The sequence below is a fragment of the Leptodactylus fuscus genome, chromosome 1 (assembly GCF_031893055.1).
Source record: "Leptodactylus fuscus isolate aLepFus1 chromosome 1, aLepFus1.hap2, whole genome shotgun sequence".
NCBI classification, from domain to species: Eukaryota; Metazoa; Chordata; class Amphibia; order Anura; family Leptodactylidae; genus Leptodactylus; species Leptodactylus fuscus.
This window is the reverse complement of record NC_134265.1, coordinates 93096811-93211122: the sequence shown is the minus strand read 5'-3', so window position 1 is coordinate 93211122 and position 114312 is coordinate 93096811. Positions and strand designations below refer to the sequence as shown.

General features: G+C 42.7%; 2 protein-coding genes across 5 annotated transcripts; one reads left to right on the top strand and one right to left on the bottom strand.

The window, feature by feature from the left end:
• The first annotated feature begins 6176 nt into the window (after positions 1-6176).
• KDM2B (lysine demethylase 2B) lies at positions 6177-82192 on the top strand. Of its 4 annotated transcripts, XM_075273199.1 has the most exons (22): positions 6177-6544; positions 7176-7320; positions 9161-9239; positions 10351-10397; positions 16325-16503; positions 18141-18247; positions 28243-28336; positions 36274-36427; positions 42952-43067; positions 45317-45440; positions 47376-47830; positions 49885-49971; positions 61398-61622; positions 65305-65448; positions 66570-66656; positions 70102-70359; positions 72310-72348; positions 72686-73347; positions 78475-78638; positions 78904-79065; positions 79180-79398; positions 80857-82192. In XM_075273199.1, the coding sequence occupies exons 1-22, from the start codon at positions 6446-6448 to the stop codon at positions 81036-81038; spliced, it is 3828 nt and encodes a 1275-aa protein (XP_075129300.1). In that variant the 5' UTR covers positions 6177-6445; the 3' UTR covers positions 81039-82192. The 4 variants fall into 4 exon arrangements, with proteins under 4 accessions (XP_075129300.1, XP_075129310.1, XP_075129318.1 ...); XM_075273209.1 differs by lacking the exons at positions 6177-6544; positions 7176-7320; positions 9161-9239 and having other exon boundaries at positions 10357-10393; XM_075273217.1 differs by lacking the exons at positions 6177-6544; positions 7176-7320; positions 9161-9239; positions 10351-10397 and having other exon boundaries at positions 16325-16381.
• A 4451-nt stretch (positions 82193-86643) lies between these two features.
• Positions 86644-106571, bottom strand: RNF34 (ring finger protein 34). Its single transcript, XM_075273752.1, has 7 exons — positions 106444-106571; positions 94667-94876; positions 93350-93748; positions 91457-91510; positions 91026-91227; positions 90870-90899; positions 86644-88690 (listed from the first exon to the last, which is right to left on the bottom strand). Exons 1-7 carry the CDS (start codon positions 106447-106449, stop codon positions 88503-88505), a joined length of 1089 nt encoding a protein of 362 aa, XP_075129853.1. The 5' UTR covers positions 106450-106571; the 3' UTR covers positions 86644-88502.
• Positions 106572-114312: the final 7741 nt, after the last annotated feature.

Here is a 114312-nt window from a genome sequence, read left to right as displayed (position 1 = left end):
CAATACAAGTGTATTGCCGTCTATGGGAGATTCTATACATTACTATCGCGGAGGGTCATAGACCAGCCGCGATAGTAATATATATCTATGACAAGCCTCGGAGCCTTCATTAGGCTCCCAGCTGTCATCGGAACAGGTCGGCTCCTGCGGCCTCGCCGTGCAGGAGCCGGCCTGCATCACTAAAGGTATGGGGCCGGTGGGGGGGGCTAACTGACTGCCGGGACCTGTGGAGGAGGAGTGGATTTGCAGCATGGCCGCGCTACTGCCACCGCTGGTTTTCTTCAGCGGCAGTAGCGCGGCAATCTGCAGGCCCCGGCAGCTAAGACAGTCCCCGGCATCTGCTGTAATAGACCGGCGGATGCCGGGGAGTGTCTTAGCTGCCGGGGCCTGCAGTATTGTCACGCTCCTGCCGCTGAAGAAAACCAGCGGTGGCAGTAGCGCGGCAATCTGCAGGCCCCGGCAGCTAAGACACTCCCCGGCATCCGCTGGTCTATTACAGCAGATGCCGGGGACTGTCTTAGCTGCCGGGGCCTGCAGATTGCCGCGCTACTGCCGCTGAAGAAAACCAGCGGTGGCAGTAGCGCGGCCATGCTGCAAACCCACATTCAGACTATAAGACGCACCCTCATTTTCCTCCGAAATTTGGGGGAAAAAAAGTGCGTCTTATAGTCCGAAAAATACGGTATCTAAATGGTCTTCAAAGACCTATGTAGAGCCGCTGTCTACCAGGTGGACATGGCTCACACTTTGTCAGCATGTGAGCTACTTCTTTACATGACCAAGCCCTAAGATCGACTACCCACTTCTTGTGGGCGGGGCGGCCTGTAGGTGGGATGGGGCATGTCTGTGGGCGGGGCTGGGCAGGGCCGGCGGATCGTGAGAGGTGGCCGCCCAGGCATCCCCGCTGTCTGCTTCTTCACAGCGCAGGCTGAGAGTTATCCCTGGACACTGGCAGGCTGGGGCTGCGGCAGCCCTGCCTGCCAGTGTCCATAGATGACTCTCAGCTTGCACTGTGAACAAGCACTTGCAGGCCGCTCTTAGAGATGGAGGGGGCCGGGGTGCTGCTTCCTCACAGCGCAGGCTGAGAGTTATCCCTGGAGACTGGCAGGCTGGGGCTGCGGCAGCCCCACCTGCCAGTGTCCGTAGATGACTCTCAGCCTGCGCTGTGAAGAAGCAGCACCCCGGCCCCCTCCATCTCTAAGAGCGGCCTGCAAGTGCTTGTTCACAGCGCAAGCTGAGAGTCATCTATGGACACTGGCAGGCAGGGCTGCCGCAGCCCCAGCCTGCCAGTGTCCAGGGATAACTCTCAGCCTGCGCTGTGAAGAAGCAGACAGCGGGGATGCCTGGCTGCATCCCGCGATTGACCCATACGTCCATTGCCATCGACCGGTAGATCACGATCGACGGATTGGGTACCCCTGTACTACAGTGAGTCATAGATGATAACTGAACTTTATTCTCAGCTTCACAGGAAGGCCTGTTGGAAGTATGATATTGCTACAATATTTGGATATCACTTTACACTGACATGTGAACTTGCTTTTGAGCTGTCACAAAGTTTATTGTGTTTTATTGTTTGTCTAAATTTCTGTAAAACGTTCAGATAAAACTTCAGAATCAAAAATTTTACCTTTGGCCTGTTCACACGGGGCAAGAGGGGGTGGATTTTGGTGCGGAATTCACGTCATAATCTACCCAATCACAATAGCGTTCTATGTAGACCGCTAGCTCTCTTTTTTCCATGAGCGGCATGTTGCCGCTCACGGAAAAAAGAAGCGAGCTGCCATTTCTTCAGGCGGATTCTGCGGCTGATTCAGCCGCGGTATCCACCTCGTGGCAGCACGCTCCGGACTAGGTCCATTCATTTGAGCCTACGCCAGACCGGAGTGTCGCGACTGTCGGAAGTCGCGGCTGGCGGATTTTGGCCCTATTCTGATGCGGCTTCCCATGTCAGAATCAGGACCAAAATCTGCCATCCACGCCCCGTGTGAATGAAGCCTTATACTGCATCAGTAACAGCATATGACTTTCCAGCTAATAGGCTGAGTCCCAACATTGCGGAAAAACTGCTTTTTTTGTTGCAGATTTTGTAGCGTTTTTTTGAGCCAAAGTCAGGAGTGGATTCAGCAGAAGAGAGAAATATAAAAACTTTTTATAGAGTTCCCATTCCTTTTGTAGCCATTCTTGGCTTTGGCTCAAAAATCTGCAACAAAAAAAGCTGCTTTTCCGCAATGTGGGGCTTCAGCCATATGCAGGAACCAATCTGTGGCTGCACTGTGCCATCTGAATGAAGCCTGAGGATAGGCCAAGATAGATCATACAGCACAATATTACATAAAATTTCAATACATATATTATCTTTATTTAGTCAAGTAAATATTAAAGAAAAAGCATCACAAAAAAAGGCCACACTCATCCAATACCAAATAAAACATGACCCTATGTAGGATGCAGACAGATCCTTGCAATATATTATGGAAACAGGTCAGGTGCACAATCCTGACATAGCGCCCACCACACACCTACAATCCATGAGGAGATGGCTGCATTTCAAATGTACACACATAAAACCTATACAAGGTGTTGTCACATAATAATGTGAGTTACAGCAACAAAGAAAAGCCTATTTGTCACCCCCACACTATTTAGATCAGACAGACTTCACAGCACCTAAGGGTGCATTCACACTACGTATATGGCAGCTTATTCTGAACGTAAAACACGTTCAGAATCAGCGGCGTATAAAGCAGTTCCATTCATTTCTATGGGAGCCGGCATACGAGCGCTCCCCATAGAAATGAATGGGCTGCTTTTTTCACTACGAGCACTCCCATTGAAGTGAATGGGATGTGCTCACGTGTACGGCTCGGCATGAGCAGAGCTAGCCGTACACGCGGGCACTTCCCATTCACTTCAATGGGACTGCTCGCAGTGAAAAAAGCAGCCCATTTATTTCTATGGGGAGCGCTCGTATGCCGGCTCCCTTAGAAATGAATGGAACTGCTTTATACGCCGCTGATTTTGAACGTGTTTTACGTTCAGAATAAGCTGCCGTATACGTAGTGTGAATGCACCCTAAAAAAGTAATTTTTTTTTTATCCACATCCTTCATGGATTGTATGTGTGTGAATGGGTTCTATATCAGCATTGTGCACCTGGGCTTTTTCTATCATATAAGGGACTCTCATATCATGTGATATGTCATATATCATATCATAAGCAAGGGACTCTCTGCATCCTACACAAAGCCATGTATCGTTTCTTATTGGGTAAGTGTGGCCTATTTTTCTGAGATGGTTTTTGTTATTATATCCTTTTTTAAGTAATAATTATAGCAATGCTGTATAGCATTCGGCAAATGCTGGTTCTGCAGCAGGCCCGTGCTTGCTAGTCGGGAGAGCTGGCAGCTTGCGTTTATGCAGGAGCTGACTTTTTTCTCATAGGAATGCATTGACCAGCATTGATTGGCCAGTGTACAGCATTCGGCCAATCAACGCTGGTTCTGCCAGAGGCTCGTCTGTGAGGAGGCGGAGTCTAAGATCGGACCTCAATGGAGACTGCTGTGGTCCGATCTTAGACTCCGCCTCCTCACAGATGAGCCTCCGCAGAACTAGCGTTGATTGGCCGAATGCTGTACACTGGCCAATCAACACTGGTCAATGCATTCCCATGAGAAAAAGTAAGCTCCCTTGTAACCGCAAGCTGCCAGCTCTCCCGACTAGCAAGGATGAGTCTGCTGCAGAACCAGCGTTGATTTGCCGAATGCTATACAGTATAGATATAGATAGTATTTGAACGAGTACAAGTATTTTGAATACCGTAGTATTCATTCGAATACCTACTAGATCGAATACTACTCGCTCATCTCTAATCACTAGTTAAAAACATAGTCAGGAATGTGATTTTATATGCAGAATGAACTGCTGTATATTAAGCTGAAATTCGCAACTGTATTTTTTCACTAATGATGTCTCAAATTCTGTTATAGCTAGTTCTTAAAGGGGCTCTATGAGCAAAATCATGCTGATAGAGCCCCACATATGCGTGAATAGCCTTTAACCCTGCTGTTATGTTCGGGTCAATATGACCCGAAATGATTTTTGAGACCCTGCAGATTTTTTTTAATGAGGATTTGAAACTAGTGGTTCCTTGACTTCTCCTCATTTGTGGAGCTCTACATTTTTTTTTTTTGTTTACTTTTTGCTACACGCTGATTGTTACACTTGTATTGTTCGGGTCAATATGACCCGATAGCATTTTATACTGTTCTACAGGTCTCTGATTATTTCTGACTGCAAAAGTTATGTTTTTTTTTATGTGTACTTCTTCTCCAAACTGGTGGCATTCCGAGGTAGGTGCCCATTCAGACAATATATACTAAGTAAGCCAGCAAAATATGGCAGCAAGATCTGGACATTTTGCGACAGCAAAAGTTCATATGCTCTAAATGTTCAAGTGTATACAGGAAAAGCCCCTGATGAAAGACCTGAAAAAAATCAGGGTATGCGTGTTGTTCTAGATTTGACTCATGGACTAAAAGGACAAAATGTCACGTGACAACTTTTTTACATCCTATCAACTAGGCCAGATGTTGAAGAAAAAACAACTTACCTTGCTGGGTAGTATGAGAAAAAACAAACCTGAACTACCGCAAGGTATCCTTAGCAAGAGAGAGGTGTACAGTTCAACTTTTTATTTTTCTGGAAATACAACTGTTGTTTCTTATGTTCCAAAAAAACAAACAAACAAACAGGTAATTCTCATGAGCACAATGCACCATGTCAATGCCGTAAGTGATAGAGAAGACAGAAAGCCTGACATTATTTTGGATTATAATGCCATAAAGGGAGCAGTTGATACTTTAGACCAGGGGTCCTCAAACTGCGGCCCGCGGGCCACATGCGGTGAGGCCATATATTGAGAGCAGAAAAGTGACCCCCAGAAGTGAGGGAGCAACAGCCATTGTAAAAAGTGTCCAGCATGCTCAAGAAAGAGACTCCACATCCACGGCCTCCACCAGCACAGCTACCAGCAAGAAAAGGAAGAGATGGAGCTTCTGTCCATCTTCTACATGTCGGGTTTTTCTGTCCGCTTCAGAAGTCGGACATCTTTACATGCGGACAGGGAAGGAAGGGCACGGAGTGCAACAGAATGCACCTGATGCCCATTTAAATAAATGACAGGTGTCACGGACACAGCTAGTGTCCGCTCCTAATGTCCGTGCCAGATTTTGAGCGGACACTACCTGTCGGACACCGACAGTAGTGTGAACGCCCCCTTATTGATCACTTAAAGCATCTATGGTGCGTGCTGCGATTTCTATACACTGTATTGTGGGTTCTGCAAGCACAACCACTAACTTCACCATCTGAGTGTCTGGGATCAGCGACATATCTCTAACATTCGAGTGAATGGGCAGAGCTGCAGAAGCAAGCACTGTCACTGCACAAATGTATGGCACTGTATAGGGTGAGTACTGAAGAGGCTGCAGGGCTCACGTGAATGGGATCAGCCAAGGTGTCAGACCCCTGCTGATCTATAATTCATGACCTAAGGATAGGTCATCAGTGTGTAAGTCCCTAAAAACCCCTTTATTAGTCCACATATACTATTGTGATTGCATGGAAATTTTGGTTTACTGTAAGCAAAGGAAACCTCTGCAGATTGTCTGTGAAAAGCGCTGCCGGAACAGCTGCGATGCGTTGCGCTTTTTTGCTGCAGCCTGCTACATGGGGCCTTAAACTGCACCAGATTCATAGATTGTAAGCCCTCACGGGCAGGGCCGTCTACCCCACTGTGCCAGCCGATCACTGTTAGTATTATATCTACCTGTATATTCTGTGTACTGTATGTAAACCCCCAAATGTAAAGCACCATGGTATTAATGTGCTATATAAATAAACAATAATAATAAATGTAAAGCATCTGTATGAGTAACGTCTACGGCCGCTTAGTAATGTGAACAGTGTGCAGACAAGCAGCCCTGCCCCCAGACAAAAAAAAAAACCTGTGGAAAGACAACAAAAACACATGCAGCAGGGGGAGGGGCGACCCTCACACAGGCCACACCCCCTCCAGATCGCTGTTGTGGAAACTATAGAGGTGCACGCTCCACGCACTAGTCATAACAAATAAAAGGCGAGAGCTGCTCATGCGCCTGCGCACAATCAGCCCCCGTGACCGGCCAAAACATCAATAGGAAAAGGCTTCCGAGTGTCAGCAAATGTCTGATTCACTGTTAGCAGCAGCCCACGCGTGTTCGCGGCAAACTTGTCAGTCATGTGGCCCCTGCAAGCAGTGCTGCCTCCTGTAGAGCATGACGTCAGCGGCCCCGCAGCCAGCGCTGCTTCCTTGTACTTTGTAGAGCGCTACGGAGATCAGTAACTTTTTATTGTTCCGTGTGCGGTCCCGCTTCATCCCCTCTGGGCACAATGCGTGGCAGACTATGGAGCCTGTAAGAGAGGAGCCCACGTCTTCTCCAAGCACTTTATACCACTGCTCCATCACTAACATGGAGGCAAAGAAAGCATCTGGAAGAAGATTGGTGTGTACATGTCACTAGTCCTTTGTGTGGGTGGTACATGCTGGGGCTCCTCGCATGGCTTTGTTATGGTTGCTGGTGTGTACGTGCAGCTGTGTGTGTCCCTGCTGGCTGCCTCGGTAACTACTTGTAGGCTGTGAGGAGGAGAGCAGCTGCTACTGCTGAACATGGCCCCGGCAGAGGCAGGCACAGGCCCTGTGCACTCCGGTGAATCCCCTGCTCACACCAGGAAGTGTCCTGCAAGCCGTGCTCACGTTACGCGGCTCCTAGGCCGGCCCCTCTTCCTTGTTTATATCCCTCCGTGCAGCACATGGCATTTAAAGGTCCTGCGTGGGCTCGGTTAACCCTTGCGGCACCATGCGCAGGATCCAGTCACACGTACAAAATCAGTCGGTAGAAATCGTAATGTGGGTGACTAGAACGTAGCAATGCGGTCGCATCTCCTCAGTGCAGAATGTATTACATAGCTTATATGTATAATGGCGCACTCCGGCCCCCAGTATGTACCGATGGCTGTAGTCACAGGGTGCGGGATAAACTGATCAGTATCCCGGGCAGTCTCGGCTCCCGCAGGTCTGCTGTGCCGGGCATTGGCTTACAGGTCTGAGCTCGTCCATGTTTGTTCTCCCCACAGCGGACCATGAACCGGACACAGTACGCGGAGCAGGACGATCTGTCTGACGTGGACGACATGGTCAGCATCCGCGGCTTCAGCCTGGAGCAGAAGCTGAGCAGCAGCCACTACCGAGGGGACTACGTGCAGTACATGGACGGCAAAGGTAGCGGCGACAGCGGCCCAGCTCTCCTCAGCGGTGGCGGAGCCGTCTGCACGTGCACGACTGCTCCAGGGGATTCAAAGTTCCCGCCAGCAGTGGTGCAGTACAGTAGGTGTGAGGAGGTGGCGCCGAGCTGGAGGGGCTGCAGGGAAACTCCTGGAGTATGCTGAGGGGGAGACGTGTCTAGTGGGATATTAAAGGGGCTGGCCTGTAGGTGGATGTACTGGGGTGTGCTCACCCCTTTAATGCGTGTGACACAACGCACATCTGTTATAACGCACACGCTTTGGTAGTTTTATTAAGACTTCATTGATTTGTGTACATTGTTTCCCTTTACTGGTGTTGGGAACTTATATGGCGTATATGGTCTATAAATTCCATGGCTGGCATAAGTCTGCCCATATAAGTCTATGGCTGTGTTAGGCCAGGGCTACATTGTGACTTTTGCAGTCTTGATTTTACAATTGAGCTTTATCTGTTGTTCTAGTGAATGAGTTGTGTGCAAGCTAGTGAACTGCAGCAGTCGCTCAATAGTTAAAAAAAAATTAGTCATGGTGTGGCCCTGGTCTAAATGATGTGTGATGGGAGCATAGCCTAAAACCTGTGTGGTTCCCCAGTCCTTAAAGAGGACCTTTCACCATTTTGCCCACAGGCAGTTCTATATACTGCCGGAAAGCTGACAGTGCGCACTAAAGAGGGATTGGGTATTAAGTAAGTAAATACATTTTTATACCGCTAGTATGATTAGGCTTTCCCGATGTGGGCCCGGTGTGAAGAGCTTACGGTCCGGTACCGTAGCTCTTCTATGGTCAGGAGGGCGTTTCTGACACTCAGTCAGAGACGTCCTTCTTCACAGCACAGCCAATCACGCTGTGCTGTGAGAGCCGGGAGGAACGCCCCCTCCCTCCCTGATAATGCTCGTCTATGGACGAGTACTGCGAGCAGATGGAGGGGGCGTTCCTCCCTGCTCTTACAGCACAGTGCGATTGGCTGTGCTGTGAAGACGGACGTCTCTGACTGAGTGTCAGAAACGCCCTTCTAACCATAGAGCACTACGGTACCGGACCGTAAGCTCTTCACACTGGGCCCAGATCGGGAAAGCCGACAGTGTGCTGAACTCAGCGCACTGTCAGCTTTCCGGCAGTATATAGAACTGCCTATGGGCAAAATGGTGAAAGGTCCTCTTAGGGAATCTATCATTGGCAAAAGAAAGTAGTTTTTTTTTCTTTGACTAAACCCCATGTATTGGCTATTCCAGCAGTGCCTTTGTTTTTAAGGTGTATCCTGTAGATTTTGAATAAAGTCACTTTTCCTATTCATCTGCAGTTTCCCCAGAGAGCACAGGGGGCTCATTGCCCCCCCCCTTCCCACACTGTACTTGCAGCTTGATTTGCATATCAATTAAAAACTAATTTTCTTTGCTTTAATTCACTGGCTTATGGTCACAAAGTTCTGGTTCTACCACTCTAAATTAGGCTAAAAAAAACGCGGTTTATTTCAGCTAGTGAAAAAAAAAAAAGTGACATCACATAAGCTATCTTCACGCAGATTCCGTGGCTGAGTCAGCTGCGCCGTCCACGGCTTGAGACTCCCTCCTGATTAGTCCCATTCATCTGGGCCTAATCAGGAGCGGGATGCTGCGACGGAATGCTGATGTATTGCAATGGCATCCCGTCACGGCTAGCCACATGAAAAAGCTGGCGGTGGAAAGTGAAGAGGAATTTCCTGTGTGAACTTACCCTTATTCTGAGAAATGCAGTATGTGAAGCTAACCTACCATACAGTGCAGAACATAGACTTGTGCAATATAAAGTCTACACAAATGTTTTTATATTTTCTACAGATTTTACGTATGAATATGTTCAAAGAGAAGCTCTTAAAGTCCCTCTTCTTTTTCGCACTAAAGAGGGATTGGGTATTAAGTAAGTAAATACATTTTTATACCGCTAGTATGATTGTATACTTTAGTGAATGTGTACTTTAGTGTTTTCAAACCCATGAATGTCTATGGGTCTATTTTTTTTGACACTTGAAAAACAGTCCATTAAAAAAATGGGCATGTGAATAAACCCAGACAAATCATCACATGGTCATTATGCCGTTAATTTTTTTTTATTTAACCCATTTCTGCGTTTTGACAAGATGCTTCATAGCCAGGAAATGATCCTGAAATGAGTATCCTGGTGAAGGTGCTGTTATATATTAATGACCAGGCTATTCCAATATGCAAATATGTATTAAAGGGTTTATCCATTTTCTACTGTGGATGCCATATCCTTGGAATATGCCTTCATTCATAGATTTGTAGGGGCTGTCCACCCGGACCCTGCAGATCAGCAGTACCATTCCCTTTATATGACTGGAGCCACACTGTTCACTTGTATAATCTGGAGTGGTGGGGGTAGGTACTGCACCACTGCCATATAGACTTCAATAGGATAGTACTGGAGTACCAAAACCAGTCATTACAGTTTGGACAGCGAGTAAGCAGTGGGACTCTCTTCCTGTGAACGTTACCAGGAGCCACGCTGTCACGGTACAGCTAATTGGATAGGCCATCAATATTAGATCTGTGAGGACCTGACAACAGGGACCTCCTGCAGATCTATTATAAGTTGTCAATAGTGCCACCTGGATTACCCCTTTAAGCTGGTCAAGTGCTTTTTTTTGGTTTTGCTGATGGTGGGGTTTTACAAACAATGCCATCATCAATCAGATGCCCACATGACAGTCATCCAAAATCTAATGTGTATGCCTGGCTTTAGACCTCATTCTCACAGCTGTATAAAGGTCAATCTAAGAGAAAATGGGGTCAGCAATTTGTTTTAAGTATTTAGCATCAATGACAATTTTGGAACTGACAAGCCTTGTTGGTTGGCATATATATATATATATATATATATATATATATATATATATATATATATATATATATAAATTTGTGGATGTAAAAATAGATGTCACACCTCAGTACTCATTCAGTATCAAATCTATTTTGTCCTTTTTTTTTTTTTTTTTTTTTTTAAACTGTAGAATGCCAGAACAAGACTTCTCTGTCAGGGATGTGAAACTACTGGTGGGTAAGTTGCTACTTTTTGTTGTTCATTCTGGACCCCTTTTAAAGTTATGTCATTATTGATTTAGATACATAAAATATCCTACTCACCGTTATAACACTTATGAAGATGAACGTGATCAGCTTGTACAATATGAGTAATGATGTTGCCACCTATCCTAGTACTAAATTGGGGAATATTGCTTAGAGTTCTTAGACTGGCAATTCTCAACTTGCCTGCCATGATAATGTGGAGGTGGAAATTGCTGCATGTCTTCATTCACCTTTTTATGCACCCTTAGGCTGGGTCCACACGTGGGTTTTTTGGACCAGATTTTGACACTTAGACCGCCTCAGAATCCGGTCCAAAAAACGGCTAGCCGTGGCTGGATGCCGGTGCAGTGCATACAGTGCATCGAAATCCAGTTGCGGCATTCCGCTCTGGATTAGGCCCAAATGAATGGGCCTAGTGGAGGGGAGTGTTGTGCCGCAGACGTCTGTGGCTGATTCAGCCGCGGAATCCGCCTCAAAGTGCATGTCTCTTCTTTTTTCCGTGAGCGGGAACAAACCGCTCATGGAAAAAGGAACCCATTCAATTTAATGGGAGGCGGTTTTTTGAGCCGGATTTTGACATGGATTCCGCGTCAAAATCCAGACCAAAAAGTACATGTGAACTCAGCCTTAGAATGCTGGTACAGCAAACCACGTATCCTAAAATCCAGTTTTTATTTGATACATACAAAAATAAAATGGCCGCTTTTTTAGACGACAATAGATCCCCATCATGCAAAGAAAGGCACGTTCTGAACCGATAGAACCTTTCTAGTCTGTGCACCCGGATCCACCAAAAGGGATGTGAGGTTTTTTTTATAACATATTATAGAACTTTTCTTGCAAGTGGGCTGTGTTTTCCCTCTCTCCCTATCCCACACTAGTTGGTTAGAATACTGGTGCAGTTGAATGGAAATGTGAAAGTATTAAGCTACCTGCTTCGCCATTCAGGCATCTGCTGGTGATGCAGTAAGTCTGTACAGAGCCGCAGACTAGAGTGCTCCTTGGAGACAAGGATGGATAAGTGTTACTACTAATTCTGCCATATAAAGAAAAGAATAGAGAGGGAAAAAAAACAAAAACACTACTACTTTATGTGGCCAATGGAGAGATTCAGTGTTTGGGGTCCACTAAGGGGGCATGATTGTATGTGTTGGGCTATTGGGGAGCATAGTGACAGTAAAAGCTGAATTTTTGTGCTGGCTGAAAATTACAGGATACAGTTGCTTTTAAGCAATGTAATTGTAGGGCAGTTAAAACTACATGAAATAAAGCTGTGAATTTAAATCCTTATTTTTTTCCAGGGATTTCCCTGTTTGAGAATATTGGGGAAACTTTGCCTTATACAAAAAACTGGCAGTACAGACAGTGGGACAAATTTATTATATATTTTTAACATTTTGTTTTGTAAGTAGATTTAGATATGGTATTTTGGCTGAATGTCAAAATTAATAAGTTTCTGCACCACTAATGATATGAATTTCTTCATATGACTCCTGCTCTGCTCAGACAGTGGCCTCACTATCTCTTGACTGAGGATCTAAGTAGTAGGACTTCTGCTGATCAGACATCGATCTATGGGATATGTTTTATTTATTGGAAGCCCCCTTAAAATGGTAAAGGCTTAAAGAGGTTGTCTGGGATAATTATAAATCGCTGCACTAATCTAAACACCCTCCCCACTCCTACTTTCTAAATAACATTAGTAATAAAAATATATATATATATATATATATATATATATATATATATACAGTCCTATGAAAAAGTTTGGGCACCCCTATTAATCTTAATCATTTTTAGTTCTAAATATTTTGTTGTTTATAAAAGCCATTTCAGTTTGATATATCTAATAACTGATGGACACAGTAATATTTCAGGATTGAAATGAGGTTTATTGTACTAACAGAAAATGTGCAATATGCATTAAACCAAAATTTGACCGGTGCAAAAGTATGGGCACCTCAACAGAAAAGTGACATTAATATTTAGTAGATCCTCCTTTTGCAAAGATAACAGCCTCTAGTCGCTTCCTGTAGCTTTTAATCAGTTCCTGGATAAAGGTATTTTGGACAAACAATTCAAGTTCAGTTAAGTTAGATGGTCGCCGAGCATGGACAGCCCGCTTCAAATCATCCCACAGATGTTCAATGATATTCAGGTCTGGGGACTGGGATGGCCATTCCAGAACATTGTAATTGTTCCTCTGCATGAATGCCTGAGGATTTGGAGCGGTGTTTTGGATCATTGTCTTGCTGAAATATCCATCCCCGGCGTAACTTCAACTTCGTCACTGATTCTTGAACATTATTCTCAAGAATCTGCTGATACTGAGTGGAATCCATGCGACCCTCAACTTTAACAAGATTCCCGATGCCGGCATTGGCCACACAGCCCCAAAGCATGATGGAACCTCCACCAAATTTTACAGTGGGTAGCATGTGTTTTTCTTGGAATGCTGTTTCTTTTTGGACGCCATGCATAACGCCTTTTTTTATAACCAAACAACTCAATTTTTGTTTCCAAAATGAAGCTGCCTTGTCCAAATGTGCTTTTTCATACCTCAGGCAACTCTATTTGTGGCGTACGTGCAGAAACGGCTTCTTTCTCATCACTCTCCCATACAGCTTCTATTTGTGCAAAGTGCGCTGTATAGTTGACCGATGCACAGTGACACCATCTGCAGCAAGATGATGCTGCAGCTCTTTGGAGGTGGTCTGTGGATTGTCCTTGACTGTTCTCACCATTCTTCTTCTCTGCCTTTCTGATATTTTTCTTGGCCTGCCACTTCTGGGCTTAACAAGAACTGTCCCTGTGGTCTTCCATTTCCTTACTATGTTCCTCACAGTGGAAACTGACAGGTTAAATCTCTGAGACAACTTTTTGTATCCTTCCCCTGAACAACTATGTTGAACAATCTTTGTTTTCAGATCATTTGAGAGTTGTTTTGAGTAGCCCATGATGCCACTCTTCAGAGGAGATTCAAATAGGAGATCAACTTGCAATTGGCCACCTTAAATACCTTTTCTTATGATTGGATACATCTGGCTATGAAGTTCAAAGCTCACTGAGGTTACAAAACCAATTTTGTGCTTCAGTAAGTCAGTAAAAAGTAGTTAGGGGAATTCAAATCAATAAAATAAGGGTACCCATACTTTTGCATACTTTTATATATATATAAATCTCGGGGGCGGTCATGTGACCAACCCAGGGACATTTTCTGATTATCCTATGAGGATCCGTTTCCCCATTCCCAGAAATGGATTGTCACTACTACTTCATTCCCCATCCACTCCATCATACTTACCATCCATTGCTTCTTCCGGTGAGATGGCTCCTCCCTCTGTACTGACAGGGTGCGCGCTCTTCTCCAAGCAATGTGTGCGCACTGCTGCTGGTAATAGTGCACATACAGTACAGGAGAAGGAGGGGTCGTCTCACAAGAAGAAGCGTAAAATGTAAGTATCTAGTATGGGTCGGGAATTGGGCTGAATAGGTAGGGAAGGACAGGGTAGCTAGAGAGACACGGAGTTACATATCAGGAAACTGAGCATATAAACAAATGCAGGAGACACCAGGGGCCCCCAGAGACGCTCAGAAATCACTCAAAACATGCTAAAAAGTATGAGGTTACACTTATTAATCCATTAATAGCACTAATAGACACTTTAAAAAAAAAAAAAAAAAAAAAAATTTTTGCCTGGAAAACCCTTTTAAATAATAATCATTTTTTATGCGAGGACAGCATATTATATCTACATGTCATTAACACTAGTAGCCAAAGTGGCCAAAAAATGTGGACATGTGTTCAATGCAGTATATTAAGTTGACAGATCTGCTTAATGCCAACCAGCAGAATTGCGAATACAGCTCTGGAATATGACATAAATTTATTTCTGCTGTAACTCTGGACCAGTACAAATGGTGAAGCGTTGTATGTACAGGTGAAGGTCTAGCAGTCTATTGTCAATATAACGCTAGGTTCACACTTGCGTTCTTCTTTCCGTTCTGTGCTTTCCGTCTTCTGCATGCCAGAAGACAGAAAGCACAGACCGGGTCCGGCGGTGAGCGTTTTATGCTCTCCGCCGCGAAACCGGATTTTTTTAACCGGACACAGAGTACTGCATGTCCGACTCTGTGTCCGGATTATAAAACCCGGTTTCGCGACGGAGAGCATAAAACGCTCACCGCCGCTCATGGCCAGACATCTCTCTCACCCATTCAAATGAATGGGTGAGAGAGACTCCTGCAGGAGTTTCCTGCTCTGTTTTAGGCAGAAACGGAAACCTGCAGAACGGAGTTCACAACGCTGATGTGAACGAGCCCCTACATTCTTGCACTTCATGCATCCATTATCCAGAACTTGTGATTTATGTAAGCACAGTACGCAGGATTGGTTACCTCATTTCTCATCCTGATGACTCTTCAGTTAAGGTTGCTGATGGGCCTGAGTTGTTGGTTTTATGCTGTTGTAGATATAAAAAAAGCTCACAGTATCATATTAAAAAGAAAAAAAAAAAACTTCTGCAACTTGAGCGCCCTCTAGTGTCTAAGTATCTTACAAAGTTCTGAAAAAAAACACCAAAACAAATGTATAGAACTTTCAAAGGAACCGAAAATAAAAAATGAGTGCTTTATAGAAAAGTAATATTGATGTAAATACCATGAGCATAGTAGGTATAGGGTGAGTGGAAGAATACGTTGAAGGATGAGGACTAAGAAAAATAAATTGTTACAGGCAACAAGTCGTGGCCCTATAGGTACAGCTAACCAATTTGAATTTGGATTTCTGCCATGGGCATTGTCTGAGCAGTCTCTCTGGTGTTTATTCTTTGTTCTCTCGTATAGAGATCTGGACTCTGATGTATGGAGACTACCAGGATGCTACATTTGGAGTCTTAAAGATGCTTGGGCAAAGCACCTGAGGGTCAGGCAAGAGAATGGCCACGAAGTAGAACAAGCAGTCACTAGCATGCTAGAAACCTATATTGCTCAGGGCCTTAGCAGACTACTATAGGTAGGGGATGGATTTCTTAGTGTAGGCTGACCTTTTAAGAGAGCGAGACAAAAGGAACACATGCCTTTAATGGAGCCGAGCTAAAGGCAGTGGGATACACTGGGTTACAGGGAAAAATCTGCGCTATTTAAATATAGTAACCCGGTGGTGTGGGAGCCCACTCCCAAGACACCGGACAGTGGAGGCTAAAATAGAATGCTTTTCATTTCATGAATTTACTTGCCTGCAGAAGATGATCTTGGTAAATGAGAAGAAAATGTCAGGTTTTTGGGCCCTGCAGATACATATTGGATAACATCACTTGTCACATATCATATTAAATCACTAACTTATCTTTGCTAGCAGTCATTTACTTGTATAGAATAAAAGCAACCAGCTAGGGCAACATAATGTAGAGACCAGCACTGTGGAGTTGAAATAAAGTTACCAACGTTGGCTTCAAAATAATGATTATTGTAATTCTATTCTACCATTAGTAGTATTGTATAATTAGATGCATTGCTTGTTGCATATTTATTTTCACAGGAATTCAATAGTAGCTTTAAAAGAGTTAGAGCTTTACTTTTACTGATAAATACCTGACCATATATGAAGGAGTCAGAGTTAGTGTTTTTCTGTTAACCTCATCATCTTTGGTTTTGTTTTGTCTCATTTTACAAGTAAAACTGAATAATCTATAAATAAAGGGTCTCCGCCATTCCCCGCCCTCCCCCTGCCCTGTCTGAGAGGCTGAGTTCTGATTATTAAGATTATCTCCTATTTATTCTTATTCCTTTCTAGGTTTGGTGTATCTTTTAACTATATACAGTTTTATAAAGTGCAGTGTTTGGATAATAGAATTATCATTTTTGCTTTGTCGACTTGAAATTTCTCTTCTTCTGTAGGAAGCCGGCGCGTAGTGGATGTGATGGATGTGAACACACAAAAGGCCACAGACATGAGTATGTCACAGTTTGTCCGATACTACGAAACACCAGAAACTGAAAGGGAAAAACTATACAATGTGATCAGCCTGGAGTTCAGCCACACCAAGCTAGAAAAAGTAGTCAAGCGGCCAACTGTGGTATGGTGATTTGTTAAAGCTGGGGTGCTTACATCTCAATATAAGCTATAGGCAAATATTGGTCGTAAGAGATCCAGTAGAAAGGGAATCTGTGAACAGGACAACTTGCATAGAGGTTGTGCTTCATTGTGAGGTGGATGATAATCTGTCACCAGTCTTGGTGACGGACTCCCTTTTTAAAAGACAATGTTTGTCTCAAAATTCATACATGGATGTATATTAGTAAGTCAGAAGACTTTGCTTTCCTTAAATATTAAAAGGGTTGTCCAGCTTTAACAGAAAACTAAACAATGGTGAAAAATGAATTAAAATAATAAAAGTGGAATTACATCCAGGGTCGCTGCTCCAGTTCTCTCCGATAGGTTTTGAAGGTGCATTTCTGTGGCCAATGATAGGATGTAGTGGTCATATGTGTCTTCATTACTACAGTCAAGTATACAAAGCTTGGCTTGGGGAGACTGGAGTGGCAAGTGATACTGCTTTTAATATTCCGTTATACTTTACACAATTTCCCTCTTTTGATATAAACTGCGCAACCCTTTTTAAGAGGACCTGTCACTACTCATGACATGTCTGTTTTAGTGAATACTTGGATTCCCATCTAATAGATCTTCTAGAGCATCTTCCTTTAGAACTGTGTTGTTCCTCTTAGAAATATATGAATAAATTAACAACTAGATGTTAAGAGTTGCCGGGTGATCTACATTATTTAAGGCTAGTGGGAAAAAAAAGCTAGCAGAACCCATTGAAATCAATGGGAGGCTTTTTTTTCAGCGTGGAAAATTTCACACCAAATTCCTCACCGTTTTTCTCCGTTTGAATTGACCCTAAGACCCTTTAATGCCCCACAGAGCAGCATAAACACTGAAATTTTGCCATGGCAGAAACTCTGCTGCAAAAAAACACCATGTTTTACGGTCACATTGCAGAAAAGGGACGTGTTGAACCGACGCTGGAAGAAATCTCTGGACTTACTGTGAAAAGCGCTGTGGGAAAAACCGCAATGTGTTTCCGCCACGGTTTTTTCCACGGTGCTTTTTGGCTGCGTTTTGCTACGTGTGATCTTAGACTAAAGAGGATCTTTACTCTAGGCACCTAGCGGAAGCAACACAACTAGGAGCCAGGGTGCTGGAACCTCAGGGACCATCTGTTATTACTGTAGCTTAGGGTTGTTGGCATTTTCACGTTGCATGTATCGCTTTATAGAGTGCCTGCTAATGTTACTAAGCATTTTTTTATTATGCGGTATTTTAAGTATCACTTATGAAAAACTGGAAAACCCCTTCAAGTAGTTCTGTAAATGCAAAGATCTCTATCTGTTAACCTCTAGATCCAGGCTATGGGGTATTTAGGATGAGCATGTTGAGCAACTGTCTGTCTATTGTTCTCCTCATTGCAAGAAGTGTTTTCAGGAATAATGCCTGGCCACTGGCAGAGGTTTACTTGCATGCTCCTCCCAAATGTCCATTTTTAGCTTACTGGCAGGCACAATGCCTTAGACCTGTGGTTTTGGGAGCCATGTAATACCTCTTGGCGCTTATTAGATTGTCTTGAAGTACATCCAATAAATGACATGACTTTAGGCATTTCGAGTCTGCAATAAATGTGTATTTCTAATTTTACTTAACTTCATGTAGGTGGATGCCGTGGATTGGGTGGATAATATGTGGCCTCCGCATTTGAAAGAAAGGCAAAAAGATGCAACAAATGTGATCGCTGAAATGAAATATCCCAAAGTAAAGAAGTAAGTAGATTTGTTCTTTATCCCTTAGTTCTATTGTATTGTATCCTGTGCTGTTATGTTAGAAATAAAATAGTGCTGCTTTCACACTGGCACATGTACAGCTAAGTTGCTCCGCCACCTACTCATATGCAGCAATTGATTGCTGTTATAGCACTTGGTATACAGTGGAAGGACACAATTTTTGGCAGTAAACATTGTTTGGGGTAAAGCGCTGTACACACAGTGACGCCTCTGTTCAGGAGATCTGTTGGAATACCTTGTGCCTTGAACTCTTATTTTCCATTGGTTTCCTTCTCACCAGTAGTGATAGAAAGGACACTTAACAGCTCAGTGATATGTGAAGGACATCCCGCAGCCACATGTTGCCTTTCATGGCAGGGTCCCAACTAATATTTATCAACAGGCTGAGTCTTGCCCACACACAGCAAGGGATTCCCAGGAATGTGTCTGCCCGATTGCAAGGCTTCCTTGGCCTGATTGTCAGATTTATTGCCAAGTTTGGCCATCTACGAATATGCAGGACCTACCAGCCTAGGTGTAATATCTGTGGATGAATATGGAACATGTATCTTCTATGTCCAACCACGTGTCATCTTGTACCCCGTGCTAGAGGCCGGCCAACAGTTTTACCCAATAAACTTATCCTTTCACTCTATTATTGTAATGGCTTGCACATATCATTGTTTCATTCACACAAAGTTTCATTCGATTCCAAAAACTCTTTCCGGGGGAATTTGTATTTAATTTTTTATTAGGAGTGTGTGTGTGTCTACACACACACACACACATGAACAATATGCTTTTAATTTTTATTTTTTTTTTAAATTGTGAACGAGGGAATGTTTTCTGTCTGTAGTATACAAAGTCTCTGAAGAGTGAAGATGGACAGACCTAGATGCTTGTGCACATCTAACACTGTCTTTCTGACAGCAGTGCGTATCATTTCATCAACCCCAGTTCTAAATGTGGTTGCTAGGCAGCCGGTGTCGATGTACTAGAGGTGTCTCTGATTTGCGCCAGCCTCTTGTTTGCAGAGACCATGCACACTGTCTGCATTTTGCTGACATCTTTCAGCTCTGTGTGTATGGGGAGGAGGGGGGCGAAGCCACAGCTAAGTGGATTCTTTCCAAGGCATTTGTGACCAATCGTTCTTTCTGCTGCAGAGAGGTAATGGAGGCTCCAGAGGGCTAATCCCTACTGTGTTCATTTAGCGGTTTGTGTGTGGTGGAGGGGTCTAAGGATTCCACTGTTCTTGGTTTCTAGATAATTAAGAATGATGGATGAAGCCATAGACTTAATCTTTTCAGCTTTGCATGAGAAATAAAGAATTTATTTCTAGCTGCCTTTTTATTTGGAAACATTCAGTAGTAATGAGTTTTCTTTCCTGTCACACAGTAAATGATTTTCCACTGATTAGTAGAGAATTGTTTCATTTTAGTGTTTCAGCTCAGGTAGGACGTGCTTTGGAATTCTCCGATATTGAAATTAAATGTAGTTGCTCCCCTTTTATTGTGTCCGATTTTATGACTGTGTAATTGCTCTAGGGCATATAAACACCCCCATGGGTGTCTTGTCTGCAACACTGTTATACCATTAAACATAGCAATTGTATTTTTTCTCTCTGCATTGGATAAACAGTGTCAGTAATTTTACTATGATGTCATGTGATTTACTTGTAGTTTTACAGTGTACTGCAAGAAGCTACCAGGCACTGCTTTGTACAGTGGAATTATATCACACCGGAGGGGTATAAGATGTACTGAATTTGTCACACAGGCAAATATTTTTATTACAGATTAAAATTGTCATATTTTAAAGGTAATTTTTCATTGTAGACATTTATGGCAAATGGGGGCAAAATATGCCCGAAATGTCTTGTCCTTCAAAAGTGTGATCTGATCCCAAGGACTATTGACGCCATATGCGTATTCTCTATTAGACTTTATGCACACAGCGGCATTATACAGCACCTGTAGACCTTTTTGGTACTTTACTATTTTTCGATATTCTTCTTGTATCTGTGAGATTACGTATAAATCCAACAGAAGAAAAAAAAACTGTGCCATAGTTGTCAGCTGCCATGTTATAGATTTCATAGGAGAGATTTATGAGGCTAAATGTGCCACAATTCAGGCTTAATTTATGTCAGAAAAGCGGCTTTCATGCATTATACCCCATTTATTATTTGTTTTAGTCTCATGAAGAATTTAACCTCCTACAAATATCACATTTCCGTGTAGGGATATTGGCAGGCATTAAATACTTTAATTCCCTAATAAAAGGGGCTCTTTCTGGCTATAATTTATTGGGTATCACGATGGATCGGTGGTTAGCACTGAAGTCCTGGGTTCAAATCCTGCCAAGGACAACATATGCAAGGAGCTTGTATGTTCTCCCATGTTTGCATCTTCTGGGTATTCCCACAATCCAAAGACAATACTGATAGGGAATGTAGATTATGAGCCCTGTCAGTCAGTGACTGACTAGATCTATAAAGCAGTGTGGAATATGATGGCGCTATACAAGTAAGCTAAATAAATAAGGCTGGAAGTGCAATAGGGGAGTCTCTAGCTCACAAGTAGTAAATCCTTCCAGTGCCTAATCCCTTCTATGTGCCACCCTTTTAATCCAGGTTTGGACCCTTTTTTTGTATCGCTTCTGTCATATTTTAGACTACTTTTGGGAGATTAGTGATACGGGGTTACATCAAAGGTATGTTTGGAATGTCTAACAGCCCTATATGGTAATGTGATTTTTGCAGAGAGTGATTTCTTGATGGCTCTTTCCTTTTTTAAGATGCACAACTCTGCCCCAGTGTCCTTAACATATCAAACAGTGGTTTCACCCTGTACATGTGTTGCTATTACTGATATCGCTCTGGCCTTGTCTTTGGTGAAAGACAAACTTTCATAATGGGGTTGTATTAGGGAAAAACTGGGTATTGTTTTTTAGAGTTCATTGTGCGGGCACAATTACATAGTTTTAACACCACTACAAAGTCCAAAAGTTTGAATGCTACAGCATTCAATAAATGGCAAAAATATTAAGTGTTCAGTTTGACATTTTCAGACGTAGAGGTACATAATGTGTTTGTTTTTACTTCATTTTTATGTGTCCCAGGCAAAGAGGTGGTGATGGGGTGATTTTGAATATTGGGTGTTTTTGTTTTTATTTATTTATTAATTTTTCCTTTAACATTAACTGATTGCCGCACCTGGATTTCGTTTCAGGGACCAGTGATCCACCCCAAAATGGCACCTTGGCCAGTATCATGCCACATAGTATTATGCCCCATAGTGGCTTCTGCACAGAGTATTATGCCCCATAGTGGCCCTTGCACACAGTATTATGCCCCATTGTGGACCACCTATGTACAATTATTATACTCTGGGGTCTTTTCAGACCCCAGAGTATAATAATCGGAGACCCAGAGAAGGATACAAACATAAAAATCACTGTTACTTACCTCTCCTGGGCTCCAGCGCAGTCGCTGCTGATGTCAGCCATCTTCAATGATGGAAGAGACATAACTTGAGCCGGGCTTGCTTTGCAATGCGTAAGGACGCACACCTGACCCATGTGACGTCTGGGATGTCACCAAGTAGGCCCAAAACCTTCCTGAGCCAGGAGAGGTAAGTAACTGTGTTGTTTAGAGATGAGCGAACACTATTCGGAACGGCCGTTCCGAATAGCACGCTCCCATAGAAATGAATGGAAGGGGGCCACACGGTGGCTCAGTGGTTAGCACTGCAGCCTTGCAGCGCTGGAGTCCTGGTGTTCAAATCCCGCCAAGGGCAAAAAAACATCTGCAAGGAGTTTGTATGTTCTCCCCGTGTTTGCATGGATTTCCATCCCATATTCCAAAAAAGACATACTGATAGAGCTCACAATGTACATTTTTCCCTATGTGGGGCTCACAACCTACATTTAAAAAAAAAAAATAAAAAAAAAATGAATGGACGTACCAAAGTCTGCCTGCCGGCCGCTTCCATTCATTTCTGTGGGAGCGTGCTATTTGGAACAGCTGTTCCGAATAGTGTTCGCTCATCTCTAGTGTTGTTTATGTTCCCTCACCTCTCCTAGCCCTCTGATCATTATACTCGGGGGTTCTGAAAAGACCCTCGGGTATAATGATAGCTGTGTTTGTGGGGTTCTTTATACCTCCCTTAAGTGCACAAGAGCAGGATTTTTGGCGATGGGGAGCTTGATCCAGGCTACGTACCATATACAAGCAAATGTGATATATAGCTAGTATAGCTTAACCAGTGATCCAATATAAATCAAATAAGTCGCAATAGCACAGGATCAAATATATTTAAAACTTAACATTTACTAATATTCCTTAAAATATTTACATATAAGCACAAATAGTAAGTGCCTCGTGCTCAGAACCAGTGCTCAAATATAAAAAGAACAGTCTTATCACAGCCGGACAAAATGGAGCTGGGAATCATAATGCATTATCATAAACATCTAAGGTTCAAGGGGTAGGGGATACATCCCTATCATCCTATACATAGCTCCTGTCCTGACAACATGAAAGATTTGCTCTTCAGGTGATAGCTGGCTAGCATTCTGGATAAAGCTTTAATAGGGTTTGCTGAATAATAAAGTAATATACAATAAATCTTCCTCCATGTTCTAGAGCTTATTAGCTTTGTCTTTTAGGCTTCTGGGAAATTCCAAAATTCACCTCTCTGCTTTGTAATAGTATCTTAACTTGAGAGAGATGCCTTTTAGGGTGCTAGGAAAGATGGATAACATACCAAATAGTGTTAGGACTGCTGAAGCAAAATCTGCGTACATAAACCCTACTGTGTGCTTCCAAGTTGTCTAATCTCTAAGTGGATTTTTCTTTACTAATGACCTATAGACAGGTTAAATCCATAAAAAGATAGAAATGGGTGGGCACTCACCATTCATATTCCAAAGGACGACATTCGTCTTCTCTTTTCTTTAAAATATATCCTTTATTAGGTACAAACATAAATGAAATCCAAAGGGAGGGAGTGATAGCACTATTGGCAAAAAGAGGCAACAGCCGTTTCGCGTTCAGTCACGCTTCTTCAAGCCTAAAATGCAATATCACGGACTCCAGGCAACAGGTCTTAAATACAAAACCATAATTACACTTGATCAGAAACAACATGTGTCAGCCTGGAAAGACAACCAATCAGATCTATACTATAAGGTCACTTCAAGGGATAGCCAATCAAATTTACAACAGTATATAACATGCCCCTTTCACTTTCCACTTTCTCCCATGGTAGGGTTTAGGTAACGGACATTGTCCAATCGGGTCATTCCCTTTTGGCTCCACCCTTCGTTGGACCTGAATGGAAACCGTTGTGTACTAAGGCCAACCAATCAACGTTTCGCCACTATTCCCAAGCTCCGCCCATCATTCTGCCTCTATACTGAGGCTGTCAATCTCAAAATGGGAACGCCTATCCAGTGAACTACCAATGAGCGTAATGCCGACATCCATAGGGATTCTTTAAAACAGAACGGCGGACCACGTGACTTGATACAACCAATCCTAAAGATGCCGACCAGCATGCGCAGAATCCAGCGAAGTAGCGGACCTGAAGGGAAACAGTGAAAAATACTCGCTATCAACACGTGACCCATCGCAGCCAATCATAAGAACGCCGACCCAATACCAAGCTTAAAGGTAGGCAGCAAGAAATATCTGCTGCAGACACGTGACTGGCGACAGCCAGTCCTAGGAGCGCCGACCATTTTACATTAAATCAATTATCACGCTAAAAGGTTCGGCCCGTCTTATTAAACATGTGCATGAAAAGCATAGCGGCAATGCTGATTGCCTTAGGTTTGCTGGTATTGAACAAGAAAAATACCTGTCCGAGGTGGTGATAGAAAGAGACTTTAACTTCAGCGAGAAGCAAGATGGATCTTGAGGACCAATACTATGGGGCCTTTGGGGTTAAATGAGAAGACAGACATGAGTGTCTTCCTTTAACATAGTGGCTCTTAGTCTGTTTGAGCTTCTCCTCTTTTTGCATTTATGTATATTCTGTATTAACGTTCTTGTTCCTGTCAGCTTGGAAAGATGAGCCTATACTAGGTCTATGTGGATTGAATGTTATCCACTTTTTATTTGAAGGTCATAACCCATTTTCGGGCTTAGCTTTCCCCTATTGTTTGTCTGCCTCCATTAGATTTAATGTAAAATTGTCGGCGCTCCTAGGACTGGCTGTCGCCAGTCACGTGTCTGCAGCAGATATTTCTTGCTGCCTACCTTTAAGCTTGGTATTGGGTCGGCGTTCTTATGATTGGCTGCGATGGGTCACGTGTTGATAGCGAGTATTTTTCACTGTTTCCCTTCAGGTCCGCTACTTCTCTGGATTCTGCGCATGCTGGTCGGCATCTTTAGGATTGGTTGTATCAAGTCACGTGGTCCGCCGTTCTGTTTTAAAGAATCCCTATGGATGTCGGCATTACTCATTGGTAATTCACTGGATAGGCGTTCCCATTTTGAGATTGACAGCCTCAGTATAGAGGCGGAATGATAGGCGGAGCTTGGGAATAGTGGCGAAACGTTGATTGGTTGGCCTTAGTGTACAACGGTTTCCATTCAGGTCCGACGAAGGGTGGAGCCAAAAGGGAATGACCCGATTGGACAATGTCCGTTACCTAAACCCTACCATGGGAGAAAGTGGAAAGTGAAAGGGGCATGTTATATACTGTTGTAAATTTGATTTGCTATCCCTTGAAGTGACCTTATAGTATAGATCTGATTGGTTGTCTTTCCAGGCTGACACATGTTGTTTCTGATCAAGTGTAATTATGGTTTTGTATTTAAGACCTGTTGTCTGGAGTCTGTGGTATTGCATTTTAGGCTTGAAGAAGCGTGACTGTGAACGCGAAACGGCTGTTGCCTCTTTTTGCCAATAGTGCTATCACTCCCTCCCTTTGGATTTCATTTATGTTTGTACCTAATAAAGAATATATTTTAAAGAAAAGAGAAGACGAATGTCGTCCTTTGGAATATGAATGGTGAGTGCCCACCCATTTCTATCTTTTTATGGATTTAATTGCCGCAAAAGCTTTTTTCTGGGTAGTTGTGCACCTCCATCGTTCCCTTTGGCTCTTTGAATATTTATCCATATTCCGAGGATACTGACTGATGGTCAATATATGTTCCTACTATATGTTTCATTGGGGAAGTACAAGCTGTGCCGTCTGCTGTTTTTCTTGTTTTCTATAGACAGGTTAGTTCATGAGTATGTGATCTGTGGGAGTACAACACTTCCCCATTGGTAAGTGTTCTTACTGATGCACCAAATATGTCCCTTGGAATACTGTATATGTTGAAACAATATTTACTTTAAAAACACAAACTTTTATACAAATTGCATAGACTCGCATACATGGATTGCACTCACTATACAATTACATACACATGCAATTATACACACTTTAAAATTATACACAAATACCTATTATACAAATGTATACGATTACACATACACACACAGTGGTACACACCCTCTCATATATACATATTCCATGTGCAGTTTTACATAGTCTACCATTAATTTACATTTTTTTAAGGGGCAGTCACAATTTTTTTTTCCTTGAAGTAGAATAATTTTTAAGTTTTGATTTCTTGATGTAGCTGTTACGCACTTGCTATGCTAAAGGTGGCAGCAGACGTTTGATAAAAGTAGGTTGACTGTTGAACAACTATTGAAAGCATGATTCTCTGGGGAACTATTGTTTCACAAACTGTCATACACATTTTGCTTCATATGGGCTGTTACAGCCTTTCAGACTGGAAATAAGTTTTCAGTCATACTGGGAAATGGACAAACTATCTTTCTAGGAATGCTCTCAGAACATTCTTTCAAAGAAAGATCATTTGTGGATGATTCTTTTGTCCAAAAGACTATGGCAGGAAAATTTGAAACCTGGGCAACCTCTTTTCAGGCAACGATGGTGTGTCAACAACTGACTAAAGCACTTGTATGTTACTTTTCACCTTATAAGCGTTTATTTTACCATCACCACCACACATATCAGTTTTTCCAAAAATAATCCCTAGCTTTTTAAGTAGACTTGAAATGTAAGCCCTACTCCAAAAATAAGCCCTAACTAGTTTAACTCCTTCCTCGACAATTGTTGTGCAATTACAGCAGATGCTGTAATTGGGTCCTTAAAGAGGACCTTTCACCATATCCGGGCACATGCAGTGTTATATACTGCCAGAAAGCTGACAGTGCACTGAATTCAGCGCACTGTCGGCTTTCCCGATCTGTGCCCGGTGTAAAGCGCTATCGGTCCCGGTACCGTAGCGCTTTACAGTCAGAAGGGCGTTTCTGACCATTAGCCAGAGACGTCCTTCTGCCTCGCGGCGCCTATCGCGCTGTACTGTGGAGCCGGGAGGAACGCCCCCTCCCTCTCCTGATAATGCTAGTCTACGGACAAGCTGTGTGAGCAGAGGGAGGGGGCGTTCCTCCCGGCTCCACAGCACAGCGCGATAGGCGCCGCGAGGCAGAAGGACGTCTCTGGCTAATGGTCAGAAACGCCCTTCTGACCATAGAAGAGCTACGGTACCGGGCCGTAAGCTCTTCACACTGGGCACAGATCGGGAAAGCAGACAGTGCGCTGAATTCAGCGCACTGTCAGCTTTCTGGCAGTATATAGAACTGCCTGTGCCCGGATATGGTGAAAGGTCCTCTTTAAAGATGGCAGCCGCTCTGCTGCTGAGTGGCTACCATAGCTACTGGGTCTGGAGACTGTACTGGGTCTCCGGAGACCCGGAGTTAATGCCCACGATCAGTGTCTACTCTGATTGCGGGCATTGTTGAGCATGACCCACCACCCCCCTTCCCACCAAAGTAGCACAACCTCCATATCTGCTGTACCCAGTCTCTGCTGTACATTACAGCAGAGACCCGAGTTAATGCCCATGATCAGAGTCCACTCTGATCGCAGGCATTGTTGAGTGTGCCCGTACGTAATGTTGTATTGCAGTCTATGGGATGATTGCAGAGATCCAATGCCAGGACCACTGCTGTTTTGAAGAGGTTGTAGCTTTGGGGTAGGTGCTGTGGCCTCTTTGAAATAAAGAAAGCACAGTGTTGTACTCCTTTCAAACGCGTAATGTGTGAGTTTCCTGGGTGTCTGACTCCCAAAAATCTTCAGTTGTTCACCTAGACCTATCTTAAATTATACCTTCAGTTATAAACGACATTGTATAAATGAATAGTGCAGTTGAATATGTGAAACTTTATATTTTATCACGTTAAAGAAGTATGTTTTCTTCTCCACTTTTCAGGCTGATTTGCTTTCTACGTTTTAGTATATGAAGTGAGGAGGGTGAGGAAGAGGCTGCTAGAAAACACACTCGAATAATTGCTGTGGCTACGCTCTGCTTCTCTGTGCTCTTTTAAAAAATTGTATATAAGTGGCTACCAGTGCACAGAATGAGGCAATAAATCAATTAACCGGCTGGTACCAGCCTCCTCCCCTTTCCATAGAGTTCTGTGTGTGAGGCTGGATTCAGAGGTGGAATCTTGTGTAAACCTTCTGATGTGAATATGAGCAGCAGGAGAACAGTTTAATAAGTGCTGAAGGAAACAGATCTCCTTTTAATAAGATATATTGCATTAGTAGATTCTTATATGAAATGAAAAGTTGTTTATAACTGGATGTACAATTTAAGGATAAGTCAATTGATAAAGCCAGGAAAACTCCTTTTTAACTTTTCTCTGCAAATTTTAAATATGCCTAGGTGTATAAATTTAAGCTAAAATGTTGTTAGAGACATAGTCTAACTTTAATATTAAGCATAGCTATACATGTAAACCCATCCATTTGTTTTATTAACCGCAATGTAGTCAGTGCCAGATGTGATATTCTCCTTACGAGATCAGAAACAACTGTACATGTAAAGTGACATTTTAATTGTATTTATTTAAAAAAATTGCTTATTGTCTTGTTTAGCTTTAATGGGACGTATTTTGCAGGTATTGTTTGATGAGCGTCAAGGGCTGTTTCACAGACTTTCATATTGATTTTGGAGGGACATCTGTTTGGTACCATGTTTTACACGGAGGAAAGGCAAGTCTACAATACTTCTTGTAAATTGTTGTTTTGTTTGTATTTAAATTAAAGCGGTTGTCCAGGATATATAGTTTTTCGCAAGGAGGTGGGAAAGGTGAAAACAAAAAAACCCCACCATACTCTTCTTGACCCAATGCTCCAGTGTCTCCCACCGTGGTCCAGTTCTGCTGTTTTGTTCCAGCAGAAGATCTCGCCTCACGTGACTGCTGAGGCCAATCCGTGACCTAAGGAAAGGATGGGTGATGTCCTGGTTCCTTTCCTTAGGCCGCTGGGAAAGTGCTGTAGAGCGAAGACCAAAATTCAGACAAACTAAGGCACCACCAAAACCCTTTTTACCCCTCATTTGATAGAATCACTTCCAGGTACTGTGATTAGGTTTATAACAAATTTACTCCTAGCTGATGCTCGTGAATAACTTATCAGTGTTATATCCCCAAGTATTTTGTTGTTTTAATAAAGTATTACTTAAAGGGTCATTTCCATCTCTGAGATTTATGGCAGAATAACAGGATTTGCCATAAATATCTGATAGATGCAGGTTGCACCTCTGGCACTTACACAATTCTCAAATAAAGCCTTCCAACCCCAGTTTAACAGCTATTGTTAATAGAGAGATTTGTCACATGTGACATAAATGTTAATAGAGCATTGGCTGTGCCTCATATGTCTGTGACGACATTATTCCTTTATGTTACACATGGGCATTTAAAGTCCAGAAAATATTGTCTGCTTATCATCTGTTTTTCCAAAACCTCACTGTCTGGAGACCCAGACTCTCAGTATCATGGTTATGTATAATGCTGTAGCTCACCGTTGTACTGGCTGTGACTAGCAGCATCACAGATAACCGTAATACTTAGTCAGTCCAAGTCTCTGGAAACTGTGCAATTCAGGATATAGGGCAAACGTACAAACCTTATATTTTGGACTGGAGCTATATCCATGTACAGGAACTAAGAGTCTGCCACCCTTATCATATGCCCTAATAGTACTCTCTGCTGGCACCTTTTTTGGTCATGTTGCACACAACCAGGATGTGTATGGGGCACTTCTAAGTCCCTTTTTGATTATAAATGATTTATAGGGGAGCTTATTTGTTTGTACTTTTCACAACCTCCGTCGGCCTCTGTAACCTGCCCTTTGTCTCTCCTTTGAGTGTCCTTCTTATTCTCACAACATATAATGGCTGTGTAGTTTATAAAATGCCCATAGTTCCATATATACACATAGTAATCCTCCCTTGAACAGGGACTCTTTCCCTGAGCCATGTATATGTACAAGTCTACTGTGCCTATTGGAAAATCTGGCCTTGTCTATGGATCATGACCTCTGCTTACTTTACCTCACAACCTCGTCCTCTCCACCGTTTCCACTATTTGGTCTGTCGCTTTTTTCAAAAATATTATCTTTAGTTTCTGTGACCAAAACATTTTAATTTATTTTATTAATTTTTTATTTAAGTAATTGAATGGGAAATGATTGATATTCTATATGGAACATTTATAGCAACTTATTATAAAGGATATTTCACTTAAGAATATAAACTCCCCTCTTATTTCACACACCGTATTCTGAAGACTAGCCAAAGGCTGTCTCGCTCTGTATTGTAATCATGTCTTCAGTACCGGACAACAGACCCACTGTGAGCTATTGACTCAAGGAGACATAGGCTCACCGTGCTATAGTTATCTATGTCTCCAGAAACTGTTCAATTCGGGAAATATGGCTGATAGCTGGACCATGTATTTTTCTGGTGCAAAAAAAAACATGGGCAGCTGGCCTAAGAGGAATCTTAATCCCCTTTGCCACATTTATAAGATGTCCATATCATAAAAGGATATATGTGGCTACATTAAACTTAATTACAAATTTTGCACTCAAAAAGCTTCACTTCATATATTTTGAGCCCTGGGTATGACAAGGCAAAGTAAAAATGAATGTATCTAGGTGTCTAGAAGTCAATCATTTCATATATTCTCCTTTAACAGTGTTTCGAAAAATTGTCAGTGTTGTACAGGCACAGTTTAGAATCTGCATTACAGCTCACATACCTAGACATCCCACAGTTCCACTAAAGCTGAGAGGATCCCATGTTTATCGAAGTCTAATTTAGTAGACCCCCAGCGGGTCAGAGTATGGTAGCTGTAAAATGGATGCTAAAATCTTTCCCATGGCAATTTTGCAAGGATTTTATATACGGTAACTATTTTACTGTGTTTGGGTTTTAAACAAAAAAAAACAAAAAAAACATAGGAGCTAAATGCATTAGAAGTAGCCCATCTAAATCCATTTGTATGTAATTGGTTGAACTGTAGTATATTGGGTAGCTAATGCAGGCTGAATTCACAAATGAATATACTTCTCTATCTGAAGCTTTTATTTTATGTCCTATATTCTTCAAAGCAGTTTGCTTTAGGATAATAGCTTACCAATATAAGATTGGTAGGAACTAACAAGCCACTAATTTTCGGCTGTTATTGCGACGAAATCTGGCCTAACATTGAGGGACATGCAGTGACCTTTACAGCAGCTCCCCTTCCTTTCAGTTGACTTTCAGTTGATCATGGGGGTGCCATGTTAGACTGATTTGATATTCATGACCTATCCTAAAGAAATGAGCTTGTTGGACATCCCATTGCAGGTTTGACAGTCAGTACTCTTTTGGTGAGGCATTTTGGATATAGGTGTTGAAATTTGTTCCCACTAATGTAAATGGCAATTATGAGGGCACCGATGCTGGATGAAACTTTGCTTACAATTGCATTACAATTCATCCCAAGGCTGTTGCTGTGGTTAGGGCTCATTGCAGGCTACTCTGTTTTTTCCACAAGAAATTCAACAATGTTTTCATGATAGACCTGCTTTGTGCTCAAAGTACGACTTGGCATGGCAAATATTATCAGGATAGCTGTTCGTATGGAGTTTACATTTGAATAAATTATTACAATAGGTTATGGGATGCTATATGAAGATGTTTTAATATGGTTTTAGAAAAGCACCAATAAAGATATGTATATTTTTCTATATGTGGGTGACGCGTCTTGCATTTTTATTATGCATGGTTATATGTATATTTGTATAGGCAATGCTACCTCCTATGCTAAACCTGCTACCTCTTGTCAACCCCACCCCCCTCCCCACCTCATAGATTGTAAGCGCTTGCAAGCAGGGAACTCGATCCCATTGTGTGAATTGACTTCTTACTCTGTTATGTCTCATGCTGGCTGTACTTTAAGCCTACGATTTGTAAAGTGCTGCGGAATATGTTATAATTATTATTGTTTTTATTACATTTTCTATGCTAAAAGCTAGATGATTCCCTTAGCATAGATCACTTTGTGTGGTGCCCACCATGCTTTCTATTGATATAATTTTTATACTATTGAGCTGAACTGAAGCTGTATATGGCCGCATAGAGGCAAAGTGAAGATAGAAGTAGTAAACCATATATGATGGTCAGTAAAATGTCTTATTCTGTAGTCCATTCACTCCAGGCTTACGCTAGGTTCATACTAGCATTGGGGTTTCCATTCTTCGGAACCCAAAAAATGGAAATATAATCTATTTAAGACTAAGGTCCCACAGTAAAAAAAGTGCTGTGGGAAAAAAACATGGCAGCAACACATTGTGGTTTTTCCTGTACCGCTTTTTAAAAAAGTTTGCAGAGGTTTTGTATTTTCTGCTTCAATTATACCTATAGGGAAACCACCGCCAATTTTCATAGGTATAATTGACACGCTGCGACTTCCAAAACCGCAACGGTGTATTTTTCCGCAAAGTGAGGATGGGATTCGCCATCCACTTTGCTGTGACTGTAAAATGCAGCATTTTTTTTTTTTTTTCAATGGTGTCTCTGCTGTGATCAAACCACAATGTTTACGCCTTGTGTGACCCCGGCCTAAAAAGTGTTTACTTATGGAAACCTGCTGCCCTCATAGACGATAATGGGGTATGTTGGGTTTTCGCCTGAAAAATGTGTAGAGAAAAGTCCAAACACTGGTGTGACTGAAGCTTTAGTGATTCTGTACTAGGTTACATTTTACTTCGCTTACACATTTCCACTTCTTCTATCCATGTCTGAGCGTTTGGTGTAAGGCACTAAAAGACCTGTAAAGTAAAGAGGGACTTCTGGTTGCTGTGTGAATCAGGGAAGGCTGCCAGTCTCATAACCTGCCAGGGAAAACTTTGAACAGCCATATGAGAGCATGTGTGAGTTTCTTCACACTCTCTATGCCCAGCACAAATGGTCCACAGAATAATATGTTTTACTAGAGTGTAACTTTATATAGGTAAAGTCATGTATAGGAAGAGGCACACGTTATAATAAAACTGTTGGCGGTCATTTTATAGCGTCTACTATTGACCTATACATATATTGCTGTATACATGTTATAGACATTGTCATCCCACAAAAGATATAGAGTGAAGAAGGAAACAAATCAACTTTCCCTAGTGTCCTAGAACAGTGGTCCACACCCTTTTTTCCACCAGGGATCAGTTTCAGCAAGACAATTTTTCTATGGCCCGGTGGGGGTGGGAAGGGGTGTGGTTGGGGGCAGGGTTAAGCATGGGGGTGTAGATTAGAATTGTACATATGAAAACACAAGAGAAACTGCAAACTGACGGACACTGCAGGTTATGAAGATGGCTACTGATGACAGACACTGTTATGAAGATGGCTACTGATGACGGATATCCCTCCTAATGCTGCTATTAACTTCACTACAGCCTCACTACAGCTACATTACACGTCACAGGGGCAAGTGACTTGTAATGTAGTTGCCCAAAGTTTGGTAGGCAAGTGCGTAGTGGAGCCAAGACCCGCTGCATGTCCTACATAGTACTAGAATCCCGGACATACAGCAGGTTCCGGCTCAACCCCACACTTTGCTCACCTTATCCCGATGAGCAACAACCAAGCGTCAGTGTTGTGGAGATGGCTGGTGGGTCCTGGCTCAACCCTGGGCACTCGCCAGGTCCACAGCAGCTGCTGACTCCTCGCTGCCAGTACGCGGACCGGTGCAACATGGTCCGCAGACCGGCGGTTGGGGACCTCTGTCCGAGAGCAAAGATTGCCAGATACTGTTTTGTATATACTGTTAATGTTAATCTTTCTTTATATAGCACCAACATACTACACTGCACTTTACAAATGCAGAAGTAACAAGCAAGTAAAAACAAGTATTAAATAAAAATATAAAAAATTAACAATTTGATTTAAAAAAAAAAAAAAAAAAAAAAAAAAAAAAAACTTGTACAAGAAATCTAGTGACAGCCCCTGACTGGACAGCACCTGCGCTCCCCAGCTGTTGGCACCTGCATAAGCCTTTAAGTACTGGTGGCTGCAGGGATGTCATAGTATTACTGGAATTGGGTTCTGTTGTCAAAGCCACCTGCATGTTAACCTACGGGTGAAGCCATATGAAATGAGCACCTCTTGAAAGTGGTTTTGGGACACACTTGTCTTTTTAGTTCTTTTATTTTTATTTTATAAAAGCATCAGTAGCCATATAAGGCTAAAGCCCCTCGTTGCAAAAACGCACCTTTTTATTTGTTGCAGATTTTGCTGCGGTTTTTTGAGCCAAAGCCAAGAGTAGATTGAGCAGAGGGTAGAAGTATAAGATCTTCCTATATATTTTCCATTCCTTTTGTAGCCATTCTTGGCTTTGTATATCACTGTGTGAGCAATTAAAATGTAAGTTTTATTACTGCATTTAAAAATAGACCTATTAGTGAATAGTGAGTCCAAATCAAGTCTATGTGTAGAGGAGACCCACTGAGATCGGTGTGGGGGATGGTCAATGTAGTACGATCTCTGAAATCGTCTCCAATCCTTACACAGGACAAAGATATAAATGTATATGTAGATACTTCATGATAAAGGTGTGGACTAAAACGAACACCTCTTCAAAATACCGTGTGAAAAAGGCAATCCAGTATACCTTAATTTATTTTATCTTCAGAGAGATAACTAGTCTGAAGTAATAAGTATATACTGTGGCCACAATAAGTGTCAATGGGGTCCACACCAAGAGCATGCTGTAAATAGATCCCAATAAACGGATAAACACAGCTAAAACATGCTGCACTGCCAAGTTAGATAACCAATATCAAAATGTTGGTAGAAAAACCCCTGGGACAATAATTAGTGCTAGGGTCTCTAACCAACGTGTAGCAGGTAAGTATAAGCCTAATATACCAGGGGATCACTGGTACTAGCAAACGCTGGATACATGTAAAGTGTACTAAGGTAAGTATAACAGTAATCCTCTACGTGTTACCAACTACCAACATTTTGATATTGGTTATCTAACTTGGCAGTGCAGCATGTTTTAGCTGTGTTTATCCGTTTATTTGGATCTATTTACAACATGCTCTTGGTGTGGACCCCATTGACAATTATTGTGGCCACAGTACATACTTATTACTTTGAAGAGGTGTTAGTTTTAGTCCACACCTTTATCATGAAGTATCTACATATACATTTATATCTTTGTCCTGTGTAAGGATTGGAGAATATTTCAGGGATTGTACTACATTGACCATCCCCCACACTGATCTCAGTGGGTCTCCTCTACATATAGACTTGATTTGGACTCACTATTCACTAATACGTCTATTTTTAAATGCAGTATCTAATAAAAGTTACGTTTTAATTGCTCACACAGTGATACAGGTTTTGTCCAGTAGCAATTGCCCTTCAGTGAATTCATTCTTGGCTTTGGGTCAAAAAACCGCGACAAAATCTGCAACAAAAAAAAGCTGCGTTTCTGCAATGTGCGGCTTTAGCCTAAAAGTAGAAAAAGTGCATTAGTAGCTACACCATACTGTCACCAGGTATGTATATGGATGAGGATATTGAATTAAGCCATTTAGTGTGGTCCTAAAGGGATCCTATCATTTAAACGCAATTTTTTTTCTGCCTATCACTTAGGAATAGCCTTAAGAAAGGCTATTCGTCTCCTACCTTTATATGTCTTCTCCGGGCCGCCGTTCGGTTAAAATCCCGTTTTTTGCCGGTATGCAAAAGAGTTCTCTCACAGCACTGGCAATGGGCCCCAGCGCTCAAACAGCACTGGGGGTGTCCCCAATGCTGCGAGAGAACTATCCAGCGCCGCCTCCATCTTCTTCAGGAACGGGGTCTTGACGCGTCTTCTTCTGGGGTTGGCTTCAAACTTCTAGGCCTCGGGCAAAGCCGACTGCGCATGCCCGCCGGCCACAAGAAAATGGCCGCTTGCAATACTCAAAAAGCCGCCTCCCATTGAATTCAATGGGTTCCTTTTTTTCAGTGAGTGGTTTGTTTCTGCTCACGGAAAAAAGAAGCGAGATGCCCTTTCTTCAGGTGGATTCCGCAGCGAGAACACTCACTCCCAAATAGGCCAATTAATTTGGGCCTAATGCAGAGCAGAATGCCACGATTGGATGCCGGTGCACTGCACCAGCATCCAGTCGTGGCTAGCTGTTTTTTGGACCGGATTCTGAGGTGGCCACCGCCTCACAATCTGGTCCGAACCCCCCCCCCCCCCTCCCTCCCCCAGTGTGAACCAGGCATTATAATGCTCATTGCAGCAGAGGAAAGACTGTCCGGTTGTTTTCATCAGGTCATTTCTTTTTCTGTAGTCCCTATGGTTCGCGAGCAATAGTTTCTGTATTCAATGTTCTAATTGGGATCTGTGCCTGTCTGCTCTCACCTGAGTCCACCCATCTGAGCACTGATTTGATCAGGAATGGTGGAGGTTAGAGAAGAAAATTCCAAGGTTAGACTTGGTGAAGGGGGAGAAATGCCCTCCATAAGGCAGACCTATTTTTACTTTTATTTTTTTTATTTAAGTCTGTTACATTTTCTCAATTTATAATAACTTTGGTCATGCTTTTTAGTCATCAATATTTTTTATTTTTTTTTAATGGTATACCATGTCTAATCTCTGCCATAGGTATTTTGGTTGATTCCTCCCACGGTGTATAATCTGCAGCTTTATGAGGAATGGCTTTTATCAGGGAAGCAAACGGACATTTTCTTGGGAGACCGATCACAGGGTTGTCAAAGGATTGAACTCAAACAAGGACATACCTTCTTTATTCCATCAGGTAACAGTCTACCCAAAGTAATTCCTGTGGTCGCCAATTGGGAAATGTAAGCACCACACTTTTACCTAGTTGCCAGAAAGTAGATTCATGATAGTGATGTAAACCGTAATAAGTCAATTCACACAATGGGATTGAGTTCCCTGCCGCCCAGTCATTTAAATAGATGTATGAAAAATGCAAGGGCGCCAGAAGGTCTCTATAGCAGTAAGTAGCTCCTGGTGTGGAATGGTCGACCATACAACATATAAGGCCAGGCCAAGTCTGCCTGAGTGAGATCTGCTCCTCTGCGGGCCTGTTCACACGGGCACAGACTGGGTGGATTATGGCGCGGAATCCACGTCATAATCCACCCCCTCACAATGGTGGTCTATGGAGACCGCTAGCGTTTGTTTTTCCGGTAGCGTTTTTTTGCCGCTAGTGGAAAAAAAGAAGTTACATGACCTTTCTTGAGGCCGATTCCACCTCAGGAAGTCAATAGCCAAAAAAGCAACGTGTTTTTTTAAGGCCCATTCACTGTCCAGGAGGGAAAAACCACCTGACTCCAAAAAACGCCTCAAGGTCCAAATTAGGAGGCGTTTATTTTCCGGACCAAATTACGCCACATGGTATTCACATGTGAACTAAGCCTACATTGTGCTGTGTGAACACTGTTTTGAGACACATACTACACTCTCCATCCTCCTCTCTTTCTCCTACACTGAGGTAGATACCTCTTTTTGTCTCCTTTTGCCACTTTAGGACGCCATGTCTTCTCAGTCCCACCTTTCTCCCTGCTGCTGAGACTGTTCTCAACCGCTGAAGTTGGTTGTGTTACATCTTAGAGAAGATATAGCCGTAGGAACAATAGCTATAGGGAATAGAAGTGAGTGAACAGTGAAATGTTCAAAGTTCAATTCGAGTAGCTGCTCAATACTCGACTGTTCGATCGAACTTCGAACCCCAAAATAGTCTATGGGGAATAAATACTCGTTTAGGGGGAAACCACAATTCGACTCAGGAGGGTCACCAAGTCCACTATGACACCCCAGGAAATGATGTCAACACCCTGGAATGCAACTGGGACAGCAGGGGAAGCATGCCTGGGGGCATCTAACATGCTCAAGTCACTGTATTACGTCGGGATCCCTGTCAGCTTGCGATATGCGCGAGCTGACTTTTTCCCATAGGAATGCATTGACCAGCGTTGATTGGCCGAATGCCATACAGAGTACAGCATTCGGCCAATCAACGCTGGTTCTGCCAGAGGAGGCGGAGTCTAAGATCTGTCCACAGCAGTCTCCATTCTGGTCCGTTATAGACTTCGCCTCCTCACAGACGAGCCTCCGGCAGAACCAGCGTTGATTGGCCGAATGCTGTACTCTGTATGGCATTTGGCCAATCAACGCTGGTCAGTGCATTCCTATGGGAAAAAGTCAGCTCGCGCATATCGCAAGCTGACAGGGATCCCGACCAGATAGAGCCCCAAAGAGCTGGGTGAGTAACATTCCTACCTTAGGGTGCATGCACACTACGTAACGCCGGGCGTGTATGAGAGCCGTACACGCCGGCGTTACAGCAGGGCTGCCGAGCACTTCCCATTCACTTCAATGGGAGCGCTCGTAACAGCGGCGTTTACGAGCGCTCCCATTGAAGTGAATGGGAAGTGCTCAGCAGCCCTGCTGTAACGCCGGCGTGTACGGCTCTCATACACGCCCGGCGTTACGTAGTGTGCATGCACCCTTAATAAAGTTAATTCCTAACTAACCCTGCCTGTACATCTATCCCTGTCTCACAGTCACATAGTTCAGTCTCATATGAACCGGATATTAAATCCACTGTTCGTATAAATTGGGAGGTCACCTAAATTAGCCAGCCAATTACTTTTTCCGATTTTTTTTTTTTTTTTTTTCTCCCCCCTGATGCCTCTGTTGTCGTATTTTCCTGTCCCACCTCCCCTGCGCTATTGGTGCAAAAAAAGCACCAGGGAAGGTGGGAGGGGAATCGAATTTTTAGTGAGTTTGCCACCTGGTGTTCAACTCCGAATCGAACATCTCAAACAGCCTAACATCCGATCGAACATGTACTTGATCGAACGCTGTTCACTCATCTATAATAGAGAACAATCTCTGCACTGAGAAGCTTAAGTTCACGTATAACAGATTTGTTACAGAAATTTCTATAGCCACTTCATAGATTTGAAAAGTGTTCTTCCTGCAGCAAGTGCATGGATTTTTAATAACTGAAGAGGAGTTCATTTACTCATCAAACTCATCTCTAGGTAAATATAAAGGTTTACTTTTTAAAAAAAAAAATGTAGGCACTGATGGGTTTTAAAACAAGGCAATCTGGGACACTAAACCCCTGGTCCACAAGGACCTTTGAGTACTTTAGTATTCCAAATCCACATAATAGGTTCCACCACTAAAATTGCTCATGGGGACGTTGGTGGCATAGTGAACATGCCTTTTTCATGCAATCTTGCTGCCGATAAAATAAACTTTTCATTTATATACACCACTCAGTTCTGCCTGCTAGCATAAAGACTCCAAATCAATTTTTTATACTGATGACCTATATACAGAGTAGGTTATCAGTAAGTGACTTGTGGAGGTCTGACACCCAGACAATGCACAGATCAGCTGATCAAGCAGTCTCTAGGTCATCGGTGTATGCAAGATCAATTTGGGGCCGTAAAACCCTTTAACAGATCTGGATGTGCATCAACCATGGGTAGAAATGGGTTCCACAGCAGACTTGGCAAACAGCGAATTTGCATTCATTTGCAGGCTTATAGGTAGTGGTATAATTAAAATACCTTCTTTGTGTCACTCTAACATACTCGCCTGTCCCTTATGCCACCCAGTATAGTCCAGTCTTGCTGCTGCGATGGTTTCTTCTGATGGAGGTCCTTTCCAGCTGTGATTTCCTGGGTTCCTTTCCTTAGGTTGCTGATTAACCTCAGCGGTCACTTGCGGTGGGGACTTCCGCTGGAAGAGAACACCAGAGCAGCAAGACTGGACTGTATTGGAGACACTGGAGATAGGTAAGTATGGTTTGTGGGTTTTTTTTTTTGTTTTTTTTTTTCCACCTCCCCTGGCCTAATTTAAAAATAAAAACTTGGGTTTTTGTTTTTTTTTGAAAAAAAGAAAAAAAAAAAAAACTTAAAAAAATTCACAGGCTAGATGCTAAATGTATGATTGCTGGGGGAGTTCAGCCACTTAGTCTTTCACTGATCATGAGAACTTGGGGGTTCAACTACACATTGGACCCTTTCCTGTTGGTTCTGCTACTCCGATGTTCTCCCGCTCCTGATCACTGCATTTTCCACATCGCCTCTTTTAGCTTCTGGTGCATGTTCATTCCTGATGAAGAACAGCAACACAATGTTGAGAAAGTGATATCTGAACTTTTTAGGGTTGGAACGTATTGTACGGTTTCCCCCGGAGGTGAATCGGAATGGCAGTGAACAGGAAGGAGAGTTGGTAAGTGTATATATCACAAGATAAAAAGCAGTGGGGGCTTGGTCAGACCCCCTAATGTCGTGGGCCCCATTGCAGCCTCCACAGCTGCTATGGCAGTAATTTCACCCCTGAGTTTATCCTCAGGATAAGTCATCAGTATAAGATTGGTAGGGGTCTAACACTTGGGCCCTCATGAGCATTGGGGCCTTTTCCCTTTGCTGCCGATGATGTGATCAGCGGTGAAATGGAACAGCTGCAGCTCAGTCCCTGTCATGTATACCAAGCATATCCATTACACAATGTATGAAGATGAGCTTGGCATCCAGTTAAAATTGTGCAGAACTCATTGGAAGGCTGTAGTCCAGGTTTGAACTCGCCAATCGGGATAATGGTGAGGCGCTGTTCGTTTAGGGGCCCTACTGGACATCCACTGCTTTTTTTTTATTTTTTTTTATATAAATTAAATGAAACTATTAAACTCCTATTAACCTGCCTATGCCCACTGCTGCTTGCAGCCTTCTCTTCCCTCTACAGCCTGCAGGAAGTTATTGCAGGCATGATGTGTGGTGCACAGGGCCCAAGGAACTCTGAAGAGGGAAGAGGTGGCCGCGAGCAGTAGCAGGGATTGGTAAGTGATGCAGCTAGTTCCCAGTTCTGTAATTGGGTTGAACCGGGAAGAAGAGGTGCCCTGGCCCGGTTCTGCTATGAGTAGAGCAGGAAGCCTGTGGCTACTACTTCCTGACTTGTAGGCTACAGGCCACATTGAGCCTGTGGCTTACAAGCTGGGTGGGATAAGAGGTAAGTATCTGCAATTACCTGTCATCTCTCCAGCCCATCCCTGCCCCTGGTGCATATGATGTCACAACAGTGTGCCCAGAGCAAGGAGGAGTGGGACCGGGGACCAGACGGGTAAGTACTAATCCAATACTGCTATAAGGTGTCCCTTCACTGGCTGCACAGTATGGGGACTAGTATTTAGTTTATTATAATGTGTGAGGGCAGTGATGGAGGCTAACATCCTGTTGGAGGACATTAAAGTGTGTGGCATTATTGTGGAATTTTAAAGTTGTTGTCCTGTCTTAAGATAGGCTATAAATGCCTGATTGGTAGGGGGCCAACACCCGATCTAATCAGCTGTACAGAGATGCTTCTGGCGCTACTCCTGTAAACAATACAGGGCTGAAAGCCACTGAATAGGGACTGGGCACGTTCACTGAATCTCAGCACTCATTGGCCCTGTATTGTGTACAGGACGGGCGCCAGCGATGTCTCCGTACAGCTGTGTCATCCCCATACTGATAAGATATGTATGGCCTATCCTGAGGATAGAAGGTAAAAAAATTAAGCCTGACAACCCTTTTAATACCCCCCCTATGCCCTACACAATTTAATGTCAATGTCGTCTCCATACAGTATGGGGGACCAGCAATAGCACCAACTGTTTGGGGGAACCTGTGAAGTGACCATAGAAAGTTAGGCCAGGACAACCCCATTTAAGGCAGTTGTACATAAATTGAAGCAATTCCTGTGGTAGCCAGGGAGATGTAAAAATTTTAAATAAAAAACCCCCAAAACCCTACTTCCCTGTTCCCAACACCTGATTGTCCCAGCTAGGGTCTTTATGGTCCCATGGTGGAGCCTATTTTCTGAAAATCCTGTACCTAATTGGTTAATTTGTCTCAGTGGTCACATGAGGTGCAGGACCTCTTTTTTTTTTTTTTTTTTAAAAAAAAAAAAAACAACCCAGGAGACTGAATGGACACTGGCAGGCAATGGAGCGTTGGGGATAGGTGAGTATCCAGTTTTTATTTATTTTTTATTTTACACCTTCCTGCCAGCCACATGGGCTGCTCCAAATTTTGGACAACCCATTTAAAGGGTTTATCCATCTTTCTAATATCGATGGTTTTTCCTAAGGATAGGCCATCGGTATTACTTCTGCAGGGTTCTGACAGCCAGGGCCCCTGCAGATCACCTTTTCCAAGGTAGTGCGGCTACAGGTAAAAGTAACAGTTTCAGGTGTCTCACTGCTCGCTTGTCATACAGAATGTAGTGGTGGGTTCAGGTGCTGCACATTGTATGGCAGGTATATTACCTGTAGCTGCGCTGTCTGGGTACAACTGATCTGTAGGGGTCCTGGCGGTGGACCCTAGACTTCCTAGTCCAACACTGGTGCAGTTTCTTCAAGTAGCTGATCTGAGGGTGTTCTGGGTGTTGTACCACTACTAATCACATATGGATGACCTCTGCTAAGGACGGGTCATCCGTATACAATTCCTAGAAACCCCCCTTCTATTATGAATGGAGCAGAATAACAATATGCCCTTTACGACAATAGATGACAAGGAATGGTTACTATTAACCCCTCTGTCACCATAGACTTCCCGGGATGTAATAACTAGTCATGTGTTATGTAGAGTCTATAAATATGGGAGGATGTCGTTTGCAAGGAAGCCTGGGAAGGGGGGCCCCTCCATGTTGGACATTTGCACAGTGGCCCTCAGTTGTTTGTCTTCACCACTGCCATTTGCAGAGAGGAAAGATTTGGAGCTTACTCCCCTGAAATCTCAGCGTATGTATACTGTTGTGTGGTGTGCAATGCAGATCTGGGCGGCTGCCCCCTCCTCGAGATGATAGGAAGTGTCCTGTGCCCTGGTCTATCCCCAGGCCCCATGTTCTGTACCCCTGGCCTCGGCAGCCTGCCTGTGTCCTCCGTACATAGCGTGTGAGGATTTGTTCCCTTCCTTCCCCTGGAGTGGCCTGGCCGCGCTTCCTTGGAGCCCACGTAGCTCAGTCAGGATTTCATGGCTCGTGTGTGTGTGTTTTTCCTCTTGAGGAGGGGGCTGGGAGCGTGAATCGTGGCCGAGAGTCCGCCCGCTTTCTTCGTGCAGATGGGAGGCTGCCTCCCTGTACTAGACGGGCATTGCTGGCTGCAGGGAGAATGAAGCAGGATGGCAGAGAGGGCAGCTCGGTGCCAGCAGCCGGCTGTGTGCTGCCGCAGGCCACCTCCTCCTGTACTGTGATGCCAGCCCGTGTGTGCCGCCGCCGCCGATCAGCTCACCGCCGCTTACTTTCTGCTTCCAGGATGGATTCACGCCGTGTACACTCCTGCAGACTCGCTGGTGTTTGGTGGCAACATACTGCACAGCTTTAATATTCCCATGCAACTCCGTGTGTATGAAATAGAAGACAGGACAAGGGTAAGCTCGCTGTCATACCGTCTGTGTACCAACTGGGCCCTATAAAAAGCTTGGATTTTGGGGCCCCCCCCCACTTTCCATGACCCCTTCACTTATTGCTACTGTCCATAGATCAGGATGACTGCAGTGTTGTGGCCAGTGCTCAGATCTCTATGCTGACTGTGTGCACTGCATCAATATAACCTTCTGTGACCTTTCTGTAAACCAATACCTCTGATTGATAGTATAGGTGCCATATGTCAGTATGACACTGTGACCTGTCAGCTATAGACCCCCGAGTACAAGGTTATTTAGCTGTAGGGCTCTAGTGCTCACTTTATAGGCCTACATACAAATCACTGACAGATTTTGCCAGGTCAGACATTCCATCCAATTTAAAGGGATATGAAACCTTAAGTCCCTCTTGACGTCACATAGTCCGTACACAAGAGAGCTTGCCTGTGATCCAACCAATATTCTGCCATGTTTCACGCACCAGGGAGTATATTATAAAATGGTGCACTGACTATTAAATATCTGTAGTTATGGGTATAATTCTCCACATACCCCCACTTGTTTATGTGCCTTGCAGAACATTTATTTTGACAGTGATCCCCCAGACACATGTAAATTGCATTTGCGTAAAAAGTTCTGTGTTACAGTCTATGGATCTTTTGCTGTCCAAAAATTACTTTTATAGGCACCTTTGCTGGGAAGTGATTATAGGATTGGCTCACAGACAGGCCAGAAAATTGTACGTACCCGTGGTCCCTGTGACAGAACTCCAGAAACCTTAAAGGGGCTCTATGAGCAAAATCATGCTGATAGAGCCCCACATATGCGTGAATAGCCTTTAAAAAGGCTATTCAGGCACCGTAAATGTTATATTAAACTACCCTCCAGTTTTAAAATAAAACCCTAAAACAGAATATGATCTACTTACCCATCGTGCACGGTGGGCGGGCATTCAGGGTCTGCCGTCTTCTTCATCCACGCCTCCTCTTCCTGCGATGTCCTTGGGTCCCGTCTTCCTCCGGCACTCGCGAACTGACATTACTAAAAAAAAAATGGCCTGGGCGCATGCATAGTAGCATGCTGCTTCTACTACGGCTACTACGCATGCGCCCAGGCCATTTTTTTTTTTTTTTAGCAATGTCAGTTTGTGAGGAGGAGGACGGGACCCGAGGACATCGCAGGAAGAGGAGGCGTGGATGAAGAAGATGGCGGACCCAAGGCTATTCACGCATATGTGGGGCTCTATCAGCATGATTTTGCTGATAGAGCCCCTTTAATTACTACTTTAGCTTACATAGTCTGCACTACAACCTATCAATATGTTCTTTGAGTGTAAGACTACTTAGACAAAACACTCAAACAGTGGAACAACATACAAACTACACAGATGTTGAATTTGGTCTATTGTCGTGAGATCTGACCAGTCCCTGTCCTCCAATAAGGTCCTCACGGTCTAAGTTCACCATTTCACACACACCCCACAAAATTATAGTAGGATCATATTTATGCCGCATACAAACTCTGCAGTTGTTGAGTTGGGACTCAGTCCTGTTGTACTAAAATTGTTACCGCTCTCATGAGTCCTTGTTCTATTGATGAAGCCCAAGAGGTTTTATCCTCTTCACACCATACACAATGGCGCTGCTCAGTTTTCCATTCCTCCTAGCCTGTGCAATATATGATTTTCTCAGATCCTGTTAGGCTATATGGCATAAAGAAAATTCATTAGCAGTTGTACAACTACAATGAAAGTTCCCACATGGTTAAAAATTTTGCTGTGATCACAAGTAAACTTATGATACCCTTCCAATGAACATTAAATAAATTGGAATAATGAGTGATTTTTTTTTTATTTTTGCATGATAGGCTCTTGTAATGACAAAGTGGGTGAGCAATAGAGTAGCTTTTCAAAGTATCCACCGATGGTGTTTGAAACTGCAGACGGGTGGCATTGTGCACATAATATTACATGTGCTATGTGTTTGCATTCTCTCAGTTGGCATGGCTTCGCAGTGCAGGCAGGTAGCATATATCCCACGCTTTACTACCCGTCCTGTCCAAGTTGGGGCCCAGTGTGCTTATAAAGTATTTGTATGTCCCACCTGTCTCATGCCTGGTGTACACTAAATACTGTTAAAGGAAAATTGTTAGCTTGAGGTAGTACTTCTACTTGCACTAGTTTAGTGTACAGAGATTTACTGATTGAAAATATAATATTGCGTGTTACATGTGAATTTTTCATTTTCCTTTTTAAGGTGCATGCAAAGTTCCGCTATCCTTTCTATTATGAGATGTGCTGGTATGTCTTGGAGAGATATGTTTGCACCTTAACAAAGCGCTGTCACCTTATCAAAAAATTTCAGGAGTCGATGCTATTTGGTAAGTGCAAAATATACAGAAAGTGCAAGCTAAAATTTTGTTATATAAAAATCAATATAAAACTGACACAATGTTATACATCTGTGTTTTTACTCTTGCTAATGCATGCGTTTCTTGAAACTACATGTGTTATTGCATTTTTGATGAGTGTTGCACTTCGTTCACATTTGCGTGAACAAGTCTGTCCTGGTTCTTCGCAGAAAGTCCATCTGACACATGACATTTGTGTCTTGTCATTAATTTTTTTTTTTTTCCATGCAATGGCCAGACAAAAAAGACTTGCAGAGCTTTTTCGTCCGGGATTTCTGAGTGATCTGTGCCAGACAGACAACTGTCGCAGATGTGACTGTAACCTTAGTCATTTTCATTGATGTAGAAAAAGCAGCACTTTCTTTAATCGAAATAAAAACGGTACCTTTACATTAAAAGGTTATTTTGGTTCTAGCAAACACAATGTGTGAAGATTTTAGGACATTCCAGCAATTGCAATAGAATTTGTATGTCTGCATTTAGCATAGAATGTGCACATTATCACATCTGTGACATACTGATCTGTGATACAAAGTGCATCCTTATCATGCGTCTCTCATGATAACCATATGAAATTAAAGTAGGAGAAGGACCAGACATGGACCTGCCGGGAAACCAAGTCTCAGGAATTGCGCTTCCACCACAATGAAATTTGAATTGGCTTTATTTAGCAAAACACACTACGCATTTCGGGCTTCACACAGCCCTTTATCAAGTGTAAGTCTATACAGCTTATTACACTTGATAAAGGGCTGTGCGAAGCCCGAAACGCGTAGTGTGGTGCTTTGCTAAATAAAGCAGATTCAGATTTCATTGTGGTGGAAGCGCAACTACTGAGACTTGGTTCCCAGCGGGTTCATGTCTGGTCCTTCTCCTACTGCTAATACACACCTTGAGGTGTCCTGGAATTCAATGCAGCTGTAACCATCCCCACACAGAGAGGAGCCCTCTGTTGATCGGTTCCAACGCCTCCAAAGGGTTGTGTGAACACAACCTAGTCAGTTGAGAACCTGCCTTTTATATTTATTACCATTGGGGTCGAGAAATACTACACTATTGGCCGCTCTGTGTTCTTCTTCTTTGTTTATTTCGCATATGGAATGAAAGGTATGTTTACCTAAAGAATTTGTTTGCATTCATTAAAGAGGTTAGCCAGTTGAAAGGAAACCTTACATGATAAACTTGCAGTCCAATCTGTGGGCAACAAGTTTTACAATAAGGGCTAAGAAAATTCATATCTAGTTTTGTGGGAAACTATACAGTGTATTATACGGTTTTGGTTACAGTGGAAAACCTGTTAGTCTGTTTGGGACACTAAAACACGCATTGGTCCTTATGGCCTATTGTAGCCCTATTGTAAACCAGAAAAGACTTTTATATTTGCGTGGCTCCTGCACCTTCTGATGCCAACGTAGTTGTTCAGTGAAGAAGGTGCAATTTAGGACACTAAACCACCAATCCATGAGGACCAATGGATGGTTTAGTTTCCCCAATAAACCTGACAGGTTCCCTTTTAATTTCTAAAGAAGCCCACTGATGGGGTGCACATGAGCAGATCCCGAATGCACTAGGAATATTAGACTGACATATTCACAGTGATGTGTGCATTGTTGTCCAGTGGAAGCTGCTGCTTGTGGATTCAGTACATTCCTCGCCCCCATCAGTGGTTATTTTGAGAACTGCACCTTAGTGGAAACAGGGGAGCGAACTGTAATAAACAATGGGGGGGTCTGCTCTGCTGACATTGGTTGTAATAACCAAATACAGGTGACTTGCTGTACCTTTTCTGGCACATTTGGAAAAGTAATGTTAAAGTAGCCAACTCCTTTAGGCAGTGTTATAAAGAAACTGTACTACACTGACATATTAAGAGTAAGAAATGAATTTCCAATTTGTACATCCCAGATTCAGAAAGAAAACACAGTACAGACAGCTTATCCTCAGATTCTTGGTTAGAAATGGAGGAAGAGTCAAGTGACACCCATATGCTGGAAGACAAAGATGACCATGGGGACAAAGTATCCAAATTATCAGGTGATGAATCCTTAACACCCAATAGTGCACAGTCAGATGGCAAAGAATCTGTGGAAAAGAGACAAAAGGCTACTTTGATGCAATATCTTAAAAGGACTTTGTCAAATGACTCAGAGGAAAGTTCCAAGTCTGTTGTCCACAGTGATTTCCCGAAGACCCCTTCAGGATCTCCATCCACTGAGCCCAGTTCTAGGTGGACACACCTCACAGAGTTTGAACTGAAAGGTTTAAAAGCTCTTGTGGAAAAACTAGAATCTCTTCCAGAAAATAAGAAATGTGTTCCAGAGGGAATTGAAAATCCACATGCACTTTTGGAGGACATGAAGGTTGGTATTCTCAAGTTTTTTTTCTCAATTTTATTAACTTTGGATCTTGGCTAACCCCTTTAATATTGTTTTGAAACAGTTTTTGAAATGTTGATATGGTTGTATATGTACCTTAAAGTGGACCTTTAATTTCCTTGAGCACAGGCGGTTTTATATACCGCTAGAAAGCCGACCGTGTGCTGAATTCAAGGCAGTCAGCTTTCCTAATATCTGCCACGGGGCACGAGATATCGGTGCCGTTACCGATATCTTGTCACTGTCAGAGGGGCATTCCTGACAATCTAACTGGGAATGCCCCTCCTGACAGTACTGTGTGTAGCGCTATACTGTGAGTGGGCGTTCCTTACCGCCCAGCCATGACAAAAAATAAGGTAGAAAATTCAAGATCAAGTCACAGAATCTCTCCAATTACTTCGCTAATATATATACCAAAGGTAAGAGGAATTTATTGAGCACTTCAGAGTATGGCTTAACGTAGCAGCTAAGATGTGTGGCTGCAAACTGTGCTGTCAGGATGTTCGGCTCTGTTCTCAGATTGTTAATTTTTTTGCAAAATTGTGAGGATATTAAGACAGTCCAGTACACAGCAGTTTAATTCCCAAATCCATACACCATTAACAATCATTAACACTAACAATCATTTGGAAATTTATGCCCATGCTGCACAGCATGGATTTTGGTGGCTCTTACGTGAGTCTGTACACTTTGTACAGTCAGTATTTCTTTATAGCAAGTGTGCACAAACTTTTGTGGTCCCAAAAGGGCTGAAATATTAAAAAATAAAAATACTACGCCTATAAACTACAACGAGAGCTGAATACATCACTCTTGATGGATATTGAAAAGTAAGCAGTTCTTGTTCTCTTTTTATTTCCTGCTGTGTTTCCTGATACATACCGTATTTTTCGGACTATAAGACGCACTTTTTTTCCACCAAATTTGGGGGGAAAAGAAGGGTGCGTCTTATAGTCTGAATGTGACGCCTGGCATCCGCTGTACTAGAGAGACGGATGCCGGCAAGGGATAGACGCAGGTGCCGGGGCCTGAGACATCGCTGCGCTCCTCTGCCCTGCATGAAGCCAGCAGCGGGAGGAGTGATGCTATTCCACTCCTCCGTCCCCCCCGCCGCTGGCTTCATGCAGGGCAGAGGAGCGCAGCGATGTCTCAGGCCCCGGCACCTGTGCCAGCGTCTATCCCTCGCCGGCATCCGCCTCTCTAGTACAGCGGATGCCTGGTCTGTAGTCTGTATTGGCGGCCCCTTCTCTCCCTCTCCGTACCTGTGAAGTTGCAGGCCGGCTGCTGCGCGGCGATATCGCAAGAGCCGACCTGTTCTGGTAACAGCCGGGAGCCTAATGAAGGCTCCCAGGCCTGTCACTGCTATATTAGTATTGTGGCTGGGTCTGTGACCAGCCGTAATACTAATAGACAGAATGTCCCACAGACTGCAATACAGTTGTATTGCCGTCTATGGGACTTGCAATCAAGTGACCGCAGGTTCAAGCCCCCGGGGGGGAATAAAATAGTAAAATAAAAAAAAGCTTTAAAAATATATAATAAAAAAATGAAATAAAAGTTCTAAATCACCTCCTTTCCCTAGAATATATATAACAGTAGAAAATCATATATCATAACATATTCCCCAAAATGGTAAACTAAAAAGTACATCTGGCCCCGCAAAAAAAAAAAAAAAAAAACTCTATGCGCCCCGTACAGCTGCAGGGTCACCTGTCAATGTGGCCTTGCAGCTGTTGCAAAACTACAACTCCCATATATTAAATATTTTACCATTTTTTGCTTCAAATTTTTTTTTCCCTATTTTCCTCCTCTAAAACCTAGGTGCGTCTTTTATAGTCCGAAAAATACGGTAAATTTGTTTTCCACATTATGGCTTGTCATGCAGACTGTACCTCTTCCCAGTTGTGTCAGTGTCAGACAATCCCTTATTTATTTTCCTTTTGGCAGCTTGCATGTAGATAATGTGTATTTCACTCATGGAGGTTAACAGTTTTGTTTTGTTTTTTTTTTTGTTTTTTTTTGTTTCTTTCTTTTTGTAGACTGTGCTTAAGGAGCATGCAGACGATGACCAAAATCTAGCCATTTCTGGGGTACCAGTGGTGTCCTGGCCTAAGAAGCAAGCCAAGGTAAGAGGAAAAAAAAACTGCCAAAAATATGGTTTACAGCATTATCCACTTTTAAATGTCACTTTCATGTAGATTTTCAAACCTTTTACATGTATTGATCTTAGGTGTATTCAGACTTTGTGGTTGAGGTGGAATTTAAAAACATATGTGAAAAAACATGTATGTGGTTTTCGTTGCTGTTGCAAAATACATGTTTTACCTGCAAAAATTGTAAGTTTCACTTGTATAAACTGCAATAGAATCTATGTATGGTTACATAGTAGATAAGGTTGGATGAAGACACTGTTCCATAAAATTCAACCTATAAACCCACAGTATTGATCCATAGGAAGGAAAAAAAAAAACAACCCATGAGGCTGCTGCCAATTGCCCCATGTCAGGGAAAAAAAAAACCTTTGACTCTAAATCGGGAAATTCGTATAAAATCCTGGATCAACTAGTCTTCACCAAAATCTAAAACCTGCAAACCATAATATTTTTCTGTTCAAGAAAGGCATCCAGGACCTTTTTGAGCTTGTACTATGAGTTCACCATTGCAACACACACAAGATGCATTCCATAGCCTCACTGCTGTTACATCTATAATGCCGGTGACTTGTTCTTTCCTCTAGGTGTAGAGGAGGTCTTATTGTCACTGTCACCGGCTTAGGAGTGGATAGATGATTAGAACGTTCTTTGTTCTGTCCCCTCATGCATTTGTACATTGTTATTAAATTTCCTCATAGATGTGGGTGGGTTTTTTTTTTTTTTTGTTTTTTTCTCTGAACTGAAAACCTCAAGATTAATAATCTGTTTTTTGTATTCCAATCCATCCATTCCCCTAATAATCTTGGTCGACGCTCTCCCTAGTTTAGTTGTGTTCCTTTTGTACACTGGGGCCTAAAATTGCACACATTCGTCTGTTTGGCCATGTTTTGTCTCTGATAAAAACTTGAATAAAAAATAATCAAAGGAAAAGCAATTCCCCAAAATGATATAACTAAAAAGTTCACCTGGTCCCACAAAAAAGACGCCCTATGCATCCCATACACGGAAGTATAAAAAAAGTTACGAGTGTCAAAATATGGCGACTTTTAGAAAAAAAAATTGGGTACAGTAATGGAGTTTTATTAATAAAACCATATAAATTTGGTATCCCCGGAATCACACCGAAACATAGAACACAGGTGACATGTCATTTTGGCTACACAGTGAACGCCGTAAAAACAAATCCTGTAAGAAAGTCGCACAAATGCAGTTTTTCTTCAAATCCACTCCATTCTGAATTTCTAGCCTCCCAATACATTGTACAGAATAATTAATGGTAGCTTCATGAAGAAAAATTTGTCCTGTAAACATTAAGACCCCATATGGCTCTGGGAGCTGAAAAATAAACTTATGGGGTTTGGGGGGGGGGGGGGGGGTGTCAAAAACGAAAATCAAAAAATGTCTGCAATGGGAAGGGGTTAATGGCTGTGCGGTTTTGTGGATAAGCGTGTAAAATTGCCTGGACATTAATCATATACTTTGACAATCAATTTTCAACAATCTATCAGAAAACCACAGCGGTTTGCTTGGCCATGTTGTTCAGCAACATCACTCCTGCTCTGCTCCACCTCCATGCTAATTGTTATTTACCTGGGGCTGGTAGATTAGATCATTGTAATCGTAGATGGAGCCCCTATTGTACAGGTAACTAACTGTGACTATGGGAAAGAAGGGAGGAGACTGAGCAACTGCGATAGCCCAGAGTTGGATCCAACCGCAGCTATGGTCCAAATAACCAATTAAATGGTTTGATCACTATTGATCACATCATCTCAGCAGGAGTCTGAGGGTTTTCCAACTCCAGGAGTTAGTTTGAGGTTCCAGAAGTATTATTCAGCCGAAACCTGGAAGCTTTGTACCAGACACAGCAGATACAAAGTAAAGTAACAACTCCTTTCACAATAAAAAGACATCTTAAAGTTACATAAAAGGAAAATATGTAGGTATAAAGCTATAGGAATGTAGTTACACAATCAGATTATTTTTTGTTTCTATTGTGCAAAAGTAATAACCTAAAAGGCTACATAGATTTGGTATTAACATGATCCTAATGACCTAAAAAATAGTTTTCTTGTGATCTGCACTGCGCAGTAAAAAGTGCAAAAAAAAAAAAAACCCCAAACCTTTCCAGGTTCCCAGTAGTAAGGGTGCATTCACACTACGTAACGCCAGCGTGTTTTTTCCATTCATTTCTATGGGGAGCGCTCGCATGCCGGCTGCCATGGAAATGACTGGGAAGTGTTCGGCAGCTCTGCTGTAGCGCCGGCGTGTACGGCTGTGATACACGCTGGCGTTACGTAGTGTGAATGCACCCTTATATAGTATGTTATAGTTATCCCAAAATGATGCCATTAAGAAATAGTTTGTCCTGTAATAGTTAAAGGGGTTTTCCCCATCTCCTTGTTTCATCTTTGCCTGCAGTATCTGCTTCTCAATTCTTGTATTTAATTCCCCCCTGCTGAACAGGACACACAATCCTTCTGCAGGTCAGATATTATGCAGATACTTGTACAGAATGGACTCAGTGTTATCTGCATGTTTACATAGATTGCCCTGCCGAATAAGTGACGTCACTTGTCCTATCTCCCAGGTCCGTGGTTATAGCAACGCTGAGTAAACAATAGGAGGAATAAGGTCACATGGCAGCCAAAGAAAGCAGAATTTCTAAAGCAATATATTTAGGAAAAGTCTTCAATTTACATAAGCTACCAGTATAGATAGGATCCTTCAGATGGGACAACCCCTTTAAGGCTATGTTGATGGCAAAATTTTTTTTTTTTTTTTCTTTTGGAAATGTGGAGTTGAATTTGTTAAATTCCAGGCGAGGCCGTGTGGGATTTTTTTTTCTTTTTTTCTGGTGAGGCATTTTATGTAGGTGATGTTTTTTGGAATATATGCTTGTTACTTTTTGTTTTTCTGTTGATTGTGACATTGAAAGGGTTGAATTTTCTGGAATGGGGGACAGTTGCTCCCTGCCATATAGGATGAGCATCCTTCTGAGTCAAGTAATGCCCATCATCAACTATTTTGATAACAATTTTTCTTTACTTTTTAATATCTTCGATTCATGGACACTGACCACACACACATTGGTGTCTTTTTTTTATTTTTTTTATTTTACGGAATCACCAACAAATATAGTATATCCTTGTTTTTTATTCCAACTGACTCCTGGACTGGGGGGTGGGGGGACCAAAAAAGTGATGCATGTATTAATTTGGCAGAGGTTACAGATATGAGGACTTGAATGCCACTTTCTTCATAGTCTGTAAGACTAATAGAAACAACTGTGTGCACGTGATGAACATACAAGTGCACGGCTCAGTACAGGAGCTATAACAAGTGTACTGTAACCAACATGAGCAGCACAGACTTTATCCTCTAAGTAAACAATGAAGACGCCTACTGAGTGACAGTAAGCAGCCATTTAGAAAATCGCAAAGAAATGATAGTAATGTGAAATATTGGATTAAAGGGAGCCTGTCACTAGCCATAATGCATTGTGGGGGACATCAAGCTGAGCACCATCATAGCTTTATACTTTAGCTTTGTAGTACAGGGCATAATATACAGTGAATAAGCATTCGCTCACAGAGTGCACTTTCTCTTTATTTTGGCTCTGCAGATTAAATGATAAGCCAGGTCTCCATTCAGACTGACCCGCTGATTCACACACCAGACAGAGGTTTTCTTATCTCTGTGTCTAGAGAAGAGCTTAAGATCCAGGCTCTTACAGACTCGCAAAACAAGTGACTTCTGGTTGGTATGTGAATTGGCCGGTCAGTCTACTGATCACATGACCAGCCTGGTCACCGTTCAGAGGCTGAATAAAGTGACCAATACAGTGAATACATACAGAAGCGATATGCTACAGGGCTAAAACATAATACTTTTTGCAGGGGTGGGGCTTTTTCAGTAGGTTCACCATTTTCTTGAAAAAGGTAATGCAGTGTAGCGGGACTTACAATAGCCTCCAAGAGCACTGTGTTTAGTCTGGAAAACCACTAAGGCCCCATGCAGCAAGAAAAAACAAAACACTGCAGGAAAAAAAAAGTTGTAGAAGCCCATCAAGTGTTTTTCTGCATAGTTTTCCTTTGCAAGTTTGCAGAGGTTTCCTCTACAGCCTTTTGTACTATACCTATACGTGCAGATATGCTGGTGGTTTTTGTAAAATTGGCATGCTGCTATTTTCAAATTGCAGGAAAAAAATCTGCAGTGGAAAAGCTGCATTTTCAAAAACCATGTATGGATGGGATTAGCCAGAATCCCGCTCACTTTGCAGATACTGTAAAAAGCTGCATTTTATTATTATTTAACAGCCCTGCAGATAGATTTGTTAGGGTCACCTGAATCAAACTGTTTTTCCCCCTTGTGAATCTGTGACTCTGTTAGGGCTCGTTCACACGTGAACAAAGGGGCGGATTTTGACAGCGGATTTTGCTTCAAAATCCGCCCCATTACAATGGTGGTCTAAGCAGACCGCCAGGCTTCTTTTTTCCACTAGCGGCGCGCTGCTAGCGGAGAAAAGAAACGACATGTCCTTTCTTCAGGCGGAAGCCCCGGCGCGCTGGACCGCGGTTTCCGCCTAGCGGCAGCACCCTCCTGTCTCGGCTCATTCATTTGAGCCGACATAGGAGGGAAAAGCCGTGACCGCGATGGTCGTGGCAGGCGGGTTTTGACCAGAGAGAGACGCGGCTCGCCGTGTCTCTCTCTGTATCAAAACCCGCGTGGGCACCCCACGTGTGAACTAGCCCTTACTAAGACATTGTTTTTGTCAATATGCAAATGACAAAATATGAAAAATAAGCTGTGCTGTGATTGGCTGCTAACCAACTAGTGGCGGTAACACTACGTTGTTTTTTGTTTTTTGGCAATGTAAAACTACTCCACAATTTTGGAGGAGTCCTTATAGACTAGGAGGACAAAATTAGCAGTAATGCAAATAGTGCACAGGTGTACAAAATGCTAAAAAGGTGCTATTTATGCAAGGGATTGTCTTCACTGTACATGACATGCTGTGTGTTTCATAGTGATCAAATATAGAAATGTACGGAATGAGGCTGTTATTACATCATATGGTCATTATGAAACAGACAGAATGTAATAGTCATGCGTGAGCACTATGTCAAACAGCTGATAGCAGACGTCCTGGGTGCTGGCTCCTAGTGACCTCTTGATAGAAATATCCTAATCCCAATTATTTCTGGAAATAGAGCTACTGCAATCTTAGGATCTGTTCACATGGTGGAAAACGAAGAGGAAATTCCGTATTTTTGCGCTGAATCCTCGTCAAAATTCGACCCCTCACAAAAGAGGTCTATGCAGACCGCTAGCGTTTTTTTTTTTTTTTCCTGCTAGCGGTTTGTTCCCACTAGCGCAGGGGTGGGCAATTAATTTTCCCATAGGGCCACATAAGAAATTGAAACTATTCTAGAGGGCCATGCGTGCCGTGGCAAATTTAGCTCCACCTACTTCTGTTGACTCCGCCCATTCTCATTCTTTTCATGTACCCCACAAAGTATAATCCTCCTACAGTCACCCGTACACTATATGTCTCCACATTATAATGTTCTCTTCCAACTTCCCCACAGTATTAAGTCCCTCTCCTGGTGCTCCAGTTTAAACTGGTGGAAACTAGAGGGGACATTAAACTTGGGCAGCTGGAAGCAACAATTAAACTGTAGGGGTAGCTGGAGGGTGACATTAAACTGGTGGCAACTAGAGGCAGACAGGTCCCCCTCCAGCTACCTGCACGGTTTAATGCCCCCTCCAGTTGTCCCCAGTTTAATGTCCCCTTGAGTTTAGGTGTAATCAAACATACAGAAGGAAATGCAAAAGGAGCGGACAAGACACCCCAATAGCAATACAAAAGGCCATGCAGGGGTCCCCCCAGTTTAAGTGCCCCCTTTTTCTACCCCCAGTTTCATGTCCCCCCCCCCCCCTCCATTTCTCTACCAGTTTCAAATCCCCCTTCATCTGCCCCATTTCATGTCCCCCCCCCTCCAGTTTCATGCACCCCCCTCCATCTCTGCCCCAGTATAACAATCCCCTTCCATCTCTGCCTCTAGGTTACTGAGACACGGACACACACACTCTCCACCCTGCATCTCACATTCCCCCTCCCTCCCCTCTCAGTACCTTAGGACACACACCACACGTCTCCATCTTCTTGCATTGTCCTGCCGGCACTAAGACACGCCTCCCTAGTCAAGCTATGCGGACCTGACTGAATCAGTCAGGGGACCGGATATGGCCCGCGGGCCGTACATTGCCCAGGTCTGCACTAGCGGATAAAAGAAGCGAGCTGCCCTTTCTTCAGGCAGACTCAGTTGTGGCGTCCGCCTCGCGACAGCATCCTCCAGACTAAGCCTATTCATTTGGGCCTAATCCAGAGTGGAAAGCCGCGATGGGACGCCGTGCACTGCATCGGCATCCTGTCACAGCAGCCACGACGGAATATGCACATGTGGTATCCCCGTGTGAACTAGCCCTAACTGTTTGAAGTCATCCTGCCCTGTACTCCATATACAGTATCCTTCAGGGGCAGCTCTCAATACAGAGGCAAGAAAGTGAGTGAAAAAATGCTGGATTTAGCAAAAAGGATCCAAAATCTGCTAATAAAGTGTATAACAGTTATTAATGATACAAATCCTGCCAGAAAATAAACAGTAAAGACTTTTCTAATCTTTTTATAACTAGACCTGTGACATTAACAAGGGGACAAGCTCTACGCCTAGAGAAACAGCAGTACCATAGATTCTTTACTGTAAGGGCAGTGAGGCTATGGAGTGACTCTGCCATATAATGTGGTGGATGGGACTAGATGCCTTTCTTAAAGGTATAACAGATTCGGCTAAGTCTACATTTGCATCGGACTCTTGTTCGGCTCCGCTAGGGGATCCGAATGACAGAGAGCTGGACTGCTAAAACAGCGGTTTAATGGACACCAGCAGACCCCATTGACTATAAAGGGGCCTGCCGCATGTTCACTGATCTCATACTGAAAGTGGTGGAGAGACACAGTGCAGGGCTTTTATCTTTGACAATTTTTGGCTAGTCTCCAGTGCAGATGTGAACTTCACTGTACAGGTTTTTTAGATTTTTAGTAAGGACAAGATGATTCAGGGTTTGATATGGATTACCAGATTTGGAGTCAGAGAGGAATTTTTTTGCCCTGATTTGGGGTGATTAGAATCCACCTTTAAGGTTTTTGCCTTCCTCTGGATCACACTATGTACTGTGTATGTCAATAAGGTTGTGCTTGCACTGTACACACCTGCAGGTTTCACACGGGGTTCCGCGTGTACACGTTTCGGCGCAACTTTCCGCTCCTGATTAGGCCCAAATGAATGGGCCTAGTCCGGAGGGTGGTGTCGCGAGGCGGACCGGAATCCGCCTGAAGAAAGGGCAGTTCGCTTCTTTTCTCCGCGAACGGGAACAAATCACTCGCGGAAAAAGGAAATGACCGGCTCCCATTGATTTCAGTAGGAGGCGGATTGTTTTAGCAGGATTTTGATGTAGATTCCGCATCAAAATCCTGACCATTTTGCCCCGTGTGAACTATCCCTTATTGTGATGACAAAATGAGGCGAGAACATAAAGGCAGAGAGAATATAAAGGACAGATATTACATACCCCCTCCCCCTTTTTAATCTACTATTTTTTTTTTTCACCCAATCATGCCTCTGAAAACGGCTTGATTTAAGCGTTCTCAGTACGTGCAGGTGTGAATATCCCGCTGTACCCGGTATGGCATGGTGATGCCCGCAGTGTATGGGCACGCCACCACGGTGCATATACCTGCCTGTCGTCTCCAGCCAGGCTCAGGCCGCCGATTGGTGATCAGCAGGTGGCAAACCCTTTCCTGGGCCGAGCTCATGAATAATCGGCGCCTGGCTCCCCTCCTCCCCTTTGTGCGAGCAGTGTGTGTCTCCAGCCCTCCTCCTCCACTAGCCGTGCAGGCTGCTCTGCAGTGTCCCCTGCTCTATGTCACACTGGGCCCGGACCAGCAGACATGGCCCTCTCCCTCAGCAACGATGACGAGGACTATGATTCGGAGCAGGATCAGGTCGGTAAACGGGAAACTTAGCCGTGTGTGAATGGGGAGGCTGCGGGAGCGGGGCTGTTATTACACGGAGGTGGGGGAGGGACTTGCCCGGAGCAGTAACCATCATCACCCGTGTCAGGCTTTCCGTTCTGTGTGGAGGGGATCCGCTCAGCAGGCAGGGGGTTAAACGCATTGTCACACGAGAATCGCGCTCTCCCATGTTCTCTAGAACACGCAGATTATGTGCATGGCGATAATGCTGCAGCTGCCAGGAACGTGACCTGAACGTCCAACATGTGGCCCAGGTAGTACATCGAGATCACCTGGCCCTGGAGCCTGCACCAGGAAGGCTTTCTAATAAATGACAGCTGGAAGTCCCAGACCCTGCAGTGGGTGCCCGCCATCCAAGTAGCTACCACTTACTGGCGTTCCCCTTTAAATCCAACTTCTCTTAAAAGAATACCCCTTTAAGATGATTCTCAGATTTGTTGTGGCTTCTGTAGAAATGATACTTACACCAGTGTGGACAGAGCCTTAGGGTAGGTCTAGACAGGCAGGTTTGTGGTGTTAGTTGCACAGTATAACAACTCTCACTGTGTACTGTGGACATTCTGCGCTCACTGAAGTTTCTCATTGTAACACATGTAGATTTTGTCAGTGATGTGCACTGTCACATTTTCCCAAAAACAGTTACACTTGTTCTTGAAATCCATTCAAGGAGGATGTACTGTTGGTCATGACTGTCGCCGGTGGAGTAACTACCACCATAGCAGCAGAGGCAGCTGCCACAGGGCCCAGGACATTGGGGGCCCGGTGACAGCCGCTACCGCTGCTATTATTATTATTAATTATTATTATTATTTATATAGCACCATTAATTCCATGGTGCTTTACATTTGGGGATTAGATACAATACACAGAATATACAGGTAAATATAAAACTAACAGTGACAGACTGGCACAGTGGGGTAGAGGGCCCTGCCCGCGAGGGCTTACAATCTATGGGGGAAGGGGGAGTCAGAAGGAGAGGGGGAGACTGTACAGATGTCAGTGAGGTGATAGTGTTATAGTCTTTTCGGACCCTCGAGTATAATGATTGGCGGACCGGGAGAGGTAAGAAACATAAAAAACACTGTTACTTACCTCTCCACGATCCTGGCCAGGACTCCTTCCTTGTTGTCTGACGTCACATGAACCCGGCCTGCGTCCCGGGTCATGTGACGTCCGACGTCATTGCAGAAGGATGGCAGCGGAGGCAGACAGCGTAGGAGCCGGGGACAGGTAAGCAACAGTGGTTTTTTTATGTTTTTATTCCCCCGGGTCTCCGATTATTATACTCTGGGGTCTGAAAAGACCCCAGAGTATAATAATTGTTTATGGGTGTCCACAGTGGGACATAATACTGGGTGCAGGAGCCACTAAGGGACATAATAGTGTGTGCAGGGGCCACTATGGGGGATAATACTGTGTACAGGGGCCACTATTGGGCATAATACTGTGTGCAGGGGCCACTATTGGGCATAATACTGTGTGCAGGGGCCACTATGGGACATAATAGTGTGTGCAGGGGCCACTATGGGACATAATAGTGTGTGCAGGGGCCACTATGGGACATAATAGTGTGTGCAGGGGCCACTATGGGACATAATAGTGTGTGCAGGGGCCACTATGGGACATAATAGTGTGTGCAGGGGCCACTATGGGGGATAATACTGTGTGCAGGGGCCACTATGGGGGATAATACTGTGTGCAGGGGCCACTATGGGGGATAATACTGTGTGCAGGGGCCACTATGGGGGATAATACTGTGTGCAGGGCCCACTATGGGGGATAATACTGTGTGCAGGGCCCACTATAGGGGATAATAGAACGCGCAGGAATGCGTAGGAGGGGGTCGGTCGAGGTCATTGGTGTTGGTCGGGGGGCATGTAAAAAGTTTGCCACGGGGCCCCGCCATTCCTAGTTTTTTTTGTTTTTTTTTTGTTTTTTTTTTTAAAATCCTTGCCTTCCAAAGCCATAAGGCCTCACGCACCCCCCCCCCCCTGCATTGTATCCCGAGTTGCAGATAAACATACGGATCCATATATTTCAGTGAGCCCATAGATATAGCTTTAGTATTTGTGGCTGTGTGTCCAAACCGAATTGAAGGGCTGAAAAATATGGAGCAGGTCCTATATCTGTCAGTACGTGAAGCTCTGTCCATTCATTTTCAATGTAAAGGTCTGTGACGACCACAGATGACACGGTCGTGTGTCGGAGGACTTACTGTTGGTACAAATTGTACTCTATAGCGGTGCCATTTACTCAGGAGCTGGAAACATGTATTTGCGTCACTATATTGCATGTGACTTTTCCTAATATCTCCATTTTAGAGATTTGTAAGATGTCGTGGTTTTCTTTTGTTTGTTTGTTGTGTATATATATATATAGTTGGTTGTGGGGGGTTTTTTGTATTTTTTTTTTAAATTCTTATTCTAGGGAAATGGAGTTAAGTGGTGCTCATGACTGCCAGACTTACCGATTAGCTCCCATGATATTGCTGTGCACAAGCTGTTTTGTGCAGGTAAAGTGAAAGTGTCCTCATGGATGCAATGGTTGTTTGTGACCAAGGCATGTGAGGGGTAAGTGCTTGTGACCAGAGATGTCTCTTACACAGTAAAGATCCAGCAACAGTGCCTGTGATCAAACAGCAAAGACCCTGCAGGTTTGGCACCTGCTCAGCTCCTGAGCACTGGCTGTACTATTATGGCGGATGTCCGGATGGGGTTATTCGGATTTTTACAAACATACAGCACACCTAACCAGTCAGTTGACCTTTTCAGATAAGCGTCTATGTTTTTACATGAGACATAACATTATTACTGGACATTGTATGCCTTGTATTTTGAGCAGATATCCCTTCTACAGACCCACACTCTTTTCTTGGTACTTCCTGAGCTGGTGGGTGAAGACTAGCTGCTATGAGGTCACCCAAACATTGTACATAGAGAAATTCTGTTATTTGGCAGTATCATCGTATAGGGCCTTAGAGGAAAGAACATATTAATGTGTTAATGTATTAATGTAAATTAAGATCTTAGATTAGTAGGAAAGTTATTATTAACTACAGCAGCCCCTCTGCCTAGGTCTATGTCTCTGCTCCTCTCTCCCTGGACTCCTCCCCTCCCCTCTCTATAGACTTCTGTGGGCACGTGTAACGTAACACTGGACTCGTTCATACTGTATTGACTATAACTGAATTCTAGATGCCACTACTTCTGTGTTGGCTTTTAGTATATGTAAGCGATATAGGAGTTGAATGTGTCCTCTAGCTGCTCTTTCATATGTTACAAATGGCTTTTGTCTTGTACAGAACCGAGCTGTGGGAAGACCTAAAGGTAAACTTTCCACTTCTCCTGCTGTGAAATTGTCTGCTAACCGGACCAGTGCTGGAGCACGTAGGAGACGGACCCGCTGCCGCAAATGTGAAGCATGCCTACGCACAGAATGTGGAGAATGTCACTTTTGCAAGGACATGAAGAAGTTTGGGGGACCAGGACGGATGAAACAGTCATGTATCATGCGGCAATGTATAGCTGTATGTAATACATCTTTTATTTATTTAAATTTTAGCTTTTTACATTTTCTTTTTCTATGCACTACGGTATTTGTCTCTGTAGATATATGGAGAATTGTAATATCTAAAAATGTGTTTTACGGTTGTACGAGGTGTATCAATTGCCAGTGGATGGATATGCAGTACTGAGTTGCTCAAACAGAGGGAGCTCTTATGGTTTACATCTATTCATTGCAATTTTGTGTGCAATAAAGTAAACTAAACTGCAGCATTCAGTATGTAGGTTAGGCTCTATTTATAACCAACTTGAGCCTTATGTGTGAGGATGATTTTCCAGTGTAAACTTCCATGTTAAGGGAAAAATGTCATGTACACCTTTGGCATCTATCAGGTGAGTAATCTTTTGCATGTTTGGTTTATACTGCATGTCAAATGTAGGACTCTAACATAATAAAATCAGAGAGTTACATGTTGGAGGTGGGCAAAAAAAAAAAAATAGAAAAAAAAATAAATTGTGGTGGTTTGTTTTGATTTTAAAGGGTTTTCAGGCAAAAAAAAAAAATAGAAAAAACAAAAACAGGTCTGTTAGTCTGATGAATAGGTTAATAAGTGTACCCAAATACCTTTTTAGCAGTGATTTCTGGATTTCATGGCATCTTATGCATTTGTTTACATGTGTATCTTCCCTCCTCTTTTATCCTACAACTACCATGATGTATTGTTCTTCACTCAGAGCTGACTCACACTACCTCCCCCTCTCTCTCCCTCCCACCCCCTCCCTGTTTCCCTAGCTAGCTTGCCCATTGTTAGCCCTTTCTATCTACGCAGGGGTTTACCTATATTATCATTAGGCCATCAGTTTTTACAAGCTGAGTACCCCCCTTTATATGGACTGGCGGCTGAATGTATATGCTGCTTCTCCATTCACAGTCTATAGGTCTGGTGGCGCCGTTTACTATGTACATATGTTACTGCTAGAAGTTCTAGGCCAGTGATGGCGAACCTTTTAGAGACCGAGTGCCCAAACTGCAACCCAAAACCCACAAAATTTTTGCGGAGTGCCAACACGACAATATAGACTTAATACTATGCGGATCCACAATTGCGGACAGTTACTGACCAAAAATTACAGTCATGTGGGGCTTTACAGAGCTTTCAATAATACAAACAACGTTGTACTGAAATGTAAAAGTCTCGGCATTTGGTACTTTGAACAATTAATTTTCACTATTTACATCGCACAGGATCTGTTTTATAGTTACCGTGTAATATTCTTACATCCTGTACTAATATCACATCTGCTATAAAACAGATACTGTGTGATATAAATAGTCAGGGGACCCCAGACAGTATTATATGCTCTGCAGTGGGCCCACCACACAATATTATATTCTCCACAGTACCACAGTAGCCCCCCAGTGTTATATGCTCCGCAGTAGGTGTCCTCCCCCCCCACAGGATTATATGCTCCACAGTGGCATCCACACACAGTATTGTGTGCTTATAAATAGGCCCCCCCCCAGTATTATATGCTCTTTAGTACACCCCCCAGTATTATAAGCCCCCCCAGTATTATAAGCCCCCCCAGTATTATACACTCCCCCCAGTATTATACACTCCCCCCAGTATTATACACCCCACCCAGTATTATAAGCCCCCCCAGTATTATACACTCCCCCCAGTATTATAAGCCCCCTCAGTATTATACACTCCCCCCAGTATTATACACTCCCCCCAGTATTATACACCCCACCCAGTATTATAAGCCCCCTCAGTATTATACACTCCCCCCAGTATTATACACTCCCCCCAGTATTATACACCCCACCCAGTATTATAAGCCCCCCCCAGTATTATACACTCCACTCCCCCCAGTATTATACACCCCACCCAGTATTATAAGCCCCCCCAGTATTATACACTCCCCCCAGTATTATAAGCCCCCTCAGTATTATACACTCCCCCCAGTATTATACACTCCCCCCAGTATTATACACCCCACCCAGTATTATAAGCCCCCCCCAGTATTATAAGCCCCCTCAGTATTATACACTCCCCCCAGTATTATACACCCCACCCAGTATTATAAGCCCCCCAGTATTATACACTCCCCCCCCAGTATCATACACCCCACCAAGTATTATAAGCGCTCCCCCCAACATCATATACACAGTGAGCCACTCATACTCACCCCTGAAGAGCCGCCGGCATCCACCTTCTTGTCACTGGCGGTGCTGATGACGTCATCGCGCCCGCGTCGGGGCAGAGGTCAAACTCTGCAGCCAGTGTAGGCCGCGGTCGCGCGATCCGCGGCCTACCCTGACAGCTTTCAGCTGTATGTGCATTTGCACATACAACTGAAGGCAGTGATCGCTCATCAACGGGGAATCCTGTACCGGATTCCCTGTTGGTGAGCGATCCGGGCGACCGCACGCGTGCCAGCATGGAGGGCTCTGCGTGCCCTCTCTGGCACGCGTGCCATAGGTTCGCCATCACTGTTCTAGGCTGACTAATAGAAATGTTCTGACTGGATCTCCACGTTCTTCAGGTGTAGGTGTTTCCATGGAGACTGTGGAGTGAAACCTTCTTGCCCATCCATTTCTCCAGTCTAACTGGGTTCCAGTTGCCATTACAGTCACTGGGGCAGTTTTATTAAAAGAAGCTGGTTTGTCATTGGTTGCTATGGGCACCTAAGACTGTTTATCTCAGTTTAATAAGTCTGCCCCATTCTGTACTGCTACTCAGGCTCCGGGCCTGTAAAGCCTCATGCTCAGTCTGTCTAGGAGATTTGCTCTCCCATACATCATTTCTGCTTATTCAAAGGTCGGATCAGATCTCTGAACGTAAGGGAAATCTCACCTGAAGTTTCCCTTTTACATTTTTTTTTGTCAGGCCAGCCATGTGAGTAAACCCATATAGAATTTCTCTTCTGTTATGTTCGAAGCCTCCTTTTGAATAAGATAGACATCCAGGGATGTACAGGAGTCCATACTTTACTCGCATTTGGAGATATTGTTAAAGAATAAGCAGAAAAGAGCTGACTCTTGAATCCTTTCATTGCTTTTCAGGCATTTGTCAGACTCTGGATCCTTGACTGGCATAGGCCCAGCCTTACCAATAGTTACACAATGCAAATTTAGATTGGCAGTCTGAAAATGGCCTGGATTTATCACAATGGCTGCTGGATGATGGATCTGGCGTATCTGTAGAATATTTAGAATGCACACATAGATAGATCGATCTTTCAGTCGGCTTAGTTTGAGACACAATTTTTCAATACTAGTTTGGTGCATTATATCTCCTTTAAACCCACCACTTTCTGAGAATCCACTAGAATGTCGAAAAAATTTGTGCCCAAACTAAATGCACCAAAGATAGACCAAGCCCATGCCAGCGTCTACAATAATACATTTGGACCATTGTATATGTCAAAACTTTTTGAGGCGTCAGAGCAATTTGTACACACTAAAATATCTGTTAAAGTATGTTATAGATTATGTAAATGGGTGTGTTTAGTAACATAGATATCCAAGTATTGTCTATACTGCTTTGACCTCACAATAAGGCAAACTAAAAAATTGTCTAAAAACTTCACTGAAGTGTGATGTTTTCTTTTTATGGCTCTTACAATGAGATTTATAGTATTGTAAGCATCTCTCCAAGTATACCTGAGATTCACATTTCATTTTTGGTTTTCTCTTAGCCCGTGCTGCCTCATACAGCCGTCTGTTTAGTGTGTGGAGAAGCAGGGAAGGAGGACTGTGTGGAAGGCCAAGAAGCAAAATTTAATGTCATGCTGATGGAATGCTCCATCTGTAATGAAATTATCCACCCAGGTTGCCTGAAGGTAGGTCAGACTGCTGCAGCATTACATGCAAAGCCAAGGTACACGTCATGGGGGTTATCCAGTGTGGCCTGAGTTATGCCAGTATATGTGGCTTACTCATGTTTTTCCTGCTGTCTTTAACATCCTGACATATTTGCTATGTAAAACTGCCCTGATTTCTGCCAGCACAGTTTTTGTACATTTGGCAGAGTTCCACCGTTAATAGTCTTGCAGAAATTATGAATAGCTTTCTGTGGCTATAATTAGTTTTTTATGCAAGTGCCAACATCTGCTCTGCTGCTTCAACTTATGTGATACAAAAGGACAGAATAATACCGTAATCATGACTTCTGCCATATCAAAGGACCTTTATAATGCGGAAAATGACTGTGCCCGTCTAAGCTTTGTTTTTAGTCTGTTTGTGAAGCTGAATGATCGACATTTCCCTTACTATCAAAATATATGAAAGTTTATACAAAGGAAAAAAAACAAACAAGGATATGTATCTATCTTACACCGTTCTTTTAGACAAACCTAGATTTTCTCTATACCTTTGCAGGGTTATACATATACACAATTCAAAATTATTAAAAAGGACCTTTCATAGGTTTCGGCACAGGCAGTTCTATATACTGCTGGAAAGCCGAGGCTTTCCCGATCTGTTCCCCGGGTAAAGCGCTATCGGTCCCGGTACTGTAGCTCTTTACAGTCAGAAGGGCATTCCTGACAGTCAGTCAGGAACGTCCTTCTTCACAGCAGCGCCTATCGCGCTGTACAGTGTGACCGGGGAGGAACACTCCCCTCCCCTCCTGATAATACTCGTCAATGGGCGAGCACTGTGAGCAGAGGGAGGGGGGCAGTTTTTCAGTCTCGTTACAAACCTAAAACCCCCAAAGTCTGATGTTTTTATTTATTTCTTTAGAAGACTACTTGTGAAGTTGCTTTTAGGTGAATAAAATATTGAATTTTTGATACTATTGTCAATAAGTTTTTGTTGGGCTGGGTGTGTGTAATTGTTGTTGGCAGACTGCTAAGATAAAGATAGTGTAGAATTTGTTATAGATCCCTGAAAGTGAAGTGTTGGCTTTATAGTGGCACAGGTCACTTTTATAGCTGATTGTATAATGTATATGTCTCTGCAGATTAAGGAATCTGATGGTGTGGTGAATGATGAACTTCCAAACTGCTGGGAATGTCCAAAATGTAACCATGCTGGAAAGACTGGGAAAGTGAGTATATAGGAACTCTTTAGCTAACATTAATTCAGTGTGTGTGTTCAGGTTAAGGCCCCTTGCAGACGACTGTGGTGTGGGTTAGTTTGCTCTCAATGTATTTCACAGATAGCACACTGACCCATTCTTTTCTATGGGCCCGTACACACAACCGTGATTTTCACGGTTCCGTGTGTGGGATGACAGTCTGTGCCGCATCAGATAGGACCGTTCCTATTTCTGTCCTATTTTGTGGTCTGTGCTTCCATGGCTTTTATTCCTTTAATGAAAGGAGCCACGGAAGCACGGCCCGTACTTTGGCTGCACACGGGGACATGCCTGAATCCCCTGTGTGCAGCCTGTGCTTTTAATTCCTGGCAGGCTGATTGCAGCTTTTGATAGAAATCCTTTTCATTTATCTAGTTATTGGTTGTTATACCACCCCCTGGTGTTCAATTAATTTCTTAAACTTTCATCTATAGCTCTGTTTACATCTTGTTACATGAGTGCAGTTAAGTACACACTGCATGAGCTCCCAGTGCATACTGTGAACATAGCCAAAGGCAACCATTCATCCAACGGAGCCCAAATGAGTTTATACAATAGTATAATGTGTCAAATGTATAGATGTGAACAGAGCATACAGTAGTGTGACCCATGCTGGTCAGAAGAATATAGTGCACCAGTTGTTAATGGCTGGCCTGCAAAATAGCAGGAATCGCACCACTAGCCATGTATATAAAAGTATCTGTGTGGTCATCTTGAACTTCTGGACATGTGTGATCATGGCCATTGGTCATAATAGATATTCTGAGAGTAAATGTTAAGACCAGCATGGGGTGTCTTATAATATGTATATAACAACTATACCTAGACAGAAGGGTGTAATTTTTTCCCCCCCAATTTTAAAGCTGTTTGTTTTGTTTTGTTTTTTTAATGATGTATCTGTGATATATAATGTTTAATCCCTGAAGAGAAGTCGAACATGACACTCTGCTTTCTTGCACCGTCCCATATAGATAAAAGGAGCAGCATTGTGCCTGTATGGTTATTTATTAGAGATGAGCGAGTACAATTCGAAGCAGCCGTTTCGAATAGCACGCACCTATAGAAATGAATGGAAGCGGCCGACACGCAGACGTTGCCGGCGGCCGGCCGCTTAACCCTCTATGTGCCAGCTGCGTCCATTCATTCCTATGAGTGCATGCTATTCGAATCAGGAGTTTCGAATAGTACTCGCTCATCTCTATTACTTATCTGTTCACACAAAACGGTACAAGGAAACTTCTCTAATTTTCAGCTTTCAATGTGGTTTTGTTTTTTCCATACAATCTGAAAATAAATGTAATTTGTACGTATGGAGTTTAATGTTTTAGGGCTATGTTTGAGCTGACTTTTTATATGGGGGGCATCTAAATGATTCAGAGCTGCAATTTTACTAAGCTGGCAATCGAGACAACCATAAAAGTTAGTGGTCTGGCTATAAAAGATGAACTCATTTCAGGCCAAAGTTTTCTAGTTCTCAGTGCTAAAGCTTTAATATTGTTGCATTTGATTATGTATCAAGGTTAGAAACTCTGCTCTAGGATTTTTTATAGTCGCTGCTGAGCGAACGCTTTTGTGTCCAGAAAAAAAAAAAAACACTGGTAAAGCGGACGCTCTTTTGGTCTCAGTTTGCCTCATTAAAGTCAAGTTAATCCACTGCAGAACATGTGTGAATACCATCTTTTAGGTATTCAGGCATATCCCTTGACAGCAATGGTCAAAGTCACAGTGCTAGTGTGAACAAAGTGGAGCAGATGTATAAATCTATTTTTGTTTGAATTGCTGTTACCTTTCTTCTAGCTCTGCCAGAATTAGTATAACAGGGCCTACTAAAGGTTCACAGTTGGAAGTTCTCAAGCCCCCATTGTTGCCATGTGGATGATTAATTAGGCAAATTTGGGCAGTCTCAGCAGAGCAAACAAAGGGGTGTGATTTTGAACTCTCTAGATGCTGTCCATTCATTGGTGGACAGTAACGGCTGAGAATTGTGCTAGCTTGGTTTCAGACTGCCAACTTCGTGGCACAGAGCCTGAAAGGTGCATCTTGGACACCAAAGTGAACGGCAAGAACTTTTTGGTAAAGTAGGGGCTAGAGAAAAATACCAACTGGAATCTGTGGAGTGGTACCTAATAATAAAGAATGCAAAAAGCTGGGGATGGTGAAAGGTCCATTTTTAATGTGCAATATATTTGCTGTTACTAAAGTGTTTCACCACAGGCAAAATGATAAATTTTGTATAGGTTGGAAAAGTCATACATACCTGTCGTCAATGCTCCAGAAAATTGCTTATAATCAGAGGTACGATTTCTAGAGGTTATCTATGTTTAATAAAATATATATATGTCCTGAAGTGACATAATATAAAAAGTTACTAACCTCTGTTCCCCCAACAATCTAGTGCAGAGCCTCCAATTGTCCTATTGGTCTGTGTTCACATGCATTCAGTGGTCACATGCCCTATTACTGACATTGTACAGACCTGATGGCTGTGACCAGGTGCTGTCTGTATGTAAGCAGGGACTGAGTGAACCATCTGAGGGCCAGCACTGGATTACAGAGGGAATGGTGAGGTAAGTACTTATCCTTTTGTTATAGCATTTGCAGCTGTTTTAAACTATGTATTTATAACATGGATAACCCCTTTAAATACAAGTATAGTGTTGTCGGTCTCTGTTTTTACATGACTAATGCAGGCTTTAAAGGTTCTTTTTCCAGCTTCAGTAAATAAATGTTATTTGTATAATGAAAAGTTACACAATTTTTCCAATATATTTTCTGTATTAACTAGATCTCTGCTTGCTGTCATTCTTTGTTTAGTTCCAGCAGATAAAAATCAGTCCTTGGTCATGTGATATGTGCTTCATGGTCATGTGATGTACACACAGGTACACCGCTCCTTACCAGGCAGATGTCTGATTACTATGCAGTGACTGTAACATGCTGTGCACCTGTGTGTCCATCACGTGACCATGGACTGATTTTAAGCAGAATAAATGACAGCAAGCAGATATCTAGAAAACAGAGCAATATACAGTATATTGGATAAATTGTACAACTTTTCATTATACAGACTATAACCTTTATTTCCTGAAACTGGACAACCCCTTTAATAGCAAATGATTTGTATTCATGCAAACTTCACTTTTGAAGCTACATTGACTAGATGTATAGTAAAACGCCTAAATGGAAAATAATTTTTCTGGGAACACTGAACAAGCAAATTGCCTGCAGACTCCAATCTGTAAAGAAGACTTGTGAGGAAAACTGGTGAGGATTGGGAACTTCACAAGCAGCCGGGTCAGTTCCTTCTCTTTATGACCGTGGCTAGACAAGTATTCAGTGTAGCACAAAAGTGGGGCCACATGTGTAAGCATAAGATATAAAGTCGTTTGTGTTTTCTCACTTTTTGGCCTACAAGCAAAAAAGAGGTCCAGGATTTAAATACGCCTCCAACCTGCCTGGGTCTCTGCTTAAGGAGCAAAAGATGAATAGGGATAATAAAGAATTAACAGAACTGGTGAAAAAGAAGGAACGGGAAGAGACCCCCAGGCAGAACCCGGAGGAGCCACCGAAAAAGAAAATTCTGGAAGGCATTGTAAAACGCAAACCGGAAGATGGTGTTTTTAAGAGGAAGAGACCACTTGAAAAGAATTTGGATCCTACAGTCAAGAAGCGGGTTAGTATAGATGAGCATGTGGATGTGAAGGGCTTTTCTATTACCAAAAAAATATCAGCTCATTGTTATTACACAGTGGAAATGTACAGTGACGGCCATCTTACTTTGACACAAACTTATTATGGCTGACTTTATAGAAATGTAGAAACCTTCAGCCTGCATGCGCCAGGGATCATTCCCAAAGTCAATCTGGTTATAGACTTCAAGATCTTTCTGTGATCCCGTAAGTTTTGCGATTATTGTTTTGATCAGGAGACTTATTCGTAAAGGGTTATGCACGATTATAGCCATGATACATAGCCATGAGAAATGAGATGAACCATGTAAAATATTGTAACCACATTGACTCATTTGGATTTTCTTTGACCATAGTAAAACATAAAAGGGTTTTTCTGCATCACTAATATTGATGATCTAGCCTTAGGACAGGTTGTGAATGTCAATCCAGTGGTAGGCCAAATACATTTCAGTCAGCTGTGTGAGTGGGCTGCCGTGCTCCAGAACACAACTGCTCCATAAACTGGGTAGTGGCAGTGAACACTACAGTGTCGCACCCACTTAAGTGAAGCAGTGGTCATTTTAAGGGACCCACCAGTCTGTTCCCAGAGAACATTTTTAATGGCATATCCATTAGACGCATCAAACGAGGGTTTTTGTTAGGCAGAAAAAAAATCTACTTCAGGAGGTCTTTTGGGTTTTGTTTTCTCTTTTTAAGGTGTCTTGTGTTATCTTTTGTGGGTCTTTAGCAGACATTTGTTTACTAAAACCTCTTGTGTATTTGCAGGGTTTTTTTTGTTTGTTTTTTTTTGTAATATATTTATATTTTTTTCCTTTTAGCTGAAAAAAATCTGCAACTGCCTTGCCTTCAAATGAAAAGAGAGGAGTAGTTTTTAGGTGTTTTTCAAAGTCTGCTCCAAAAACCTCTTTGTACACCTGGTTTTCTGCGGCAGATTTTGAGGAGTTTTCAAATGGAATGGGGTCGGCTACAGTACCCAGAGAGGTTACCAAGAAGGGCTTGGAGTTTACCTTATTCCTATGTATAAATATATTCAAGATCAGTACAAAATCCTGTCAATTTTTTGTCTGTAACCCACTACGCCTAGAGAAAAGATTCTACATTAGCACAGTTTACATACACAGTGTTTTGGTTTTAGCCATTTATAACAAAGCGCTAAATGTATCAGGTATGGTGTTTCATTTTTTAGGTGCATAGTAGGTCAGAAGTGATGTGTAGGCTTCATAGACTGCACAATGACATGAGCAGAAACAGTCCCTGTTTACAAATGAAAGAAAGGTATTTTAGGAGGGAGTGGAAATAGAGATGCAGTGAGTCAACGCCTTGGACTATCGCTGTGCACGCTGACCACAGGCAGTACACTACCGGCATGCATGATGTATAGTCGGATAGCAATGTGTTCCTGTCTTTACCTGTGTCTACTTCATATTGGATGGATTGGGAAAAAAAAATAATCTATGAACAGTTTGCTGCACTTAAATAATACATTTACCTTGTACTTATGTAGTGACACTGGTAAAGTTCTAGGCCAGAGCCGGCTACCCAGGGTCCCCATTTGACTTTTAGTCCCGTCTCATAACTTGTACGTGGTGTCTTAGGGATACTGAATAGATCCAAGTATCTGTCCGTGTCAGCATCCACAACCTGAATTTTATAACAGTAGCTGCAAATTATTAATATTAATAAATTTTCATATAGAAATATTTATATAAATAGTATAAATATTAATCTTATTTTTTGAAGCTAAACACTGTAAGCATTGAACTGTTACAGGACAGGGAGTGTTGACATGGGAACACAGATCAAGGCCTGTACTTGGGGATGTGTATTATCTCACACAATAGATGTGCAGTAAAGACATTTAATATAGTTTCCTGTTTTTAGTAGTATGGCCATACCTGGTATGTAATGATGTTCTTTCTTTCCTTTTCAAGCTAAAACATGGAAAAGAAGAGAAGCTCTTCAAGAAAAAGGTATTTTTGTTTCTGAGGGGATATTTTATAAGAGAATGTCTTTTTGTTTGTTTGTTTCTCTCCTATGTTAGCGGAAGTTTTCAGTATGTTGATACAGCCATGTACCCTGGAGGGTTCTCAAAAGTAAAACGCAAAAAGGGATAACTCTAATCTTTTACTTTTATTTTAGTTCAGTTTTAGTGTAGCCTTTTTGGATTTTGTATTTGATACTTGGATGGATGGATGAGGGGAAGGCGTCTTCAGCCTTTGTTTCTCCTCTTTTTTTTTTTTTTTTTTTTTTTTTTATTTTTTTTATTTGAATTCTAAGCAAAAAGTAACAATTTTTTTTGGTTTTTAGAAGAGACCTTGGAAGACTCCTGAATCACTCATGGCCAAAACATTAAGGCGTATAAAACAAGAACCTGATGATGACTTACAAGAAGTAGTTCCAAAACCTAAAGAAAGTGACCAGTCGAGATCCAGCTCACCAACTGCTGGCCCCAGCACTGAAGGTCCAGAGCTAAAGGAAAAGAAGAAAAACCGAAGGAAACGGAAAGTTCCTAACAAAGAATTAAGTAAAGAATTGAGCAAGGAACTGAACCAAGAGATACAAAAAACTGAGAACAGCTTGGCTAATGAGAACCACCATCCCATCAAATCTGAACCAGAGAGTGAGGGCGAGGAGCCCAGAAAATGTATGAACAGTAATGGGGAGAGGATGCACTGGATCCCCAAACTGAATGGGACCCCAAAGGAGTACAAGCATCAGCCTTTCCCAAGCCCAAGAAGCACACCAAGGGTTGTTTCCCGCCCTCCACCTTCCTTATCACCTCCTAAATGTATGCAGATGGAGCGCCATGTAATAAGGCCTCCTCCAATAAGCCCTCCTCCAGATTCCCTCCCTCTGGAGAATGGAGCAACTCATGTGATGCAAAGAGAGGTCTGGATGGCCATCTTTAGCTACCTCAGCCACAGGGATTTGTGCATCTGTATGAGAGTCTGCAAAACATGGAACAGATGGTAATCCATTTTCTTATTTTCAGTGGCTACTCTGTGTGTCTGTGTGTGTGTGTGTATATATATATATATATATATATATATATATATATATATATATATATATATATATATATATATATATATATTATAATATACGGTTGTGTTTAGTACCCATTGGGGAAATTTTATTATTTGCCTATTTTCTGTGCCTTTCTAGTTGTTTGCCTTCCATCTGTGTATTTCTATGCGCCTAAATGAAGAGGTGCACAATTTGTAGTAAGTTGTGCACAAATTGACCTGAAGATGAAATTGGGATAATCTTCAGGCGATCTTCATCTTTGTTTCAGATATTTTTGGTTTTTATGCTGCCCATGTATTAGACTGCAGTTGCAAATTGAAAAAGAAAAAAAGCTCCATGTTATAAATATATTGTAATATTTTACTCCAGGTAAAAATCCAAAAATGCGCAAAGTGTAAAAGTTTTGAACATAGACCCAAAATGTAAAGCATTTAAAAAAAAAAAAAAAAGGTTCAGAATAAGGGAGCGTTCACACTACCGTCGGTGTCCGACATGTAGTGTCCGCTCAAAATCTGTCACGGACATTAGGAGCGGACACTAGCTGTGTCTGTGACACCTGTCATTCATCTCAATGGGCATCGGGTGCGTTCTTTTGCACTCCGTGCCCTTCCTTCCCTGTCCGCAAGTGAAGATGTCCGACTTCTGAAGCGGACAGAGGAACCCTGCATGCAGGGTTTTTCTGTCCGCTTGAGAAGTCGGACATCTTCACTTGCGGACAGGAAAGGACGGGCACGGAGTGCAAAAGAACGCACCCGATGCCCATTGAGATGAATGACAGGTGTCACGGACACAGCTAGTGCCCGCTCCTAATGTCCGTGCCAGATTTGGAGCGGACACTACATGTCGGACACCGACGGTAGTGTGAACGCCCCCTAAGAGGCCTGATAAATTCCCCCATTTGTATTATACAGTGTGTATTTTACTCTTTCTGCAATGAGTTGTAGATGGAGATAGTGACCTCTTTCTACCCTTCTTATTCATTGCGGCCTTGAGTAATCCATATACACTTGTGAAGTGTATTTAAAGGGATCCTATCGCGTAGAAAATGCAGTATAACCTGCAAGGAAGCATGTTATAGTACGTTCACATGGCAGATTTTATTTATTTAAGGCATGTATTCCACCCCAAAATTGGCATGAGATTGAAGATAGGCAGTTTAAAAAAAAAATAAAAAAAAAAAAAAATGGGTCTTTCTCAATATTGCCATGGATTCTGCGGCCGACTCTTCCGCAGAGTGCGCAGCACAAGGGCACTCTACTGAATAGACTCATTCATCTCTGCCTAATTAGTGAGAGAAATGAAGAGGAATTTAAGGTAGACTCAGTCTTCAATTCCTCTTCATTTTCACAGTGTGAACCCAGCCTTATAGAGCAGGAGGAGCTGAGAAGATTGATATACAGTTTTGTATGAAATGAGTCAGTATAACTTATCATTTGTCTCTTTCTATGCTGAGAAGACAAGTGGAGGTTCTGTCAATAACTAGAAGCTTCCCTTACATGATTGTTCTTACACTGGGTTCACACCAGCGCCCGATCTCCGTTTTCAGGTTTCCGTCTTCTGCTGACAGAAGACGAAAGCCTGGCAGACTGTGAGCGTTTTCTGCTCTCCGCGGTGAAACAGATTTTTATTTTTATTTTTTTTTTACCAGACTAGAAGTCCTGCATGTCCGACTTTGTGTCCGGTTAAAAAAAAGATTTTGCCGCGGAGAGCACAAAACGCTCACAGACGCTCACAGCCGGACACTTTCTAAACCCATGGGTTTGAAAGATGACTGCAGGTTTCTGTCTCTTGTCCAGTTTCAGGCAGGAAACACAAACCTGCAAAACTGAGACCGGGGTGCAGATGTGAACGAGCCCTTACAGAGATAGCTGTCGATCACTGATAGAACTGACTCGACTTTCTAGCATACAAAGAGCAGAGATATAAATGGATAAAATAATACTTCCACTGTGTAACGGTTCTGCAACATGCTGTCTACCTACATTTTCATTGGGACAGATTCTCTTTAGTCATTATACCAGATATAGTCTTCATTGATGGCTTCACAGCAGTAATACAGTGTAAAGTTCATATACTGTAAAGCTAAAACCTATGTTTCACTACAGTGTAGTTCCCATGAACATGAACACCCCATCCGCAGCATAGACAGTAAGTGTCTGAACGCTGGGGTCCTCACCAATCGCAAGGAGGAGGTTCCTCAGCTGCCTTTGTCATTGAAGTGGTAGCGCACAAAGGTGATCACTACTCCATTCACTTTTATGGTACTGACAGGGGTCTGTACTCGGCTGTTTGTCAGTCCCAAAGAAGTGAGTGAAATGGTTATCACAGATGAGTGCTGCTCCATTTACACAGGGGATTTGTGAACCCATATTCTCATGATTGTGGGGTCCTAATGGTGGAATCTCTATCGAGCAGACATTTGTCTTGTGGATTGGGAATAACAGTTGTTCATGGGAAAATTCTTTTAAGTTTGAGGTAAAGTTAGTTTTGGTTGAATCACGTGTGAAATGTCTTCTAGGAGTGCACAGCGAAGCAAGAAGTGTGCTAGCATTACATCCTTATAATAGAATACCAGTGCTGCGCTCTCCAGTAAATACAGGCACATCAGCATTTATTCACTTCTGCTCTCACATTCTGCTTGGCTATTTATAGACGTCTTCCCAAAATAAATCGGCTTATTAATAATGAAACTGCTGTGCATTGTCTGCCGGTACAGGTAAGCAGACTCCTACAGGCTTTATCCCAGAATGTGCATAGAAAATGTCACATTCTAGGAGCAGAACAGCGTGACACATTTTCCACAATAAAATAGAACTTCAGCTAGTTGTGCCAGGCATGCATCGCTATGACATGGGCAAGTACAATGCACTCAATACCTACTGGGTTCTGAGGATTGTTTAAGATATAGAATAACATAGACCTGCTTTATTAGAAGTACTATTTTAGCCTATAGTCACAAAAAAAGACTTTATAGTTCCCTAGAGACGAGTCTTATCAGAAGTACATCTCCGATTCACTATACATGCTGTGTTGGATTTTGGGAGCATGAGGAGAGAAGCCAAGGTGTATTCCAGCAGCTTCTTTGCTCCTGGTACATTCACGATTCTTTATCAAAAGCTGATTATCTATCTATCTATCTATCTATCTATCTATCTATCTATCTATCTATATATAAAACAATATTTGGTGCACCAACTCCACAAGTCCCTTCACATCTCTTGGCTCCTGTCAATTTCCTTTGTTTTGACGGGAATTCCTGTCAAATCTTGCTTTGTGTAAATGTGTTTAGCAGTCGGCAATCAAATGGTTAAAAGCTCATTTGTCAGCTGACAGATATAAATATAATTTTTTCAGGCATCAGTTTCACTTGTGCAAGGACGTGCTGCTGACATGTAAACTGTATGAAACCCAGCGACTGATCGTTGTGCTCTGTAGCATAGAAGGATTGCTGCATGGATATGGTATATGGTCTGGCAGCACTCAAAAAAAAATGCTAGGTGTTCTGCTTTGGTTTATATAGGTCTCATAAGTCAATTAAAAAATATATCTCAAACTGACACTTGGCAGGGGTTTACACATTCAGGTTGTCTTGGTCATAAAGAGTGAAAGTAATGAAGAAAAGATGCTCCTTGTCACTTTTTTCCACTCCACTTCTGGTCTTGGCTTCAAAAATTTGCATCTGATAACCTGAACATGTAAATACACCCAAAGTCTACATTCACATGGAAGTGGAAGAGGAATTTCAGTATAGCTTCTGTCTCAAATTACTCTTCCATTTCTGCTCCTTCAGCTTATTGCCATGGATTGTACCCCCAGATTATCCCTGAATGGGTCAGATCACTGTCTTGTGCCACAGAGTCTGTGTTCTCATTTAGTCTTCCTGCCGTTGAAAACAATGGAAGGCCAATGGTGGGCATAATTTAGTGTTGACTTTGAGGTACATTCCTCTCAAAGTATGGAAGATTTCTGAAAGTATGTTCCAAATTCCATCCTAATTCTGCCTCCCCTGTATTCCGTGTTTGATCTTGCTGTATATACAATGGTGTAAGACACTTAGATTGTGACTAGTCAGTGAGTGAAAGCCATGGCAGAAACACGAGAGTACCATTAAACTACTTTATTTTTTTCTCTAATTACCACATTGGAATAGCCTTAAGAAAGGCTATTCGTCTCCTACCTTTAGACGTGGTCTCCGCCGCGCCGTTCCGTAGAAATACCGGTTTTAACCGGTATGCAAATGAGCTCTCCGCAGCAATGAGGACGGGCCCCAGCGCTGAAACACCGATGAGCGCATCCCCATTTCCTGCGCCGCCTCCTTGTTCTGCAGCAACTCCGCCTCTTCTGGCTTCTCTTGCTCTTGTAGTTCTATAGAGGAGCTTAGAGAGGCCACCCCAAAATGGCCGCCGGCCGGCTCCTGTATTGAACTGCAAGAGCGGCTACCCAAAAATGGCCGGCGGCCATTTTTGGGTAGCCGCTCTTGCAGTTCAATACAGGAGCTGGCTGGCGGCCATTTTGAGGTAGCCGCTCTTGCAGTTCAATACAGGAGCTGGCCGGCGGCCATTTTGGGGTGGCCTCTCTATGCTCCTGTATAGAACTGCAAGAGAAGCCAGAAGAGGCGGAGTTGCTGCAGAACAAGGAGGCGGTGCAGGAAAGAGCTCTGGGCAGCAATGGGGACGCGCTCATTGGCCTTTCAGCGCTGGGGCCCGCCTTCATTGCTGCGGAGAGCTCATTTTGCATACCGGTTAAAACCGGTATTTCTACGGAACGGCGTGGCGGAGACTACGTCTAAAGGTAGGAGACGAATAGCCTTTCTTAAGGCTATTCCGACGTGTTCATTAGAAAAAAAAAGGTAGTTTAATGGTAGAATCCCTTTAAATTCCTCTGCATTTTCTTGTGTGAGAGGGCCTAAAATATTAAGGCATTCTTGCATCCTGACAGGATACCCTGTATAGTAGTGCTACACTGTGTACATACCCTGTGTATTGGGACATTTAACACTCTGTTTTTCTGAGCTGATGAATGTAGAATTATATCTGTGAATTAATATTAATTCTGTTTTTATATGATAGGTGTTGTGATAAAAGACTGTGGACTCACATCGACCTAAACCGCTGCAAATCCATCACTCCTCTTATGCTCAGTGGGATTATCAGAAGACAGCCAGTGTCCTTAGATCTAAGCTGGACCAATATATCAAAAAAACAACTCAGCTGGCTCATGAACAGGCTCCCAGGTATTGTACTGTCAGTATGACTTTGTGGTCCTATCTGTACACTGAGCAAATGCTAGCGATGGGTTGAGCAAGACAGAACCAAAAACTATAGACTGAGTTGGGGGAGGGGGGGGCAGTGAGGCAAGCAGTGCATATTATGGTTTTTACCCCAGTCAAAGTTTGGTTTTCTAGCACTGCAATATTTGTATGAATATATAAAGTGCAGTTTGTTATGGAGCAATCCAGAATTTATCGCCTTCTCTGATTATATATTTTTTTTTTCCAGCTCTACGAGAACTTAATTTATCCGGCTGCTCTTGGATTGCTGTTTCTGCACTTTGTAGTTCCAGCTGTCCCTTACTCAGATCTCTTAATGTCCAGTGGGTGGAAGGGCTGAAAGATGCACAGATGAGGGACCTCCTGTCCCCTCCAACAGACAACCGGCCAGGTAATGCAGCCCTACAAACCTGTGCAGTGGATTTCGCTGTATGGGGAGTGTTGTTCTAGTTGTCGTCAGATACAAGTTGTTCTTTTTTACTCACTTGCTCTGAAATGTTTGCAGGTCAGATGGACAACCGCAGCAAATTGAGGAACATTACAGAACTTCGTCTAGCAGGACTGGACATCACAGACACCTCACTGCGCCTCATGATTCGGCACATGCCTCTCCTTTCTAAACTGGATCTGAGCTTCTGTAACCATGTTACTGACCAGTCCATTAATCTGCTCACTGCAGTGGGTACATCTACCAGGGATTCTTTATCAGAAATCAATTTATCAGGTAAAAGGGGCAGGGTCTAGAGGAGGCTGTAGATAAAGTGACTGTGATTCAGGGCTCGCTGTTCTTTTCTGCTTTGATGATCAACATTACTATTGTGTTTTACTATAATGACAATAAGTGAACTGTAAGTCACTCGACATTTATTGATGAAGCATGATGTATACCATTTAGTGTTAATAGTTAAACCAAATCTGATGTGAAAACCGACTTTAGTGCTCCTACAATGGCTGTGAGCATCCACGTTATAAAGTTGGTACACATTAAAGTGGAAGCAGATCACAGTATGACAAGCTTGAATGTTTTTTTTTGTTTGCGGAATGAGGGTCTGCATGGAAAAACTGACATGGGTATCGGGCCACTGAACTTGCTTTCTGTGCATTATGTCAGATTCATGCTGTATAAAGTCCATGAAACTCAACAATACTTGGTTGTCAGAATGAGCCCTTTGACTAAGAAGGTTGATCTCTCTAAGTAATATATTATCTGGGAGTTTTGCATTTCTATCTATAATGCTGGGCAGATGTGGATTTGTTAAGCTTTTTAATAGAAGATCCATTATGAGAATATTTTCTATCAGGCCTGATAGAAGATGAAAACTTTCTAGCCCTGCACAATTTAAAGGGGTTATCCAGCTTCTTGTATTCATGGCCTATCCTTAAGACACCAACCCCCGGGACCCCCGCAGAGCTCCTGTACAGAGACAGCGTGACTCTTAGTAATATTTACACATAGTGGTAAGTGTAGGCACTGCAACGTTGCTTCATAAACCCTCAATGGGACAGCATAGATATCTACATCAATCCTTGCTTCCCATTTTCAGCAATGAGGGAGGGGAGCACGTCTGAGCAACATTAGGCTGGAATCAAACGTGCTGCTTTTGTGGCAGTTTTTAATGCAATATTTTGAGCCAAAGACAGGAGTGGATTCTAAAGTTATGAGAAATATAGAAAGAAAATTTATACTACTTCCAGCTGGATTTACTTTGAGCTTTGGCTTTGCATCAAAAACTGCATGTGATTCCAGCCTTAGAGTAAAATTGTCAGGTCACTTGCCCAACTCAAGAGGATTTCTGGGACTTTGGATATTGACCTGAATATAGTTCATCCATACAAGTGAGCGTCTGATTCCCTGCACCTCCACCAATTGGCTGGAAATAGTTGACCTGTGTACTAGGATAGTACTGTAGAACTCCCATTAAAGTGAATGTGAGAGATCTGCAGTACCATTCTGGGCCACTGGTCATACTGCGGGGTGTCAGCCCTCAGATAAAGATGACTACCCCCCTCTCAACACTTAAGTTCTGTATTACTGTTTAGGTAATTTTTAGTGTTCTTTATTCATTATATGTCGCACTACAGCTGAGATCTTTTCATTACTAGATATAGATGGTAAAAAAAAAATTCCGGTAAAACTGAATTGATCTACTTGTAAGCCATTTCTTTGTCCCCTTCTTTCCAGACTGCAATAATGTTACAGACCAGTGCCTGACCTACTTCAAACGATGTGGCAACATCTGTCTGATAGACCTCAGATTCTGCAAGCAGGTTACTAAAGAGAGCTGCGAACAGTTCATAGCAGAAATGTCTGTAATTGTACAGTTTGGACAAACAGAAGAAAAGCTGCTTCAGAAGATCAGCTAATCGAAAACCGCTTTGGACTTTTCATTAAAGCTGCACCTGAAAGACAATATTGGCCTTAAAAGTAGAGGTTTGAGGTTGACCGGCCTCCTTTCTATCAAGACTTCCTCCAGCACCACATACACCAGCTGTTAAAGGTTGACACTGGAACAAAAGTTTGACCTTTTAAGGACACTTTTTGAAAATCCAAGGGCATGCGCTTGGTAATGTTTATTGTATTGGCTCTTAAACTGTTCCAATTCCTGAGCATTGTGTGTCTTTAGAAGTGGGCCACCCAGAACAGAAGCCTTCCAAAACCTGATGAAAATAATAATAATTTGTCATACGTTATGCAGAAATATTTTTGTATATGACTATTTGAAAGTTCTATTTCCAATGTACAATGCCAGTGTTACTTTTCGGGGTGTTTCTTGGTTAGGGGGTGAACTGCTGATCTTTCCATGTACAGTTAATGAAGGCAGTGAAGCCAACATGATGTGTGACCACTTCTAAAGCATGTTTAAATTAGCTTTTTACATGAAACATATGCATGCTGAGCAGACCTATATGTTTATTCATTTTGACACAGATCCTTTCTGCACACGAAGATCCAGCATAGCATGAAGTTTTGTGGCCTGTTGAACAAATATACAGTGATGCAGGGCAATCCGATCAGGCAATCTCCACTATTGTGCCACTGGACAATTCTGTCCAATGCTTTGGGTTCCACTGTAACATACTAGCCTTCAGAAGTGCCATTGTTGTAAGGTGTTTTGTTTTGTTTGTTTTTTTTCCTTTTTGTAGAATGCCCTCAGTTTTGATCTAGACTTTGTGTTAACTGTTCACAGGACAAACTGTTTACCATCATTCACTGGCTACAGATTGTTAATAGTTAAAGAGCCAGATCAGGTACAAAGAAGAACTTGGGTCTCTTCAAACACCACTTGTAAATCTCCTTTTGTAAAATAGATGCCCCTTGCACTGGAAATATAAGAATGGGGTTATCACTGTATAGGAGACTACACAGGTAAAATGCATTTACATCAATGCATTGCGAGTCTATCCCACTCCTGCACCATGGAGTCAGATGTATACTTTTTTAATGTAAGTAATGTTGTTTGAATTTCAAAGTGTATCATGTTTATTTATGGACACATTTATTAAAATCTTTTACTAAACTACGTGTAGTTCATTTCACCAGTGGAAAACTTTCTTCTTCCCCAGAATCAGAACTGTCCAGAGCCTCCACATCTCGTACTATTTCATGCTATTAGAACTGGATGTTATCCACATTTAGACCAGGGCCAGATAGCAAAATGCTGCACAGCCAAAGACTATAGTCTCTGTGTATCGCAACTAATGAAAGTTAATATGGTCTAGATGTGACCCGGAAGCTGCCACAACAGTCACCAGACATTGTGGAGATTTGGATCTCTGGGGACCGAAGTATCATGCAGACTTGCGGTCGACAACGCTCCTACATTTATTTATATTAGTTATGAGGCAGCCAGCGTGACACTGCAATGTTAGATCATTCAACCATAGCCTTACTGTGGATATTGAAATAGAGTTCATCCACTATAATACAGTGGGGAAGATTTGATTATTACTAAGAGGATCTGCCTCTGACAGGAAACCTATAAAACTACTTGGACCTCTGTTAGTCCTCAATGTGCTTTCCTGTCCTGGGTAAGAGACCTATTCAGAGTATTTCTCTAAAGCACTTCATTTTGGCTGTATCAGTAAGTGCTTTTCCCCCTCTATTTTCTACTCTGCTGGCTAAATAGTCTTTCTCGTTAATATTATTGAAGGAGTACCATGAGTATAGGTCCGGCCACTAGGAATGTAAGGAAAGCATTGTTGGCTCCATAGGCACTAGACTAACCAAGTGTCTGTAGGAGACAGAAGACACAACCTGCTTGCACATCATGTGCTTTTTGTTATTTTAGTTTTCAATCAGTGCTGGTTGCCACACTAGTCATACTTCCTGAGGATGCTGGAAAACCAAGAAGCCAGACATTCTTCTTGGCATCAGACCTGTGTCCCTTCTCATTGCCAATCACTCAGTCTTCCTCATGTTTACCGCCACAGCTGAGTGCAAGCACCGAAGATTCCAGACAGGTGAGTATGTACACACTCTGGCGCTGACACATCCCCCCCACCCAGGATTCTGGGTTCCTGGGGCCCCCATATTTCCCAGGACTCTCTGGCAGTATTCTCCTTTTGGTGCTTCCAGCAGACCAATGCATGGTTAGATATGCTGCTGAAATGGTTATGGCTATATCTACTGAAGTACATCATAGTATCCTGTCCATTAAACAGGGAAAACCCACCCACCAGCTTGTTGAAGAATACAGAAAATGAGAAGAAAAGACAGGAGCCAGAACAACAAGAAACCACTTAAAGACGTTATTATTCAGGTTAGTGCAAGCGGAATCAGTGTTTTGCGCTAACTACAGCAGTTGCGCTCTCTCTCTTTCTCTCTCTCTATATATATCTATAAGCCTCTGCCTGTGACTTCGTCTGTGTGTTGTTGGTGTCAATGATCCGCCTATATTTAGCAAATGGCTGCTGTCGGTTCGTGTGCTCAGGCGTTTAGGCAGCTCTCAAGCTGGCCTGCTGCTGAACTCGTTCCTCGCGCTGTGCCTGTAATTGTTCCAGCATCTCAGCAGATCGCTGGGACGCCATATAATGTGTGTTGTTGGCGTTGATGATCCCCCTCAGCTCCGCTTGAGAAGTCTGTTAACTTCTGGCTACCTTCATAGCTCTTGTTTTAGAATTTTGCGACAAGTTAGTTTTTCTTTTTCTAGGCATATTTAAAATTGGCAAACTGCCAATTTGGAGTAAAGGTGTTTTTCCATCCCTTGTCAGCACTGCCTGGAGCAGATCAGATAATATGCAAATGCATGTACATAATGGACTGAGGGTTAGCTGTGTGTTTACACAGAGAGATAACAGACCAGGCTTTATCAGAACCTGAGATAAGCTGCTGCCAAGAGCAGTTTAAATAGTATATGAACATAAATTCATAACAGTCGTGAACCGTGTGATTTACTGGGATAAAAAGTAGCCTATGTGTTAATCAAGGTTACAAACTATCTTTGTGCCAAATTTTCATCTAAATCTGTTAAGCCGTTTTTGCGTGATTGAGGAACAAGCATCCAAACTTTCACATTTATAATATTAATTGTAGGATGAAAAAAAATTAAACACTTGCTCAAAATAAGCTTTTAACAAAGGCCTTTTCACTTATAGGATTGCTTCATCAATGAAAACTATGTTTAAATATTATGTATACAGATGAAACTACTCTATTGCACAACAGACTTGAATTGTAATTTAATTTTTCTTATGCGGCTCCATGGGAAAATTAATTGCCCACCCATAGCCTAGAGGCTTTCTCTTTTACCTTTTTCAGATAGCGTTTTCTGTCGTATTGGGTCTCTTGGTGTTTGCTACCTCGCTCATCTACTGCTTGGGCCTCGGCCCTATCAGTTCTAAGGTTCAGAAACCAGTTGAGCTGTGCTGGAACATCCCAACATCCCATTGTGCTTTGTCCCCCAATGATATTAGCAACACAACTGGATTCTTGTACCTACTGTAAAATCCCTATCTCTTATTCATTGGGGACACAGATACCACCCTCTGTGTTGTTTACTTCTGATCCTAGGCAATTGCTCTTGGGTTGTTTTTTTCCCACGCCCCGATTAGGTTCTGGTCTCTGTGTTACTGTTGTTTGTATGAAACTGGTTAGCCTAGGGAGAGCCAACTTTTTTTTTTTTTTTTTTTTTTTAATATATTCCTAGGGTCAGCCTCCTAATGCCATGGCCTATATTATGACTACATGTATATGGAAGGGAACTGCTGTTATTTATACACAGTTCTCCATTTTTATTATGTCTTTCCTATAGTAATACTGGCAATAAAAGAACCTTCAGCCATCATGTCAGAAGTAAAGGTCCTTCTAGAAGTAGTGTAGCCATTTCTATCCCTCTAGCACAGAGAGGTCAGGACAGGTGCCGTCATGGAATCAAAGAAATCTGTTTACTGGTAAGCATAAACTTCATTTTCTCATTTCTATTTTCCCCTTTCAGAGTGATATGAGGACTTATTATTTGCAGGTCAAAATAGCACCATATTCTGTGCAATGTACGGGAAGCTGGAAACAAATTTGGAGTGCGGTGGAAGCTGAAAAATATATATATATATATATATATATATATATATATATATATATATATATATATATATATATATATATGACCCCTTTTTTTTTTTTTTTTTTTTTTACATGTTCCCTCTATTCTGTGGGTCAGTACCATCATAGCAATACGAAATTTATAGTTTGTTTCTATACTTTTTTTTTTTTTTATATTGGAAAACGAAAAATGTTATAGCTGTACAAATTTGGTAGGGGCCACACAATGCTTCAGTGGTTAGCACTGTAGCCTTGCAGCGCTGGAGTTGTTGGTTCGAATCCTGCCAAGGGCAAAAAAAAAACATCTGCAAGGAGTTTGTATGTTCTCCCTGTGTTTGGAGTATGGGATGGAAATCCATGCAAAGACATACTGATAGGGAAAAATATACATTGTGGCTCACAATCTACATTAATAAAAAAAAAAATTAAAAAAAATTTGGTGACGCAAACAAAACTTTGCATCAAGTAGTTTTTAGTGAGGCCATTTGGGCCAATACATGACATTTAGATCATTTTTTTTATTTAAATTTTTTTGTGGGTAAGGTGAAACCACAAAACTTATTTGGGCATTCCAATTTTTGTTTCCCCCTCTACACTTTGCACTAGCGGCAGCAGGGACGATTGCTGATCCTTGCTGCCACTGAGTGTAAGGTATAAGGGCTTGGGGACAATAGGCATATAATGCTCCTTCGTGTCCCCACCCACTGTAAAATGTTCCTTAGAACCTCACACACAGAATAAAGCTCCTTAGTGCTCCTATCCACAGTATATTGCTTTTTAGTGCACACACTCACAGTATAAGGGGAATTGCTTTTTTTATTTAAAGTCCCTCCTACAGGGCTTAGAACATTAGACCACTGCAATACTATACTCAAGGGGTATAATCCCTTTAAATGCCTATGATCACAGATGTCAAACAGCAGAGACTTCAGTGGCTATGCTCCTAAGTGGGTGCCATTTTCAAATAACCCGCTTCTAATGTAGTTTCATATATGCTTGTTGGTAAAGGGTTAATCTAGGTAGCTGTTTTTATTTTCTTCTGCAAGGTTTTTTTTTAAAATCCTATTTCCTATGTATAATCATGGGGCGGCCATCTTGCGTCAGCTTCTCCTCTGCTATGTTAACAATTTAGAAACTTGCTTTCCATCAGACTCATGACCATTGTTATAGACTGGAGCTGACTCACTGAAGTTTAGGGAAGGCGTTATCTAAACATGCTCTGTGCAGGGAGCAGAAGCAGATAAGCCCTTACATCATCTATTTCAATTGTTGGTACAATGATAGGTGTTATGTGGTGTTATCTTCTATCGTAATACTGTCTGTGGTGTAACTGCTGTAAAGAAAGACCCTACAAAATTGACATTGGTCAGTCCTTTATTGACTTAGTTGTCAGAGTGAAAATTGCAGGACTTAGTACTTTGTAAAGCATAGATAGTAGCATGGAAAATGTAAAAAAAAAATCTTAAATATGTTTAACACTAAAAAATAGCTCATTTTCTGGTGACAATTTTTGTCTTCAAATTTTAGAAACAAAGAAATTTTTATTTCCTTTCCTTCTCTGAAAAAGACATGCAATTCTTCCAACTTTTCTACCTCTGGGCATTGGTAAAGTACTTCAGGTAAATAGGTAGTGTTTTCATTTCTCTTCCCGGCTCCTTTACTGTAATTTTATCCGCTGTGTTCAGGTCAGTTGTTAATATAAATTCCTACACTGTGTGCTGTACACAATCCTATATAAGCCTTTATGTAAGTCTGATAGGCTTACACACAAAGAATGGGGCAGACTTCGTAATGAAAATAGAAGTCTTTCCATGCAGCTGGACTTATCATTGGAAATTCACGTTAAAGGGAACCTGTCAGGTGGTTTTTCCACCATAAACTGGCCCCAACATGGGCAAGATGAAGTATTTCCCTTTATGTTGGTGCCTTCCTGTAATAGCATAGGGACGTTCTGAATGTTTGAAAGCCTACAAGGTCCTGTGCTAATTAACTTCAGTAGTCGCGGAGGGCGGAGCAGCTTCAGCCTTGTCACACTATCCGTTTGCTAATCACACCTCCTGGGCATGATTGGCATCTTCTGCACATTTCCCTCATTCCCTGATGTCACGAGGAAGATGTCAATCATGCCCAGGAGGTGTGTTAACCCGTAAGTACTATCATAATGATATGTGTATGATAGTGGTGTATGATGGACACCATGACAGTACTTAAGGGTTAAGCATATGAAAAGCTGCTCCCTGCCCACAGTGACTACTTGGGTTAATTTGCTTTCACACATTTATAACTTCACTTTGCTGCAACAGAAAGATTACAGAGGGCAGCAAGAGAAAGGGAAATACTTGGACTTGCACAGGATGGGGTCGGTTTATGGTGGACAAACCACCGGACAGGTTCCCTTTTAAATGGTTTGTCCAGCTTCAGACCAATATTTGGGTCTATTCACATGGAGGAAAATGGTGAGATATTTGTTGTGGAATTTCAATGCTGAAAAAACATCCTCCCATTGACTTCAATGGGTTCCTTTTTCTGCTAGCATACTCCATTTTCCTCATGGGGTTTTTTGCCTTCCCCTGGATCAACACTGTAGGGATTGTAGGGTTATAGGTTGGACTTGATGGACTGATGTCTACTATGTAACTATGGACTGTATATCACATGACCATGGACTGTTTTTCTTATTCCCTGGATGCAAGCAGAAGAAATGACAGCAAGCAGAGATCTAGAAAACTGTGAGAATTTGATACAGAAAGTATACTGGAAAATTGTAGAACTTTTCATTATACAAACAATAATATTCTTCTCTTAATATTGGTTTGAAACTGGACAACCCCTTTAATGTACCATACAGATTTTCTATTTGCTCCCATAATGGCAGACTTATGCTGCAGAAATGTATGTATTTAACAAAATCATAATGAAAGTGTTTGTTTTGTATTTTCAAGGTGTATGTATTCTTACATAGAAGTCTAATATTTGATCTAGCAGATAATAAAATAGTGTAATTTCCATTTCTTGAATATACGCACACTCCCTCTTCTGACAAGTATATAGATTTTATTGATAAGAATTGTTCATCCATTCCAGATTCACAAACACGCACTTGCATGCAATTTGTCTGACCACTTCTCATTTAGCTCATAAACAAAACCTACCTTTTAATGTATTACAAAACACATCTCTATCAGTTCACTCAAACATAGTACATATAACCAGGTTTCTTTGTACACACTTTAAGCCCCAAGGCTTAGGGCCAAGTCACGTGTTTTTATTTTTATTTTTGGTCTGGATACTTAAGACTTGAAGACATGAACAGCCCGCACCACATACTGTCTGCAGATGGGACACTCGCTCATTCTCTTGCCACATTTCGTGCATGTCACCATATGGCCACACTCCAAGAGAACACAGTCAATTACAGCGTCCATGCAGATTCGGCAAAGGTTATCATCACTGCCGGTCAGCTGCAGCCGATCTCTCTCTGGAAGAAAGAATAAGGTAGAAGATCTTTGGATGACTGAAGGAAAGGTTAAGATGGACACGATTACTACTAGATCTAGGTGTCAAAACAATTTTGGTGGCATATACTAGATGAGATGTTGAGTGCCAAAAAAACTGTGCCATGTCTTGTAACACAATTTTAGACACTTAAGTCTTGTATGAAAATTGGTAAAACTGCTAAATTCCACCTCAAAATCAAATTCTGCCTTAAACAGTTGAAAAAAAATCAGCTACCGGAAAAAAAATCTATCAGAAAAAAAATAAGCATCATGCTTGATCTTCAGATGGATTCCACCTGATAAATCCCATTGAAGTGAATAGGAGGTGGAAAAATATGGCCTGGCAGGGCCCGAATTGGACGCAGAATATGGTGAAGTAAATAAATTCAGCTTCAAATTCCTGAAACATTGGACCATCTGGGTAAGGATTTATGAGTGTAGACTCCACCGTATCAGAGAAGACTACTCCCTTATGGTCTTAGATTTAGGGTCCATTCACATGGAGGAAAATGGTGTGGAATTTGGTGAGGAATTTCAGCGCTGAAAAAAAAGCCTCCCATTGACTTCAATGAGTTTCTTTTTCTGCTAACTCATTGAAGTCAATGGGAGGCTTTTATTTCCACAGCAAATTCTCACCATTTTCCTCCATGTGAATGGACCCTTAGTGTTTATTTGGATTGATTTAGAGACATTCAGCCAAACAGTAAGCCGACTATTATTGCATTGACAGAAGTTTTTAACGTTATTTATTAAAAGTTATGTTTTATTGCCTTTTTCCCTGGGACCACTTCTGTGATTTTGATATGAATTAGGGGGCCGCCCTTTACCGTCTGTGACTAGACCATTCTAGTTTACTATATTTCAATACTTTTTTTAAAAAAAAATACAACACTTTAAAAAAATAGTAACAATTTTTTGGGGGTTGCCATTTTGAGACATGATTTTGTTTGTGTGTACAGCTCTGTAAGACACGTTGCCCATTTATGTATATAATTTGGGGTATTATTTGATGTACTTATTTACAGGGAAAAAAGCCAGTTCAACCATTTTGGCTTTTCCCCTCACTACCTCATTTACTGTATAGTATAAATATTTTTACATCTTTACAGTTTGAGCATTTTCTGATGCGGGAATATCTAATGTGCTGGTTTGTACTTGCTTCTTTACTACTATGGGACCTTGGCAAAGGGGAGTGCTTTGAAATTTTATATATTTTTATTTTTCCCCTAATAGACTTGAGCCTTAGATCTCGCTCCATGGAATGGGGTTTCTGAGGTAATTTGGCAGCTCTTCAGATGCTTTTGACTTGGGCATCTGTAGGTTTAATGCCCATTACACAGAAGACTCCAAACAAGGACATATAAACAACTATAGTGCCCACTCCTCAGTAGGTGCTATATTAAAAGTCCTGACATCCATGCTACATGTATGGTGGATGACGGGAAGGAATTAAGGCTGGTCTTACACGGCTGTAATGTAAGTGAAAATTGAAAACCCTCAATTGCGGACCATTTGCAGACACATTATATTCGGTGCGGCCTCTTACACCCCCAGATATTTTATCCGTGGTGTGCCGGGCCTCCGCACTGAATAGAGCAGGTCCGTAAAGGCCGTGAATTCACTGCACGGACCCGCCCATAGAACTCTATGGCTGAGTGCGGCAGGACACGGGCATCTGTGGTGTCTATGTTGCTGATCAGCATTATGATATCATCATTATATTATCAGGCAGGTGGGATTCCAAGAACAGTCTGCAACGTTAGGAAGTAATGTGGCCCCTGTGCTGATCACATTATGGTCAACTGTCACAAAGTCCCACAAAAGCTCAGTGCCATTTAAGTGAATGAGGCTGAGCTGCAATACCGAGGACAGACCCTACACAATGTATAGTGTTGTGCTTGGTATTCAGTGAATAGGCTGCAGGTCTTAGCCAAATGCCTCAGTCTCTTCAAACTGTTGATCGGTAGGGATGACAGACCCCACTGATCTGATGACCTCGCTCTAACTCCCGGAAAACCCCTTTAACACCATCTCCAAAAGACCAGAGTAACTGTGTAAACAGATCACTGCTGAACATGTCCTTCAAATCATCTCTGCATTCCTTATTTTAGATTAAAAAAACTGTAATATGAATTGGACTAGGACAATTGTTGAACTAACCTGCGTCATGTCTGGATTCCAGGCTTTCCACTGAAAGAAAAGGAGGAAAAAAAAGATGTATAAAGCTAACCAGATGATAGTGCTATATACTGATCAGTAGAACCAGTACATTTCTGTGTATAAAATGTAAATGATATGGCTAACTCCCCAACGTACAAGACTTTCGGTTCTCCTCGTTCTCTCTGTACAGCCTGCTGACTTTCTCCACCAGTTCCCATTTCTCACAGCATCCTGAGTAGTTGACAAAGTTTCGGGCCAGGATTTCTTTTAACTGACGAATAGTTAGCCCTTCTATTTCCTCCTGGGTTGATAAGTCTGATAATGATGCTCTTGCTTGTTTCTTTGATAAGTCATTAGCCTTAGGGAATAAAGAAAAGAGTTTATTGGAATGGTAAGAAGGAAAGCATCCATCAATGTGACACCTCTGATGCATGGACCAGTGTGCTATAACCAAACCAGCCCCTACTTCTCTGTACATTAGATAGTTATAGATGGAGCTCAGTAATGAATACTTTATAAGTACTAATAATGCTAGTCACCATTTCCCTGTTCCCTCTATTATTCAGGTAATGGCCAACATTACTCACCTGCAGATCTGGGGTTTCTGTATCAGATGTAATGGATATGGTCTCACTTGTTCCCTAGTAACAAAGATACAACATAAGCAAAGATGGTAAGAACAGTCTCTGACTTACTCAGCAAATGTAAGACACAAGCACAAGATCTATTCATAAAACAGGAGAAAAACTAATCTTTTACTTCAGGTAAGGACCTGTGGAGCATTGCAGTGTCAGTTTTAGTAAATACCTATATTTCTCATTAACCTCCTTACAGTTTACCCCAAGAAGGCGATGTTCAGTAAAATGGCAGAGCTAGTAGTCATTTAAATGGCTCTATTTCCAAAGCCGTGGTAGCTAGAGAATTTTGGCTTTCAAATAAGACCCACATCATGCCTGTATTCCCAGTAGATCCCAAGATATCACTGGTTGAAGTGAGGCTTCATATACTCGCAGGGTTCACTTCAGCCAGTGTGCAGAGAATACATACAGCTACCGGGAGAGGAGAGTGATTTCTTATTCTCCTGTACCTGTCACATCAGATGACCCAGGAAAACGAATCATGCACACAACCATAGTTCTGCAACTGCGGATATAAGTATGGTCCCATTAATATCTATGTCCCAGATACAACTACAATTTTTGCAATTTTGCCTGTGCCATATTCAAGGAATACAAATTGTGAAGGATTTTTGGCTGCACTGACCAGTGCAGGGTATCATACAGGATCCGTGACTCCAGATGACATACTGATGCAATGTGGACATGTTTTTGTGTGAATCTACACCAGTCATATGCTGGAGACCTTAATCTAATGTTTAGTGGTTGTATAATTAAAAATTTGGAACTTGTTTTAAAGTCTGGACTTATATTGCAGTAAGGTAAATTAATAGAAACCTCTTCCCTCTCTGTAGATTCAGTTTTACAGAGAGTACAAGACATTTTAAGTTGTCAGCTGGCCTGTTGCTTTTTCCCCATATAAAGTGAATAGTGGCTTATGTCTACATTTGAAGAATGCATCAGGAGCAAAAAATTAAATGAAATGTGAACACACACACACACGCCCACAAAGTTTTTCTCCAACTTTTCACCTCAAGCTATTCATAAATCAATTTTTCATAAAGTGAGTTTTGCCCAAAATTATGATACCATAATCTCTACCCTCCAATGTTTAGAAGAGTACACACTTTATTAGCTTATCAGCTTCAGAGCTGAAATCTCCCTGCATTTAAATGGTCTGTAACTTAGAACTTAGTCTCATATCTTAGAGCATGTGATTCTGGACCAAAATGTAAAGAATTTTATTTAAAATATTGCTGTTTTCAATCTGAAAAACCTCTCTAAAGTTGCCACTAGGGATCTCCCATCTAGCTACTTTGCTGCTCACTCCCAGTGACTAGGGAAGTTCTGTGGAAGGAGGGGCTAATTTTCTTCACACAATGAATGCAGAGAGGAGGGGCTGGTCTCTCTTCATAGCCTCTACACCACTTTGCTATTGTGCAATTACCCCTGGAAGAAATGTGAATAAACCATGTAATAGTAGTAGTAACAGATAGAAGAGGGGTGGAAAGCTGCTCCTTATTTTACACATTCACAGCCATGTATTGTAGCCATAATGGCGCTATCAGCAGCAGTAAAACTGACAGGACACCACATATGAAGGCATATACAGTCATAGAACAGTTTGCACAGCAAGACCCTGCTGTACTTTTGATGAAAACTCAGGTACCCTTTAATGCTTTTTGTCCGACAGAGCTTATTTTGTTGGTTTGCACTTTGGGAAAGGACTCACCTTTTGATGTTAATTTTATCTACAATATATGGTTTTAGTTTGCGCTCTCATTATGTCAGTGCAGTGTTCCAGAGGATAAACAGCATATATACAACCAAATCAGCATTGTATCTGCTCATGTGTATTAGTACCTGTGATGTAGATCCACTTCCCATGCTCCCACTTCGGTCTGATAGTTCTCCCTGAGATGAAGATACGGAAGATGAAGGCGCAGAAAGAGCGGAAAAGAAAGAGAAGGCAGATGTCTGCGATCTAGTAGTACTATCTGTGTTAACATCCATCTCCTCTTCAGGACAAGAGCCATGGTGGCAGAGCACTAGCTCTACCAAATCTTCCTTCTCGCGACAGCTCTCGGTAGGGATATTCCTTAGTGTTAGGTACTGACGTAGGTCTTTCACTTTCAGCTTCATTAACTGGGGCCGTTGAAATGCTGTTTCTTGTAGTAAATGGCAAGTACTACATCGCCTGAGGTTTTCCTGAATTGTGGAGCACACTGAACAAAAGTCTTTTTTGCAGTCACAGCAGACATGCTAGGAAACAAAGGATGCATAGTGTCAATGTGTGTTATAAGTCTCAGCATCTAGCTACCCTTACTGATCTGCTGATGCATCTACCTGTATATAGATCAGTGATAGCGTATCGACATACAGATGAGACATAAGGGTGACCCCTTATTAGATCATTGTTACCAGTGATCCACAGACAAGAACATGAAGGGAAGACACAGATTCCTTGCTGGTGACATTCACCTAAATAACCTATTATTGAAAGACAGTACAAACTGTGCTTATATATATATATATATATATATATATATATATATATATATATATATATATACTCATGCATTTTCTCACTCTGTTAACTCTAATAACTAAAAGCTAAGTTATAGGATCTATTACCCTTATTGGACCAATGTGATTTGACAGACTCCATTCTAAGTCGATACGGTCCTTTAGGATTTACGGAGACCTGTTGTAAAATTAATCTAGCTTGGCCACAACACTCATTTTGCTCAAAGCCTTATACTAGATACATCTTCTATGACTTGGCATAGATTTGCTCTATAATTTGAGACATTTTCTCTTGGGTAATAAATCTGTAAGATCATTACTCATGGTGACCCTATTACAAACAGCTATCCATTGCCCAGTGAGAGTAAGACCGCAGATCACAAGAACAAGGGTCTACTTCCCCATCTCGAAGTTCCATAGAGAACGAATGGAGAGACAGGGCCCTAATTCTTGTGCTGGTCATGGTGCCAGCAGTCAGACTCCACTGATCAGAATGTTATATATTACTGGTTTAGAAAGATGCTGTCGTCTGCGTCTTACATTACAGTGTTTTATATAAGCATTCCTCTAACAAAGTCTATTTTGTCATAGATATTTAACTGGTATAAATGTCAGCCTCATCTGGAGATAAAACTCCACAGAACATGATCTCACCTTTTTCCTAAAGACTGTGAAGTTCAATCCACAAGCTTTACATACAACATTGGAGGATGATGAAGGATATGGTGAAAAGTCAGCGCTTTGTGCAAATCTAAAGGGACCTGCTCCACCACCAAAGCCTGACTGCTGCCCTCGCACAGCTCCTGTACCCATGACTTCATTCAGCAACCCACAGCAAGAAGCCCACATGGAGCTGGCCCCCGCCTGTAACACGCAAGCAGAAATTCTGGTTAAGACAAGCAAAGACCGGGCAAGAAAACAGTAAACATTGCAGAAAACCAATAATGTGCCATAAAGTTAGCCACAGTAGAAGTAATGTCGCACCCTTGGCTCAGTCACTGCACAGCATATGGAGTACACTGTGTAAAGCACAGGGCATCACCAATCTCAAATGAATGACCTATCACAATGATAGATCATTCCTTCTTGGTCTTGGAAAACCAAAAATGCCATTTTTTTCCCTAACACATAGGAATAGCCTTGGCGGGTTCGAACTCTTAGGCATGCGCAGTCGGCTCTTCTGTCGGGCCTCGGGCAGAGCCAACTGTGCATGCCTGTGGTCATTATCTTGTGGCTGCTTACCCCAGCTTACAGTGTAAGCAGTTTCAAGAAAATGGCCGCTTACACCAGTTTACTGTGTAAGCGGCCACAGGAAAATTGCCAATGGTCACAGGCCCATGCCAGTCTTCAAGCTCTGTGTTGCGGCGTCAGCAAAAGGACAAGGGTCTGGCGTTGACTGTTGAAGCCTATGTGGTGAAGTTCTCCGCATACAGTCCTGGTGGAAATGGGGTCTTGGAACCCCACATTCAAATTGGCGGCGATTTGACCTACAGTAGACTGTCAAGAGTCCCGTAGACTCTGCAGAGGTGACGTGACATCCATTCATTGAACACCCGGTTTACGTGGCTGCCAACGTTGTCTCTGCTATATTGCAGGTCTACCCAAGACACTATTGACCCAAATTCCCAGGTAATCTTTAAAATGCTATGCCCTATGCGTCTTGCACCAATTATCATCCCACATTCAAAGTCACTTAACTTGCGACATGCTGCCATGTTCACGAGACACCTCTCTGCATCAGACTGCTCAGATATCCCGGCGATACTAGCGCCATAGGCCGCATCGCGTCACTCTGTTTCAGCGTCATATCCGACACAACCGACACTGGGACATGCCTTCCCATGACTTTTGGCCACTGAGTGTAATTTTGCATTAACTAATATACATTTTCTAAAAACTTCCTTTTCTGGTCTGTAAATACTTTTTTAGTCATATATAGGAAAAAAAAAACACTTGTAGATGGTACAAGAAAAGGAAGCTACCTACCCTTCAGAAAACATGACCTATCTGAACGCAGGGATGCTGATTTTAGGAGGCTTTTTTGTTTGTTTTTTTAAACTCTTGTATAGTCCATATTCTCAGCCTTACATATTATGTCCATTATCACAACATTTTATTGCTTCAATGCATCCGAAATAAAAAATGAAGCACTGTACAAACAGTTTTCATCAATTTTAGATCTACAGCCACTATGCAGATGTCAGTTTCCATGGGAACAGACTACTAGTAATGTTTGTGCAGTCATACTCGCTACCAACCATCCCCCATTTGTTGTTAAAGGGGTATTCCCACCTTGGTATTTATGACTATAACCGCAGGATATGTGTAATTGCTGAGGCTCCCTCTGGGAAATGCATCTATCTCAAGTACCATTGGAGATTACGCAAATTCACGTCTCTCTTTTGGAACTCTTATCAATGACTGGAGAGACTCCTGCATGCATAGTGAATGGGGCCCTGTTCTCATAATTGATATGGACCCCACATCCATCAGGCATTTATAGCATATCCTAAAGATACAGCCATATGTCAAGATGAAAATCTCCTTACATAACATACCTAACAAACTTTTGGTAGCTGACACATGACATAATAGGAAGATAAAAGAGTCCATGTACAAGGACAGTAGTACATCCATAATGCTGTGTGTAATGTTAATTAAAGGGCTTGTCCAAGAGTGGATATCATTTGTTTATGCCTAGGATAGCTCAATATCAGATCGGTCAAGGTCCAACACCCAACACACCTATGATTACCTGCTGCAACCAAAAATGATGCACAGTATACAAAGAAGGAAGAAGACCGCTTCTTTATACGCCATGTAATGGCTGTGTGCTATACAAGTAGGTAGCGCTTTACAAATTACATTGTTAGTGGTCTTCCTATAACATCTTATTAGCAAGTGAGTTTATTGTTGCTTCAGGAACAACAGGGCAAAAAAATGATAAAGTAGCCCCAACACCTTCAAGGGCCACTGCAGCCATTGTTCGATTTTTATTTTTTTACTCTTTGCCTTTCAAAAGCCATAGCTTTTTTTAAAGAGGTTAAATGGATGTATGTACAGATTTGATCAAGAAAGTGTAAAAATAAATAAATAAATAAATTTAAAAAAAAAAGAAAAAAAAACATGTCCCGGGAATACATGAATGTGGTGTCGGCGGGGGTTCGGGCATACGTATGGTCCAATCCCCCTCGCATGATTCCCGAGCAATGGAAACAATCTACTCATGTGCCTCACATTTCAGAGGCTCATCTGGAGAGAATATGAAACAGATGATGGGTCAGCAACCATTTAAAGAGGACCTTTCACCATTTTGCCCATAGGCAGTTCTATATACTGCTGGAAAGCTGACAGTGCGCTGAGTTCAGCACACTGTCGGCTTTCCCGATGTGGGCCCGGTGTGAAGAGCTTACGGTCCGGTACCGTAGCTCTTCTATGGTCTGAAGGGCGTTTCTGACACTCAGTCAGAGACGTTCTTCTTCACAGCACAGCCAATCGCGTTCATTAACCATTAAAATCCAGAGGGAGAGAGGAAGAGGCTCTACTTGTGTCCAGTACTGCAGAATGCAGGCACAAGCCGCAAGGACCAAAAAATGTAACAAGGAGCGTTTGTATGTGTGCAATGGAGACACACAATGATGGAGGAGAAGCAGGGCAGAACCCAAATGATGGGCAATGTCAGTTACGTGGGAGATAATTCTCTTCACTCCGTTCTTGAACGGGGCAAGAGCTTGACAGGGCCAGAAAACATGCAATATAGAACCTTCCTCCACTCCACATCTCCAACATACCGGGGCAACTTGAAGGATCAAAGAATGCAATTGCATTGGAACTCGATACCACCGGGACAAAAGTTTTAAGCTAGTTCCTTGGTAGTATGAGCTAAATGAGGCACTGAGGGAGAGACGATATATACAGTGCTTTTGGGATTGTGTGAGAGAATTTGAGGTCAGTTTCCCACTCCAAAATGAATTGGGGGACACCCTCATCGAAGGGTGCAATCAAAAGTTCGTAAATGTCTATATACACCTAGGCAGAGCCAATTCCCGAACACCAGAGGATTCCCTAGGATTGGGTAGTTATAGAGTCAAGTTAAACATTTCTTGCTATTATTGAGGTTTCTTTGCACAATTTCCTCTCTTCAAACACGCATTATACCATACAGAGTTTATAACAGCCCTCCAGTAACAACTTCTCATGCTGCCGTTTGGGGACCTCAGTGAGCAGCAGGTTCTGAATTTCTTGGTTGTCAAGATCACAACGATAAAAATAGGATGTATTCCTTGACACTAGTTTAGACACATCTTCTCCATGGAGCCGTCAGTACATTCTCTAGGGGATAAGCCAGCTTTTCATTTATTATCAGATGCAGAACGTGTGACAGAGTAAGAGTAATACAATACGTGTCTATACTTTGATTTACATTTCAACGCTAAACCTGCACCCTAAAATATATGGTGACGCTTGTATAGGATACGTTGTGGGTTTCCTCTCCTATGCTCTCACCTGCTAATTAACTGATTGATTCAGACTGGGTATTTAAAGGGGATTCTATAATTAAAATGTTTTATAAACTAATAGCACGTAAGAATAGCCTACAGAAAGGCTATTCATCTCTTACCTTTATTTTCAAGGCCCACGCCACAGTTTTGGAATTTGTCTTCTTTTCTTATTATGGTAATTGTGCTCAGAAGGCACAGGGGGCGTTCCCCGTGCTCAGAGCACAGCATTGTCATCCATTCCAGCGCTGCCTTTGTCTTCTGTACCATCGGCCATTCTCTTCTTACACAAGACCACTGCAAAATAGCCAATGGAACAGCTGACTGCGCATGCTCCGTCGCCATTTTGTGGTGGTCTCGTGTAAGAAGAGGAGGAGACACGTTAGGAGCAGAAGACACATGTGGCACTGGAATGGATGACAACACTGTGCTCTGAGCACACAGGGAACGCCCCTCGTGTTTTCTGAGCGCAATTACCATAATGAAGAAAAGGGGGTCTGGAAAAATGGATGATGTGGTAAAGGCCTTGGTACAATCTGCTATAGGTGAGCAATTCTCCACTAGAGAACAACAATAGCCAAATGCGAACCAGCAAGAAGGAAACCGTTTGCTGTCAGCATATCTGATCACAATACTAGAAGCCACAAATAAAGACCCCCAGATCCTACAGAAGGAGGTGCAGTGTGTGGCAAATTTTCCCATGATTCAGCCAGAGACAAAGCAACAGGTGATACATGTGATCCATTTTTTTTAAGGAGATGACTACATAGAATGATATTGAGGCATTCCTTGCAATATTTGAAAGGACAACAGTGTGAGAAGTATGGTCAAAAGTATGATGGACAGGCTTGTTTGCCCCATTTCTTGCAGGGGATGCCCTATTTTGGAAAGCCCTGGCAATACTGTTCTGGAGTTTAAGGGAGCTAGGAATAATGTAAAGACTGTGGGCCAGGGAAAATCTAAGATGTTTAAGGGGGTTATATGGGCATTATTTTTATGGCCTATGCTCAGAATAGGCAATAAATATCTGATCAATAGGGGGAAGACACCCAGCGTCCGATCCAATCAGCTACTTGGAGACACTTTCAACGCAGATACAGTATACTGTATATAATAATGGGCCAGAAGCAGAAAGCTCTGTCTGGGGGGCCATTTGGAGATCCAGAAAACCACTGAAAGAATATTGCTAAAGTTTTTCTGGCCTGGCTGGCATGGCAACAATAAAACATACTGTGAGTCATGCCCTGACCTAGGCCTCACTTTTGTAGACTCTTGGTCCTTTTACGTTTCATTGAAATACCATTTGAATGGATTGGGATGGAGTTAATTGATCCTTTAATAAAGTCTGCACATGGTCACCAACATTGGACTATATTATTTTATTGGACTATGCTAACCATTATCTGGAGGCTGTACCTTGGTGCAACATGTCATCTAAGACCATTGCCTGGGAATTGTGTTAAGATATTTTGTAAACGGTATTCCGAAAGAAACACTCACAGACCAAGGCAACGCCATTATGTTGAATGTCATGAAAGATCATGAAAACTGTTCAAAGTGTCTCAGATATGTTCTTCAGTCTGTCACTCCCAGACTGGTGGTTTGGTGTAAAGATTCAATATGACTCTCAAACAAGAAGGTGGTAGCCAAGGAAGGGAAAAACTGGGACTTCTTACTTCCATATCTACTGTGTGCCATGAAAGGAATTGACACAGTCATCCACTGGGTTTTCACGCATAGAGCTTGTGTATGGTGGACTTCCCCCCCATAGAAAGTATAATAGAGCATGTTTCACAGATACAGGACAGAATTGAAGCAGCAATGCCAATTGTTAACCCTTTAATGACCAATGAAGTACCTGTATGTCATTGGTTACATGGGGATGTATGGAGAGGGCTCATGAACCATTATGGCAAATGGAGCAAGATCGATAAAGCAATGTATGGGGTAAGACACTTCAGTCAGCTTAAGCTACAAGTTTGAAAATATAATTGTGGAGATGGGAATACTGCTAGAACTAGGAAGGATAGTTTTTGCATTTATTCATGAAAAAAATTGCAAAGTAGGTGGAAAAATAGCTCTGCTTTTCAGACAAATAATCATGCCACTTAAATTAGTCGAAATAAAAAGAATTTCTGGCACTCCAAAGTAAATTCAGAATCATGCTTTATTGCATCGAAAATGTCAAATGCTAGACGTTTTGGTCTAAGTGACCTTCTTCAGTATAGCGGATGCATAGTGGTGACACAGGTAGGGTGAGGAAAGCTCTTACGTCCAAAAACCAAAATAGCGCTCCTTCCCAGCTGTACTCAAATAGCAGTTTATACCCACATATGACATTAAGTATGTTATCCTGGGTATACCAGTGTCATACATGTGGGCATAAACTGCCATTTGGGCACACAGCAGAACGCACATGTGCATGAGCCCTATGTGCTTTTAGAACACTAATTTAGATTGTTGGTTTTTGGATGGCATGTAACATTTGCAGAGGCCCTAAAATTGCCCCTACAAAAAGGGGTCACTTCTTGGGGAATTCCAGTTTACTGGCACCTCTGGGCATCTGTAAAAACAACATGGTGCCCAGAAAATCCCTCTAAATCTATACCTAAAAGGTAAAAAGCGCAGTACTCATTCCCTTCTGAGTCTTGCTGTGTGCCCAAGCAGCAGTTTACGCCCATATATACAACTTTTTTGTCCCTGGAAAAGCCCACTTAATACTTTTAGGAGTATATGTCTCTGATAACACAAAGCAGGTGCAATATATTGGCATATTTCTATAAAAATTTTAAATTTCACTTTGCACATTAATCTTTGGGAAGCAGTCTTGGGCTCAAAATGATATTGAGAAATTTCTTGAGGGGTATAGTTTCTAAAATGGGGTCACTTTTGTGGGGTTTCCATTGTATTGGTATTTTAGCAGCTCTGCAAATGCAACATGGCACCTGAAAACTATTCCAGCAAAATCTATGCTCTAAAAGCCAAATAATGCTCTTTCCATTCTGAGCCCGCCATTTTTCATTTTTTAGGTCCCAATGCTAATAAAATCTGTGAAACAGCTGTGAGGGCCCCTTCACACGGAGTATACGCTCGCTGATTCTAAACATGTAACACGTTCCGTATCAGCGGCGTTAAAACAGCTCCCATTGTTTTCTATGGGAGCCGGCATACGTGCACTCCCCATAGAAATGAATGGGCTGCTTTTTTCCCTATTGCTTTCAATGTGAACCATGCTGTGTCCTGAATGATTCTACTGGCTTTTGATTTCTATTATTCTAGGTGAGGTAACCTATTATATGTTTAGTTAGAGCCTAGCCAGGCAGGTATTTATTTTTGTATTGTTTCCTTTTGTTGCTGCACTACCTTTTTGAGTGAAAACTCTACCTTTGTTTTGGACTAAAGAAACTGGACTTTTGTGTCTATGCCACCCCACCTAGCAACCTTCAGACCCTGACAATTGGTGGAGGATGCGGGCATACAGTGGTAGCTTGGGGCAACAACACGTCCACTCCTTGCTGGAGAAATTCTTTTGTTATATCCTGGGTAAAAGGCTGCTGCCTCGATACAGACCCAGACTATGGAGGAGATACTGAAGCATCTTGTACAGAGCAATATGCAGCAACAAAAAACAAATTGTTTGCTGATGGAGCAAATTGCGCTCCTTAAAGAGACTGATGTCACTGGCCTGCAGAGACCTGTGGAGCACAGAGATGAGAAGCGGGCTGTGCAAAGAGCTTTGCAAAAGATGACCCCAGATGATGACGTGGAGGCCTTCCTGAGTGTGTTTGAGAGAGTGGCTGAACGGGAGAAACTGCCAGCTACTGACTAGGCAGACGTCATTGCACCCTATCTGACCGGTGAATCCCAGAAGGCCTATTATGACCTCTGCCAGCAAGATGTCCAGGACTATAACGAACTAAAGGCAGAAGTTCTTGCTCGGTTGGGGGTAACCACTGCTGTCCGTGCCCGGTGGGTACATACCTGTAGCTACCATATGGACAAGCCTGCCAGATCCCAGATGTACGACCTGATTCACCTGGTGAAAAAGTGGCTGGAACCAGACACCTGTAACCCTGCAAAGATGGTGGAGAAGGTGGTCCTAGACCGGTTCACTAGGAGCTCTTCCTCCTGCGTTGCAGCGCTGGGTTGGACATGGAGACCCCAAAGATGCCAACCAGCTTGTCAGCCTTCTGGAGAGGTACCTGGCGACTGAGGCGGAACTCCGTGATGAGCCTACAGCGTGACCATCCCCCTGGAACACCCGGCGGAGGGCATCTCCCAGTAAGACTGTTCCATTATTTCAGAGCGGAGGGAAAAGAGCTCGAGAGGTGTTTTCTAGGCAGTCCACCAGCCCAAGAAGGGACTCTCTGCTGGAGAAACCAGGGCTGGTACAGTGTTGGAGATGCCATGAGCGGGGACATATTGCTGCCCAGTGCCCATTCACCTCTGAGCCAATGGACTGTGACGCTGGTGGGCGCCAGTCATTATTTGCAAGACCTGTCTGTGCTGCGGCACTGGGACTAGAGACTGGGCCTCAGATCTGCCATGTTGTGGTGAATGGCCATTCTGTCCAGGCGTTGTTGGACTCTGGTAGCCTGGTCACTCTGGTGCATACCAGCTTGATAGCTGGGGACTTTATCCCGGACAAACGTATGTGTGTTTGTTGCATCCATGGGGATGTCAAGGACTACCCCATGTCCAAGGTCACAATAGAGACTATAGTAGGATCTGTTTATTATGAAGTAGGTGTGTAAAAAACCTTATGCATAATGTGATTTTGAGACGTGATTTCCCTTTGTTCTGGGATTTGTAGGGAAAAGGTACAACCACACAGCCAAAGGTGGAAACCCCACCTACGCCCAAAGTGCATGAGGAGGGCGACACCTTGCCGTTACAGGTCCTAGCTGGAGAGGAGGATGATGCCTCTTCCCCAGCCCCTGAGCCTAATATACCTGAATTAGAAATCTCACCGGATAATTTTGGTACTGCACAGTTGAGAGATCCCACTCTTGCTAATGCTTGTGATAATGTGAGAGTTGTTAACAATGTGCCTCAGGAACTTGATGCTGACCACCAATTCCCACATTTTGCTATGAATAATGACCTCTTGTATCGGGTTGCAAAAAGTAAATAGGAAATTGCGGAGCAGCTTCTTGTACCAAAGCCATACCGCCGTATGATACTTGATATGGTCCATAATCATTGCTTGTTGCCATACCTGATGTTCTCTATTAGAGAGGTTCCACAAGCGTGTACAGGTTTTATCCCTTTTGAATTAGTCTATGGTAGACACCCCAGGGGCTTACTAGATATAGCCAAAGAAACCTGGGAAATGGAGGCTTCCCCATACCGTAGTGTCATAGAGCATGTAGCTCAAATGCAGGATCGTATTTCAACAGTCATGCCAATTGTAAAAGAACATCTGCAAAGCGCACAAGAGGCCCAAAGCAGAATTTACAATCGTTCTGCCAGAGTCCGAGAATTTAACCCAGGGGACAGAGTCCTTATTTTGGTGCCTTCTGTGGAGAGCAAGTTCTTAGCGAAATGCAAGGCCCATATGAAATTGTGGACAAAGTAGGGCCGGTCAACTATAAGGTTCACCAACCAGGGAAAAGGAAGCCTTTTCAAATCTACCATGTGAACTTGATTAAGCCCTGGAACCAGAGGGAATCCTTGGTGGCCTCAAATACAGAGGTGGGTGATTTGTTGCCACCAATCCCTCCAGTCCGTGTGAATGAGACCCTCTCAATGCCCCAGCAACAGGAGGCAAGAGAGTTCCTGCAGAAGAATAGACGCAAGTTCTCTGGCCTACCAGGGCGTACACACCCGATAGATCACCATGTACAGACAGAACCTGGGAGGAAAGTAAACCTCAAACCCTACAGAATACTGGAGGCACGTAGGGAGGTGGTGTCAGCTGAGGTTAAACATATGCTGGAGTTAGGTGTAATTGAGGAATCCAAAAGTGAGTGGTCTAACCCAATTATATTGATACCAAAGCCAAATGGTACTTGGAGGTTCTACAATGACTTTAGAAAATTGAATGAGATTTGAAGTTTGACGCTTATCCCATGCCCAAGGTTGATGAGCTTATTGAGAAGTTGGGTAATGCCAGGTACATAACCACACTAGACCTTACAAAAGGTTACTGGCAAATACCTTTGTCTAAGCAAGCCAAAAAGAAAACTACCTTTGTTGTTCCAGAAGGGCTGTTCCAGTACAGGGTTATGCCATTTGGACTGCATGGAGCTCCTGCCACCTTTCAGAGATTAATGGACGAGATCTTGCGGCCAAATTGTGACTACGCAGCGGCTTACCTGGACGATGTGGTCAATCATAGCCCAGACTGGGGTAGTCACCTCTGTAAGGTGCAGGCAGTACTAGACTCCATAAGTGAGGCAGGCCTTACTATCAACCCTGAGAAATGTGCTTTAGGGCTAGAGGAAGCCAAGTACCTGGGCTATGTCATTGACAAAGGGGTAATAAAGCTCCGGGCATGTTATACGCTCCCATAGTATTGTACTGTTGGGGGGGATTTTGCTAATAGCCCAGCGATGCTGAGCTGTAAGGCTTGCCCCTTCTGACAGTGGGAGGATACTGGTGACAAAATTAATGGCACCGATATCTCTGACAGTGGGGCGCATACTGGCAAAGTATATACTACTGTTAGTGTCACAGGACATGAGAGGTCCTCTTTAACTATTAGTAAATGTGGACAGATGTGTTGCATGTTAAAATGGATGTCTCTCTAAAGGGTAAGATACAGCCTGCCATGCATTTCCCTGCAGATCAAAAGCAGTATTACATATTGGTATTTTACATAATAATTCAAATAATATCCATACATCTGATTCCCCCAACAATATTAAGAATGGTGCTCCTGAATCCCCTGAGTGAATGGAGCAAGAAGTACAAACACAACTTCTATAAAACTAGTGCTCACTGCTCAGCTATATCTATTAATCCTATTAAAGTGAACGTGGCAGCGGTCACGCATGAATACCACTGCTCAATTCACACAAGGGACTTGGGGACCCCAATTCCTATGATCCTATAGTTGGACCTCCTGAAGTCAGGAACATATTATGTCAGAGCCACCCACCCACAGGTCCTTATGGACGGGATTTTAGTGTCCCAAATAATCCAAACGGTATGTTTTACAATCCCATTTAATCTCACCCACACATCGCAGAAGAAAGCACTATGGAGAGTTTCCTTGCCCCGTATTAAACCTATAAACTAAAGCATTTCAGTCCTGTGTATGAGTTTAGCCTATTTTTCTCTGCTTCTCTGCATCTTCAGCTTTTCTGTAACAATTGTCCTTGTCTAGAAAAGACAAGTTATCCCCAATAAAAACCTGACAGGTGGAGGCCACACCGCTGGGACCCCCAGTAGTCAGGGGAATTGGGTTCCCATATCCCTGTATGCATGGAGTGTCAGTATACACATACGTAGTCACTGGATGAAGCCTGTACCATAATACTCATCAGGGAGTATGTAATGATAAAGGATAGGAGGCATCCTTACCCTACAGACTACACCTTTCTTATTATATCTATGGGCAAATTACATTACCTCAGATTAACTGTATTAGTACATACATATATATCTGGCAATGTGTGTGTACAGTGTGTGTGTGTGTGTATATATATATATATATATATATATATATATACACACACACACACACACACACACACACACACACACACACACACTGTATATAGTGTGTGTGTTGTTGTTTTAGGATTAGGAGAAGAGCCCTGAATGATGTCACCCCCTCAGTCCTCCTATAGCCCGTGTAATAAGCGGTCCTGCAGCAGCACAGCTCCCAGCTACTGTACGTACATCACCCCTCTCTGACACACAGCTTGTCACCACAACAAAACCATCGAGAAACGGAGCCCATGACGGGGACGTCCCGTTTATTACCTTCATGACACCGTCCGGTTGGCTCTCCCCACCGACCCGGTCTCTGACACAGAACCATCAGTCGCCGCCGTTACATGTAAATTCCACCGTTAGGTGACATCAGGGCCATGTGACCGGAGCTGGCTGTGACGTCACCCGGCCATGTGACCACTCTCTGCCAGAAGAGGGAGACATGAATGGTTGTGCTCCAGTACAGGGCGTAGCTGTGCTCAGGGGCTGACTCGTCCAAGGCCCGTTATATTTCTCACTAGAACTTCAATTGTAGAGCCCTCAGTGCAGATATACAGCCCCCTAGATCAGCACTGCTGCAGTGGATAGTGACCTGCACTCCTCAGGTGGTTGTGGCGGAGACTGGTTACTACAAGTGTCGCCTCACACCTGGCACACTGCCATTGTATTCAGTATGCCATTGCTTTTAGTATGCCATTGCATTCAGTATGCCATTGCTTTCAGTATGCCATTGTATTTAGTATGCCATTGTTTTCAGTGTGGTTTTGCATATACAGTTATATCAGATTTTCTGAAACAGAAGTCTCTGAGCAGTACCAAAGGGTTATGGCTGCTGTACAGTTTGTAATCCAAGATGGCAGACTGCGCTGTTGGGCAATATTAACGCTGCTTTCACACTACCATTTTGTATCAGGCATTCATTCGGGTTTTTGCTAGATGCAACAAAACGATGATGTATTTGCATGATTTTGTGAAAAGAGACAAAAAAATTGGGTGAAAATATCCAGCAAATCCAATTTATTTAGTTTAAAAAGCAAATGCACTTTGATGGAAACAGATCAATTTTTTTTTTTTTTTGTGTGGAATCCAGCAAAATAAATGATTTCTTGTCTAAGCCTTCACACGGAGTAAACGCCCCGCTCATTCTGTACGTAAACTCATTCAGAATGAGCAGCATTAAAACAGATCCCATTGATGTCTATGTGTGCTGACATATGCGCGCTACCCATTGAAATCAATGGGAGGCTTTTTTACCTATTGCTTTCAATGTGATACGCCTCTAGTACTCTGTTCCCTTCATGTCAGTTTGCGAGCGTGCTGCCGGTGGGTGCAGGGCCGCCGATAGGCCAGTATTACTGCCACTGGCGTCAGGGGCCCGGCCAAATTGAAAAATGGGGGGGGCCCGGTTTTGGACCGCCACCGTGTGCCGACCCCTGGCGCCTACAGCAGTCATTATATGGTATGTCCGATTTCAACTCATCTGCGTCCAGAGGACGCAGATCTGAGTTGAACACATATGCAGCTGAAGCGAGGAGCTGACACAGGTCAGCTCCTTTCTTCGCCGCTGAACGCCGCCTACCGGCTGTGTAGACGCGATGTGATGACGTCACATCGCGTCTACAACTGTGCGCCAGTTAGGGAGAAAGGCGCATGGAGAGCAGCGTGGGAACGAGGAAAAGGTAAGTTTAATGTGGAACGTGAATCTGGGGGCAGATGAAGGAGAGGACGGTATGACACTGGGGGCAGAGATGGAGAGGACGGCATGACACTGGCCTGGGGGCAGAGATGGAGAGGACGGCATGACACTGGGGGCAGAGATGGAGAGGACGGCATGACACTGGGGGCAGAGATGGAGAGGACGGCATGTCACTGGGGTCAGAGATGGAGAGGACGGCATGACACTGGGGGCAGAGATGGGGGACATGAATCTGGGGGCAGAGATGTGGAGACATGAATCTGGGGGCAGAGATGGGGGGACATGAATCTGGGGGCAGAGATGGGAGACATGAATCTGGGGGCAGAGATGGAGGGGACATGAATCTGGGGGAAGAGATGGGGGGGACATGAATCTGGGGGCAGAGTTGTGGAGACATGAATCTGGGGGCAGAGATGGGGGGACATGAATCTGGGGGCAGAGATGGGGGACATGAATCTGGGGGCAGAGATAGAGTGGACATGAATCTGGGGACAGAGATGGAATGGACATGAATCTTGGGGCAGAGATGTGGGGACATGAATCTGGGGCAGAGATGGAGGGGACATGAATCTGGGGGCAGAGATGGGGGGACATGAATCTGGGGGCAGAGATGGGGGACATGAATCTGGGGGCAGAGATAGAGTGGACATGAATCTGGGGACAGAGATGGAATGGACATGAATCTTGGGGCAGAGATGTGGGGACATGAATCTGGGGGCAGAGATGGAGGGGACATGAATCTGGGGGCAGAGATGGGGGGACATGAATCTGGAGACAGACATGGAGGGGACATGAAACTGGGGGCAGAGATGGAGGGGGGGACATGAAACTGGGGGAAGATGAAGGGTGTATATGAAGCTGGGGGAGAGATAGAGGAGGGACATATAATTTACGGGTCACTGTAGGAGGATTATACTGTGTGCGAAATTTGCCGCGGCACGCAGAGCGCACCGCACATTTTGTCCCTCTTTTGGTTCTTCCAAAGTTGGGAGGTATGGGTACAGGGGGCAATAGAAAGATGTTAGAAGGTGGATGGGGGGGGGGGGGGCTATTCCGATGTGTTGTTACTGAAAAATCGTTTATGTAATGATAGAATCCCCTTAACCCTATTACACATATTTTCCACTAATCCCAGTGTTCTCACTTTATGTATCAGCCTTTTATCTAGTATAGTGTCAAATGCCTTTGAAAAGTCCATATCCACAGCATTACTCAGGCTCAGTCTGGAACTTACTTCTATATAAAAGCTGATCAGATTAAACTGACAAGACCAATCCCTCATAAACCCATGCTGTTTGAGTGTTATAAGGTTATTATTATTGAGAAACTCCAGGATAGCATTTCTTAGAAACCCTTTAAACCATTTTCCCATAATACACACTACTTACTGTTCTATGGTTTCTGAGTTCATTTTAGATATCTCTTTGAATATTGCCACTATATTTGCTATGCAACAATCATGTCATTACTGAATCCTTAAAGGGATTCTACCATTAAAACACATTTTTTTCCCGTTGACACATAGGAATAGCTTTAAGAAAGGCTATTCTTCTCCTATCTTTAGATGTCTTCTCCGCGCTGCCGTTCGGTATAAATCCTGTTTTTCGTCGGTATGCAAATGAGTTCTCTCGCAGCACTGGGGGCGTCCCCAATGCTGCGAGAGAACTCTCTAGCGACGCCTCTATCTTCTTCAGGAATGTCGTCTTCACACGTCTTCTTCCGGCTCTGGCAGTCAAACTTCTAGGCCTTGGGCAGAGCCGACTGCGCATGCCCACAGGCCACAAGAAAATGGCCGCTTACTTACTGTGTAAGCAGCCATTTTTCTTGTGGCTACGGGCATGCGCAGTCGGCTCTGCCCGAGACCTAGAAGTTTGACTGCCAGAATTGGAAGAAAATGCGGTGACGAGGCCGTTCCTGAAGATGGAGGCATCGCTGGAGAGTTCTCTCGCAGCATTGGGGACACCCCAGGTGCTGTTTGAGTGCTAGGGCCCGCCCCCAGTGCTGCGAGAGAACTCATTTGCATACCGACGAAAACCAGAATTTATTCCGATACGGCAGCACGGAGAATACATCTAAAGGTAGGAGAAGAATAGCCTTCTTAAGGCTATTCCTACGTGTCAATGGGAAAAAAATGTGTTTTAATGGTAGAATCCCTTTAAATATCACATATAAGGGTCAATCTATCATAGTACATAATTTCTTCAAAACTTGAGGGTATATGCCATCTATATCAGTGATTTGTAATTTTTAGTATTTTGAAGTCAATGGCGCACTTCTTCCTTGGTTACAAAGGTGACATTTAATGGAGAATTTACATTATGCTGATCATGTAATTGGATTTTCCTATGTAAACATGCTGGCTTGGTATGCAGTGCTGACTGTGTAACCACTGGTGGAGTAAAGGTGCACAAAGTCACAAAGGGCGGAGCCTTCAGAATGTACTTGCGCCTGTGGTGGTTGCACATTGGAGTTGGCAGTGAGAAAGAGAACAGAGTAGATTTCGGAGAAGTCAGTCACAGTAGGCTAGCATGAAGTGTCCTGTCTATTGGTGTTCTGCCATCTTCTAGTCACCGCCATCTACTGCTTTCTGCTACTTCAGACCTTCATCCTGTCTCTGGAAGTCTTCTGGTACGTGATTTCAGTTTCTTGGTCTGCTGAGACTAGCAGTGCGCTGTGCATCCAGCGCTCTCTGACCTCTAACCTCCCTGTCCGACAGTAGCTTCCAAGTCCATCCCCATCATCAGGAACTCTGCTGAACATTCCTGGAGGGTTGAGTTTGGTACGGCTCAGAGTGAACTGAACGCTCAGCGCAGTTTTTGTGCCATTTGATCAGTGTGTCTGGTGCTGGGACTCAATGTTTGTTGCTGTCATCTCATGATAAATGATAGCTGACTCCAGAAATTGTTATGCATATGGTGCTATAAATTACTTCCACATCTTGTACTAACTAGGGATTAAATGCAGGTTTAGAAGCATACAGTCTGGCACCAGTACTTAGTTCTCCCCTGTGAGAAGGTAGTATGATCGAAATCTGTGTTACTACACCTACAAATGGTATTATTGTAGGCACGGAGGTGGTGGTGACAGACTGTGTTTGGGACCCAGGAGTTAATCAGGGCACTGGACCAACGGAAGTTATTTAGTGGTAACAAGGGTATTCTACTGGGCATTTTCTAGTGAAGTAGGAGTTGTGTAAAGCGTTGTATGTGCCTGACAGACTAGACAAAAGACAATAAGGGTGTTTATGATAATCTGACCTGATAAACTATATATAAATTATGCTTAGATGCTACACATAATGTCCAGCTATAGTTATGCAGGGCGTCAATGGCTGGGTAGGGGAAATAACCAGGTCCAGTTGAAACCTGGACAGGGAAGAATGGTTGCAGCACCCTCATTACAAACTGTACAGGTACGCCACTTTATAAAAGTGAATGGCGCTCTACCTGCTGTAGCGGTAAGGGCACAGCAGGGCAACAACTCACTCAGTGCTATAATGAGGCACTACCTGAATAGATATGTGCAACAGACTACTCACAGACATACAAGTAAAAGCCTCACAACAACTCTTGGCCAAGCAGAATCTATACAGTATATGAGGCACAATAAGGTTTTGTTCACACTGAGTATACACCAGCTTATTCTGAACGTAAAACAGTTTCATTTCACCCATATGATTATTGTTGTATGGATCCAAGATCTTAATGGTGCTGTACTTTGGATCTTGTTCACACTTAGCGATTTTTGAATATTTATTAGCTTTTTAGCTTTGAATAGTATTTATATGTATTCTCGTTCATAACCCCAAACCAATTATTAATATAGTTGATGTGATCATGTGGTAAAACATGTTTATGTTTATGTATTTATATTTATGATCTTGTTGTTCAATATGCATATATTATGGGGTTAATTTTCTTGTAAGGAGGTGGGACCTTGCCTGTTAGGTTTTGTTTTTAAGCACTTGTGTTAGTGCATTGAGCTGAGCCGAGACGAAGGAACATATAGTTCCGAAACGCGTCGCCGTGTGTACAGCAGGCCAGACTCCAAGTTACGATGTAACTTTTTTAACTGATGAACGATAATAAAAGTTCAATTTTAAGCTACGGATATCCGTCTTCTATCAAAGTCCTTTTGGCAGTAGCTGGCAAGTTTTACCTTGGTTGTATTGGAAACTATTACCAGCAGTGTTGTGTCCACCTGCAAGCCGTGCTCCCCGAAGGACTCTACATGATAAATCTTCATATGGTGAGCTGATACACCTTTTCTTCTTTTGATATTGGCGTATAAAGCAGTTCCCATTCATTTCTATGGGAGCTGGCATATGAGCGCTCCCCATAGAAATGAATGGGCTGCTTTTTTCACTACGAGCACTCCCATTGAAGTGAATGGGAAGTGCTAGCGTGTACGGCTCGGCATGAGCAGAGCTAGCCGTACACGCAGCTCCCATAGAAATGAATGGGAACTGCTTTATACGCCGCTGATTCTGAACGTGTTTTACGTTCAGAATAAGCTGGTGTATACTCAGTGTGAACTCACCCTAAGAATTTATCTTCATCTCCAAGGGACCCTGTCCTGCAAGGGCGACTCCATAGGGAGCTTTCCACTATCTCACAGAGACTTGGCACTGAAAGGCATATTATGTTTTTCTGCAATCTTCATTCCAAATGACATTGTCCTTTAGATGTCAATGTATGCCCTATTTCCGTATAATTTAAGAGCTGGGTCCTTCCTTGAAGTTGACTATTATCCATCTCCTTGTTAAATAAATATATTTAGTTCTGACTAAATTTAGCATATTGGCTGTTACCAATGTACTGGAGTTATGATTGGACTTCATACGGAAAACATGCTAAAGCATAAAGCAGATATTTCCATGAGTAAAGTGTGCATACTGTGCAACAAGCAACATCTCCTTGGCAACAGGCATTAACCAGTAGTGCAAAATGCTTCTTAATAGATACAGAGGGACCAGTAACAAATAAATTACATTATTGTACGGTAATAAACAAAACAGGAAGAACATATTGAGGAATAAATGTGCCTGAAAAAATATATATACTGTTAAAAAACCCCACTAAAGCTTCTAGTAAAGTGGCTTTCACTGAGGAGATCCCACTATATATGTATCCTATTTATTTTTTTCATTAGGTATGAGGTGGAGTTGGGCCCAGGACATATACAGTCATGGCCAAAAGTTTTGAGAATGAAACAAATATTATATTTACATTTATATTTATATTTTATTTTATATTTATATTACATTATATATTATTATATGATCTGCTGCCCTCTGGTTTTTATGTATGTTTGTCAGATGTTTTTATCACATACAGAAATATAATTGCAATCATATTATGAGTAACAAAAGCTTATATTGACAGTTAGAATGAGTTAATGCAGCAAGTCAATATTTGCAGTGTTGACCCTTCTTCTTCAGGACCTCTGCAATTCTCCCTGGCATGCTCTCAATCAACTTCTGGACCAAATCCTGACTGATGATAGTCCATTCTTGCACAATCAATGCTTGCATTTTGTCAGAATTTGTAGGTTTTTGTTTGTCCACCCGTCTCTTGATGATTGACCACAAGTTCTCAATGGGATTAAGATCTGGGGAGTTTCCGGGCCATGGACCCAAAATCTCTATGTTTTGTTCCCTGAGCCATTTAGTTATCACCTTTGCTTTATGGCAAGGTGCTCCATCATGCTGGAAAAGGCATTGTTGATCGCCAAACTGCTCTTGGACGGTTGGGAGAAGTTGATCTTGGAGGACATTCTGGTACCATTCTTTATTCATGGCTGTGTTTTTAGGCAAGACTGTGAGAGAGCCGATTCCCTTAGCTGAGAAGCAGCCCCACACATGAATGGTTTCAGGATGCTTTACAGTTGGCATGAGACAAGACTGGTGGTAGCGCTCACCTCGTCTTCTCCGAATAAGCTGTTTTCCAGATGTCCCAAACAATCGAAAAGGGGATTCATCAGAGAAAATGACTTTACCCCAGTCCTCAGCAGTCCACTCCCTGTACCTTTTGCAGAATATCAGTCTGTCACTGATGTTTTTTCTGGAGAGAAGTGGCTTCTTTGCTGCCCTCCTTGAGACCAGGCCTTGCTCCAAGAGTCTCCGCCTCACAGTGCGTGCAGATGCACTCACACTTGCCTGCTGCCATTCCTGAGCAAGCTCTGCACTGCTGGTAGCCCGATCCCGCAGCTGAAACACTTTTAACCCTTTCGCTGCCAGGCACGTACACTGTACGTGCTCCCAAGGTGGCACTTCAGTAGCCGAGGACGTACTTAGTACGTCCTCCCTACTAATGCCGATATCTCTGGACTGCATCAACATATCTTGATGCTTTAAAATGCATTTTAAAGAAGAGACTCTCATCTTTAAAATGATACCAGGGACTTGATGATTTTACTTACAGTTTTGTAGTGATTCACTGTTG

Bases quoted from the DNA above. Each gene is read 5' to 3' on its own strand.
- KDM2B (XM_075273199.1), top strand. From the start codon at position 6,446: ATGGAGCCTGTAAGAGAGGAGCCCACGTCTTCTCCAAGCACTTTATAC. The intron at 36,428-42,951 runs GTAACAGTCTAC...TTCTGCTTCCAG, and splicing joins TACCTTCTTTATTCCATCAG to GATGGATTCACGCCGTGTAC. The intron at 73,348-78,474 runs GTAATCCATTTT...TTTATATGATAG, and splicing joins TGCAAAACATGGAACAGATG to GTGTTGTGATAAAAGACTGT.
- RNF34 (XM_075273752.1), bottom strand. The intron at 91,511-93,349 runs GTACTAATACAC...CTTTGTTACTAG, and splicing joins GAAGTGGATCTACATCACAG to GGAACAAGTGAGACCATATC. The intron at 88,691-90,869 runs GTTAGTTCAACA...TCTTTCTTCCAG, and splicing joins GGAATCCAGACATGACGCAG to AGAGAGATCGGCTGCAGCTG.